The sequence below is a fragment of the Monodelphis domestica genome, chromosome 6 (assembly GCF_027887165.1).
Source record: "Monodelphis domestica isolate mMonDom1 chromosome 6, mMonDom1.pri, whole genome shotgun sequence".
NCBI lineage: Eukaryota > Metazoa > Chordata > Mammalia > Didelphimorphia > Didelphidae > Monodelphis > Monodelphis domestica.
The window spans coordinates 69333207-69473008 of record NC_077232.1 but is presented as its reverse complement, the minus strand read 5'-3'; the positions used below and the strand labels follow the sequence as shown (position 1 = coordinate 69473008).

Below are 139802 nucleotides of genomic sequence, written 5' to 3'. Positions count from 1 at the left end.
AACCGATCCAGACTGGTACACAAGGCTAGTATCCCCTACCAAATCCTTTCCTGTCCATTTAAAGCCACTCATTGTAGTCCCATTGCTGATCCCATCCCCTCCTCCTTTACAGACAACCCAGAAGCTAGATAGAGACCTAGAACAAGGAAGGTCCAACACAGAACCACTGGCATTCTCTCTCCTTTATCTAAGACCGAGCATAGCTGTATAATGGGGAGAAGCGCACCTATAGTACCTACCTGACAAATCAAAGGGTCATGGATTTAGAAATTCAAGGAACCTTATAAGTCATCTGTTCAACCTCTTCATTTTGTACATAAAGAAACTGAGGCTCAGAGAGGTTAAGTAGGTAGCACATGGCAAAGTATTGAAGCAAAAGCTGTTTCGGCTGTACCCCTGTTGTAAGGATCAGATGAAACAAAGGACGGAGGTGATTTGAAAACCATCAAAAATCACTCAGCTGAAACAAGATGAAACACCACACTCAGAGGATTTGTTGAGTCGCACATTCTGGTGAGGAGGGAGGATAGCTCTAGAATCTCAAAATCACCCTTTGCTAAAGAAGGTGAAATGGCTTTAAGTTAGTTCAAGACCTGAATTAAATCGTGCCTAATCCTTGGCACTTTTACTTTTCACAGGAAATCACCTGTAATAAAAGCAGACTTCTCAAACTGATTGGCTAAGACCAAGCCATTCTGAAAAAGGAGAACCCAAAAGAGCTTGCTTCACAGGACGCACTCCAAAATATTTTTCTTCGAGAAATGTGTTTGAATAGCCATTGTGTGCATTAACAAGTAGAGGCTATAAATGCAGGGTTTCTGCCCTCAAGGAGTTTATGAGCTTAATGATACAGGTAATATGTGGCAAATGATATCTTTATTAATGAATTAAATTTTTTTTATTTAAATTGTATTATTTAAAGAATGTAATGTGTTCTGAATATTGAGAGAAAAGAAAAATCCCTTTTAGCGTTCCCAAGAAGGTGGAGGAAGGAATCAATGAAGAGTTTCCCTCCTATCTAATAGGCTAAAAATGTGGACAAAAGGTATTCCATGAAGGAGATATTTATATAGCAGTTCAAATTTTGAAAAAATACTCTATATATGTATATAGGAAGAGCAAGGATTTTATTGCTCATTCTTTCCTGACCCTCCAAACTTGCACCAAGCATGTTTATTTGTGTGAACCACACAAAAGAAGTTTCTTATTCTAAAATAAGGGACTGGACTCAAGGAGTAGGGGCTAGGAGAGAATCCAAAGTATTCAAAAGACAGATTTAATGGTATGCCTTGCCTTTCCTGAGGGCTTTCATGGACTAGTTGTAGCTTTGATTTAAATCACAAAAGAATGAGGAAGCTCTGAGGCTATGTGCAAAAAGAACTAGAGGGAAAAATAAAACCCTCTCTTACAGGAATGGAAAGGCCTAGAACAAGGAATCAGCCAGATGGCTGTAGAAAGAGCCAGTAACAGAATCAGGTGGAGAGCTGAGTCCAACAGGGATGCACCACTATGAGTGTGAGTTATTAACCATAATAGCTAACACATAAAACTTTAAGGTTTGCAAAGCATTTTAAAATTATTTTCTCATTTTATCCTCACAACAATCCTTCGAGGTCAATGATTTTATTATCTCCATTTTATAGATGAGGAAACAGGCTGAAAAAAGTTAAGTGATTCATCTAGCTAGTAAGTGTTTAAGGCAGAATGTGAACTCAGGTCTTCCTGATTTCAGGTCCAGTGATCTATCCATTGTGCTATTAACTGACAACATATATATTCGCAGGAATGTGTCCTCTCCATCTAGTTAATATGTGCCCTTAACACACATTCCCTACACGTATTTCCTTGTGTTAAAGGTAAAAAAGGAAAAGAAAAGTGATGAGGTGAGGAATTGTATCCTTGTGTGGTGGGGGGAGGGAAGATTTTCCTTATAACTTATTGTATTTGTTTTGCTAAGCTATTTAATTAAAGATATGTGCTTGTCCAGAGAGAAGAATTACAGGAGTAGAAACACAGAAGAAAAACAACTGCTTGATCTCATGGTTTGATGGGGATATGATTGGATCATCCTAATGCAAATATTAAAATAATATGGAAATAGGTCTTGATCAAATGACACATGTAAAACCCAGTGGATTGCATGTCGGCTATGGGAGGGCGGTGAGGGGTAGGGAGGGAAAGAACATGAATCATGTAACCATGGAAAAATGTTCTAAATCAATTCATTAAATAAAATTTTTCAAAAAAAAAAAAGATGTGCTTGGATTGGTCTGGTTAAGGAACACTGGAATGAGCTTGAGAGCTGGGGTTTTGAATGGATCCTACTGACCTAAAATATTCCTCCTAAAAAAAAAAAAGTAGTTCAGGAAAACCAACACACCAAACATCAACCCAGTTGTTTTAAGGTAACATACATTATTGAAAAAAGGCAGTGAATCCTGACTATGTGGCCATCAGTGAGTACCCCAGGAAATCTTTTAGATAAGTTGATGGGATCTGCAAAAATCTTGAATTATATTTATCAGCAAATGAACTTCATTCTACTAATATCTGAAAGTAAAGACATAATTTAGGATGAGGGCTGCCCTAAGGCATGACAAATCTAATGCATGCCTCTCCAACTGTTCTTGGATCCTTTTCAGCTAGATTCATAGGGCTTTAGAGGCAAAACTGCACCATGCTAATCCCAAGCATTCTGGTTATTTCATGAAAGAAGTATGATATACAAAATGTATATATGATGTCATTTATGAAAGAAACACAATGTATGCATACATATCTACACATGTAAATTTGTGAATGTGGGACATCTAGGTGGTACACTGGATAGAGCACTGGACCTGGAATTAGGAAGACCCAAGTTTAAATCTGTGTGATCTTGGGAAAGTCACTTAACCCTGTTGACTTCAGTTTCCTCATCTGTAAATGAGCTGGAGAAGGAAATGGCAAATCACTCCAATATCTTTACCAAAAAAAGCTGTCAAACCCAAATGGGGTAGAGAAAAGTCACATGATTGAAAGAACTGAACAATAATGATATATACACATGTTAGATATATATACATATTTTATTCATGTATCATATACCATAGATATTTGTACGTGTACATGTGTGTATACATGTATATGTTACATGTGGTTTTCATAAAATGACAGGAATACTTGAGATCTATAACATGTGGGGGTGTATAATATATATATACATACACAATGTACTGTGGAATGTTGGGATCCATATATACATGAGGGAGATGTGTGCATATATATACACACATGAAAATGCATATACACAATGTCTTCTGGGTATAGGGAGTGGGGCAGTAGAAACTTTTAGCCATATGCAATTTCCTTTTCTTAGGAGAATTTTTTTTTAAAACCCTTACCTTCCGTCTTGGAGTCAATACTGTGTATTGGTTCCAAATGCAGAAGAGTGGTAAGGGCTAGGCAATGGGGCCAAGTGACTTGCCCAGGGTCACACAGCTGGGAAGTGTCTGAGGCCAGATTTGAACCTAGGACCTCCCATCTCTAGGCCTGGCTCTCAATCCACTGAGTTACCCAGCTGCCCCCTTCTTAGGAGAATTTGATAGTGACTTGTGGCAGAAGCAGATGGCAGAGGAAGTCATTTGTATCCAGCCTAAGAATAGATAGACTTCACTGTCCAGGATGTGATAGATGTCCTGTAAAAGTCTGTAGCAGGAAGAGGACATATACTTGCCCATGTGGCCTAAGAAGATAGTTCATGATCAATGAGAGGAATTTTGCATTCTTTAGAAATCCAGGCACTTATGTAGATAAGTGAGATTTCTTGGGTGGGGCCAATTTTGGATGTTTTCCATCTCTGTGACTAGAGTCAAAAAGTTCACAGGCTTAAGAAGTTAAAAAAAAAGAGAAGGGGATTGTTGATGTTGCATATGCTTCTTTTTTTTTCTGATTTGCACAAGCATTTAAAAAGTATTATAAAAATTAAACACATCAACTTATTTAGGAGAGTTAGGGAAGGCTTGCACCTGAAATCTATAGGCAATCCCCTAAACAATTAGACTTAGTAATCATTTAATAAGTCTATACTATATAAACCTTGAATTAGGAGGGGAAACACTGGGTTTGGGTACCAACCATCCTGGTGTACCTCCCTCCATTCTGTTGTTTTAAAATTAATTAATTTAGAATATTTTTCTAAATATTATTATGATTTATGTTATTTCCCTCCTCTCCTCCCACCCCTCTCCCATAGCCAATGAGCAGTTCCACTGGGTTTTACATGTTTCATTGATCAATATTGCATGCTTCTTGAAGAAAATGGATTGGTCATGTATTTCTTGGGCACCAAGCAGTTTACTTTTACAGCAAAACCAGGGAGTTCCAGGGCAGTTCCAGTGGAAAGGGGATATCAGTCCCTGAAGCATATACTTCAAGGAGAATCTAAGACTCTGAGGGTTAAAAAAGGCTCAGAGGAATGACAATAGCAGCTCAAGATTAGTTCCTTTTTTTGGAAAGGAGAGGGAATTGGTGGGCTCCTTCTGTGTTTTATGCATTTTTTTGTTTCTGTTTATGGACTCCTGTAAATCCTTTGCCTTTGCAATTTGTATAGGGTGCAATAAAAACCTAGACCAAATATGTATGTGCTACTTTGAGTACTTAAGCATATGGGAGCTAGGAAGCCTGTTACCTACATTTATGGAAACCTAGACCCAAGGTAAATGAAAGCCATACTTAAGATTTTTTTGAGTAACTCCAGATGGGGAAAATGAGCGAAAAAGAGATAATGCCCCTATTGAAGTTAGAGCCTAAGAATTTAGCTCAGTCTGTGTGAACACTGACTTCCCTGGGTTCCTTCAAGATCCAACTAAAATACTACCTTCTACAGGGAATCCATCCTAATCCCCCATAATTCTAGAGCCTTCTCTCTGATTGTTATTTCCAATTTTCCTGTATAAATCCTTTTTGGGGGTGTAAACCTTAAAATTTCTTAGACTTATGAATGTTGGAAATTTCCCCATTGGGAAATTTCATACTTGAAAAATTTCCTACTGATAGTAAGAACTCTATTGGAATGTGAAAACCCTTGGCATGGGAGGATCCTTCTCCTCCCTACTTTAAGACTACTTTAGGACAGAAACCTTTTACTAAACAATGGAAAGGGCTTTGACCTATGCTTAAGCATAGAACAGGAAGTTCTTTGAGTCATGATTGATTTTAGAATTGATACAATAGAGATACTTGGAATGACAGAACTAGGTCTTGGAACTTACAATCTCCACCCTGCTCAGAGTAAAAGGATTTAGGAAGGGCTGCAGCAAGGTTCAAGATTTAATTATTTGAGAATATGACCTTCAACAGACATGTGCAAAGGGGCAGACCTCTGGGCGGTCCTGGGTTAAACTAGAGCCACCATTGGCACAGGGGAGACATCGACAGTGATTGGTAGATGTGAGAACTGAGAGGTTGTGCTCTGAGAAGTTTTGCTCTGAAGGAGGCTGGAGGGGGTGGCCCCTGAGACTGTTTCTCCATTTTGTGAGTGATAGGGACTGATCTCTTTTCTTTGCCTCAGCTATCTAAGCCTTGGGCCTTTTGGCCCAGACTAAACAGGTATTTAAGCCCTACTCCCTTTCTCTCTCTCTCTCTCTCTCTCTCTCTCTCTCTCTCTCTCTCTCTCTCTCTCTCTCTCTCTCTCTCTCTCTCTCTCTCTCTCTCTCTTTCTCTCTCTCTCTCTCTCTCTAATACCTTTCTTCCTCCTGTTTGTAATTAAAAACTCCATAAAAGGTTGACTGCTGACTTGAGTTTTCATTTAGGAATTACATAGCTGAATTCCTTGGCGACCTTAAATTAATATATATCAGTCTTTTAAAGTGATTTCCTTGTCACAGGGGCTACATAGTTGTTTGTATGTTGTCCTCTACTGTTAGACCTGGAGTTCCTAGAGAACAGGGAGTTTTATCTTTCTTTGTATTTGCAGCATTTAGCATAGTACCTGGCATATAGTAGGCACTTAATATTTATTGACCCACTGACTTACTGAAGCCAGAGCCTTGGGGGCAACCCTGGGCTGTGGAGTGCTTAAAAAAATGGCTCCTTAGTTCCATGCCAGTCTCTTTCCACTTTAGCAGTGACTGTTAGATAGGTAGAAAAGAGAGCCAAGTGTAATTAGAAATCAAAGCTTTTGTATCATTTACATATGTTACTTAAACTATGGAACAAAGGTCATACAATGAGTTCCAACTGCCAGTGGGCTGGCATATTGTCAGAGAACCTGGAAAAAGCTTCTGATTGGGGAGTTTCTCCATGATGATGAAATCGCAGATACTGACCTCCCCAAAAAAGAGCCAGACCTTGTTCTAAGCCCTGTGGATACAAAGATAAAAGCAAATTAATAATTGCCTCAAAAGATAAACAAGTAAATAAATTTAAGATAGATACAAAACAAATACAAAGTAACTAGATTAGGGCACTAACAAATTGGAGAATCAAGAAAGGTCTGGATAGGACAGGAGAATAGTATAGCCAAAAAGAATGGGCACACGGGCGATGGAAAGTATATCAGGGAATTGAAGATTTGCCTAGGAAGCCATGGATTCTAAATTCCAGAGATTTTTAAATAAGGAGGAGAGAGTTGGGATCTAACGTTAGGAGAGTAAATTGTCACAGCCTTTCCAGAGGTAAGCATAGCATCCCCTCTGACTAGTAAGCATAGCATCCCCTTTGACTAATTCTCAAAATTTCTGCCCTTAGCAGTATGGTGGTTACATAAAGGGCCATGGCTACTTTTCTCTTCCGTTTTCAAGGAATGGCCCTAATATTATCACTAGGGAGCTCCTTGGCTACTGGATGTGCTAGCCCAGCAGTTCACAGAGGCTTCACCAGAGCTGGGAAAAGACGTGGATATATGAGGACAGTCTCCGGGAAGAAGAAAGACTTCTACTTCAGTTGCAGTGCTAAAATCTTGAAGCAAGTCCATCAGGATTTCAGTGGGTACAGCTGGGTCTTGGATGCCCGCCCTGTGGTCATTAGATGACTATCTGTTTGAACAGGCCACTTTAGAGACAGTAAGGCTGTCCTATAATCACAGGTGAGAAATGCTTGAGACATTGAATAAGGTGCCTCTGGAAGGATGGATGTAAGACCTGCTCTGAGGGCTAGCTGAAATTGGCATCACAACACTGTGGGTACAGTTATTATAATAAAGCACATTTTTAAAAATTGCTGGGCTAGTTCAAGCATTTGCTAGCTGCTCTGGTTTTTCGCCAGGATCATGCCTAAAAGGCTAAATGAGGTTGTTTCTTGATCTTTTTATATATGGATTCCTGGCTCCCTCAGCGACCCAGTGAAGTCTATTCATCGTCATAATAGTTCATGGCAGGAATCTGGCTTCACAAAGATGCAGCAGCCAAGAATATTGCTCATGTTCTGTAGAACCAACCAGGAAGGTGTGAAAAAGAATGAAAGGTTTGCAAAAACAGATGCAGAAATTGAGAGATGCAAACCTTAGAGAATGATTGACAGGAGCATATGATCTAGGGTCACATGGGAGCCTGAGGGATCTGGGAGAAGATTCTATCTGCCCAGCTGTCTTCTCTCCTGAAGGATTTGAGATTAAGGCTGGAAGAGGATTTTCTCCAGTGACCAACAGAGGAAAGAGTTTTCTGGATCTGTTCTGTTGGCAGCATCAGTGAGAAGATCTCTGGACCTACTTGGACATCTACCAACTTGAGATCCTGGCCATATTTGATTGGACTCCTGGTGTGAGACTTGGATATTGGGAAGTTAAAGTTTAGTTTAGTAATATAGTTTAGTTAGTTATAGATATTAGCTTTTTGATTAAGTATAAGTTTATTCCTAAACCCTTATTCCTCCTTACCCTTCCCAATCAATAAATCAGAATTTATTTATGTTTCTCTCTTTTTCTTTCCTCACCCCAAATCCTACCATAACAAAGGGCATTTATGGACATGCTTTAAAGACTGGGACCTTGGGGCAGTTAGTTGACACAATGGACAGAGAACCAAGCCTGGTGTCTGGAGGGCCAGGGGTCAAATATGGTCTGATACTTCCTAGCTAGGCAAGTCATTTGATCCCCATAGCCTAGCCCTTATTGCTTTCTGCTTTGGAACCAATACTTAGCATTGATTCCAAGACAGAAGGTAAGGGTTTTAAAAAAGACTAATGAGGGGCAGCTAGGTGGCTCAGAGGATTGAGAACCAAGCTTAGAGATAGGAGGTCCTGGGTTCAAATTTGGCTTCAGATACTTACCAGCTGGAACCAATACGCAGTATTGATTCCAAGATGGAAGATAAGGGTTTTAATAAAAAAAAAAATCTAATCATCTTTTCTCTACCAGAGGTATCAAACATGGCCCACAATACTCCTGAGGGCCCAAACCAGATAAAACATAATTGAGAAATATTGAACAAAATGAGTAAAAATACAATAAAACATAGTAAATGTTAATGTGTAGTTTTTGAAGTTAATATGAATTCCCAGGTTGGGGGACCTTATTGTCAGTTTAGAGCCCTGTTTATATTTGAGCTTGACATCACTGATCTTGACTATATATACTGCCTCCTCCATCTTTGCAGTGGATGTCTCACAGTTTTGAACAATGGGAAACCTCTAAAAAGATGCACCAAAAGTAGGGCTAGGAGGAATAGGCAATGACTTGCTAAACAAAGAATCTGCCCAGCCTGTTCCTTGTTCACATTGGCACCTAGGAATCTTAGGGCAATCTTAGATTGTAGAGGGATAAGTGGGAGGCAGAGACACTTTGTCTTTTGAGACTAGTACAATATAAGAGAAATAATAATATTAGCTAGCTTTTGATAGCACCCATTTTAGAAATGAAGAAAATGAGCCTGAGAGAGAGTAAATAAATGACTTGCCTACAGTCACTTAAGTGTCTAATGGGGGATTCAAACTCAGGTATTCTTTTTTTTCTTTCTTTTTTTATTTGAGCATTTCCAAACATTATTCACTGGAGACAAAGATCATTTTCTCCCCCCTCCCCCAACCTCTCCCCTAGCTGATGCACGATTCCACTGGGTATCACATGTGTTCTTGATTCGAACCCATTTCCATGTTGTTGGTATTTGCATTAGAGTGTTTGTTTAGAGTCTCTCCTCAGTCATATCCCCTCAACCCCTGTAGTCAAGCAGTTGCTTTTCCTCGGTGTTTTTACTCCCACAGTTTGTCCTCTGCTTGTGGGTAGTGTTTTTCTCCTAGATCCCTTCAGATTGTTCATTGACACTAATGGAGAAGTTCATTACGTTCGATTGTACCACAGTGTATCAGTCTCTGTGTACAATGTTTTCCTGGTTCTGCTCCTCTCGCTCTGCATCACTTCCTGGAGGTTGTTCCAGTTGCCATGGAATTCCTCCACTTTATTATTCCTTTTAGCATAATAGTATTCCATCACCAACATATACCACAATTTGTTCAGCCATTCCCCAATTGAAGGGCATCCCCTCATTTTCCAATTTTTGGCCACCACAAAGAGTGCAGCTATGAATATTCTTGTACAAGTCTTTTTCCTTATTATCTCTTTGGGGTACAAACCCAGCAGTTCTATGGCTGGATCAAAGGGCAGACAGTCTTTTAGTGCCCTTTGGGCATAGTTCCAAATTGCCCTCCAGAATGGTTGGATCAATTCACAACTCCAACAACAATGAATTAATGTCCCTACTTTGCCACATCCCCTCCAGCATTCACTACTTTCTTCTGCTGTGATGTTAGCCAATCTGCTAGGTGTGAGGTGATACCTCAGACAAACTCAGGTATTCTTGAGGCAGAGACCAGTGTGCCTACCTGCTTCAGGACACAGCTGTTGAGTCCTAGCTCTGGTATTAAAGAGGGTTCAAATACTGCCACCCAATTACTTAATCTCCTGGGGCCCCAGTTTCCTCTTCTACTAGATGGCCTCTGGTGTCCCTTAGCATTCCCTGGCACTCCTGATCAGCTTTACAAGCCAAATGCTCTCGCTGGATCCTAACTGTACACGGTTCAATCGCCTGCCCTTTGTTCCAATTTGTTTCCTGGGGTTGGATGATCTCCAACAACACTTTAAACTTTTACCCCATTGACCATTACACTCAAAAACTACTGTCAATAAGCTAGAGCCCCACTGAGTCTAGACTAGGAATCTAGCCATTGTTTCAGTGTTATCTTTTACTTAACCAGTTTTCTCTTGAAAACCTCCTTTCTCCGCCTCCCATGTGTCTCTTGGACCTTCCCGGCAGCCCAGAGAGAGGGATTCCGTGTGGGCAGCTGAGACTGCTGAGCTACTATTGGTGGTTAGTATTAGTGCCTTTTCTCTCCCTGTGCCCAAGGGCTGGACTTTTCCTTCTGTTTATACTACTTTCTCCCAGTTAGCTCCTGGTTTTTTTCCATAACTCATCATCCTGCCCACCCTTTATACAGGGCTGGCAGCTGTTTTTGCAGCCTCACTATGCAGCTGGCCACATCTCTTGGCCCTTAAAGTTGAACAAACAGGGCATTGTTCCTGCTTCAAATTTATTTCACTATGAATGAGGGCTCCTATGATATTTCCAAGGTCCCTCCTCAGTACCAGTAACTCAGCCATCTCACACACACACACACACACACACACACACTCTCTCTCTCTCTCTCTCTCTCTCTCTCTCTCTCTCTCTCTCTCTCTCTCTCTCTCTCTCTCTCTCTCTCTCTCTCTCTCTCAACCTGTGGTCTTCTGGTAGCCAAAGGCCCCATCTCTATGGCAACCCATGACCTCAGCCTCCCAGCAGGGACCCTGGCTTCAGGACAAGCTTAGGCTTCACACCCAGAGCCTCCTTTTATTACTTGGTGCAGGAATGTCCCTTGATTTGTTCGAGCTGGGTATTTGGGGGTCTCAGAAATAGATTCCCAGTGACTCAAAGCTTGGTGTGAGTCTGCCAGAGTGTGTCAGGGAGGAATTAGGATGTTGCTTTCTGTTCTAAAACATTCTGGCTACCTACATAACCTCCCACCACATTCCAAGTGGCTGGTCAATGGGTTTTCTCTCTATGTACTTCAAGGATGTTACCCACTGGGTAGAAGCTGACAATCGCAAAGTTTGTTTCTGGCTGTTAGGCTTTTGTCTCTTTCTGGGTTGGTGAAAATGATAGCTGGTTAGGCAGAGATGTCAATTCTTCCAATTACCCAATACCCAAGCAATCCCTTTATTTTATTTTTCATAAAAAAATTAAAACAATTTTTAAAAATAAACCCTTCCTTTATGCTTCAGAATAAATACTATATATTGGTTCTAAGGCAGAAGAGCAGTAAGGGCCAAGCAATGGGGGTTAAGTGACTTGTCCAGGGTTACACAGCTGAGAAGTGTCTGAGGTCAGATTTGAACCTAGGACCTCCCATCTTTAGGCCTAGCTCTCAATCCACTGAGCTACCCAGCTGTCCCCAGTCCCTTCATTTTAAAGAGATAACAGGCATACCAGCCAATGGGAAACAGAACAAATCTGTTTTTTTATCTTTGATCTTTCTCAGATGTTAAGAATCCTGAAAAGAAAGAAAGACACTGGGCTTTCATAAAAACAGTGTTAGGTAGCTCCAGACTCTTTAGAAACAGTATGAAGGTTTTCATTCTTATGATCTATCTCTATTCTGGAGGTGTAGAGTAGATAAAAGGGCAGCTCTGTCAAGGGTAGAGCCTCAGGAGCAGACAGAGGAAGCCAGTGTTATTGATTTCTTTTAAGGAGAAATTTAAGAGAAATTTGGCTAACTGGAAAAATATAGCCATGACTCATTGAAGACCTCAATTCCTCCCATGCTATTCTCTCTCTTCTTAGCCCATCTATGCTGCTTTCTTAGATAGCTCTGAATGCAGGGGGAGCAGAAGCTGAAGATCTTGGCCCAGAATCCAGTCAGCAGGATATCATGTGACTGATATATTAATACTAAAAGGAAATCAATATTATAATGACTGACATTTAGATGGAACTTTAATGTTTGCAAAGCATTTTACACATTTTTTCTTATTTCACCCTCAAAACAACCATATAAGGCACTACTTCCCTCATTTTCATAGGGGGGGGAAACTGAGGTTCACCCAGGTTAAGTGAGTCACTCAGGATTTGAACTCAGGTCTTCTTGATTTCATGGTCTAATCCATCTAACTTCCTTAGACTCATAAGCTACATTAATAAATTGCTAAAGTTATAAACCAGATTCAAATGAATTTAATTGTTGGAATAATAATAGTAATTAGCATTTATGTAGCATTTTAAATGTTTGCAAAGCCCTGTATGTTATTTTATTTGATCCTTACAAAAGAACTCTTATTATCAGCATTTTTATATAAAAGGAAACTGAGGCAGGGAAAGGCTAAATGACCTCCATGGTCACATAGCTAGCAAAGGGTCAGAGTCAAAATTTGAACTCAATCCTTCCTGATTCCAAGTCCAACATCCTAGTCACTGTATCATGTAGCTGCCTCCAATAGTCGTATAAGTGTGTTTATCACTTTTTATGAACGGGCACAAAATGGCATAAAAGGTCTCCCGCGTTTACTCCAACCCAGAAAATCTTTTTTTTTTAACCCTTACCTTCTGTCTTGGAACCAAGGCAGAAGAGTAGTAAGGGCTAGGCAATGGGGGTTAAGTGACTTTCCCAGGGTCACCCAGCTGGGAAGTGTCTGAGGTCAAATTTGAACCCAGGACCTCCCATCTGTAGGCCTGGCTCTCAATCCACTGAGGTACCCAGTTCCAGAAAACCTTAAAGGCAATAAGAACTACTCCCTAGCTACACAGGAGAGTATGACCATGCTTCAATCTATGGTCCATGGATGCCCCACTGGTTGATGATACAAGAAGACTTTGGAAAAAAAGAATCCTGGGAAATGATCATGATTTTTTAAGCTAATCCTCACCAATTGCCAAGAGCACCCTGTGGCAGTCAGTGTCAAACCCTTGTACAGAACAGTCACTCTGGAGTGGGACTCTGGGTGGGAGGATCCCCAAGTGCATCTGGAAATGAAACTTTTGTACAAATGCAAAGCCAAGTGAGGGTATGTGCATGTGTAGATGTGTACATGGAGATGATTAACAAAGCTTCTTGTATAGGGGCAGTAAAAAGGTCAAAAAATAAGAAAGGTAGAATCAGAGATTTAGGGGTTGAATTCCAGCTCTGCAATCTGTGTGATTTTAGACAATGCTCTGACATTCTCTTATTTCCAGATAAGGAAGTCGTTCCTTATCTGGAAAAGAAAGGGACTGGATTAGAAAGGTTTCCTTATCTGAAAAAATAGGGTATCTCTCTGACCCTTTCTAGCTCTCTACTGGGTGATCCTTTGATTAGATTATGGTCTTATAAAGTATTTGGAATTTGGAATTAATATCTTAAAGGCTTGGAAATTTTGAATTCTAGACCCTGCACCTGCCTTCAGACAGCAGTCTGGTTTGCAAAGGAAGGGCAAGTTGCCTGACATGAGAGCCTACGGTTATAAATAAAAATATCTTTTATAACAAACAGAATTCTGACATTGCTACTGTAGTCTCGATGTCACTTTGAGCCAGAGGAAAACCACTCACTGCCAGGGTGTGCTTAAGTGGGTTCCCCACTACATCTGCAACCACTTACTGGCCTAATGAGGCAGAAGCTTAAAAGAATTCCAGAAAAGGTTTCACATGGAGTCTTTTTTTTCCCTCCCTTTCTTTTCTCTTGATGTTCTGGATATAAGGAATATATTGTAGGCTGCTGTGATCATCTGGTAAGGCTTCTACAACTCATTCAAAGAACTAGAAAGGGAAACAGCCCTCATTTCTACTCCTAGCCCTTTGTCCCTCATCTCAGTGACCCTTCCTTTATATATTATATATGCCTTTTCCCAAATATGAAAAGGAAGACCACAGTAGCATCTCTGGTATCTGATGGGACAGTAACTGCCTCAGAAAACACCTCATCTGATCAAGGACACAAATAATACCCAATGAAATTGCCCATCGGCTGTGGGAAGGGGAGGTGGAAGGGAGGGAGGGAAATAATGTGATTATTGTAACCAATGTTCTAAATTGACTAAATAAATTTAATTCAAATAAAAAAAAGAAAACACTTCATTCTTCTTTGTCAAACACTTGCATGCACGTTAATTATTGGTAGGGTAAGAATTAAAGTTGCAACTGTGGTGTTAAGTGCAGTTTTTGAACAGGTTAATTATCCATGGGCACATGGTTTTATTTTGTTACCTTTTTATTCCTTTATTTCTAATGATCATTAATAAACCTCTTAAAATATACTATTTTAAATTATTGTATATTAATTTTAATTTTTACAGTAGTCAGTTTGTTTTATTGTTCTGGATCTATAGAGAACTCCAAGTATGGAGGTTCCCATTGCTGCTGCAGAACTGCTAATATCCAGAGAAAATGAAGGACTTGGTCCTGTCTTCATTGATGCTAGACATTAACGAGTCTACAGTTGTCCAAGAAGATGGTGTTAGAGAATAGGATTTGTCTTTTGGAACTATGGCATGAGAGATAGGAATGATGAGACCAGGGATTCAACAAGTGGCCATTTAGTGCCCATTATGGAATATGGGGTATATAAGAATGTCAAGGGGGCAGCTGGGTAGCTCAGTGGATTGAGAGCCAAGCCTAGAGACAGGAGGTTCTTGGTTCAAATCTGGCCTCAGATACTTCCCAGCTGTGTGACCCTGGGCAAGTCACTTGACCCCCATTGCCTAGCCCTTACCTTCTGTCTTGGAGCCAATACACAGTATTGACTTCAAAACGGAAGATAAGGGTTTAAAAAAAAAAAGAATGTCAGTTGGGCAGTTGTGTGGTAGATGGATGGGAAAAGAGAGACCAATCAGAATGCTTTTGCAATAGTCCAGCTGAGAAGTGATGAGGGTTTGAACTAAGCTAACAAAGGCGATGAATATGAAAGATATTAGTGAAGGTAGCATCGCTAAGACTTGACATATATACATTGACTTGCCAAATAGATATGAGAGTAGAGGCAGAGAGAAGAATTACATATGATTCCAAGGATGTGAAGGTGGGTAACAGGAAAGATTGGCAGATTGATAGATTTGGGGGGACCTATAATGAGTTCACTTTGGGATGTGTTGAATTTGAGATGGCTCTAGGACTTCCAGGTGGAGATGGTAGGCAGTTGGTAATCTTGGACTAGAGTTTGAGAGACATTAGACTTGGATATGCATCCAGTCTATGGATGGAATATATCCACCTTCTCAATCATTTTCTCCATTTTTTTCTCTTCAAATTTTCTCTATTTACTGGCTACTCTTACACCTCCTACTATTGTACTCAGGTCTTCTTCATCCTTAATACATCTTCACTTGCCCCTCCATCATACTCTCAAGATATCTGAGCTATTTTAAACACTTTACCATATTCCCTTCTGTTACTAATATCTTCCTTGTTGCTTTATTTGCTTATGCTTAAGACCTTCAATTGAGTTTTATTTCTCTTGAGATCTTTGGCAATTTCAATTTTTTCTTGTTATTTTCTTCCTAATTCTGACTTTCTGGCTTGCCTTTAGGGTGGTTTTCCTGGTGATTGGACCTCAAAAACAACCTTAGTTTCCTCCCATTTTGGGCAAGGGGTAGGAAATAAACTTTGTTAAGACTTTGCCTTGTTGTAGTGAGAATGGGGAATAGAACAGTGGAGATGTTGAGCGATTAGATGAAGGGTTATTGACCTTTTCTGTTAATTCATTAAATCATTACTTTGTTAGGACTTTTAATGTCCTAGACCATTGAGCCAATTGTAATTGCTTAATCACTTGTCTTTTTTTTTTTTCAGGAAAACAGGGTTAAATGTTTAATGCTCAGGATCACACAGCTAGTAAATGTCTGAGGCATGGTTTGAACTCAGGAAGAAGAGTCTTCCTGACTCCTGGTGTGGTACTCTATACCCTGTACCACCTAGCTGCTTGTTATCACTTGGATACAATTCCCATTTTGGAGAGATTTACTCTTCTACTTTGTTGGTCATATGACCTACAAGTCTCTAGTCATTGATTCTTATCATGGATCAAGAAAAATTCTATGACCAGCATAGTTTTCCCTAGCCTACTGGCCAAGACCTTCTCCCTGGGAGCTCTATGAAGGACACCCAATCTCTGTTCCATTAGATAGCTCTGAGAGACTGTTCTTGTTCTTCTTGGAGGAGAGGAGTTGTGTAGGGACCACTGGGCATTTGTTCTGAGCTCAGTCTGACGCAGGCTAGGACTTTGGGAGTTTCAGTGCAAAACTGGAACAAAATGAGTCAGAGATCTCTCAACAGTTAACAAAAGGAGATTTACTTAGCTTCAGCAGGAGAAAGATATCCAATAAAGGCACAAGAACCTCGAGTTAACTCAACTGACGGAAGTTCCTCTGCCTGAACTGCCCCATGTGATTTACTTAATTTAGCACCAGAGCCTTCCTGGGGCATCAGGGGACAAGGAAGTGATCTCAAAGGCCTGCGCCAATTGATGCTGTTTAAGAGAAGATGAACCTAACCGGCATAGGGAATAGGAGTTAGGATATTGGTCCAGTAGTATGTGGAGAGGCCCAGTTATTTCTACAGGACTTAACTCTGGGCCTGCTTTGGCCACTTCCTTTGTCAAGGCTCACTTTACTGGAGCTTTTGAGTTTATTCACCCCGTTACTGAGCCGTTGCTATTGCCACTGGGCCTGGGGGTGATGCCAATTGCTACTGCCACTGGTACTAGTTGGCCCTGTTGCCCTCTATGCCAGGGCTAGCTATTATCCCCACACTGGCATGCTGGCACTTGACTGTCCCTGTACTGCCCCTCTGTGAAGGGGCACAGCAACAGTCACTACTGGAGCCCGACTTTCCCCTACCCCCAAAAGGGGCAGAGCGTGGCCAGTCTACTGCTGCTGCTGGGAAGGAGACACAAAGCAAGAACAAAAATAAAAGCCCAAAGCCAGAAAGTCCCCTTTGCAATGTGCAGAAAGTAGTCCCCCAACCAGCCAGGGTCGGGGAGGGTTCCTATGTGAAATCCAGAAAGAGTTCATAGCTCACGAGTGAGAGGAGAAGCAGAAGTAGGACCTCTTTGAAAAACTGGCTACTTTGGGGCAGCTTAGTTGGCTCAAAGGATGGGGAGCCAGGCCTGGAGATGGGGGTCCTCGTTTCAAATTTGAATTCAGGCAATTGCTAGCTCTTTGACTCTGGTCAAGTCACTTAATCCCAGTTGCCTAGCCCTTAGCATTCTTTTGTTGGGCTTTTCAAATAGGAGAGAGAAAACCAGCTTCTTTTAGGTCTCAGCTAAAACACCACCTTCTGCAAGAAGCTTTTCCTAACCCCTCTTAATTCTAACCCTTCCCCGGCTTAAATATTTCCTGTTTACCTTGTATATAACCTGCTTTGTGGCTGTTTGTTTGCATATTGTCTACCCCATTAGATGGCACACTCCAGGAGGCCAGGAACTGTCTATTGCCTCTTTTTCTGCCAGGAGGGCTTAGTACACTGTTTGGCACATTATTGTTGTTATTTGTTCCTTAGTCATTTCAGTCTAGCCTGACTTTTCCTGACCTCTGTCAAGCTTGTTTTATGAAACCCCAAATTTACCTCTGCCCCATGGGAAGCTGCTTCCAAGAAACCATAAACCCTCCAGCACCCCTTGATGGCTTTGGAAGCACGTCTCAAGCACCTTTTTGTCCTCTTAGTTTCTCTGACTGAATCTAGGTCTCTCCCGGGTTACTTCCACTTTCCCCAGCCTCACTTGTTCTTTCTTCCTTGACTATACTCCCCAGGTTTAAATAAATGTGGAAACCCAAGTTCTTTAGTTCCATGGAGAATTCCCATTATTGGTGTCTTTCCTGAAGGCTCTGCAGTGTTTCTGGTATCCAGAGTGGTGGGCTCTGAGGGTGGCCATAAAAGCATTGTCTGCCTCATCCTGATAAAAGACGCGTTCTATTATCCGTGTTTTTTCAGGTTGATACCTACCCCATTTGGGATATTCTTGGCAAAGATTCTGGAGTGATTTGCCATTTTCTTCTTTGGTTCATTTTACAGAGGAGGAGACATGAGGCCAATAGGGTTAAATGACCAGGGGCAGAGGGCTGGGGAGTGTCTGAGATTAGATTGGAACCTAAAAGGTGTCAACTAGAAAAAACACAGAACTATTAAATAGTCAAAAATCACTCTTTAAGCAAGGGAAAAGGGGTTAGCGCTACTAATAGGACAACAGAGCTGCTTCCCAAGACTGCACAGTCAAGATGCCCTCCTCACTAGTATTGACTGCAAGATGGAAGGTAAGGGTTAAATAAAAAAAATAAAAAAATAAAAATAAAAAAATTAATAAAAAAAATAATAAAAAATATTGAAAAATAAATAAAAAATAATATAAAAAATAAAAAACTCCCAAACATCAAAAACTGCCCCAAAACTAGTCCTTTTAACACAGTGGTTAGGCAATCCAGAAATCTCTAGCCAGGAGTCTTCTTCAGTTGGCTAGTAGAGTCCAAACACAATGACTGGGCTCAATTCTATCATCATTTATTTTTTTTTTTACATTTTTATTTTTAATTTCAATCATTGTTCCTTGGTTACAAAAATCATTTTCTTTTCCTCCCTCCCCTTCCCCATCCCTCCCATAGCCAATGCCTCTATTATCATTTCTAAAAAGTCATTTAAAACCAAACAGTTCTAGGACCTGGCACTTGCATATCTCACAGTAAGATCTGAAAGGGGGAAAAGTTCCTTTTCAAGTTAAATTTCCATTATAAGACCCTTCCTTCCAGCTGGGAGAGGGTTTCCATAAATTTGCCTCAGATGGCCAAGACCATTAGCAATATAAAGAGATTAAGGAGCATCTCTCTTTCTTCTGCACTCCTAGAAGAGAAAATTAACTTCCAATTCCCTAAATTTGATTTGATTGTCTCCTCTACTAAAAAGTTAATACTTAACACCAGCCCTCCCTGAGCATTTTAATTGAATAGCCCAAGTTCTTCTTGGAAGCAGATTCTGCCTCAGACCAACCAGGAAATATTTAGAGTGGAGCCACAGGTGAGAGTAGAATAAAAGGAGAACTAAATCAGAATCTCTGAAGCCTTAACTATTCCATCCCAGTCATTCTTTGGGACCCCTCCACCCCCTATGGTAACTCTACAGCCAGAACTTGGAGGCCATGGAAGACACCTGTTCAAGGACATCTTACTTCACCAAGTCTCAGAAGACTCCTAAAATGGCTATGTATCCATTTTTTTTTTCTCCCTTACGTGGCCCATTAGATTTCTTTCAACGGGCCAGCTGTAGAATTTGGTCTTGCTATTAATTCCCCCTGGGAATTCTTGTGGTGCCTACCTACCCTGAGTGAAGTCCCTTTTAAGATTGGCAATTATTTTAATCTGAGAACTAGAAAAATTGGAAAGGAAAAATAGCTAAACCTTACAGTTAACTAATGAACATAAAAGAGTTTCAACCCAGTTGTGTTTTATTTTATTAGGAGGTTTAACATAATTATCTGTAATTTGGAGATTTAGAACTAAGTTTCCTGAGTGCTTTTCTAAATCTGCATAAATTATCACGTTCAGTATTGATGCAGAATTGCAAAATGTCATTATTTCTCAATCTCATGTCAGAAGAATTTGGGAAAGAATAGTGGAGTCTGATAATTTTTAGGTATGTAATTGTTCACAACAGGAGAGTTATAGTCAATCCTAAACATGATTGGAGAGAACTACCATTTGAGGTTAAATTGTTTGAGAAAGTAATTAGTAGGAATGCTATGGAGCAAATTGGTTGGTGATATAAGCAGCCCATTGGGGTATCTTTAGGTAACTGTATCACTAGAAAGCAGAGAGGATGCTCAGCTGGATTCCCTAGAAAGAGACCAGTTTATACCTGGTAGGTTCTATACTTGTCTACGCATCATTGACAGCTTATACCTGGCATTAAAACTCCAAATTAGGGGCGTACTTTCCCTTTATTTTATTTTATTTTATTTTTTTACTTTCCCCTGATTTTAATTATGTCCCACTTTTCTCCTCTTATGGCAAGTTTTCTATAATCCTGAAAGGTGCTGTAGTCCTCCATAGGCGAATGCTGAAATATATAAGAATTAAAGATGCAGGTATGTATAATTTTAGTCATTCAAACAATGAAGCAGGTGAATACTGAGTTTTAGTTATCAGCAGGAAAGAGTGACTTTTGAGTTGACTGCCCCAGAGAGACATCCATGTACTTGGCTGTGGTGTTCTTTTATTTCAATATTGCTTAACATACAGAGAGAAAGCACATCCTGAAAATGCACAAAAGTTCAATAGATCTGAAAAAAAAATTAAAATATTGGTTAATGTGAGTGGAATGTCCAGGCCATTTGAGCAAGGTTAAGGTTGTAACATAAGCAGGTCAAGTGAATTAAAAGATTTGTTCTTAGATCCTTAGCATCTCATTCTCCAGAAAAGGGAAAGGAGAATGAATTAGCATCTCATTCTTCACAAGGGAAAGTGGGAAGCTTGAACTTGATTTTTAATTTTTGAGAATTTTTAATTTTAATTTTTAAATTGTTTTCAAATTAAAATTGTCATGCAAGCATTTAAAAATATTGTTTGGGGTTTTAAAATAGAATACTCTAGAATTTTTATTTCCTATTTGCTGGTATTTCTACAAATGATGAGTGGGGTCATTTCCAGATTTACAAATCTTAGTAAACTTGTTTTTTTGAAAAAAAATATTTGTTTCTAAGTTAGTTTGTATCTATTTTTTTAAATATTGCTTTCAACTATTCAACTAACTCTGGTATTGTTAGACAAGCTGTTTTTTTTTTTTTTTTAGAACTCTTACCTTCTGTCTTAGAACCAACACTGTGTATTACCAAGGCAGAAAAGTGGTAAGGATTAGTGTGATACAGAAATCACTTTAAAAGACTGATATATATTAATTTAAGGTCGCCAAGGAATTCAGCTATGTAGTTCCTAAATGAAAACTCAAGTCAGCAGTCAACCTTTTATGGGGTTTTTAATTACCAACATTAGGAAGAAAGGTATTAGAGAGAGAGAGAGAGAGAGAAAGGGGAGAGAAGGGAATAGGGCTTAAAGCTGGGCCAAAGGCCCAAGGCCTTGGATAGCTGAGGCAAAGAAAAGAGTCTGACCAAAATGGAGAAACAGTCTGAGGGCCTCCACTGCAAGCACTGGGCTCCAACAACCTCCTTTCCTCTACACAGGAAGTCCCAGCCTCCTCAGCTGTCCTCTACCTCACTTCCTGTATCTCCCCTGTGCCAACGGTGGCTCTAGCTTCACCCAGGACCACCCAGAGGTCTGTCACCTTTGCACATGTCTGTTGAAGGCCACATTCTCAAATAATTAAATCTTGAGCTTTGCTGCAGCCCTTCCTAAATCCTGTTACCGTGAGTAGGGTGGAGATTGTAGTTTCAAAGACCTGATTCTGTCATTCCAAGTATCTCTATTGTTATTGATCAGGAAATAGCCAAATCCCATCCTCTAAAGAATGGTTTGAACAGGGTTGAGTAGTTTTGAAATTCACATTAGGCAGTGGGGGTTAAGGGACTTGCCCAGGATCACACAGCTAGAAAGTGTCTGAGGCTAGATTTGAACTGTCTCTATGTAAAAACTAAATTAGTCTCTAGTAATGAAAGTATTATATTTTATGAGGTTTATTAAAGATTATTAGAAATCAAGGATACAAAATAATAAACCACGTGCCTAGGGCTGATTAGCCCATTCAAAGTTTACTTACTACATCTTGCAAATGGCCAAGCAGAGAGAAGAGCATAGAAGAGGGGCAGGTGTTGCTGCCAGTTTAAATACTAATTGTGATCTCACCCAGGTGGAGACTCAGGTGAGATTATAGGGAATTCTGGGAAATACCAAAGACTTCTAGGGATTGAAGTTGTAAAGATTAAAATTTTGGGGGTACTGATAGAGGCAGAAATTAATTTCTCTCTGCAAGGAGTATTATTTTTATGAGGTTTATTAAAAGTCAAGGGTTAAAGAAAATACAAGCAAGAGAAGCAACATGCTAGGTGGGCCATGAGGCCCACCCAAATTTCACTCACATCATGAGATGCCTCTGTTTGCCACCAGAGCCAGGAAGAGAAGAGCCCCTGCCATGGGAGGAGACCCTTTAAATAATCATTTTGCTTTCACCCCAGGTGAGAATTCAGTGAGATTACAAAGCATTCTGGGGAAGTGGAGCAAGGACTTCTGGGGATTGAAGTCCTGGATTCAAGTCTATTTTTACAAAGTCCAGGGTTCAAATCTCCATTTTACATCTAGGCCTGGCTCTCAATCCACTGAGCCCCCAGCTGCCCCAAACTGTATTTTCTTTGCACGTGTAGCTTATATATATTTTTATGTGATACAAGTGGATTTTAATAGAAATGTGTTGTTAAAAGTTAGCTAATGAGGTTACTTTTAATATTGTTTTTAAGCACCATTATCAAGTGATTTCAAAGAATCAAAAGAACATTTCAACCAATCCAAAATGACTAAACATGTGCTGTGGCTGACATCTCAAGTTAAGTCTTTTGCATATGAGCAAATAACTGAAGAATCAATCTGCTCCTATTTGAGAATTTGGCTATACATTTCCTGTGTTTTCTTTTCCATCATTAAAACTGTTAGAAAAGTGGTAAGGATTATCTATTATCTATTATAGATTATCTAATCTATTGCAAGGGAGACTTCTACAAATGAAAAAGGTCAGTGAAGTCTACCTTGGCTCTCCCAAGAATTGAAAGTCATAATAGATCGTGGGAAATGGGGTAGCTTTTTCCATTAAGATTTTGCCAAAGTGGAGTGCCCGTCTTCTAGCCATCAATGTGGTTTTGTTGATGGGGAGTTTCCCTAGAAGCCGGTTGTCCAATCTTGTCTCCCTTCCACCATTGGTAACAGAGGGTCAGACAGACTCTCCTGGGCACATTGCCTTTTGGCCCTTTTTATGGTCCATGGCAGAATCACCATGACCAGAAGAGGAAAATGGCAACCTTGTTTTATGAAATCTGAGTTTACCTTTGTCCTGAAATTGCCTTCAAGAAACTCCCAGACTGACCCTTGTCCCAGACTGAATGATAAGCCATCAAGCACCCACTGAGTACCCTGAATAGCAGTGATATAGTCAAGTCTTTCCTTATTTAGGCCTCTCCCAGATATCCTAGCCTGAAGGCTACAACCTCTTTCCCAAATCCCTCTATATAACCAAGACTTGCTAAAGTGTATAGAAGACCCCAAATTCTTCAGTTCAATGGAAAATTCTCAGTCTTGGCTCAGCATGGTGTTGCTGTGTGTGCATGACTCCATGGTGGCCATAAGAGCATTGTCTCCCTTGTCTTGATTAAAGATGTGTTCTTTGCAATTGCTCTGGTGGTTGTTTTTCCAGGTTGACAGATCAAAGTCTCTCTCTTGACCTGTTTCACATCTAACTGCTTAGCAGACATCTCAAACCAGATGTCCTGTGGTTGTCTTAACCTCAACTTGTCCAATATTGGATTCATTATCTTTTCCTCCCTCTTTCTAACTTCCCTGATACTGTGGAAGGTACCACCATTCCCTCAATCCCCAAAGTTAGGTACCATCTCCAATTTCTGTCTCTCTCTCCTCCCTCCTCCCACCCAATTAGCTTTCAAGTCTTCAATGGCTCCTAAAAATTACCTTTGTAACAAATATCTTCAGTCTATACTCTCTTTACTACCACATACCTGTGACCCACTACAATGGCCTGCCTCCTGTCCCCTGCTCCAGTCTATCCTCCACTCAGCTGATTTAACATCTGGCTATATCCACAATCTCTATCCCACCCTGGCGAATTTTTTCAATTCACTTAAGTGGCTCTTCATTATTACTTCTAGGAGCAAATATAAAATGTTTGATTTTTAAGACCCTTCTTAAGTGTTCTTATACTTTCTTTCCTCCATATCCTGGGTGATCTAGTGATACTGGCCTCTTCCTTGTTTCTTATACAAAACACTCCATCTCCTCACTTTTATGTGCCTTTTCAATGGCTGTCACCTGTATCTGACATTTTCTCCCTTGTTCTATTACTCTTTTAGCTAGTGAAAGAAAATTCTTTAGTAGGGCTTCGCTCTAAAAGCTTAGGAAAAAATAGTTTATTATCATACAAGGCACTGAGCCCCCAAACTTTTTTTTAATTTAATTTTTTTAATTTAATTTTTTTATTTGGCCAATTTTGAACATTATTCCTTGGTTACAAAAATCATTTTCTATTCCTCCCTCCCCTCCCCTCTCCTCTTCCATAGCCAACACACAATTCCACCGGGTATTACATGTGTCCTTGATCAGAATCCATTTCCATATTGTTGGTATTTGCACTAGGGTGTTCACTTAGAGTCTACATCCCCAATCATAACCCCCTCAACCCGTGTGATCAAGAAGTTTTTTTTTTGTTGTTTTTACTCCCAATTTTTCCTCTGAATGTGGATAGTGTTTTTTTCTCCTATATCCCTCTGGGTTGTTCAGGACCAATGCATTATTACCACGAATGGAGGAGAAAGACAAACTTTTTTAGGAAGAGGAAACATCTTAGATAAGATGAAAAAAAAATTTAAGGAATGGTTAATATAGCAATTATAATCCAGGTAGGCTACTGATTCTTTTTTTTTTTGTGTGTGTGTGTGTGTATTGGTTCTAAGGCAGAAGAGTGGTAAGGGATAAGCAATGAGGGCCAAGTGATTTGCCAACAGCTAAGAAGTGTCTGAGGTCAAATTTGAACCTAGGACCTCCTGTCTCTGGGCCTGGCTTTCAAGGTACTCAGGTCACCCAGCTGCCCCCTAGGCTACTGATTTTCTAAGGGTATTCAAGGTGTACATGACCGGCACATAGAAGCTTCCTAATGGGAAGCTTGTCCTGTTCACCTCCTCATTCATATCTCCAAAGGGAGTGGGAATTAGGATACATTTTGATAAATTCAGTAGCATGACTGCTTTTCTCCAGTTTAGCTGAAATCTCACTTTCTGTAAGAAGCCTTTTCCAGGCCTTCTTTATCTTATCTTTTCCTCCGAGATTCTCTCCAGTTTATTCTGTACGTATCTTGTTCAGACATCCTTTGCATGTTAAGTCTCCTCTAACAGTGAGCTGTTTTTTTACCCTCCTTTACTTTCAGTGCTTGGTACAATGCCTGGCACATAGCAGTAGGCTCTTATTAAATGCTCATGCTGTCTCAGGGGCTAAATGAAGCTCCTTGTGGCTGTCTTTAATTCAGGTATCCCAGAAATTATGTCACCCACCTGAGCTTTTAGGGTCCTGAGCCAATCAAATCTCTGTGATGGCTTTTAAGGAAAACCTAGCCTAATTTGCCTTGGGGAAAAAATGGGCAGAGTTGGGATATGACTCTCACCATAGATCTTATAGTTCAATGATAAAAAAGCTTAAGTTCAGGGCAACAATGGAAGTTCATATTTATACAGCACTTTCAAAGCATAGAGCACTTTACCTATTATCTCAATTTATCCTCACAACCACTGCTGAGGCAGGTGCTATTATTATTCTGTTGCACAGATGTAGAAAACAAAGGCTAACAGAAATAAAATGACTCAGCCAGGGTCAGACTTGCTAGTGTCCGAGGCAGGATTCAAACTTGGATCTCCCTGACTCTAAAACCTGCACTGTCTACTGTACCACCTCACTGCCTCTGAAATTTGGCTGGCTATGGCATCCAAGAGGCTCTAGGATATTCCTGGATTAAATGCAATCAACTTCCTCCCAGAGGATTTCATGACTATAAAATCTCTTTCACTGTGCCTCTGTGCAGCACACACTTGATGATGTTGGTAATTTTGGTTAGCACATGCCTATCCTCTTTGTTATATGCTTTGCTATATACTAATAATCACTAAATTAATCATTAAAAATGGTTCTCTGTGGAAGCATCTAACAGAAACTCAAGTAAGACCTGAATATACAAGTAGAAGATACTTTGTTGGAGGGGAAGTTTTAAGACTTTTAAATGGGTTTTTGGTCGACAGGTGACAAACAGGAAGATTTGGTACATCTCTGCCTTTCAGTAAAGTGTGTAAAAAAATTGTCTATGAAAGCCCATTTCCTTCTATTTTCAGTAAGGATAGTCTTTGTTCGGGTATAAATTATTCTTATAAAGATTTTCTAGTGGAAAAAATAAGCATGTGGGTAGGTATTTGTTGACATTTCTAATTTAGCCCTTTGGGGGATAATATAATTTCTGATTTTTTCCAGTTGTTTAGAATGTTCTCTGACATATCTTGAAAATTGATCCCTTGATGTTTTAAAAGATTGATGCAAAATCCTATGAATAAGGATGGATTAATGAGCACTATCATCTAATAAAGAAAAGAGACACAGCAGAGGGTAAAACCAATTTCAAGAAAGTATGGAAGGGAGACAAGCATTTATTAAGCACTAATTATCTGCCAGACAATGAACTAAACTGGGGATAGAAGCAAAAATAATGACAGTCTTCTGCCCTCAAGGAATTTACATTCTAATAATGGGGGAAGACAATACATAAATGGGAGCTGAGATGTGTATCGATATGTACTGGAACTGGTACCAATACAGAGGCATAAAGGCAAAATCTGGCTTGGGTTCATCATCAAAATGGAAGCCCCCAAAAGACCTTAATGGGAAAAAGGGACCGACATTGTGGGGAGAAGCAGTTATCCCAAGGGCATTCAAAGGTAAAGGTAGGACTATAAACTGAAGAAAGATGGAAATTTTGCCCAAATCATTTCAATGGGCCCTTTTCCCCATCAAAGACAGTGGAAGCAACCACACTTGGATTCATAAGGTATTTACAGAAGAGGTCAAAATGTCACCAAGTGAACAAAGATGGAAAAAGCAGTCACGTATCAAATATATGTAGAAGGTAGCAGGTTGGATTGTTTTTGGGAAATTGCAAAGCTCTTTTACCCAACCTTATTCTTCCCATGAAAACAAAGACCCACCTTTTCAAAATTTAATTCAATAATTTTTACAACAGTGATAGCTAGCATTTCTCTAGGGCTTCTTGGCAGCTTTCTCAGTACATCACAGGGAAGTTGATATGATCACAGATGAGGAGTGGGAATGGGGAACAGTTATGACTTCGTGTCTCAATTTTAAGATCATCAAATTGCAAGGTCTTGGCCTCAGACTTACTTCAGGTCTGCAGAGGACCAGTTAGCAGCCATAGCCAACGTCTTGGTTTGGAGATTAGAAACTAGTATAAAAGAGCACCTTTTGGAGACTGAGACAAAGAACTTATAAAACTGCTGGCTATGAATTGTGCAAGAAATATTTAACATGAGCAAAGTATCATACCACCAACAAATTCTAGGTAACCAGACAAGGCAACAAGTATTTATTTATATTCCAGGTACTCTGATGAGTGCCAGGTGGGGAAAGCTATATGAAGCCTGTAAACTCGGAAGTAGTCAAGAGTCAAATGACAGTGGGCCAGTCTGGGCACCTCTCCAAAATGGAGGCCTTAGGGGGAACTCGCCAATGGGTAAAAAGGGGGAGAAAAGGTGGAGAGAGATTCCAGGGTGAGAAGGCCCCCAGGTGTGCTCTTTAATTTATGATTTAGAATCTAAAGTGTGATGGATTCACCATCAGTGATAGTGATAAAAACTTCATTATAAATATCTTTACGTAGGTTTTTCATTTTCTGTTGTTTTTCCTAGTCTCATACTTAAATGGCTTTTGAATGGTTTTGCTTACTCAAGTCACCTGCAAACTAACTTTTTTTCTTATAATTCTTTTTTTCCATTTGGTAATTGAAAACAAAAAACCTCCCTCATTCCTCCCTATCTCAAATGAATATGAAAAACTCTCACAATAAGCACTCATATTTCTACAAAACAACCCCACTAGTCATACCCCCAAATACCTTATTTTGTGTTTTAATTCCATCACCTATTTAGTAGTGGGTGGGTGGGATGATTCATTTTCAGGCTTCCAAACTTGGTTTATTATTGAATCGGAGTTCTGAAGTTCTGAAGAAAAGTTTTTAATTTTTTGTCATACGAATTTTTCTCCTAGTTCTGCTCAGTTGACTAGGGATTGATTTCAGAAGCATTCATCATTTTTTATAGGGTGATAATATTCCTTTATATGATTAAATCATAATTTGTTTAGCCATTTCTTTGGGGGGGGGATAGGACTTTTAGTTTCTACTTTGGGGCTCCTTAAATAGCTATGATGTTATTGTACATATGGTTCCATTCCCTTTCTTGGAGCTCTTTGGAAGGTCTACCTCTACTAGGCTTAGTAAGTAGTGCTAAAGTTGGATCAAAGGGTAGATGGTCTAGTAACTTTGGGGGCAAGTTCCAAATTGCTTTCCAGAACGGCTGAATTGGTCCACAGCTCCATCAATAATGAGTGTTATTGGGGACAGCTGGGTAGCTCAGTGGCTGGAGAGCCAGGCCTAGATAGGTCCTAGATTCAAATCAGACCTCAGACACTTCCCAGCTGTGTGACCCTGGGCAAGTCACTTGACCCCACTGCCTAGCCCTTACCACTCTTCTGCCTTGGAACCAATACACAGTATTGATTCCATGACAGAAGGTAAGGGTTTAAAAAAAGTTATTTCCCACTATTCTTCCAACAAGTCTTTTTTCCTCTTTTGTCACCTTTGTCGGTCTAATGACATGAAAGCAGGTAGGTGGTTTAATAAGTGTTGGACTTGGGAATCACAAAGATTTTAGTTTTCATTTGCCTGGCCTTTATGACACTGGACAAATGACTGAACCCCTTGTGCCTGTTTCCCCAGCTGTAAAATGAGGGGAATACTTGATGACCTTTAAGATTCTTTTCAATTTTAAATCTATGATCCTGTGGTTTTGAGCATAATGCTTTTCTGGGCAGTGATTTTATGAATGCTTGTCATTAACTTTTCCTCAAATGCAGTGTGCCTAGAAATACATCAGATATCTCAGATGTGGTCTGACCAGGGCAAAGAACTTGCATAAAATAGCATTAAATTCAGGTGTCTTGGGGCTGGGGGAGGGGGAGGCAGCTGGGTAGCTCAGTGGATTGAGAGCCAGGCCTAGAGACAGGAGGTCCTGGGTTCAAATCTGACCTCAGACACTCCCCAGCTGTGTGACCCTGGGCAAGTCACTTAACCCCCATGGCTTAGCCCTTACCACTCTTCTGCCTTGGAGCCAATACACAGTATTGACTCCAAGATGGAAGGTAAGGGCTTAAAAAAAAATTTAGGTGTCTTTGGTGAATCTAACATCAGAGGGGTCTCGATGTGTGGCTGAACCCTGCACTGACCTCCTCCTATTCATGAGGAATTGGCCCCCTAGTGCTTAGATGCTGGAAACAACTGGAATTCAGTTAAGGTGAGATGCTAGGCTGTTTTTATTTATTTACTGCCTATTTAACAGTGGGCATTCTGAAGCTACGAGTGATCTTTTCCTCGTATGTTCTCCACTTAGGGTACTTAAGACTTCAGACACTCATTTACTGTTTATGATCCAACATGACTAACCATGTGTGAATGAAGTTTTGTGCAGCTAGGATGATCTCTGGATGAGTTTTATCAGATCCATTTAAGCCCCATTAAACTCATTAGGGTTTGAAATCTCTTGGCAAATACATCCTGCAAGTTCCCTTTACTTCTTGGGGTGGAATAATACTTTGGCCTTTGGTTAAAAGTTAATGGTGTCATTTCCTCATTATGCTGTAAGCTCAAGCATAGGGACTGTCCAATTTATCTTCCCCAAGGGCAGGAACTTGCTAATAAATGTATGCAGACATGCTTCCAGAGGACTAATGAGGACTCTCTCTCAGCAGAGAAGTGATGAAAAGGAAAAAAGTGAATTACTCGGTGAAGGAATTAATGTTAACATCTACCACACATTTGTCTTGAGGGTCTCCATGACCCTCCTCCCAACAGATCTCATTTTTTCCTCTCTCTCTCCCCATTCACATCCTTGGCTCTGTTGCACCGGTCTGACTGTATCATCCCTCCAGGAGCCCCTTCCCCCTTCTAGATCACATATATGCCCCAATTTGAAATTCCAGTCTCTTTACAGCCTGGACTCTTTGAACCTTCAGAGTCTCCTTACTCCTTATTCCTTTGCACACTTTCAAGTCTTTGGACACATGGGGCAATTTGCTGTCCTTTACACATAATATTCCATCTCCTGAACAAGGAATGCACTTTGATTCCACGCCTTTGAGACTCAGGGTGAGCACTACCCTTTCATGAAAGGCCTTTTCTCATCTTTCTAGCTTCTTGTGCCTTCTCTGAGGTTGCTCTGAACACTGGCTGTTATTAGAAAGAAGTTTACTGAAGCAAGGAATGTTTTATATTCTTGACTTTGTCTTTGTTTCTGCAATTAACAGTACATTGCCTGGTCCTAAGAAGCTTTAAACAACTCAACTGATCCAAGATGGCTAATGTGATATGACTTCTACATATGCGAATAAGACGGTAAGTTATTGGTTTTGAACAAAAATGGGCTAGAAAATATATCCTGCCCATGTCTGTGCCACATGTTCTAACACCCCCCTCCCCCCGCATCATCATATTCTCTACTTGTATCCTCATGAATGGCAAGTTCTTGGAGTGGATAACTGGGTCTACTTCTGGAATAATGAGTACCTACCCACCTCCCATATACAGAAGCACTTGGCGATTGCCTTAAGGACAGGATCTGTTTCTCAGTCAGATGGAGAGTGGCAAGAAGATAAAAAGGACCCCATTATCTAGCAATGTATGTGCCTTGTTCAAAATAGGTAACTGGCCTCTGCTGCTGGGTGCCAATGGCCATATTCCAAAGGATTACAGTTAGCCTCCCAAGTTGTACACATTGAAACTGAGTGAAATCCACAGAGACACCATTTGTTGGAACTTATATACTAAAAGGAAAAATGAAATCCCATATTGTCTCTTTGGAGTTTTGATCCCCTTTCCCTACTAATTCCTCTGTTCAAATACTGAATATAGCTTTCCCTTGCACCCAGATTATGAAATGCAATGTGACATTTGCTTCAAATTCAGTATATGAGCAACCCAACCCACTGCAAGACCAGACACGAACCACCAGACAATGAAAAAACACAGAATGTGTCAGTTAAATGGTATGTATAAAACGGGTTTACTTTTTTTGTATAATTTTTAATACAAGACAGCTAAGTCTTAGATAAACAGTGAGTTGATCCTATTAGGAACAAAATATGGCACAGATTCCAGATACAATATCATATCTAACTTCTTTTTGCATTCACACGCTTTCCACTCTATGCAATGATTATCGATTCGCCAAAAATAGTTTTAACAGTCAGGTAGAGACTGGAAAAAAACAGACTTGAGAAACTTTATTTCTCGAGGTGAAAATAAGTAAATGATTCTTATAGTTCTCTTCACTTGTAAGATCTTTAAACTCTTAAAAAAGCAGTTTGTTTCCCAAAGCACATGCCATCTTAAAAAAATCTCAGCAGTGCATATGTGCACTCAAACAAAAACATGCAGCTCCATTGTCTCTTGAAAAGATTTTGCATAAAAAATTCAAGACTTTCTGCAAAACTGTTCCCCTTGTGTCATTCCAGGACCCCAAACCACAAATAAGCGCTCAGTGCAATTCTATTGCTTCTCATTTCCGTAGGAAACACAGAGCAGAAGATGCCTCTGACCACAACTGTCTCCTGATGGTTAGAGCGACAGCTTCTCTCTGCTTTATTTAAAATACTCCTTTTTCAACCTGTTTCAGTAAAGTACAAACAGAATCCAGTAAAACGTGAGGATCCAGTGAAGGAAAAAAAACAAAAACAAACAAACAAAAAAAAAACAACATTAAATTTCTACCCTGTGCCATATACTTAAAAAAAAAAAAGGTTAGACAAATTTTTTTTTCAGATTTTATCAATTCACCCTTTTAAAAGTTACTTTTTATTTCTGAAAGCAGCTCTTAATGCAAATCAAAAGCAGTTCCTGAGTAACTGCAGTAAACAGTGTCTTTTTAAAATATATATATTTTTTTGCAATTCAGCTTGTTTTGGTTCTGCCTTAATTTACCTCCCAGTTTTCAAGTTTAACCACAGCTCCTTTCACTCCAGAATGTGCAAGTTCAATAGCGTCAGCTCCCAAGTCCAGTGGCTGCAGATGTCCCTGCAGCATCTTCTGGGTGAAGTGCGAGCTGCTCAGGGTGTGTTCCCACAACTGCTGCAGAAAGCATCCCAGGGACCAAAGCCTCCAATGCCCTGGGCTCCTTCACGTCTTCTTTAGCAAGCGCCTGGACTGCCATGTGTGGAGTTTATTGTAGGCTGTCTGCAACATCTCTTCTATGTGACTTATCAACTGTAAAACAGCCAAAAGACTTTGACAACACCCTGGAAGGTTGCAGTATCTCTGCTGACATACCATGACCTAAGCTCATTATTACCATTTCCTGGTGACACAATGTACTGCAAAGTGCTCTGAGAATAAGAATAAAGCCATACACAAGCATAAAAAGTCATTATACATTAGAGACAGCACATAGCTAAAGAAGATGATGGGCTTGATGCAGAAAAGTGAGTATATGAGTCACCATGTGGGGAATGCTAGAATTATGTTAAGTATCCAGAATTCCAGGTCAGGATCTTATGAGTTCACAGCTGCTTGAGGCATACTGAGACTGCTCTGCCTCTGGGCTGACTCCTGGTAGAGACACCCCTGAATTACTTGACACTAGTCCAGGGGTCTGGTTTAATTACCTTCAAGAGGTCACAGGGCACTATGGTGGCCCTAAGAGTTAGCCACAAACTGTGTATACAAATGTGTTTCTGTGGGAGAAATGATAATTTTCAAGTATGTCAGGGATTAGCCCCACACCAAGCATGTGCAGAGGGATAGGCCTGACTTAACTGTTTGTCTTATGATGCCTAATCATTTAGTGTTAGGACTTACTTCAGTCAAATCTGGAAGCCACTGGGGATTCCCCTATTGAAATTGCTGCTTTTAGGAAAAGTAAAGAAGTAGTTCTCTTACATCAGAAACTTTTCTGATTAAGAAGTGGCATGTTTATAGAGGCTCAAAAAGACAAAGGATAATATCCATCAGATTAAAATGAATGATTTTTTGAATGAATAAATCACTTGCCTCACTTGGGGGAATTGTTTATAAAGTCTTACCTTGGTCAGTGTCTTACATCACTTATTTGTCTATTTAGGCAATACTTTAAAGAAAATTTCACCATCTATACTCCTTAACCCATTATGTTTACACATATAATGGTAAATAATCTTGGCTAATTAAAAAACAAACAAATCAGAAAGTCTGTTCATCAATACAAAATAAAATACAATCTAAGTATTTTACTGCATGTAGAAAATGTTAAATCAGCTGTTTTCTTACATTTGTGCTTAAATACTGTCTCCGAATTTTTTCTTGGAATGGGCAGAGCTTAGTAGCTTGGAATCGTTCCAAATTATTCTTCATCCTTACTACCTGAAAAATATGAGCAAATGCATAATAAGATGCAGTGTTGCACAGAGACTGTAGAACTGGTTTCTTAAACACAATGACCTGGTCTAAGCTTGCCTCTGATACATACTAGGTGCAACACTTCCACTTACTGAAATCACCCTGTTATGACAACTTTTTATTTATATTTATCTCTTTATGAGTATGTGTTGTTTCCCTCAAGAGAATATAAGTCCCTTACAAGCAGGGATTGTTTGGCACAGAGTAGGCACCTCATGGTAAAATGGTTACTGAATAAATGAAGAACTTGGTTTCTCCCTAAATAACAGAACTCAAAGAAATAATTGACTGATCATGGGCAAATAATTTGGTTGTCTATAGGTGAATGCTCCTGTAGGACTTTGATCTTAGTTCTGCAATTCTTGCCCATGGTCTATGCCAGTGATGGTGAACCTTTTAGAGACCAAGAACCCAAACTGCAACCCCAGGCAGTAGAAAGGAAGCGCTTCCAATGGGCTGCTGGGGCAGAGGGGCAAGTGATGGGAGAAATGTCCTTAGGTGCACATTGGGAGGGGGAAGGGAGTAGCCCCCTCTGGCATGTGTGGTATAGGTTTGCCAACACAGATCTAGGCTATCCAGATCATTTATCCTTTGTAATTCATTCAAAGCGGCTTCCCTGACACTCCTATCTTTGTGGAGCTACAGAGGTAAAAGTGCCACATCTGCCCCTAACAGGACAGTTTCTTTAAGAATTCTAGAGAGCCTGCAATATGCTCTTCAGGTGTGGGTAATGACTGTTCAGCTCAACAAGTCTCAAGAGACTTTAAGGCACAGTTTGGACCCTGGCTCTAAGAAAGCTACCAATTCCTCTTTCAAAAGAAGAAACTATTGTTAAATATTAAGTAGCTTTCCTCTTTCTTTTCCATCATCCAATCTCTTGATATAGATTAAGTTTCTATTCTGTATCACTATACTCCTTTTCTTGGATTTCTTTCTTTCTTTAAAAACCCTTACCTTCTGTCTTGGAGTCAATTCTGTGTATTGGTTCCAAGGCAGAAGAGCAGTAAGGGCTAGGCAATGGGGGTCAAGTGACTTGCCCAGAGTCACACAGCTGGGAAGTGTCTGAGGCCAGATTTGAACTTAGGACCCCCCATCTCTAGGCCTGGCTCTCAATCCACTGAGCTCCCTTTCTTTGGATTTCTTGAAAGACTTTCCCCATCTTTTTCAAGGTACATTTCATTTTCCTGACAAGTTGAAAAGAATTCCTCTAGCCTTTCCACCATCACATCTTGGAAAGACACCAACTTATACTTTGTGCATAATGACACAAACACAATTAGAGGGCATTCTGTGCTGGTCACTTCAAAACTCTTGTTACTCTCCATTAATTCCAACAGTGAGTTGCAGTCTTTTCCATTTGGGACCTCCTAGTTAATTGCTGGTATAGATCATGCATCACACTCAGCTCAGCTCTTTTGGATAACTGCTTTTCCCACCTCCCATCCTCTATGCACACAGCTCCAAGAGCTGATGGATAATCTGAAAACACAGATCTAAGGGCTAAGAATGTAACAAAGACTCCTTCAACTCTTAGGTCACAACAAACTCATTTTGCATTAAAGCCCATCACAATCTGGTTTCAGCTTATGACTTTCCCAGGTTTTATGGCACATAATGCTCCTTTGAAGACTGAAGCTACAAACTAGAGTTGTTGTTTGTTGGACTTGAATTCCACCTCTTGATGCCGAGAGCATGACCCCTACACTTTCATTTTATAGAATCATTAGCACTGACCTCTGAATCACCAGCACTGAGCTCTGTTTAGATGCTCCCCCCAGAGGCCTCCTAACCACTCTAGACACTAGTGCCTCTCTACACTTTTGCACTTATAGAAGAACAGAGCTCCTCAAGAGCAGAGATGGCATCAATTTTGTCTCTGTAATCCCAGTGCCTTTCATGTCACCCACCTCTTAGCAGGCACTGAATAGATGGTTATGGAATGAAGGAGTCCCTTTTTCTGGCTAGCTATAAGCAGATTCCTGCCCAGTCTGTGTGCCAATAGAAACACACAGCACCTGTCTTATAAGCAAAGGTTTCACAAAGGACAATGCTAACTCGCAAGGCTCCCTTCCTAAGTGCTGGATCCTCTCTTCCTCATGTTTTCTCATGCTTTCTCCTGCTCTTTTCTATTTGAAAGCTCCAAAGGACAGGGAGCCAGGAATCCTTTATGTTTTATAGTCACCCAGCAACTGAGAATGCTGGACACACTAACAAATGCTTAATAAATCGGATTAAAACAACAGACTTTTTGGGACAACTGCACCCCGGAGTCTCTACCTTTGGAGATTCATTTTCTCTTTCCCAAAGCAAGTTGAAGTTAACATATTTGATGAATTGTGTCTTTAGTATCAAGTTACCCACCCTAATGTTCTAATCAGCTTAAGTTTGAGTGTATTTCTGACCCTGGATCACCATGTCCTGAGCCATGTCACCTTAGCAATCCAGTCTGATGGGAATTTCTCTGTTCTTACCTTTTCTTCTAGGAATGGTGTGTTAACTGGAAAACAGGACCAGAAATGCCTCAGCAGCTCTCCCACAGCCACATACAAGTGTTTGAGTTCTGACTGAATGTCACTTGGCACCATCTCTGCAAAAAAAGGAAAACGTTTTTGAAATCCAAGCCCCCTGCCTGCTCCATATATTAAATCCTTGAGATTGACCACTTTGGACCCATACTCTAATACATGTACAATCACTCCCTTGAGAGCTTAACAAATCTTCAGAGATTAAAATCTCTCTGACAAACTAGATAACAATTTTGCCCATTATTTATAAGTAAATAAGTGAATAAATAAGTATAAACACTCCACTCATTTTAATAAGCTTAAATTTGGGCCAGTTAAAAATCAGTGTTAAACAGATTATGACAGTTTAAGAAAACAAAGTTCTTATATAAATGAACAAGGTCATATTTGCTTTTAAAAAGTAAATGTTATCTGTCCTCCCTACTCCCTTTCATCTAAGATGAACCTGTGACACATACGGTTTATGGCTTGCTGTGGTCCTCCCTGCATAAGTGCTCCTCCAGGGGATAGGGCCGTGATGGTACTACTTGCAGCACCACTTGAAAGAACCTGGAGAAACAAAACAAAAACTTCTCCTTTAGAATTTTTAGTTACTTCAGATTTAGCAAAATGTATACATAAAAGTTAAATTTTTAATTCAGAAGTACAGGTAAGAGTAGTCAAGACCTATTTACAATCATCTCAAGGATGAAAAAGGACTTTCATATCCTAATCTTTCAAAGAGGAACCAGGCTTCTCGTTCCAGTTAATGTTTGAGGATGGGCATCGATTCCTTGGCCTAAGACCAAATAGAGAATTCCTGAAATACTAGAGTGGTCATTGGGGACTTAAAGAACCATAGAACACTGCTATTTAAATGGGATCTTTCTTATGGATTAAGTGAAATTATTTTGCCCAATTATTTCACATATTTTTTTCCCTGACAAAGTAGAATGATCAACAGTGAATGAAAGAGACTAGCTAGCAAACAGACTGTATTTTGTTCTCTTGATGACAACTAAAAAAGTGCAACTGATTAAAATAGAAATTCAATAATTTATTTATTTAAAATTCCAAAGCATGGCAAATGAAGATAATTAAAGGCAAAAAATTTTGAAACTATATCGTTCAGGGGCAGTGAAGTAGCTCAGTGAATAGAGAACTAGGTATAGAGATAGGAGATCCTAGGTTCAAATCTGACCTCAGACACATCCTAGTTTTGTGACATTGGGTAAATCACTCAATCTCAATTACTTAGAGCCCTTACTGTTCTTCTGCGTTGGAACCAATACTTAGTAAGTAAAAGAAAGAAAATATATTCTCCACTCTGTTAGTATCTACATTCAAAGACATTCAAAGTTGGGAAATTTCCAGTCTAATTTTTCCACCAAGATTGTATGTATGTATTTTTGAATGTATATTTCTTATGTATGCATGCCAGAATATGAACAGCCTCAAAAATTGTTTGAAATAGGTAACTTCTAATGTCCCTTCCTGTTCCTGTTCTAGGATCCTACGATGCTCTTCAAAATAAGAGCAATAAATAGAAAAAGCATGAATTTAGCAGAGATAATGGCAGTATTAAGTTCCATCAAAAATGATAGTTTTCTAAGTTAAAAAAAAAAAAGGTTTACCCTCTGAAGTTACTTACCTGAGTTAGTTTGGGTGTGTAAGTTTCCATCTCTTGCTTAATACTCTGAAAAGAATTGATAATATCCTGACTTGTTGCATACTGGAGGGACTGAATTGGTGTTGGACCGTGATAATACCTGAAGATTGAAGATGAAAGAAAAAGTTAATATAAATCAATCTAAAATGTTTTGTCTTTCAACCATCTCAAAAGTTACCATATTTTTTTTGACATTGCATAAATGAGACACTTCAGTAAATCTATTCTCCAAAATGTATTCAAGAAGGAAACAAATTTATGGAGAATTTATTCACTGAACCTTCAGATCACAAGATTTAAACTGTGGGTTCTGAACTGTAATCATTTAAGATTTGTGAAATCTTGCAAGGGACATTTTGATAAAAGTAGATAGAACATGTGAATAATAGTTACTGGCCAAAATATGGAAGCCATTCTAGAAAGACTTCAGGGTAGAATTACTTTGCACAAACTGGTTTATAAAATATTCACACTTGCATGTATTTTAACTGGAAATTGAACTCACCTATCTGACTTCTTTAGGCTTAGTGCAATAGTTTTTATGTTGTTATTTTTCCCCAAGTCTTCATATTCAATGGATTCCTGTAACTTCACCTGAAATTTATGAATTGTTATTAGTAACATATTAATAATATAAGCAATATTTATAAATATTAATGGCATTATTTGCTAAGAGATACCTGAAATAACTTGGTAAACATGAGAAAAAAATTTCAGATACTCTTTCTCTACATTTATCTTTTAATATACCAAAAAGAAGTACTACCTGAAGTATAAGATTCACGAGAACACATTTTATAGCATTAAATGTATTTCAGAAAAGAACCAAGAGGTATTTAGAAAGCAGTGTTTCCTTGTCTTCCTGTTCAGTTATCACATGCTTCTCTTGCTCAAGGAGAAAGATCACAATGACTCTAATATTTTTAGGACAAAATGTGAATGCCTCAGGATAACATCAAGACCCTCCATTTAGGGGTCTTATCTTCTTTTTCAATTTGTAAAATTTCATTTAATTATTTTAGAATTTTTCTATAATTACATGATTAATGTTCTTTCCCTCCCCTCCTCCCACCCCTCTCCCGTAGCCAATGAGCAAATATATTGGGTTTTACATGTGCCATTGATCAAGACCTATTTCCATATTCAAGGGGTCTTATCTTGACAAGGTACTTATTTATTTGTAGGCACCACTAATTTTCATAAATTCATTTTTGCCTGGTGTTATGTAAAAAATTATAATTATATCCAAGAGTTGCCAAACACCAAGGATTCTTTTTGTCTTTATTTTTTCCTTCAGGATTTCTAATCCTGTATAGATAATAACCTTTACTGGTTTATAATTTCTTCATCAATAAAAAGAAGTTGTGAGACTAGTCTCTTTCAGCTTCAAATTCTATGAGTGGCAAGGAAGGAGAGTCTACTGAATAAAAGGGGTAATAAAGGAAGATAATGTGCCATCAAGTAACAGTTCCACCTCTTACCCTTTTGACTGGTGGCTGAAAGAAGTCTGAATCCCGAGAATTCCCATCTGTGCTGTTGTTCTCATTGTGATCATGTTGTGCTTCTCTTAAAAGAGAAAGAAAAGATATTTTTAAAAAAGCACAGGGTGAGAGAAAACATGGAATTAACTTAAAAATTCCAACTACTTCTCTTCTGCATGCATTAATACTTAACTGTTTCCTGAGACCTGCTGCCAGGACCATGGCACTATGATGGTTAAATCTCTTGATGATTGCGGCATTGCTGTTCTCCTTTATGGATTTCGAAGAGTTGGAAGTAGATGGCACAGGGGAAACTCCATAGCCCTGTGAAGAACAATATGAAGTTGTAAAATAGGAAATACCTAAAAATAGTTTTCCTCCAAACTTTTAAATAAGGCTGCTTCTAATAAAATATAATAGCTAATTTAACACACACTTATTTGAAAGACCATTGTTGAGTAACTGACCTTTAAAAATTCCCCAAATAAATTACTAAATTCTTAGGTATAAAAGTGTTAAGCATATTACCTACCAAGACTCACAGTGAAGGTATGGCATAAAAGACATTAAGTAAATGAAACTGTAGGACCAGAAAAAGAGGTGGGGTGGAAATATAGGGAAGGTGAGGGATTAAGATCAAGTGCTACACTATTATCCATGAAATATTTAAAAACAAAGCAAAACCCAAACATAAAACCAAACCTCTCTCCCCAAACCCAAATATAGCCCTGCAAGAAAAACCACTTGCATAGTTTAAGTTTTTTTTTTTTGCATCAGAACCCTTCTGATGTCTAAAAATTTATACACCATCCTTCCTCTAATGATGATAGCTGTAGTATTAGGATGTATTAACTGCTAAAATTATTGAATACTGACTAAAATGCAGAATGACAAAGAAAAGAGGTCCTGTGGCATAGTGCACAGAAAGCTAACTTCAGAGTCAGAAAAACCTGGACTTACTCCTACAAAGGGACCCCAGACAAGTCACCATCTCTGAGTGGCCCAGGTCTAAGATTAAGAGTTGAAGAGCTTCAGCACATGGAGTTTAAATTCTCTATGTTAATGGAATAATTGTTTCTCTTACTAGAAATCAACAGTAATGCTTCTACATAGATATGAGAAGAATAACAGAATGATTATCTGCTTGAAGCAAAGAATTCCAACCTCAGATATGTTTAGTAACAATTTCCTAGACCTTCAGGCATCTGGAAATTTGAAATCCCTTTGCCAAGTTAGGAACTATTGCTTTAGTGCAGCATGAATAGTCAGTCTATCTAGGATTTTCAGAAAAACAGGAACAAGAATCACATTTAAAAGAATCTGAAGAATTGTGATCTGAAGCAAGAGATCAAGGTCTCCCATTACCACAGATCTGAGGTATTAAAATATCCAAGTAGTGATGTATGTAGTGTATATTTTAAATGTTAAGAAATTATGACATAATTCCCATTTAAACTTACATATTGGGGGCAGGTGGGTAGCTCAGTGGATTGAGAGCCAGGCCTAGAGATGGGGGAGGTCCTAGGTTCAAATCTGGCCTCAGACACTTCCCAGCTATGTGACCCTGGGCAAGTCACCTGACCCCCATTGCCTAGTCCTTACCATTCTTCCGCTTTGGAACCAATACACAGTATTGACTCCAAGACAGAAGGTAAGGGTTTAAAAATAAATAAACTTACATATCAACAAAAATTTTAGATTTTAAATTGAACAAATTTAATCAGAATTATTCCATTAACAAAAGAGACAGTTCTATTTATTTCTACTCCTTAAGAATGTCAAATCTAATTTATAACATTAGACACTAGATGTTAGGTAAACAATTTCTCACATATACCACCACATTAAGAATTCAAACTCTGACTAGTGTCATCTACAGGTATTACAAGGTAATCACAAGTGTGGAGAGATTTCATTGTTTCTATTATAAAAACTACATCATTTAAAAAACTACATTCTAATCTAGAATTAGATTGGATGGATGTCCTAAATGTATTATGGAATATTCTTTTACACTTTCCAGGAAATGAGGGTTTCAAATAATAGGAGAAGAGATCAAATTGATGGAAATTAGGACACTGCTGATCATAGGTCCAGAAAATCATAATCCTCAGGAAATAAGATCTATCTACCTTCATGACTCCTCATAGCTTGTTGAGGGCTTTAGTCTATCATCTGGGAAGGAGTCTGAATCAGCCTGGAGAAGCTTCATCACGACAAAGTTGGTTGAAGGAAACAAATGTATGGAGAATTTATTCACTGAACCTTCAGATCACAAGATTTAAACTGTGGGTTCTGAACTGTAATCATTTAAGATTTGTGAAATCTTGCAAGGGAAATTTTGGTAAAAGTAGATAGAACATGTGAATAATAGTTACTGGCCAAAATATGGAAGCCATTCTAGAAAGACTTCAGGGTAGATATTTCATAGTATCTTTCTTGTTTTACACTCTTCCTTAATTTCACCCCTCCTCACACAACAAGTCAGAAGTGACTTCTTTACTTTCTGTGTACCCTCATGGAAAGCTTCCCTACTCATGTATTTGTACACTCTGTATATCTGTATATCTGAGTGTGTCATCTTACTGATTAGCAGAAACTAGGTTATTTATCATTATATCTTCCTTAGCACTAAGCACAGATCACTGCATGACAGGGCATTGAGGAAATATTTGTTAAAATGAATTGAGAATTATAGAGTGGAAAGTACATACTATTTTGTCACTGGATTTTGGTGACACATGAGATCATAGGTTCTTAACCTTTTCTAATTTTATTTTTAAAATTGTTTTTCAAGTGAAAAAAATTTTTTTGAGTTCCAAATTCTCTCCTTTTGCCATTCATTGGGACAAGGCAAGCAATATAACATTAATTACATGTGTAAAATCATACAAAACAGATTTCTGTATTAGAATTACTGCAGAAAACAAAAAGCAAGACAATGAAGAAAGTGAAAAAATTATACTTCATTTTCTACTCAAAGTTTATCAGTTCTATTTGGAGGTGGACAGCATTTTCCAGAATGGGTCCTTTAGAATTGTCTTGGATCATGACATTGATCAGAATAACCAAGTCTTTCAAAGTTGATCATTGTTACAATATTGATTTTGTTGTGTACAATGTTCTTTTGGTTCTGCTCACTTAAATCTGTATCAATTCATATAAATCTCTCCCACTTTTTTTGAAACCATCCCCTTCATCATTTCCTATAGCATGGCAGTATTCCATTACAATCATACACCACGATTTGTTTAGTCATTCTTTACCTTATGAGTATCCCCTCAAATTCCAATTCTTTGCCAGCACAAAAAAGAGCTGCTATAAATATTTTTGTGTATAAGAGCCCACTTCCTTTTTCTTTGATTGTGTTTGGGGAACAGAGACCTAGTAATGGCACTGCAAGGTCAAAGGGCAAGCAAAGTTTTATGTTTCTTGGGCACAGTTCTAATTGTCCTCCAGAATTCTTAATCTTTGTGTCATGGACTCCTTGATCATTGTAGTGAAGCTTAATATTACTGTCATTTAGAAGAACAGTAGATATAGTAACAGAAATACTATATACAATGATCAACTGTGAAGGACTAAACAAGGTCCCAAGATAATGCAAAGAGACTCATGATAAAAAATGGTATCCAAAGCCAAAGACAGAACTGTAGGAAACTGTTGCAGATCAAAGCATGTCATCATTCACTTTATTTTTTTCATGAGTTTTTAAAATTGTATGTGTGATATACATCTTTTGTATGGGGAATATGGAAATAAGTATTGTATGAAAAGTACTAGTATAAACTATAACAGACCATTTACCAATGGGGTGGGGGAGTCTGTGTGTAGAGACAGGGAGAGAATCTGAATAAAAAAACTATCAAAAATTATTTCTATGGTATTAAAAAAAGTAGTAAAATAAAAAAAATACTGGTTTGTTGTTGAAACAAAGACAGCTGAAAGAAATGCTAAATTTCAATTAGCAGTTAGTAGATATTAAGGATTAATTCCCATTGAAGCCCAGACCCCATAATATCTATCTGTGGACCCTGAGGCTAAGAATTTCTGCCGTAGGTTGCTTAAAAACTGTAAATTTGAGATCCCTTTCTTCCCTATTAAAAGTCTTCCACTTCTCCTTACCTCATCTAATGATTTATCCTCCAGTGCTGTCAAATCTAGTAGGGGGTTTTTCACTCCTAGAGATACCATTGTTTTTAAACCTAGAAAATGAAACAAAACTCAACTTTGAGTCAATTCACACTATTTTAGGAAAATATCCCTTAATGAAAACCAGAATGCTGACAGTGATAACAAAGATCACTCACCCTTTTCATCCATTTTGGCACATTCTGCAAAGAGATCTTTTGACCCTGTGTTAAGTCGATCCCTATGAAAATAATGGGATTGAAAAAATCTTGTCCAGAACTCTTTTTCTGTCATGTTATGTGGAACATTTTCTGCATATTTCATTTTTACTGTGGGAAAACATAGAACAGATAATGCTATATAATTTAAAAAGCTGTAGAGAATCTAGACACCAGTTAAAAGCAAAACAAATCAAAACAAATTTCCATTATTTAAAACTCTCAAAGGAAACTCAAACAAAGCTATGCGTAATTAGCCTGAAGAATAACAGATTTAAGGTGGATAGGATGTTTTTAAAAATACATGAAAGGTCATAATGTGGAAGAGGGACTATATTTATTTGATGTGGCCCCAAAGAGGAGAATTAGGGAATTCTGCAAAAGGTAATTTAATTCAACAAGCAGTATATGCTGTACTAAATGATGATAACACTTAAGAACAGAAGCACAAGTTTTTGCCATCAGGGGAGGAAAGGCATTGGGGGGGGGGGGGTAAGGAAAGGGAACAATTTAGACACACAAATAAATGTAAATGAAGATAAAGTAATTAGTAATTTTTTTTTTTGGAGGGGGAGGAAGGAAAAACAGTAACAACTAGAAGAATTAGGAAGATTTTTTAAAGGAAACTAGAAGTCCTTGGAGGCCAATGCACAGGAGGAGAGCATTTTAGGTTTGGGAGACAGCATATACAGAAATGGGAGACAGAATATCTCATGTGGCAAACAGTGAGAAGACTAATTTGGCTGCAGTAGAGGTTATGTAAGAGACAGTAATGGTCAATCAATTTGAAAAGACAGGTTGTCAAGGGTGTAACATAGTTAGGCCTGTGCCATAGGGACAGGTGAGACGTGAGGAGGAGAGTGAGTTCCATCAGGACACTACTGTGATATTACTGGCTAAGAGGTGGGTGAACTTGGTTGGCTGAAGAGCTTGTGCAGAGAAGGGAACACAAGCGACAGATTTTGAGGAGACAGAACTGACTGGACCTGGCAACTGACAGATGCCTGGCCATTGCTGGCAGGCAAAGAAGGCAAAGGATGCTTTCTGGAAGATAGGACCTTGGAGACTTGGAGAATGGTAGTGACCTGGACAGAAATAGGAACTGAGGGGGTGAGTCTGGAGAAATATGAGCTATTTGGACATGAGTTTCAATGAGACACCCATGTGGCTAAGTCTAGGAGGCAGATTAGATGATAACCTGGCATGCAGGAGAGATCAAGGCTAGGTACATATTCAGGTTTCATTTGATTAAACAAGAGAGTTGAGATTAAGAAAGATCTGAGATAGAACCCTGGTATATCCCCAAAGAGATGGCAAAATTATAAAGGAGCCTGAGTATGAATAGTCTGGTAGGTAGGTGGTACCTGAAAATATGCAATTTCATCTAACTATGAGACCATGAATGAGATTAATTACGTTGAATCTAGTCACAAGCAGTGGATAATGAAGCGAACAAAATCAATGTGAATATAAAATTCTTGATGAAACAAAATTTTGATTATGTGGTTCACTCTATGAATCTAAAAATAAAAATGATTCTCATTAGTCTTTCAGAGAAACCTAATCTGATCAAATTAAGTTTAGTTATAAGATAAATTCTGAAAAGGAATGACAAGAAAGGCTCTTTAATCAATAAAATAACAGCAAGAATTGGAAGCCAGCTTTCAAGATGTATTGCATCACAAACACATGTGCATGCATTCAATATTGGAAATATTAACTTCTTACCTGCTGGGTAGGTCCTAAATATGGACTCAATGATATCAGAGGTTAAATTATACCTTAGGCCATTACAGCCATCTGTCTGAGGGCGGACATCAGCCTATGAGAAAGAACACAAACAGAAGTCAATCAGAGTGAGACAAGAAGGATGACCCTTGAGGGCTAACCACAGAATGAATGTTGTCTATTTCCTCCCTGGGCTTTTTCTTTTTTTACTAAGCCAGGGCTCCAAAGGTCTGGTTTTCTATACCCAATAGACAACCTCTGAAAAATTTTACTTCTAATGTAGCAAAAAGAGTAAGTGCAAGAATGCCAAAGGACTGACAACTGGTAGATGTTTTAAGAAAGGTGGTGGTATGGTCCTCAGATAAAAGAAAATCCTAATTAATATTCCTTTTATAAATATCTAATGAATGTTAATGGATACATTTTAAGAATTAAACATATTATCTCCTCTGCTAAATTTTATCTTATTTTTGAATCCATTTCTGTATCTGTGTGATTTGTAGACAATAGGTCCTCAAATTGTTGAGTTTAAGTAAGATCTCAGTAACTGCTCTCATGGTAGACTAATTAGGCCTAACAAAGTACCTTCCACATAGAAAGTATTCAATAATGTGTAAAATGAATGTTATTTTGGTTCAAAGAGGACAGCATAATATTTCCAATTCAACAATGGCAACTGTTTTTTTTCCCCTGCTGGGCATTATCTTTTCCTAGGAATATTACCTGCTTTCAAAATGAGATAGTCATTATTTAACTTTGTTTAAAAACAACAACCAAAAAACCCCCATGACTTTTTTTTTTAGCTAGGCCCATGATTTCTCTCATTCAGAGAACTCCTAGGGGAAGAATTTCCCTCTAGCAATGAGGACCAGCCACCTACAGTCTAAAACGGTTGCCAAGGGGCCCTGTGAGAACAAGTGACTTTTTGAGACTCTTAAAACTATGTATGTCAGAAGTGAGTCTGAACTCATGTAAGTCCTAATGATTTTGATATCAGCTCTATCCACTATGCTCTTCTACCTCTCAATATTGTTATGCATTTTAATTTAGATAACTACAAAAATGCATGAGAAGACAGAACTCTCAGGATAGGTGAGGTCATCAATTAAAACAAAGGGGAAAACAAGGATTGGTTAGTAGGCTAATATTGAAAATAAATAAACTGCTTTGCTTAAAGCTCAGATAGCTTCAGAACTAGATTTACTCACTCAGAATTTAGTCAAAAAGACAATAAAGCAAAAAAGGCAAAAACAGAAGTTAAAATAAGTATGCTTAATCTACAATGTTATTTTAAGGGACTGAGAACACAAGATATAGAATTTAAAATTCAATGTAATATTTGACTCTTACTAGAAAACACCAAAGCTCTGGTGGAAGAACTGGCATAAGCATTACAAACTTCTTTATATTATCAGACATATAATGTCTAATTTCTCTTTCTTTAGAAGTCTGAGGATAAGACAGGTCACATACCAGAAATGCTGCAGAAATGCCCACATCTTGCTTGTGATTGGATGCTGCAGGGCTATCCACAGTATTCATGCTTAAACGATTGGCCCAAAATTCCTCAGCACTGATCACCTGACTCACCACCAGGTCTTTATAAAGCTGAAACAAAACAGGATCCTCTTGCAGCATTCTGGTGATAGAATGTATTAAATAAAAATTGAACTATCTAGAATAATGTATCATTTAGCTTCAAGTTTCAAAAGCAAGTAGTATCAAAACACATAATCTTGAACCGATATTAAATGTAAACACTATAAGCCTTTTCATTTCTTCTTTAATAATCATATAGAAAGCATTTTAGAGGGATATACTTGGGCAGGAGGTAGGTATGGTAATAAAAGAGCACTATTGCTTTGAATGGTGTGAGGGGGAGAAATTTTCAGCAATGTCTTATAGTAATTATTTTACCCAGGAATATTTTGACCGTTGTTGAAACACTGAGTTTTATGTGTTCTGATTGTCTGAAGAAGTACACAGTAAGGTTTAATTTAAACTCAAACCGTAAGAAAATCTCTCCCAATTTCCACTCTTATTTCTGTAGTTTAGGTCTCGCAAAACACTCTATAAGATTAGACATGCTGACATTTTCTCTTGATATCTAAGAGGACACTCATCTTCCCCCTTTACTTTTCAAAATTAATTTCTATTTCCTTTATTGTTAGGATTAAATGGGAGCATACCCAAATGTAATCTGAAAAATTAAAGTTTTTTTTTTAAACTAGTAAAAGGCATTACTTATCCCTACAGTGGGCAACTCCATATATAGCAAAAGTAGGGATAACAAAAGTATAGTTGAAAAGAAACAAAAAGTCAGTGTTGGCCTTGGAAGATCATGCTCTGGCTTCTCCCTGTCCTTCACCTGTTTTTCTCTTCCAGTTCTTTATTGGCTTTCCTCTTGAATTTGGGTAGCAACTGCTGAAGAAGATCTTTCACAGCATCTCGCTCCTTTATAGCTGTGCTTTCATTGGAAAAATGGAAATTAGTAGTGTCTCCTGCATGTAGCACCAGCTGAAGCTGGATTTTAGCTTTTCCTTCTGGACTGATTTTCTGGCCTAAAAACAAACATGAGGTTAATTAGAGTTAATTAGTGTTCGTTAGCTGTCACAGGACTTCAGATAATAGACTATGCCTATTTCTTCCCAAGATCAGGGTCATGCTAAGGAGTTCAGTAGCCCTGCTCCCTTCCTATGGTGACAAGGAACCTTGATCAACTCGAGAGATACCTTTAAACAAAGCCCACAAACAAGCCACTGCTTCAACATGTGAAGAAATGCAAGCTCCCAAGCAGCGTCTTTCTTGTTTTTGAGGGGCAAAAACTCCCTCTGAAAACTTCTCATCTATGTGTCTATATCAAGGCTACACTGAGTTCTAGGATCAGATACATCATATTAAGCAGAATATTTTCTTTTAAAATCATTCACAAAGCCAAACCCATCATGAAAAGTTTAGATTTTTTTATGTTAACAGAGAAATAGTAGCCTTGGAGAATGAAGAGCTTTCATAGCAACTTCCCAGCCCTTCTTTAGAAACCAAGACTTTTTTCTTTATTTAAACAATTTTATTTTTTGTTATGATATATTAATAGAATTTTCACATATACAAATTCCTTTTATATTCAACTGAAGAATTGTCAACTTAAGGCTTTTAGTCAGCTTGCATTTTTGGTGGGCTCAAAATCTGGCTATATCTGCAATGAGTGTTAAGATATCTCTCTAAAAACTTTATGTGAAATTAATCTTGCTAGATATATAACTGAAGGGCACCACATAAAAGAGGAGACTAACCAACAACTTTTATTTAAAACGGACATACTACCACCACCACCTATATATCAAGTGGTTCAAGTTCTGTCCCTAACAAATAGTAATTCTCAGTATTTGAGGTAGTCCTTCAAGACTAAAAGTTAGGGACAAACTAGATCTGTGTTGCTCTAGTTAGTCTCTGAAAGGAATCTCTCATGTGGATGAAATAAGATTCAGTTGGCCTCCCCCTTCCCCACTCAACATGACCAGGAGAGTGACTGATTTTTATTATATTTCAGGTCTTTCACTGACTACCTGGCAAAAGCCTAATTAGTGATCCTGCCTCTAGTCTCTACTTACCTGGTAGCTTCATCAGCTTCAGGGATTTATCATGTTTGTGTAGATGAAGCAAAAATCCAACCAAAGCCTTTCTCCTAAGATTTAGTGACACACCACCAATTGCCTACTAGACATTTCAAACTTCTCTCTTGGCACACAGCAAGTCAAAAAACACTTATTAAATATATTGTGCTAACCTATGGGGATACAAAGAAAGCCAAAAGACCTCCTTGCTCTCAAGGAGCTCATAGACAGTTAATAAGTACATTTTCATTTATGCAAGGGAGTCTTGACTAGGGAGTCACGCATATGTAGAGAATATTTCTAACATTCTAAGAATATTGAATGTTAAGAAGTTGTGGAACAGTTGGCTATATCTGGAGTTGTGTTCCTTAAATCTTGACCTCTACTGGAAATTCACTTAAAAATAATAACAAAAATCCCCTTACCTTCTGTCTTAGAATCAATTCTTAGTATCAGTTCTAAGGCAGAAGGGCGGTAAGGGCTAGGTAACAGGTTAAGTGACTCAACTGGGGTCACATAGCTAGGAAGAGTCTGAGGCCAGATTTGAACTCAGGATTGCCCATCTATAGGCCTGGTTCTCTCTATCCACTGCATTACTAGTTGCCCCTGGGAATTCACTTGTAGCAATTCAGTTTTTCTACTTTTCTAAGTATTTTCTATATCTCAGATTTTCTATTTTGATGTATTAACTCATCAATATAGTATTATGTTATACATGCCATAGCAATAGAGAATAGTTGCTCCTTGTGAATCAGAACAGTCCTAAGCTATAATTCTGCTAAGGGTTTACTTGTCTGTTCAGTTATGAACCTCACACAAGTTGAGACCAGTGGAGCTTTACTTTCTAAGTAAAGATTCAAATTCCAGTTAGAACCAAAATAGAACAATTTGGCAAATGTTGCTAAAAACACAATGTAACAAATTTCCTGTCAATTCGCAAAGTTCTATATTTACTCTGATTTTTAAATTTTCAAAACTAAACTTACAAACTTGGGGGTAAGCAAAAAGATTTTAAATGGCTTTATAGCTAAATAAAACATGGAACACTCTTATACCCTACTTTAAAAAGACAAACGAAAACCCCCCAAAATTCCAAACCCATGCAAAGTATTTCACGATTTCCTAAAGCTGTTGGCCAAATAGCCATATAGGTCACATAAACAGAGCACATGGACAGAGAAACTGGACCAGTGATTGCATTAATATAGGTAAGTTTTAGATGAGGAAATTCCCATTATCCAATGTGGCCTGGCACTTCTCTATAACTTATGGTCTGAGGGAGCTGTCTAGCACACCAAGAGGTCATGGAGGCAACTTATAAAGGAGTTGGGAGTGGAACCGAGGTCTCCTTGGCTCCAAGGTTAGTTCTTTTCACACTTCCATGCTGCCTCTCAAATAGATCACAGTAATTTGAAATGTATTTATAAATATAACCTCCAACTGTTCCTATAGCTTTTATAACTTGTTTGTCATAGATCCTCTGGGAAGTCTGGTGAAGCTTGGGGATCTCTTCTCAGAATCCATGTTTTTAAATGCATAAAATAAAATACAAAGGAGACATTTTATTGAAATTCAGTTGTCAAAATATTAAAAAACCAAATTTCTGCTTGAGATGATTGACTTACATTTAATGTCCGCATACATATGGCTGATTGTAAATCTGTCTTTGCCTTCAGGTGCCCAAGCGATCCTTTCTGCCATGAGGTACAGGGCTCCATCCTGCTTCTTTTGACGTACCTTCTTTACAATCAGTAAAACTTCTTCTGATGAAGTTGCCATGCTGACTATAAGGTACGGCTGGAGAAAAATGAAAATACAGTTGCCTGCTTAGGTCCGACTCTCAACAAGGTACAAAAATGTTGCCTCATGTAGGAGTTAACATTTAAGACATAATATTCTAGCATTCTAAGGAAAGCTTCTGTTCTCTTTGGTTTCTGTAGCAGTTTTTAATTTTAAAAGCAGGTATCTATTTTTTCAACTTAATGATATTAACCAGTACAGTACAGTTCATATATAGTATGACTCTCAGGCTATAATTCATTTTATTTTAAAACCTTCACCTTTTGCCTTAGAATGGATACTATCAGTTCTCTGGCAGAAGAATGGTAAGCTTTAGGAAATTAGGGTTAAATGACTTGCCCAGGGTCACATAGCTAAGAAGTGTCTTGAGGTCACATGTGAATCCAGGACCTCCCATCTTTAGGCCTGGCTCTCTATCCACTGAGCCATATAACTGCTTCTAGGCTGTAATTTTAATAGTATACTTTTTAATCATAAGACTGGGCATAGGAATCAATGACAGTTATCTTTAATTCACTATATATAAAATCCATTTGGGTTTTAAGATTATAAATTAAAATAAAAAAAAAATTTTTTTTTCTAAAACCCTTGCCTTCCGTCTTGGAGTCAGTACTGTGTATTGGCTCCAAGGCAGAAGAGTGGTAAGGGCTAGGCAAGGGGGGTCAAGTGACTTGCCCAGGGTCACACAGCTGGGAAGTGTCTGAGGCCGGATTTGAACCTAGGACTTCCCATCTCTAGGCCTGGCTCTCAATCCACTGAGCTACCCAGCTGCCCCCAAATTAAAATAATTTAAAAAATAGCATGACCAATCTACCTCTGCTTTTTTCCATCTGCATCATTTCCAGAGATACTTTATTTTTATATATTTTCTGTATGCCATTACTTATGGTAGCTGAGAACTCCACAGCCAATCCCCAAACATTGGGCATTTTGGTGGTTTCCTGGCTTTTCCTTTTTGTTATTATGTATAATATTGCTACAAACACTCCTATACAGTTTAAAAAAATAAAATTACTTCCTACTATGCCTATAAAAACATTAGCTAGTTTTAATTCATTTTTTAAAACTGTTACCGTCTGTTTTAGAATAATTCTAAAGATCAGTTCCAAGGACAGGAGAGCAGTTAAAAAATTTTTTATGGCATAATCATAATTATTCAAAGTAAACAACTATACCCTTGAATTTGCATTTTGATTGGGAAGTAAATTCTTTTTCTATTTTTCTCATTGATTACAATGAAAATATAATTTGACCACATGTTGATCACTACACTGACACAATCTGAGCTAAGAGGGGAGATCTCTCAGTCCAATTGTCCATTTTATTAATAAGGAAAATATATAAAAAAAAATTAAAAACAAAAAAACAAAATGTGCCCAGTGCCACAGATTGTTAGAGGTAAAGGTGAGACTGTAATTCAGGTTTCCTAAATTCAGCCCCCAAGTCCATTTTCCCCTACTGTTTCAACCTGTTGCTTATACTGCAATGATTGAATTTTTCAAGTGGTAATATTTCTTAATATTAAATTAACTTAAATTTAGTTAACCTCTCAAGAAAATCTAAAATGGCTAGTAGCCTTCCTTCCACAATCCAAACAGGCAGGAACAAGGTCGGGCTGGACAAGAAGAGCTAGAATTCCTATGGTGTACCTCTTCCATACCCCTTGTCATCTCATCACTCAGTCCCTCCCCCTGGACATCCCAAGACATCTTTGGTAAATAACCATTGAGAAAAGTGGATTTAAGAGACTACCAACTCCTCTTATTACTTTACCACAGGAAGATGGGGGTCTTAAGGAGGCAAACAGGCCACCATACTTTCTAACAAGGCTCCTGAGCACATTTTGAATCAGGGTTCAGCACAGCTGCTCAGCCATGCCCTTAATCCAGTTAGGATCTAAACAAGAGGCAGGAGCCAACCCAGTTTCATATCTTGGAGGAGAAACTTCACAATTCAAAATGAATTTCCCACAATATAGTTTTGTGCTATATTTCCAAACAAAACTTCTTTTGATACAAGGTCTCAAATCCTTATTTCAGGGATACTCTTCCACCTTATCTTTTAATGATTAAATCTCCTTAACTATTTTATTTGATTTTAGTTGGAATTTCTTAACAAGCTTTGTATATTTCAAGTTAGCTTCCTCCTCAGTAAGACTGCTTAGTTAGTCTGTATGCCAGAACCCCAGAGCCAGCAGTTGTAGTTTCCCTAGTACTCTACTCAGTCTTCTCAGACTGTAAACTTCAGACAGCAGGGCTTGGGGGATGACCGCCTTTTAACCTCCTAGTACCTGGTAGTTTCTGAATGTAGCTATTGGATGTTTCTGGAACTGTGGCCCAGGAGTTATTTTTACCCCTCCCCCCCCACCCCCCATCCCATGCTTGGCTCTAATACTGCAACATATTAGCTTCTCAGCTGTAAGATCAGGACTGTCACTGAAGCCCTTCTAAAACACTCCCTGGGGATATGCTTTTCCTTAGAAAGTATCTGTATCCTGCCTCTATCTATTCCCACATATGAACAAAGAGTAGAAAAGCTCCTAAGGACCAGAATTCTAGGAATATCTTAAGATTCATTGAAATTGGGGGGCAGCTGGGTGGCTCAGTGGATTGAGAGCCAGGCCTCGAGATGGGAGGTCCTAGGTTCAAATCCGGCCTCAGACACTTCCCAGCTGTGTGACCCTGGGCAAGTCACTTGACCCTCATTGCCTAGCCCTTACCACTCTTCTGCCTTGGAGCCAATACACAGTATTGATTCCAAGACGGAAGGTTAAAAAAAAAAGATTCATCGAAAGCTCTATAACCTGTAACATGTAAGAAAGAAATTTAGGGGATTTAGTCATCTCATGTTCCTATTAACACAGAACCCTTTGATTACATGAGACTGTTAATAGGCAAATGCTCATATAAGCAGGTCTAGTACTGAGTTACACTGCTCTCTTTCCCCCTAAAAGCAAAAGAAGTGAAATGTTTAAACCACCACTCAATTCATACTGGATCACTAAAAAAAATTAAGAATATTTTCCCATGGTTACACAATTCATATTCTTTCCTCTCCCCCCTCCCTGAGCTGATAAGCAATTCCACTGGGTTACACATGTACATACATCATTTTACACTGTGCTGGGTGGACATCGGGGAAGAAGTTGGGGCAATGCATAATGCCTATCTATTCTGATGCTCCTTATAGTCTAGTAGGGAAGAATAAAACCTTTAAGCAACAATATGGACTATATAATAGTAAGAGAACTACAGAGTGATGTATACTTCTGGAACACTGGGAAGTGTGCAAGCAGTGTGGAGGCTGTAAGATAAGTCTTATCTAAGGTAGAAGGGAAATAAAATCCAGGATATATTCAGGCTGGCTGGGATAACAGAATCATAACTCAGATGAGAGAGAACAAGAGGATGGGGCCAATCACAGAAACCAAACAAACAAAAATCAGTCATATTGAGCAGAGGGTTACAATCTATTCCAGTGGAGAGTAATCTTATCAATGAAATCACAGACCTTTGAATTTTGAAATATAGGGAGAAGCCACTGAAAGCTTCCTAGTGATATTTTGGTCCCAGTTTTTTCTACCATTAACTAGCTGTCAGCCATCACCTTCACTTCTAAGGTTTGTGTCAATAACTGGGAAATAATGGGACTGGACCAGATGATTTCTGTGGCTCACTGTTATAATTCTAAAAGCTTAATAACCTTAAGATCAAAGCTATTCAATAAGAAGATTAGTATAAAAGCATTGTGAAGGACTAGAAGTAATAAACATCAGAGACAGAAAGACTAAATAGGAAACTGTTTTGGTAATTAGTCTAAGGGAGAGACAGACAATGAGGGCTTGAACTTGAGTAGTATTGGGAAGGGAAACATGAGGGGTAGATACTGTGGAGAGAAATGAGGGAACTCAGTGTATATGGGAGTGAAGAATCAGAGATTTATGCTTTGAACTTGGACACCTGGGAAGGCTGTGGCACCACTAATTTAAAACAAATTATAAAGTAGAAATTGTAAAAAATAGACTTGAATACAGGACTACAATCCCCATGAGCCTTTGCTCCACTCCCCCAGAATGCCTTGTAATCTCACCTGGTCTGAGATTGAGAGGGTATTTTAAGTTGATTCAAAGGCTTTTGAGGAGTCTCTCTGTCTCTTGGACTTCCGCTTTGGGGCAGGCGTGGCTTTTTTTCATAATGTAGGTGAGGTTGTGTCTAGGCGACTCTATGGCCTGGACACGTGTTTCTTATGCTGTATTTTCTTTAATCCTTAATCTTCAATAAACCTCTAAAAAAAATATAATACTCCTTGCAGAGAGAAACTAATTTCAGATGCCTCAGTCTCCCCAGTCTCCCCTAAATTTTAATCTTTACAAAATAGATTATAAGGATAAATTGGATAAGCTGAATTTGAGGTATGAGCTGGTTACTTTGGTGACTGGAGATATTAATCTGGAGCAGTTTGGGAATAACAACAGGGCTACTGATGTAGGTAACATCTAGATATTTAATAGCTGAGGCTATGGGAATGGTTGAGATCACCAGGTGAGAGTGTATATAGAGAGAAGAAATCAGAAAACAGAAGAACCTGGGGGTTCAGCAATTAATGGGTTAGGAAGAAAAATGAGCTTACAAATAATTAGATCAAAACCAAAAGGCATTTATTTATTGTATGCCTATGTGCAAGATACTGCCTTTCTCTTTACCTATCAGAAATCCGGAAAAAAAGAGTTTCATTAAGAGTGGGTGATAGGGGGCAGCTGGGTAGCTCAGTGGATTGAGAGCCAGGCCTAGAGATGGGAGGTCCTAGGTTTAAATCTGGCCTCAGACACTTCCTAGCTATGTGACCCTGGGCAAGTCACTTAATTCCAATTACCTATCCCTTACCACTCTTTTCCCTTGAAACCAATAGATAGTATTGATTCTAATGCAGAAGGTAAGGTTAAAAAAAAAAAAGAGTGGGTGATCAATAATGTCAAACATGTCAGTCACATCTACGAGGTTAAAAAAAAGGTCTCACTGGAATCGTAGAAAATTTCAGTCTCAGATTACAAGAGATTGAGGAGGATTAAATAGTGAGAAAACATTAGAAATATGTAGGCCACCCTTTTGAAAAAAAAAAATTTTAAATAAAAAATCTGATTTCTTTCCTCTCCTTCCTCCCCATTAAAAAGGAAAATCAAAACCCTTGTAAATAAATTGAACAAAAGATAATATAGCTGTGGCATTTAAAAGAGTGGATGCCATAAACTGTAGGAGTTAAAATGGTTGAGGTTGTAAACTGTAGTGAGTAAAATAGTGGAAGATATAAATTGTAGTAGATACAAGAGTGGGTGAGTAAATTGTGACTGCAGAAAATATGTTTTCACTAGTGTCTTGTTTTAAAATCAATATTTACAGTGGTCGCCAGGGAAATATTCCCAATTAAGAATATACCCAAGTCAACTGGGTTTTATAGAGAATTTAATTAATAATACAACGAGGAATAAAAGAAAGAGAGAGAGAGAGAAAGGAAATAAATGAGAAAAGAATAGGCCAGCCCAGGGCAGCCCTGGCCAACCCAGGCCTAAGCCTTTAAGAGAAAAGATCAGCCAGTCCTTAATCACTCACCACAAGATCTGCCCAAGCAAGGATTCTAGTGACAGAGTCTCCCCAGAGGGAGTTCCAGCCAGAATCAGCCTCCCTTGAAAGACCTCCTTAGAGATTGTCTCTCAAGAGCCTGTATATCTCAAGAGCCTTAATCAACAGTCTCTCCTTTTTCTTATATAGCGGGTTTTCTCCTATGTTACCTTCCCTAAGTTCTTACATCTACCAATCACAGTAGACGTTTTCCAAAGGACAGCCCATTCTGAATTCACACCTGAGTAGATTAATCCTTTTAGTAATCCACACCTGAGTAGGTTAGAATCTCTGTGTAAGTTTTTTCCTCTTTGCTCCTTTTAAGTTCACAAGTTGCCTGACCTTTATAGGTACTTAGCACCCCTTTGTAATTAATTCTAAAAATAGGCATGGCTTAAGTATGGGTTTAAGTATTTTTCATTGTTCTGCAAGGAGTTTTTCTTCCCTAAAACAGTCTTAAGTATGGATGGAGTAGAGGTCTTCCCATTTCTGATCTAAGTAGAGTTCTCACATTTTAGATCTAAGTAGCTTCATTGTTTAAAATGGGGAATGGTCTTAACCAAATGTTCTAAGGTAGAGTCTGAGAATCTTTTAACATTCACAAGTCTGAGAAATTTCAAGATTCACATAGCATGGGCTATATAAAATATATACATACTACCCTTTTAATAAAAACCTCTGACAAAAGTTTAATTACTCAAATTTACAAAGAACTAAATCAATTGTACAAAAAATCAAGCCATTCTCCAATTGATAAATGGGCAAGGGACATGAACAGGCAGTTCTCAGCCAAAGAAATCAAAACTATTAATAAGCACATGAAAAAGTGTTCTAAATCTCTTATAATCAGAGAGATGCAAATCAAAACAACTCTGAGGTATCACCTCACACCTAGCAGATTGGCTAACATAATAGCTATGTAAAGTAATGAATGCTGGAGGGGATGTGGCAAAGTAGGGACACTAATTCATTGCTGGTCGAGTTGTGAATTGATCCAACCATTCTGGAAGGCAATTTGGAACTATGTCCAAAGGGCGATAAAAGACTGTCTGCCCTTTGATCCAGCCATAGCACTGCTGGGCTTGTATCCCAAAGAGATAATAAGGAAAAAGACTTGTACAAGAATATTCATAGCTGCACTCTTTGTGGTGGCCAAAAATTGGAAAATGAGGGGATGCCCTTCAATTGGGGAATGGCTGAACAAATTGTGGTATATGTTGGTGATGGAATACTATTGTGCTAAAAGGAATAATAAAGTGGAGGAATTCCATGGAGACTGGAACAACCTCCAGGAAGTGATGCAGAGCGAAAGGAGCAGAACCAGGAAAACATTGTACACAGAGACTGATACATTGTGGTACAATCGAAGGTAATGGACTTCTCCATTAGTGGCGATGCAATGTCCCTGAACAATCTGCAGGGGGTGGGCTATGGGAGAGGTGGTGGGAGGGGGGAGGGAAGAAAAGAAAATGATCTTTGTTTCCAATGAATGGTTTTTGGAAATGACCAAATAAAAATTTAAAAAATTAAAAAAAAAGAAGTGTGCAATTAAGGTAAAAAAAATAGAATGGTGGTACACAGATTTGAAAGGTGTGTGTTTTTTTTTTCTTTTTAAAGGAGGGAGATCTGAGTATGGTTATTGGTTAGATAGAAAGAAGGTACGGGTAGAAGAAAGACTGAATGTGCAAATATGAGAGGATAAATGCTAAAACACAAGCAGGGATAGAAAGGATTGATAGGATAAGTGGAAGGGTTAGATATAGAATTGTCTGATAAAGCAAAGATGCAGAGAAATCCTAATGCTAAGGACTGAAATTCAACCATGAGCATTTCAGTGAAACAATATATGAAGAACTAAATTTAGAAAAGGGCAAATGGAAAGGTTGGAGACTTGTGAAAGAATGAAAAAGTTTGGCACCATAAGTATTAGACTTCTGTGACTATAATAATAAGGGAGAAGTATGGAGTAGTGGGTACAGTTGGCTTTGGAGATAGAAAGCCAGAATTCAAATCTCACCACTGACATGTATTGAATGCTACATCACAATCTAATGTCAGAAACAGGATCTGAACCCAACTCTCCCTGGACTCCAAGACAAACATACTTTCAGTGTTTTCTCCTCTTTCTGTGTCTCTAGTGCAGTTTAGTAAGCTGATGAGGGGCTTGTATAGGGCTGGGGATTGAGAGATATGGGAGAAAGTTAGGAGGCAAGGGAATCTAGGGTGTTAATGGAAATTACAATGAAATGGTTCATGCTAAGCAGCTAGGGAAGTAAAGGGAGAAGTATGCTGATGGACAGATACAACATAAATGGACTAAAGGTTGGGAAGAAGGATTGGAGGATCCAAGTGAGAGATGTGAAATCACACAAAATCATACAACTTCTTATCAACGGGTGAAATTCAGAATAGGTCACCTTGGAAGGAGAGTAATTCCAATGATGATGGGGTTCAGTATTATGGCTATGACTATAGCTGGAGTGGAGATGCAAGAAGTATGGATCATTCAGGATGCCATGAAACTTCCATTACTCTAATATTTAACTTACAGAAGATGTCAGAGGTACAGAATGTTTGAAGTTATGAGTATCTTCTATGAGAGATATTTGGGATCAGTTTTCTATGTCAACTCACATCAATTCTCAGATTTAATTATCATCTCCATATAGTTTTCAAATTCTATGTCTAGCTTTAATTTATTTTCTTTACTCCAGACCACATCTTAACTGGAGATCCTGCTTGTGTTTCAAACACAGTATATTAAAAAACTTCCCCTCCTTCAAACGTCTAGTTCTGCTGTAGGCACCAGTAGCCTCACCTAGACTTGCAACCAGTCATCCTAGACTTGACTCTTAATGCCTTCCCATCAATTATCAAGTCTATTTGACACTACTAATGACCACCACCACTACTCTTCTGGTCGATTCCTGCTCCAATTTTTTCCTCCCTTAAAACATTCTTTAGAAGCTGCTAATTACTTTTGTGCTAAAATATAAATTCCAGTTTATTATTAAAAGTCGTTTAAATCTGGCCTCTACCTACCTTTTCTGGGTTAATTACAAATGTTTCTTTACAAGTGCTCTCATATTCTAGCCAAAATGGGCCACGGTACCATTCTTTAAACTTAAAATTTCAGCTCCAGCTTCCTCTGCCTTCAGACTGCCTTTTACAGCTAGAAAACATCTTCCTTTCTAATAAATCTCCAGCACCGTCAAGGATTAGCTCATATTCCCCCCATCACCTAAGGAAAGCCTTTTTTGAGGTCTCTGGTCCAGAGCTAACTTAAAAAAAAAAAGTTTGATAATGATTTCAAAATCACTAGTTTCCATTGTAATTCTATACTACACTTAAAATGTTATTTCAGGGTCCACTGACTTTGCCAGAATGCAAAAGAGGTCCGTGACATAAAAAAGAATCCTTCTTAAATTATCTTTATTGAGCTATTTACTTGCTATTCTCTGTGCTCTTCTCCCTCTTTCACTGTTAAGCTTCTAGAGCAGTGATGGTGAACCTTTTAGAGACAGAGTGCCCGCCACTCCATCCCACACAGGGGAGGGGAAAAAAGCACATTGGGCTGATGGGCGGAAGAAGTAAGGAATGTCCTCAGCCAGTGTAGATAGGGGGAGAGGAGTGGCCCAAGATCTTGCTCTGCTGCCTGTGAGCTGCCCACCTTACCCTAGACAGGGGAGGGAGGAAACACTCCTATTGGGCTGTTGGGCAGAGGGGTGGGGATGTGAAAAAATGTGGTCTGGCAAGGTAGAGCTGGGGAATAACGCAGCTCTGCCCATGTCCCGCTGCCTTTCTAGTAATGACCTGGAGGAGGGAGAGGGATAGGACAGCGTGCACAGAGAGCACTCTGTATACCATCTTTGGCATGGGTGCCATCTTTGTTCTAGCACATAGGAACTATTTTTGCCTTTTTATCACAGTGCCTCTAGGTAGAAAGTAAGAGAGTAACATGGATAGACTTGTGCTTTAGGGAGAAACTGGAATCAAGGAAAACAATTAGGAAGCAATGAAAACAATTCATGTGAGTAACGGTGAGGGCCTGAAATAGTTATTAAACTGAGTGATTGGAATATTTCACTGATGTGGTCCAGTGGATAGTGCTGGTTCTAGTCAGAAAGACCTGAATTTAATCCCAGTCTCAGACACTAGCTGTGACTATGGGCAAATCACTCAACTCTGTCTATTGAGTTTCCTCATCTGAAAAGGGGATCATAAAAGCACCTACCTCACAGCACTGTTGTGAAGATTAAATGAGATAAAATTGTACAGTGTTTATTAGCATAGTACCTAGCACATAAGCAGGCTCTTAATAAATGGTTGTTTCTTCTCCTATTCTGAATGCACCTTCCTAGTTTATGGGGCTGTATTCCAGACCCAGGAAGTAAAATGATGAATAAAGTAGGATATATCCAGGCAAGAGTAGTGAAGTTAGATTAATAATGGACATAAAGCTTTGGGAGTCATTCATTTGCATAGAGGTGATAACTGACCACTTGGATTTTGATATGCCCTCAACTTAATTTTTCTTTCAATTCTTAGCTTCCAGAAATTATTCAGCAACTAACTACTTAGCAAGAACAGAGGATCAAGATTATTTGAGCTTTATAGGAAAGATAACATATAGTTCTTACTACCAGAAAACTATTTAATAATAAAAGGGGAACCAAAAGAGAGGACAAGAAAATGAGCCTAAAACAGAGAAAGAATATGTTGAAGGGAAGGAATAGTTTGTTGTACTAATATATTGAGATGTAAATAAAATAACTATTGCCACCTTCTAAATCTTGCCCGGAGAAGGGAAAACTTAGAGGGAACATGATTTTGCATGGAGGAGGGATTACTTATTCTGCTTGACCCTCAAAGGGCAAGTCTTTGGAACAACAGATGGGAAATATGAAGAAGCTAATTTAGGCTTGAGATAAGAAAAAGCTTCATAAAGATTATAGCTTTCCAAAAGTGGAATGGAATGCCTTGGTGTTCCCTTCATTAAAGTTCAATGAACAATGGCTAGCATTATAGAGGAGGATTTTTGTTCAAGTATAGACCGACCTGAGGTTCCTTTAAATTATGATTTCTATTAAAACTCCTGTATGCCTACAGACAATGAAAACAAGGATTGGAAAGCTAATTGCCGGTGTAACCGGTTTCAAAAATTAGACTAAAAAGAGATGATAGTGGTAAGATGATCTTTAAATGGCAGTGGGGAATCAAGGGATTTATGAACTCCATTACCTCTGGCAAACTGAGAGAGTAAAAGGAACGGTTATTATTGAAGAGTATGGAGTGGGAAGCTATGACATAGATGGCAAATAAGAATTCAAGAAAAATATATATTCTCTTTTTGGATTAATAATTAAACATTATAGGTAGATGTGGATAATTAAAACCCAAACCAGTAATTTTTCAGTGTCTGAAAAAAATATTCCTTATACTAATGACTTCTGTGAGGTCCAGACAATATAATATTCTATGAGAGATTTGAGTGGAGAAGGTACCTTTAACTGTAAGTCAGGGGCAGAAGGAATGGAAGAAGAAGCATTTGATCTAGATCTAAAAGGAAGAGAAATATTTCAATAGATAGAGGTATGGATGTGACATATTGAGGTATGTGGGATGGCTTAGAAGGAGGACAAAGGACAAATCAGCAAATAGCTAGAGGTTCAATCTGGCTATGGAGTAGGAAACTAAATCAGGTACATACTAAAGTAAGAGTTGAAGAGACAGATTAACAATGCCCTTGAAAAGCAGTTCATAAAGTTCACAACTAGGCAATGTTGAGAAGGGTTTTGAATGTAGAAGATATACAAGACTCAAGGGAAAATGGCTTCAAGTTAACAACACCAATGGAGCTACCCCAGAGGAGTTATAGACATTCCCTAGACTGTTTCTTGGCAGGGTTGCTTAGGTAGCAGTTAGGTCTATGTTCCAAGACCTAAACAGGGTCTAAGGCATACTTTCAAAAGCTCCACTGAAGGCTTAAATTTATATATATGAATAGTAATAATAACGTAAGCAAATATTGTCAGTTAAATGGGAAGTTTTTGTAGGTATGTAAAGATCATTTAAAGAAACTGGAGATTGTATGTGAGGCCATTATAATAATCTAGGTAAAAGGTGGTATGGGCCAGAACCAGAATGGTGGCAGTGAATGGAAAAGGAGGGATGCGAGACTACAGAGGTACAATCAACTAACTTGAAATGGGGTCAGGAACAGAGAAGAACCAAAGATTCCCAAAGGCTAGGTTTGGATAATTGAAAGGATGGCATTATCATAAAGAGAAACAAGAAGTTTGGAAAATTAAGTGAAAATATTAAATTAATTTTGTACAAGTTGAATTTGAGGCACTGCTGGAATGATATCCAGGAAAAGATATCCAACAGGCAAATGGAATGGCCTAATGGAAGTGAAAAAACAGAAATGAATGGTATCACCAAGGGAGACTAGAGATAAGCCATTTGGGGGAGGGAGATGGAAGATAAACCACCTTAGGTAACAATCAAACAGTCTAGAGCAGAAGCAGAATTGGATATATTTAAATAGGAGGTTAGTGGTGTTGAATCTAGCAGAAAGATCAATGAAGATGAAAAAAGGCCACTGTACTTGGCAATCAAGAAGTCACTGGCCTAGAGCACTTGCTTAAGGTTCTAAAGCAGTGGCCTGCTGAGGCCATTTATCTGGCCCCCACCATACTTCCAGAAGGGGTATCTTTTTCATTGGTGCTCCTGGAGTACTGTATGTGGTGGTCACGTACAGTACTACTTCCGGTGACATAATCTTTGCTTTTTTGTGGCTCCTTGTTCTGAGAGTAACTGAATGTGAATGAGGTGCTGTGCAAAGGATTATGTGGTTGCACAATGGAAGACATCAGCATGGTGAGTGGCAATCTGGAGGAGGGGATTCTCTGCATTGTATATACTGCTGCTCAGTATAGTGGTGGTGTTGAGGGGCCTGTGCAAGGTGTGACAGGCCCATCACAGCCAGCACTGCAGCCTCCATTATCCCAGATAGCAGTATACAGATTTGTTCATAGTTTTTTTTATAGTCTGGCCCTCCAATGGTCTGAGGGACAGTGAACTGGCCCCCTGTGTAAAAAGTTTGAAGACCCCTGTTTTAAAGCCAGGTATGTGTCAAATGCAGGACCTGAACCTTTATCTTTCTGGCTTTGAGGTTGATTCTAGCCACTAAAAGCTGAACTGTCTCTCTAAGGTAGAATCAAGTACAGAAGTGAGGAAATGGTGTGATCAAATGTACTTTTAGCAGCAGAGAATAAGAGAGAGCTGGAATATGAGCTGAATCAAATAGAAGGGCAATGGGAAGATTTAAAAAGAGGGGATCTGGGTATATTATATGTAGAAGGGAAGGAGCTAATAAAGAAGAAGAGAGATTCTAGATGAATTTGAAAGTCAAAATGACTGATGAATTATTAAGTCCTGTAGGATGGAAGGGGAAAGGACCGAGCGCACAAATGGAAGGGTTATGCATGACAAGGCTGCTTTTTTTTCTGGAACCAGAGAACAGTAGAGGATTAGTGAAGATATTGGGTTGATTCTCTCAATGAAGAAAGGTCCAAATGCCCAGTGACTTGATCCTATGATGATGCATCTTTAATTGTGGCATGAAGAATGGTGCTTAGCCACTGTTGGTTCTTGGCATGTCACTTTGATTCAGCAGCTAGAGGGGAGCTAAGGGTAGGGGTCCATATGCAGAGGTTAAGGATGAGAAAGTATTTAAGTTTAGGAGATATACTCATGGAGTAAAGACAGGAAGAGACAGGTCACAGAAAGACTCTATTTGCCCTCTCCAAAGTCTGTATAGATATAAGATGAATCTTTTTTTTCTCCCCAAAAATGACTAAATCAGTGAGACAGCAAAAATATCAATCAGGGAATTAGTCAGAACAAGGAGGAGGGCACCTTCATGCAGTGCCAAAGTACAGAGACCTCCAAGACAGGTGATAGAAGGAAAAAAAAAGTCTTTATTTCAGAAAAAATAATTTTGGGAAGAATTCTTTTTCAATTGGAGATATTGGTGAGGACAGAGCAGATTTGACAAAAATCTGGCTACTAGGCCAAAGATGAGAAAACTTATGAAGGATCAGCAATGGGGCAATGGAAGTTCCCACTTAGCCCTGGTACTTTCATTGTATATGGAAGAGTAAGAGGATGGGTATGCAGATTCCCATAAAGATGTACAAGGTTGCTCTGGCCAGATAATCCTACAATTATGTAACTAAAACTACATGTAAAAGGCTCAGACAAAGATGACCTAAGGAAAATGACAAATGTGCTTTGACTGGTAGAAGACTAGGTTTAAACTCTAAGAATCTTTGATATGCTTTTATCAAGGCGCAGGGCAATCGTAAGGCGAAGAAAACCTTTCAACCTTCTTTTTTTGCAAGGCACATGGGGTTTGAGGACTCCTACTAAGAAGCAGCAGCAGTAACAGGAAACCTTAAGGGCATCAGAGAGAAGACTTGTTAACAGAGAGCACAGCAGGGTCGTGGGATACACTCCTCATCATCATAGCAGACTCAAAAAGGTAGTGCTGAAGCAAAATTAAATCTTACTCTGGGATTATCTAGAATCATGATTCCACTTTTTAGATCTCATAGCCCATTAGTATTTTCATACATTGACAAAGTAAGAAAAGGGTTCTGAACTTCAGATATCATATCATCTACTTCCACTTTAGTCCACCGAAAGTTTCACATATACTGATATGAGCAAAAACGTATCTCCTAAAATATTATTATGTAATGTAACAAGGCAACGAGGTGATAAAATTTATAGAGCATCAGACCTAGTCAAGAAGACACTAGCTGTATGACCCCGGAAAAGCACTTCACCTGGTTTGCCTCAGCTTCTTCATCTGTAAAGTAGAGAAAGAAATGGCAAACTACTCCACTCTTTTTGCCAAGAAAATCCCAAGTGGGGTCAGGAAGAGTCAGATAAGACTGAACATCTACGGATTTATTATAGGTTTTACTCAGCTACTTCCATTATAAAAAATCTGATTTACACTTAAGAAACACCACTTGTATAAAATGAGGCATGTCTCTAATCTTTTTTTAGCTATGCCTCCCTCATGTATTGGGAGGAAAGCCTTATCAGAGATACTGCCTTGGACTTTCAGATCTGTAGATTTCCCATGTTCATATCACTTTAAGTATCAGAAAAGGGAAAACTAGTTACATTTTTTCTAAATGGAAAGGTGATTACTTCCAAAGAGAGCTATTATTTTTTCCAGTATAAAAGCTCATTATCTAGAATTCTACTTGCTAGTGGAAAATAGTGGGATTACCAAGAAAAATTAGTAAACCGATTCAACATTCTTTAGAGACAGGAAAGAAAATAAAAAGGTTAGATATGACTGTAGTAACTAAAATTTCTATTTGCATCTACACAGAAAAGCAAAATAGTTGTGCTAACTGTCAAGGATGGTAACTGCAGGACTAGGCAGTATTATTCAACCATTTTCATTCTGCAGCAGTTTGGGGGAGGAGTAAATCTGGCAAAAGGGAAGAAAGGGAGGGGCACAAATACCAACAGTCAGAAGAAATGGTTGGTGCAGAGGCTAGTTTAGTACATTAAAAGAGAATAAAAGTAGTTATTTACTATGTCTAGGCAGAAAGGGGCTAGAAAGTTAACCCCAACTCATACCATAAACAGGTCTTTCTTATTTAGAAAGGACAGGTGTATTTAAAGGGAAGGAGGTTACTAGATTAAATCCTGCAGTAGTCAATACTAAATGGAAGTTAGGGTCAGAACTATTGGGAGAAAAGGGTTTGCCAAACAACATTATGTCTTTACAATAGGACAGCAACTTGACCCACTGGTTGGCAGTAAGTTTGAGAAGCAGACATAAACAAGATTGGAATGGATAAAAGGGTAATTCAGGAGAGGCTTATTTGGAAGCTCTGACCTGGATGAGGACATCTGCGCAGCTCTTTTAACAGCAAATACATATGAAATGGCTAGAATGATCTTTTATTTATACTGCTTATTTCCCCTAAAAAATACTTTAATTCATTCCAAAACTTATTTCCAATTTAACACTTTGTTGAGCTTACTGTTACTTTCCTTATATGGGTCATTCTGGCTGGATTTCTGTAATTTCTTTTGCAAGATTCAACAGGGAAAAGTTGCCAACAAACCTTCCATTTTACAGATAGAAATACAAGGGGAAAACAACACACAAGGGTCACTGAATTCTCTTGGTTGAAGACACTTTCTCCCTGCTCTCTTCTCCCCGACCTCACCCCCCCTTTCCCATCCTCAGGTCCCCCAAACGAATCTGGCTTGGTCAGCCCTGAGAACGTTACACAAAGATCTTCCGTTTCTCTGTGACCTCCCCTTCCATTCTGACAACTAGGTTGGGGCAAAATCCAAGCCTGGGAGTGTCGTTGAGTACTCACACTGGTCCACCCGTTTGTTTGAAGGGTCTAAGACGAATACAGGCCTGTGTGCCAGGGACACAACTCCTTTTCTTGGAGCATGGGGGTATGTTATCGGTGTCACGGACCTCCCTGGGCAGTCTGGGGAAGTCTATAAATTCCTCAGAATGATTTTAAACATGTAAAAGATTATAAAGGAAGTCAGTTATATCGAAATGGTTACCGACTATGTATATGTACACGTATATTTTTAAACCAAATTCCCGCTCTCCAGGCAAAAAAGTCTTGCCATCGAGGGCGGCAGGGGCCCGAGGGTCTTTTCCCTGGGTCCCTCAAGAGCAACCTCGGCTCTTCCCTTCTCTAAGCTCCCTCCTCGAGCCCCTGGAACAGCTGCTGCTCCTTTCCCAGAGAAAGGCTGAGTCGCGGCTTCCAAGCTCGGGGTCTGGGGCAGCGCCAGTTCGGGGCCCAAGCCCGGGGCCGCGTGTCTAGGCACCCCTGGAGTGGGCACCCCAATCCAGCGGCCGGTTTCGGCAAGCTCAGGAGTCTTCTGCTCCTCCCTGGTCCCCCGTGGACGTACCGTGGAGCCCCGGCCTGGGCCCAAAGGGAGGGTCGCTGGGGCAAGCTTCTCTCCGTTCCTCTATTCACTGGCGCTGCCTGGCTGAGCCCGGGCTCCCGCTGCCGCCGCCTCCGGTACTGGGGGGTCTCTCCTCCTCCATTGCTGCCTGGGAGGACACGGGGGGCACGTGACCGGAAGCAAGGAGGCGGAGCCTAGAGGCCACGTGACAGGGGAGGACAGCCGCCATGACACTTCGTTTCCCCCGCCCTCCCACCTTCACGCTCTCCTTCACTGGCACCTCTTTCCGACTGCAGACAATAGCGAGATCCGCGGCTGCTGATGCGGCTCCAGATGACCCCACTCCACGACGCCCCTCAGATTTCAGCTCGCGCCAGGCCTAGTCCCCAGCAGCCGGCGACTTCAGGCTGTGGGGGAGCGTTAGCGTGGCCTCGGCCCGAGGGGGAGGGACCGCGCGGCGTCCTGTCAGGTGACGGGGAAGCGCCGATGACGTCCATGGCTGTGCGCCTTGACGTTTGTAACTGACGTCATCTGGGTTGAAGTTGGAGCTCCGAATTACCCAGCTGGCTGGCTGTTAGGTTCTCGGCGCGGGGTGAGTTTTCTTAAGTGCTCGACTGTGCACGGGCCGGTCTCGAGGAGGGATTCGCGGCATGTGAGGCCCCGGAGCCTCGAGGCTGAGAAATTAGCTTTCCCCTTACTTTTCTCCCTTTCCATCTTTTCTCATTTCCCCATTTCCTCCTCCTCGGTCTCCTTTGTCCCCCTCCCTTCCCCCCTTTTTTTTCTAACCTGGTAAAGCTTGAGGCCTGGGGAGGGCGGCCTGCCTAATGCGCTCTGTGCAAAGGTGCCCCTCACTTCAAGAACAGAAAACCCCTGCCTCTGGCTCGGTTTACTCCAGCCCCGCCCGAAAGGGAGATTTAGGCTCTGTCACAGTTTGAGAACTTGACAGTTGGTGGTTTCATAAGAGAATTTTAGTATTCGCTTTACTACCGCCATTTGCTTAGGACAGCAAATCTCATAACTAGCTAGCGTTTGCAGAATTTAAATAACATCAGACTTTTAGTTTCGGTAATCAACTGGTTATTGATTGGAACATTTCTAGCTCAGCTTTATTACCTTCATTTACGGAAGATGAGATATAGCACCAGTATTAATAGTCTTCAAATTCCAGGTTTATCCCGACTGATTACTGGTTAATTTATAATTTTACCTGGTAAAGATTTTCCCTTCTGATATTTGTATTTGTATGTAAATTTTTACCTTTTTCCTTCTGCTGCCCGTGTAACTAAGGCCTAAATGAAGTTGCTGAAACCACTGCTCACAGTATATTGTGGGTCTATGCTGAACATGTAATATACCAGTAATTAAAATGTCTTACCGTGTTGACTACAGATTCGTGGACCATTTCTATTTCAGTAGAGTCATAGAAAATCTAGCCTCAACCTGAGAGAAGAAACTATTCTACAGCATACTGCAACTGGGATCTTCTTGCTTTTGTTTGAAACCTCCTAAGGATCTAGATGAAATACGTTGCTTAATGAAGTAGCCCAATCCACATTTGAATTGCCCTGATTATTAGGATATTTTGCCCTAAATTAAGGTTAAATTTGCCTGTTTTGCATGTTCTACCAGTTGTTGCCATTTTTTTCCTTCTGTGGCCAAGCTTTATAAGATCCGACCTACCTCTTACCATTTTGGTCACGAATGCTTTCCTTCTTCATCCCCTTCTCTTGACCTTTTAAGTCCTAGATAAAATTCTGCCTTCTGAAAGAAGCCTTTCCCATGTCTCCTTATTATTGCTATTTTTTTCCCTCTGAGATTATGATATATCTCTATATATTGTTTTTATACAGTAGTTTGCACATTGTTTTTTTTTATTAGACTGTGAATTTCTTGAGGGCAGGATTGTGTTTTGCCTTTCTTTGTACCCCTAGCACTTAGCAGTTGCCTGGCACCTAATAGGCACTTCACAAATGCCTGTTGACTTGACCTGGACAGGTCTTCAGATATGTGAAGACACTTATGGCTATCCTAAATTTTCTTCTTGGTAAACATTCTCAGTTCCTTCATATGGTATGAATTCAAGACCATCATTCTGGTTACCCTCATATTCTAATAATAATATAATATAGCTAGCATTTATATTTAAGGTTTAGAAAGTGGTTTATGATTTGCAGAGCCCTTTACAAATATTATCTCATTTTATTCTTGCAACAACTGTGGGAAGTAAGTCCTGTTATATCCATTTTACATATGAGTATATAAAGGCTGACTGAAGTTAAGTAATTTGCCTAGGGCCAAAGAAGTTGTAAATGAATCAATTTTTGGACTCTGGTCTTAACAAATTCAGGTCCATCTTTCTTAAGCACAATCTTGCCAGGTCAATAGGTAGTACTTTAAGGGGCACCCCAAATTTCCTTAGGTGCTATTAAGGAAAACAAAGGGGGCTTAAGACTCCCTACAATTTTCTATTGGGAAGTTTGTCTTTTAAAATGCCCTTTCAATTTTTTTCTTCTATAAAGGAAGACTTCTGTTTATTAAGGTTCGTGGTGGTTCTTAGGAGTTTTTTTTTTTTCTAGCTTCCTTAAAATTGAGGCTAACCTCTTTTTTTGAACACTTAAATTTATTTTGAGAACAACAAATGTTTTAAAGTTCTTCATGAGCTTCTTTAAAAATAATACATTAAAAATAAAAATAATGAATATTTGAACCACATTTTGTGATGACTAAATATGATTCTTTAGAACTTTGCAGAATGGGGAAGCAAATATAAGTGTCCATGAGGTTCTAACCTTATTTGGATTTAACATGACTTAAAACATGTTTAAGGGGGCAGCTGGGTAGCTCAGTGGATTGAGAACCAGGCCTAGAGATGGGAGGTCCTAGGTTCAAATCTGACCTCAGCCACTTCCTAGCTGTGTGACCCTGGGCAAGTCACTTGACCCCCATTGCCTAGCCCTTACCACTCTTCTGCCTTGGAGCCAATACACAGTATTGACTCCAAGATGGAAGGTAAGGGTTTTTAAAAAAAACAACAAAACAAAACATGTTTAAGCTTGTTAGCCTTTTGTCTCTTACACACTGCCTGGGGTAAAGGCCATTTGGATTTCATTACACATCAGAGAATTATCGATATTTCTAACTGTGATCCACTTCCTTGTTAAAACATCTTTTTTTCTTGCTTTCATTTCCCCCCCTTTGGGAAATTATGCACTACTTTTAGTGACTCCAAGGTTCTCCCTGTGAAATGCCCTCCTTTTTTTTTTAAATTTGGAAAAATTTATTTAATTTAGAAGATTTTCCCATGGTTACGTGATTTGTATTCTTTCCCTCCCTTTTCCTCTCCCCAGCCCCTCCCATAGCTGACCTGCAATTCCACTGGAAAACATCTTTATTTTTTTCTGCCTTAGACTATAAGTTTTCTATATAGGAATTCAGAACATTCATAATTTCATTAATCCATCAATAAGTATTCATTTAAATGCTTCCTATGTGCCAGATGTTCTAGGTGCTGAGGATGCAAAGACAAAAAAGAAGTCTCTGCTCTCAAAAACCTTACTCTTTTTTAAAAAATTTCTACCTTCTGTCTTAGAATCAATACTAAATATTGGTCCCAAGGCTAGAGAACTGTTAAGGGCTAGGCTGATGGGATTAAATGACTTGTTCAGGTTCACACAGGAAGTGTCTGAAGTCAGATTTGAACCTAGGACCTCATGTCTTCAGGGCTGACGCTGTTCACTGAGCCATCTAGATGCCCCAAGAACCTTATACTTAAAAAGTTAAATAATTTTATTTAAAAAATGAGCAAACATTTATTTTCTCTCTTCTACCTCCCTTCCACTGGGGGAAAAAAAGAGAACTAAAACTGTTAAAAATATGCGTAGTCAAGCAAAGTAATGAACCATATTGGCTATGACAAAAATTTGTCTCCATCTGCATACTTTTCTGTTACCTCTCTGTCAGGAGGGAAGCAATACTCTTCATTATTAGAAGATCCTTATGTATTATTGGTCAAATATTATCTCATTTCATCACTTTCCTATTTGATTCTTATCTATATCTGTAAACTCTTTATAGATGATCTACCCATCATGCTGAAAGTTCTCTGACTGTTGGCATCTTGAAATGCATTTCAAATTCAGTGTATCAAAAAAGGATTCATTATACTTTCCCTGTATCCTTTCTTTCTTCAGACTTCACTTTTGATGGCACAATCATTTTTCCCTTTCTTCTGAGTTCAAATCTTAGAGTTGTCTGTAGCTTCTCTCTACTCCTTCTTGGTGATGTCTATTCAGTTGCCAAATCTTAGTGAACCTATCTCTGTGAGATCGCCCCATTCATCATTTGTCCTCTACTTTCAGAATAGCCTCATAATTGATCTTCCTGCCTCCTTGCCTTCATTATTTGCTCTGTAATCTATCCCCTGCATAGCTACCAAATTAACACTGAAACAAATTAGTACTGAAACACAGATCTTACTATGTCAAGCACACTCCCTTTTTAAGTTTTCATTAGAAAATTTAGAGGCTTCATATCATTAGCCTTGTTCTTAAGGTTTTCTACAATCTTGGGTCCACCTGCTTTCTTGTATTAGTCCTTATCATGTCCTCTCCTACACTATTCTTATGTGCTCTGTATCCCACTTAGCTAATGTTCTATACTTTGCCATTGCCACTGCAGAAATGGAAGAAATCTACACAGGACTGAGAGTCATATCTTGCTTTTCTTTGCTTTATGGGTTCTGTTGGTCAAATAATAATATTAGAATGATGAATAAATAATTCAATACTGACCAGCCTCTTGGTGATGAGTCGCTTTGATCTTAGTCATGCTCTTCCTTGGAAAGCAGACATAGTTTGTTGCTGAGACTATACATTAGCAACCTTTCTGACAATAGAATCTGCCATAGCTTGTGCTCTGCTGGTACAATGTTCAAGATTCTCGGATTGCTTCCCTTCCATACTGAGGCAAAAAGATTTGAAAGCCATAATAAAGTACAGATTTTTTTTTTGTTAATTTTAAACATTATTTTATTTGGTCATTTCCATACATTATTCACTGGAAACAAAGATCATTTTCTTTTCCTCCCCTCCCCCCCTCCCACCACCTTTCCCTCTCCCATAGCCGACGCAAGATTCCACTGGTTATCACATGTGTTCTTGACTCGAACCCATTTCCCTGTTGTTGGAATTTGCATTATAGTGTTCATTTAGAGTCTCTCCTCAGTCATATCCCCTCCAACCCTGTAGTCAAGCAGTTGCTTTTCATCGGTGTTTTTACTCCCACAGTTTATCCTCTGCTTGTGGATAGTATTTTTTAGATCCCTGCAGATTGTTCAGGGACATTGCATTGACACTAATGGAGAAGTCCATCACCTTTGATTGTACCACAATGTATCAGTCTCTGTGTACAATGTTTTTTTGGTTCTGCTCCTTTCGCTCTGCATCACTTCCTGGAGGTTGTTCCAGTCTCCATGGAATTCCTCTACTTTATTATTCCTTTTAGCACAATAGTATTCCATCACCAACATATACCACAATTTGTTCAGCCATTCCCCAATTGACGGGCATCCCCTTGTTTTCCAATTTTTGGCCACCACAAAGAGTGCAGCTATGAATATTCTTGTACAAGTCTTTTTCCTTATGATCTCTTTGGGGTACAAACCCAGCAGTGCTATAGCTGGATCAAAGGGCAGACAGTCTTTTATCACCCTTTGGGCATAGATAAAGTACAGATTTTGAGGACAAATCGGGGAAAGGAAATATAAGACTTATCTGACCTAAAGTTATCAAGCTTCTAGATGACAACAACAAAGGACTTATGTATGTTCTAATATTGCATTTCTGAAGCTTCCTCGAACCCGCGAGAAGCCTCAAGATAGGAAGATAGAGGAAGGATAGAAGTTCTATATGCCGCAAGGGGGGTGGCGGAGCCAAATTAGAGATATGAGGTGGCAGGAATGAGTCAGAAATCCAGGCCTTATTAATTATCAAGGAGCCACAGCAAAAACACCGATCAGTGGACTACTCAGAAGGCTTGTACCCATCCAGTGATCCAAATTCAATACCACACAGGTCGGAGATATGATAGAGAAAAGAAAGTGCCTGGCTGAAGGCCAGGTCCCAGGTGGGAGAGGTAGATAAGGAAAGGAATCAAAGATGGAGCTTGGCCTAGGCATCAGTGAGAGCTGAGATCCAAGTGAGGAAGAGAGAGAAGGTGGAGCTTGCTGCACCCTGTATTTAGTCTCTTTGATATGCAAATATACACAATACATAGGGATGATTATCATTGGTTAATGACAAGGTATAGGTGTGGTTTCTCTTAGCCAGGTGAGCACAAAGAAACCTGTTTTCCCGCCTAACCTGGGGGAAGCTGGGGTCAAGGGTCAGAGCCTTTCCCAGCCATGCGCAAGACTATACAGTTAGTCTCTGTACACAGTTAGTGTGTACAGAGTGTTCTAAGACACTCTGTACACACTAACTGTTTCCCTTGCCCATAGCTATGGGTGGACTGCTACAATTTCCTATGATTTTCCAAAGAAAGGGAAATGGCTGGAGAAGATAAAATGAAATGTAGTGAATTAGACATAGGACATAGTTCCCAAATCAATATTTAGGCAAAGGGTTGGCAGTAGGAGGTGGTGTCAGTGATAGAAGCACAACGAAGACCAAAGGAACAGCTTACAAGAGTAGGAAAAGGGTTTTTAACTTAGAGCTACAATTTGTTGACTTAGAATATGCAAATTTTAAACTAGGATTTATGCTAACTGGTGCCTCTTACCTTACTCAGGCATTGTCAGTTGGTTAATTCCTTGTGATTTTGCTACCCTCTGTGGTTCCAGACTAACCTACATTAGTTGAAGTGGTCTTTGTTCTCATCAAAGAGTGTTAAACAATAAGAAGTGAAAATATTTCTGTGTGTGGATGATATGGATAGAAAATCTTAAGTGACAAGTTAAAAAAAAAAACAAAAAAGTTTAGCTAGCTAGTGGAACAAAGTGTGAAATACTAGATAGAATATTGAACATGGATCAGGAAAACCTTGATTTCAGTCAAGCAATTAATGATTTCATCAATGATAAAACATTTATTAAGTATTTAGTTTGTGCTAGACAGTGTCTATGCTAAGGATACAAATATAAACAAAGTAGAGTCCTTACCCTTAGGAAATTTACATTCTAATTGGGGAAGACAGTATATAAAGGGGAGTTAGTAAATGGAGACCTGGTTTGACTAAGAGGAAGTTTACCCCTAGAACTTGGCACCTAGGGGCTAAATTTCAATATTTAGGTATGTGAGGGATAAGGAAAATAACCCCAGAGTGCAGGCAGCATTGTATGGAATTGACTAGCTATTAAATCTGCTCAAATGATCAGTTTTTCTAGATTTCAATTACAAACCAGACCAAAAAAAAAAAATAGAAAGATCCAATTTACAGTAACAAATATATTGAATACTTGGGCTTTAATCTACCAAGATACCCACAAAACTATGTCAACTGTAAAAGAATTTTGATAAAAATAAAGGAAGAATTAAATAATTGGAGAGAGATTCAAGCTATATGTATAAATTGAGCTAATATAGTGGGTTGTTTTGGAGGGAAATTTTATTTAATTAGTTAATTTAGAATATTTTTCCTTGGTTACAAGATTCATCTTCTTTCCCTCCCCTCCCCCAAGCTCCCTCCTATAGCTGATGCGCAATTCCACTGGGTTTTACATGTGTCATTGATCAAGACCTATTTCCATAATATAGTTTTAAAAGAAGGGCAAAACAACTCAATTTTTGAATTTAATACAATACCAATTAAAAAACCAGTGGGTTATTTTAGAGAATTATATAAAATGAAAACATATAGATGTATGAGGGGGCAAGAATATGAAGGAGAATTATAAAGAAAAAAAGGGAACTTGAATTCTTGGATATAAAATTATTCTAAAATGTGTAATTGTAAAAACCATCTAGTACCAAATCAAAAATAGATCACTAGAATGGATTAGATAATCCTGATTTAGAACCAAAGGCTTACACTTGGCCAGTGCTGGATGAATTCAGTTTTGCAAATTATTGAGGGAAGAAATCATTCAGTAAAAATGGGGATGTGTGTGTATGTGTGTGTAGATGTAGGTTGGAGAAAGCACATTAACACATGCAAGTGAACAGTATTGCAAAGTATAGAATTGAATCCACAATTTCATACCATATACTAGAATAAATTCTAAGTGAATTAGTGGTCTAACTAGTGTTAGACATAATTAAAGCCAGAAACATAGATTAGGGCCAGATTGTGGAAGGATTGAAAAGCCAAGCAGAGGAGCTGATATTTTATTCTATAGGCAGTGGGGCAGTCACTAGAATTTATGAGGGTAGGAAGAATGACATCATTTGACCTACACTTTAGAGAAATTACTTTGATTTGTGGCAGGGAAATGATTAGAAAGCTATTGCTGTAATCCAGGCTGGAGGTGAAGAAGGCTAGCACTGGGATTCTAGTTCATTTCCCACAGCATGTTGCAACTGCCTTTTCCCTCTGTCCCAGTGCCCCTTTCTCCTATCTATGAGTTCCTGAAACCTTCATTTTGAGGAAGGACCCATACCATACCCTCCCTACCCCACTTTCATTGCCATTACTATCATGCTGGTATAGTTCCTCATTGGCTAGAATTTAAGAAGCATAGAATTTTTATTAGAGTTCTGGAACTTCTACACTCTGAAATCACATATTCATGAAGGAAATATAATGAAGACATTCTTTGAGATTCCCAAGGACAAAGAAAATACAAAAAGCAGCAGACTAGGTGCTATCTCTGTCACCGATCCCAGACACAGTAATATTCCCTAAAATATAGTAATTAATATAGTATATGAAAAATAAATCCTGATAATCCCACCTCTGTTTCTTGGGGAAACTGAGGCTTAATCAGAGCCCCAAATATGATGACTACATTACAGGGAGCACCTAACTATGATGCTTAGGCATTTTATAATATGATGTCCAAAATGATTGACAGGTGAACATGGGATTAATTCTCTCCTATTTGTTCTTTAGATTTTAGCCCCCGGGAATGTATACACCCCCACTTAATCCTTAAGTGGGGTGGGGGAAGGGAAGGAGGGAGGTCTATGACCTATGTGTGCTAGTGAATGACAAATTAAAAACGACTGACTGCCCCCTCAGCCATCCAAAGCAAAGTTAAAGCCACCATTGGTCCACATAAAAGTGAACCAAAGACAAAGGAAGTGATGCAAAGAACTGTATTTTAAATATGGTGGCTACTTCCTGTGAAGGGTTCTTCCCCCTTTGAACTTGACCTTGGAGAAGTCACATGGATGAGTGAAAAAGGCTGACTCCCTTCCTTGGCTTTTCTGGAGGCACTCATTATCCTCATTATCATTATTCTCTGGAGAGACCCCTCACTTGGAGGAAGTCTCCTGACTGTTTAATTAATCCTCTGTCTCACTCTGTCTCTGTCTCTCTCTGTTTCTCTCTCATTTTCCTTATTTTCACTCTCCCTATTTGTAAATAAATTATCATAAAAGTCATTCTGACTTGAGTAATTCTTTTGGAATTAAGTAATTAAATTTCTGTTGACCATACTCTTAAATATTCACATTCTCTCCTCTCCCACCAAAAAGAAATTTACATCTTTGTCAACCCAAGACCTGCATGAACATGAAATGACCTCACTCTCCCTAGAAGGAAGAAGCTTACTGTTTAGGAAGAGTCTGACAGTGGGGAGTAAAAAGGAAGCTGTAGCTGCCCTTCACTTGAGTCAGTTAAGGGTTGATAATAGATTTATTCTAAGTTAACAGGGATGAAGGATGAAGTTGAAAATGGCTGGTGGATTGGGGTCAAGAGGGAAAGAGGGAAGAAGGGATCCCTATCTAGTTAAACCCTTCCTGCCAAAGTTAGGTAACTCAGATTTGGTGGCCTGAGCCCCTAAGGCAATGTAAAGGTGTTCACAGCAGTGAACCCTGGCTTTTGTCACAGCACAGCAGGTGTCCCAGGTTCAGGATAAAAAGGGAGATTGTAACAGTTCTTGTGGACTATTTCCTTCTTCAGGTCTTTTGCCCACTTGTTGATTTGGGAGGATTGGGATCAGGTTTCAGGGAAAAAAAAGGTTTCTGGAATCAGGATCCAGTCAGAGAAGTGGACTTTCTCCTTAGTTGGTCTCTCTGGGTTTTTCCTTTCCCCAAAGTTCCAAATCTTTTCATTGCCCATCCCTCACTGCTGATGGAATCCTTGCAGTTTCTCCAGGCTGTCATTTCAAAGTTTCTGAATTTTTCCTCTTTCACATTTGTTATCACTTAAAATTTGCTTCTATATCTATTAATCTCTGTGGGTCTTTCCCCCTATTTAAAGACTATAAAAACAAATATGTGGTTTGTATTATATACCTAGATCCTAAGGTAAATAGTAAATTATCAAAAAATATTGGTTACATAGCATATTTTTTTTCATTTCTGTTAGTTTAAGTTAAGATGTTAACCAGCAAAGGCTTAAATATGTTTCAAAGGAACAAGGATCTCAATGGATTACTCGTAAAGATGGAAAACCCTTCCAAAAAAAGGAATAAAGCTTGGATGATCCTTGGGGCCTTATCCAGTACCCTTTCAATATCATACTGTATAGTTCTGCCTTTGATATGACCAATTGATAGATTAGTAGGGTAGAGTAGGATTATAAATGACCTTGAAAATCTGCCTGAAGAATTTGGAATTTAATTTTAGGTCACTGAGGAGACACTAAAGTTTTGTATCAAGGTAGTAGCATGACAACAGTTGTTTTCTTCCACCAAAGTTCTCCTTTATTTCTCTATGGATAGAGGTGTCTGAGTTCTGGAAGTCTGTGTCAATGGAGAGAGTATGTGATATGGTAGGTTTTGCTAATTTACAAAGGTTTTGAGTATAAACAGTGGTAGACTGTTGAAGGGTTGACCTAGCTAAGAGACTGTTCACCAGGCAGTCTGTGAGGTTGTAGAGAAGCTGTCATCTGCCTTGGTGGAAGAAGTGCCCATACCATTTAAATCATATATTCTTGTTGTATTCCAGTACATTATTTCTTCAGTTGTAAACATTTGTAACACAGTGACTTTCTTTCCTTTGTATTTACCCAGCTCTTTTTAATAGGTGTTCAATAAACATTTCAAATGATTGGATTTGGAGGCAGAACACACAGGTTTGGTGGCACAGTGAATGAGTGCTGAGTTTAGAGTCAGGAAGAATCATCTTCTGGAGTTCAAATTTGGCCTCAGACACTAGTTTGTATGACCCTGGGCAAGTCACAATCCTCTTTGCCCGAGTTTTCTCATCTGTAAAATGAGCTGGAGAAGGAAGTGACAGATCACTGTAGTATCTTTGCTAAAAAAACCCAAATGGGGCCATGAAGAATTGGATATGTCTGAAAAAATGACATAACAATTTAACACTTGAGTTTAAGTTCTAGTTCTGCTAATTATCCCTTATGTGACTGTGGACAAAAGCATGCAAATTCTCTAGGTCTTAAAAGAATTCCTCTTTTATTAATTGAGGTATTAGATTGAATGATTTCTGAGCAAATGTCTCCCATGTTATTATCTTTTCAGGTAGAGCTCCAAAGTGAGGAATACTGTGTCTATTACACACTATCAATTTCCCTTACTAACCAGATGAATTTGGTGCCAGGAATATCAGAATCATCTAGCCATGTTCTGGCAGAGTTTGAGTCTTTGGATCCCTTGCTTTCTGCCCTCAGGTTGGATTCCAGTCGCCTGAAGGTGAGTTTCTTTATCATAATTTTATATTGAGTGTTTTCAATTGTATAGGTCTCTGATGGCAAACCTATGACATGCATGCCAGCGAACTTAGGACACACATGTTAGCATTGACACGCATAGCCACCTTCAATGGCATGTGGCCACATGCACCACATACAGAGAAGTACCTTTCATCCTCGGCTTCTGCATGGCCAGGTGCAGTAGCCGAGGATAAAACATTTGCTGTAGTGTAGTGTAGACACTGTGCTGGAGGTCTGTAGGCCAAAACAACAGAATTCTGGCATAGAGCATGTAGTTCTGGGACTTCTGGTTAGGCCTTTAGGGGTTCTTTGACCTCATTTCTGGCCGGCAGATCAGGGAGCAGTGGAATGCTGTGGGGGACGCATCTCTGGGGACACAGTGATCGCCATTCCCAGCAACCACATAACCACAGCAAACATCATCCAATCTACTATTCTGGGGTGTTGTGGATTTCTAATTGACCATCATTACTGAGATAAGTGAGGGGGAGGCTGGGAGAGGCAAGGGCCCATGCTATGGGTGCCATTTCCCACCATTAGAAATAGTGGCAGCCATCTTAATTTATATAAGAAATGCCATCTTGAAACATAGTGCAGACTCCATTTCACCACTATTACTGTTGTGCATCCTTATTAACCAGTTTCTGCTTATTAAACCTGCCCTTTCCTAAAAGACAGTTATGTGCCATCTTGTGGTCAGGCTAGTTAACCCCTATTTGCCTGCATGGCTAACAGGTTGTCTATAATTCTATCTTCTGTCACTGCCCTTCTGATGGAGAACCTCCCCTCTCCCCCCTCAAAAAAAACAACCCCAAGGATGTTAAGTAAAGGAAGTGGTAGTAGCACTAACCGACCCATTTAAAGAGACATGGGCTGAGCTGTATGGCATTATAGAAAAAAATGGCAGATCATTTTGTGTTCTATGTACTGAAATGGTAGTAAGCAGAATGTGGGATATAAATAGACATTTTGAAATGAATCATTCCCAGCTCTTGATAAAAAGTGAGGATGAAAGGAAGGAATACATTTCCAGGCAGCTAGACCTTTATAAGAGCCAATCTAATTCTATCCTTAAATTTGTAAAAGACTCTACAAATTTAACATCTGCAAGTTTGAGCATTGCTCACTCCATAGCTCAGCATGGAAAAGTACTCAGTGAGGGAGAATTTGTTAAAGAAACTCTCCTAAGATGTGCACCAGTTCTATTTCACTGTATGCAGAATAAAGATGCAATTATTAAGAGAATATCTGAGTTACCACTCAGTAGAAATCTCATAAAAGACTGAATAATGAGACTGAACATAAATGTACAAAATCAATTAAAGAGAGACATAAGTAATTGTAAATATTTTTTGACTCTCTTGATGAAACTATTGATGTCACATCACATGCTCAGTTGGCCATTATTGGCTGATTTTCTGATGGTTTCAGGATGACAGAAGAATTGATAAAGTTAGTATCAGTGCCAGCAAGTACATCAGGAAGCAAAATATGTAAGGTTGTTATACAAACATTCTGTGACCTAAGCAGCTGATATCTCTAAAGTTGTGTTAGTGACAGCAGATGGGACACCAAACATGGTGGGGAAAAAAAGTCAGATTTGTCAAATTTTTTACGGAAGCTATTGGAGATCTGATTTTGCCTTTTCATTGTATTTCATTGTATCAGGAGGCTTTATGTGCCAAGGCAGGATTCACTGACTTAATGTCAGTTGTTACAAAAATAGTTAATTTAATAGTGGCTCACCCCCTTCACAAGTGAGAATTTTCTGCACTTTTACTGAAGGCTGATTCCACTTACAGTGGACTGCTGATGTACAATAATGTAAGATGGCTGAGCCGAGGCAAAGTTCTTGAGTGCTTTGTGGAATGCTTTGAAGAAATTAAGGTATTTCCCAAGGATAAGGATCTGGGAAACTTTCCTCAGCTCAATGATGATAATGATGTTTTTTACAGATCTCTCTGTTCATATTTAATGAACTGAACTTAAAGTTACAAGGTTTTGGCAAAAGTATTGACTATTTGTTTGGGTACATAAAAGCTTTCAGGAAAGCTCTAGAAACTAAAACATAAGTATTTTCCTTGAGTAACAAAGTATTTTGAGAAGATCAATGCAGCTGTACAAAATGAAATGGAACCCTTGTATGTAAAGTACCAACATATTTTTGACTCATTACTTGACCAATTCTGTGCAAGATTTAATCAATTTAGAAACCTAGAACAGACCATGAAAATAATTAAGTATCCTTATGTTGTAGTAGCCTACAATAGTTTGGAATTAAATGATTTCCAATGGATGCAAATTGATGATTTGGAGATGCAACTTGCAGAATTTCAAGACAGTATCAATCTGGAAAAGTGCCGCTTGGAGAATCAAGAGGAGTGTCACTGTGAACAGGAAATTTGGAGTGCCTGGAACCAATTACCAGACACTCTTAGCACCCTGAAAAATATAGCAATGGCTTTACTCACAATTTTTCCCTCTATGTACTTTTTTGAGACCTTATTCTCAGCTTTAATAAAAACCAACAAAAGAAACAGATTGACAGGTGAAGTTAGTAGCGCTTGCTTGGGCTTGAAGTGTATAAAATATCAACCTTCAATTGAAGATTTAGCCAATGAAACTTGGCAACAAAAAAGTCACTAATAGGCAGGTTAGTTAAAAGAATTCCTCCTCCCCCTCACTTATCTTAGTTCACAGCACCCTACACAAGTTAAATAATATCAAGACCAACAAAAGAAACTGACTGATAGATGAACAAAAAAGTCACTCAGCAGGTAAGTTAAATAACTAGTTTTTGGTTTATTAAATAGTTATGTATTACAATTATACATTTTTGTTATTTAAACTATAAATGTTGCAAAATTATGGTTTATTTCTCAGTGATATACCACCCAAGTTTTGCTTGTTTTTTTGGTGAATTTTGACACACCAAGCTCAAAAGGTTGCCCATCACTGGTATAGGTGAACCTTGGAACAAACATTATTTGCCTTTCAGTTGTTTATGTTTAAGTAGTCTTTCTTACCTGTCTTACAAAAGCTGCATATCTTTCTGAACACTGAAGATGTTTTGTTTTTAAGAATAATCCTTTGATATAGGTAGCTTTTCTCTTTAGAGGTTTAATTCAACAAGGATTCAGTAAAAACCTTTTATTTTTAAGACCTACTGCAAGATACTGGGAATCCAAAGCAGAATGAGATATAGCCCTTGCCCTGATAGGGCGTACTGTCTACCAAGGTTGGGTTGGGAGGAAGGTATTACAAAATTTACATAGACAAATAAGTAGAAGATAATTTAAGACTGGGTGGAACATTAACAACTAAGAAAATTGGGAAAGTTTTCATACAAGAGTTGGCTGCTCACTTGAGCTTTGAAGGAAGTTTAGTTAATATTAAGAGACAAAAGGGAAGATGGAATTCTAAGTATGGAAGACAACCTGTGTGAATGAAGGGAAATAGAGAATGTTGGTTTTAGGGAACAGCTAGTAGGCTAATTTGAGTGTAATAGAAAGTATGTAAAATGAGATAACTGGAAATGTAGACTATAGCTAATCTGAAAAGTTTTAGCTGCCAAGTTGAGTTTCCATTTTATCTGAAGATTCTTGAATTGAATTCTTGATTGACATAGTCAGTTGTATTTTAGAAGATTATTTTAGTGATTGTGGAGGATGGATTGGGGAATAGAGAGATTGAAAATTTATAGTACACTTAAAAGGCTCTTGTAATAACCAAGCTGAGGAGATGAGAGCCAAAAACAGGGTGGTGGGTGTGTGAGTGGAGAAAAGGGGATGAAGGAGATGTTATGTAGGTAGAATTGGCAAGTGAAGGGAGTATGAAGAATTAAGGACATCTCCTAACTTGTGAATTTGACTGTGACAGAATGATGAGACCCCTCCACAATCAAAGGGAAGTGGGGTGGTGTGTTAGGTGTTGTGATTTTGAATTTGAATATATCATGCTTAATTCATTTTAAATTTAGTTTGTGGAATAAAATTAAACTCCTTAGTCCAGCGTTTTAGGCCTTCCCAGTCTGGCTCTGACCTGCCTTTTCACCTTTATTTCACCATGCTGCCCTCCTCTTGGGTGCTGTTTCAGCCAGGCTGGATTGCTGGCTGTTTCTCCAGCTCAGCCCTGAATTTGCAGGGACTTCCCCTTAGACTTGGTATGTACTTCTACCTTGTCTGTACTCTTCCTTCAGGGTGTATGTAGCTTTGGTGCCATTTCCTCCCCTAATGTTCACCTTTCCCCTCCTTTCAGTTAAAAATGTTTTCTTAGATTTTCTTAGAATATTTTGTTTGGATTTTTTTCCTTTCCCCTGATCACACTTCATCTTATTTGTGTCCATGTCTCAGTGTGACATTCCCCTGCCCTGGGTTGTTAGCTTCTATTCTGAGGAGAAGAATTTAATTTCATCTTTTCATATAGATATCTTAGTGCCTTGCACAAAGAAGGTGCTTAAAGAGTTTATTGAATCATTTTAGTAACTAATCATACTGTTTCAGAAAATAGGAAACATGGTTAACTCTAAAATAGGACAGAAATGAATGTATCTTATTATATTATAGATGTTAATACTAATATAGTTGACTTGTTTTAGAAATTAGATGGGCAACAATTTGCAAAACCAACTGCACTAACCATATTTCTGATAAGTTAGTTTGTTTAGATGGCTCTGGTTTTATTAATTTTAACTCTAACAGACCATAAATTCTTTCTGAGGTTGAGGTCTATCACATTTTAATATTTTTAGCCTTTAGCACATACCACAGTGCCTAGCACATAAGAGGTGGCTCAGATACCACTTCTAGAAGAGATCTTTTCCTTCCAGCTATGAGTGCCTTTCCCTCTATGGCTACCTCTCATCTACTCTATCTGTATCTTGTATGTATGTACCTAGTTATTAATATCTTGTCTACCTTGTTGTAATGTGATCTCTTTGAAGTTGGGAACTGTTTTTAGTGTGGACCCTCAGCTGTTGGCACAGTCCCTGGCACATAATAAGCTTGCTAATGTTTGTTGGTTGATTGATTTGTCTTTTCAGTGCACAAGTATAGCTGTGTCTCGGAAATGGTTGGCCCTGGGCAGCTCCGGAGGAGGTCTCAACCTCATTCAAAAAGAAATCTGGGAACAGAGACTTTTTCTTTCCCACAGGGTAAGATACAAGAAACTGCCACATCCCTGGCTCAGGAAAGCCCTTAGAGAACTTTGTTTTTTTCTGTAGATTACTCAGTGCTTAATAAATGGTGTCAGTTCTATGTTGTTTCCCATTTGGGGAAGGAATGATATTCCTCTAATTGACTATGACTAAGAAGTCTTGATTTCTTAATATGTTAAATCAAACTCAACAAGTATTTATTGAGTAGTTAATGGTACAAGGCACTAACCTAGGTGCTATTGAGATACAAAAAAGTCTGAGGTACATGCTTTATAGGAACTTAATATCCAGTATGTTGTTTTTGACTGGTAGGCAAAATGACTGATTTTAAGAGAGTTTTACTCCTGACATTTATTTGAATCTGTAATAATGATGCTCTTTAATTTATATTTATTTGCTAGATTCTTCATCTCCCATCCCCTATGAGCCCTGTATCACAACAGAGCAAATCAGAGAGGAACTGGACTTTATCCTTCTTTCTTCTGTCTGTTTTGTTTTGTCTTGTCTGGCTCAACATTTTTTAAAGTTATTATGGGTTCACATATTATTTCTACACATATTAGTCCCAAATCTGTATGCTAAGACCTATAATTTTTCCTAAACTCCATTTTACCATTACCATATTTTTATTGAAACTGAATACTTCATAATCATCTCAAATTCACTGTTTTAAACAGAATTTTTCTTCCTTAAACTTGCTTCTCCATGTTCCTGTTTCTTTTATTTTTTCTGTTGCCCCGCTTTGAAACATGAGTCATTTTAAAATTTTTTTCTTTATCCTTAATATAAGTTGTCAAGTCTTAATTGATTTTTATCTAAAAGATCTTTCTCAGCCTTCCTATTTTCTCCACTTTAATCACCTTCCAATTGGCTTCTCTTTTTCTTTTCTCTCCCCTCTACAATCTGTCCTCTACATACATAGCTGCCCAAATAATCCAAAAAGATCTTATCTATCCCCTGTTCATAAATGTTCATTGAATATTTATTGTATTTAGGATAAAATTCCTCACCTGGACATTTTGCTCCTTTTGCTCATTTTGCTACTTTTTTGGATTTATTTCATATTATCCCAGCTAGATTCTTCCCTGAAGTTGGAGTTCCAGCTCTCATCTTCCTGCATTCATATAGGCAGCTAAATTGCAAAGTGAAGAAAGCTGTACCTGGAATAAAGAAGACTTGAGTTCAAATCATAACTTACTTGCTGTGTGATCCTAGGCAAATCATTTAACTCATAATAGATTTCAATTTCCTTATCTGTTAATGGGTACTATAATTTAGCAGCTACTTCCCAGGATTGTTGTAAGGATCAAATGAGATAACATATATAAAATATACAGGAGATTTAAAGCTTTATTATTGTTATTTGTCTCCTATGTTTAGAATATATTTATCTCCTTTGTCTCTGTCTTGATTTGCATGTCTCCCTTTCATCAGCTCCCTTTCCCTAGAAGTAACCTATCCCTCCTCAGATGAACTTCTTGTAATATTTCTGTTTATGTGTTGTATTTCCTCTCACATAGTTCTAGCAGAATGTAAAATCCTTGTAGTAAGGGGCTGCTTTTAGTTTTTTTTTTTTAAACCAAACACAGTGCTTTAGAGGTATTCTCAGCAATTATCAGTCCTTTTTTTTTTTTTTTTGTCTTAGCAGATCAGTCAGAAATTCAGTGGTGATAGTGCTCACTAGGCAGGCTTTTGAGATTTCAATGTGGAGCATATTTGGAGGGAAACAGGTGAGAACTCATTCTTCAGGCCAAATTCTCTTAGTCTTTTGGTAAATAAGGCCATTTAAAATTCAATCTATCTAGTGTGTTTCATAAGTAACTAGCATTTCTGTAGCACTTTGAGGTTTGCAAAGTGCTTTCTATCTTTTATTCCATTTGATTCTCATTAAAAATAAACTCTCTTAGACTTTTGGTGAATAAGACCTTTTAAAATTCAATCTATCTAGTGTGTTTCATATAGTAACTAGCATCTTTTTCCTATTTGATTCTCCTTAAAAATAATTTCTACAGAGGAGAAGGGGATGTACAATGCATGGAAGAGAAATATAATCTTATTCCTAAATTGAAAGCTAACAGCAATATTCTTTAATAAAATACATTTCAAATAGATATTTCTTTTTTTTTTTTGCTTTAGGAAGGTGCTGTTTCTCAGGTTGCCTGTTGTTTACATGATGATGATTATATTGCTGTAGCTACCAGGTAAGAGAAGGTTTTAAAAATTCTCTTATCTTTTCCAAATACATAAAATAGCCTTTTAAAAAACCATCAAGAGATATAATTCTTAGTTTTTGGACTTGGAATGGGGAAGTCACATTCTAAACTCCACTTTAAGACTTTTCATAATTGAAGATCTCACCCTAGACTTTTAAAATTTGAATTTGTTGATGAGTTCCCAGGTTACTCACATTAGTCTTTTTAATCATCTCCCTCACTTTATCTCTTTCTTCTTTATCAAAGTTAATTGTATTGTGTCACTATCATTTCATTCTTGGGAGCCTCCCATCCTTTTTGGTATAGCTCCTTTTCATAGTTTTATGCCACATAGTTGTTTTGATTTAATCTCTGAATTCTGAAATTTGCTTTTTTAGAGTTAGGATGGAGAGTAGTCTATGCTTGATTTACCCCTTTTTGTCTGTCATAAGATGGTGGTGGGTAGGGTTGTGGTCATGCTTTTTAGTTTTCAGGAACTCTTATTTTTAGATAAGTTGATAGTCATGTAAGGAGGAAAAAGGGGTTAAATTTAAAAAAAGGTTGGACTTGATTGTTTAAGAGTGGTCGCCAGGAATTTAATTCCAGAGACTTTTTTTTTTTACCGTTTATTAACAAAATGTAGAAAGAGTCAAATAAGAAATCAAAGAGAGGATAAGGTTAAGATATCTAGCCTAAGCACTAAGTAATTTATATCTGGCCCCTCCCCACTCTCCCCCAGAGAAGGAAGAGTTAGTTTCAGCTGGCTTTGGCAAAGCTGAGGACCCAGGAAGTTTCTCAAGAGGATAGGTCTTTCCTGAGACTGGTCTCTGCAGAGAAAAACCAGAAGTTAAGAGTCAGCTTTTCACTCACCACATGTCAGCCCAGTCAGGAACAGGGTCTCAGGTCCAGTCAGCAAATCCTTCTGCCCCTCTTCACCAGCCTCAACTTGAAAGCATGAAGAATTGAATTCCCTTCAGGAAGTTGTCAATCCCTTTTAAAGACATTTTCTCTTGCTTCACTTCTTGTGTCTTCCTCTAATTTTTATGTCTGCTAATCACAGTTGATGCTCTGCTCTAGGACTGCCCAGAAAGCAGTCAGTCGATTCTGATTTATTACCCACTATTTCACACATGGGTCACAGACCTCCCACTCCATGATTAAGTGGGCTGTTTACACTTTTGGTGATTAGATCTAAAAATGGGCAGATCTCCATACTCAACTTTAAGTAGGGTGTTCTAAAAATAGGGGTTACAATTTAATCTTCACAATCAGGGGAGAGTTAATTAATTTCATTGTTATAATCAGGGGGGAGAGTTAAATTTAATCTTCATGATCATTTTCATAATTCTCTATATTGCTAATAATTTTTTCTTTTTAACTTTTTATTCTCATAGCCAAGGTTTTGTAGTAGTTTGGGAACTAAATCAGGAGCGTCGTGGGAAACCAGAACGAATTTATGTATCTTCAGAACACAAAGGCCGAAGAGTTACAGCTCTCTGTTGGGACACAACTATTCTTAGAGTTTTTGTAGGAGACCATTTAGGAAGAATTTCTGCTATAAAACTGAACACATCAAAACAAGGAAAGGTGAGAAACAGTTTTGTTCTTTTTCCATTGAGCAAAGGAGTTTGATAGGGTTTTATAGATCCTTGCAGTAACAGGAGACTATGATAAACACTATACATCTTGAAGAACTGGTAAGAGCTAATTTTAATTTTTTTGAATGGAGAATGAGTAGGAGATAAAAATTTTTTTAGACCTCTATAAAGTTAATTATTTTGTGAAACTTTTGAGTGGGACATATCCTCAAAAGATAAGTGACTTAATGTCAAAATTTTGGTGTGCTTTGTTTTATGTATTTTGATATCTGAATTTTTGAAATTGGAAACAAGGGAACAATGTTTTAATTCTAATGTTTCATTATTCTGTGATGAAGTAAACTTATTTTCTACACCTCTCTTCTAATTCTCCTCTTCCCCCCCATATCCCCACCACAACTATTTAGGCAGCTGCTACCTTTATGATGTTTCCAGTTCAGACAATAACAACAGTTGATTCTCGAATAGTACAGTTAGATTATTTGGATGGAAGATTGCTTGTATCTTCACTCACTCGATCCTTCTTATGTGATACTGAGAGGTAAATTTGGTTATATTATAAGCTGTAATTTTTATTAGCCAAATAGTGATTTCAGCGAATCAACAAGTACTTGCCTGTATTTCTATTTGTTAGTTTTTATGTTTTTCAGGGGGAACAAATAGATGTTTGTCTTTCAGTTGAATTTGTCTCATGTATGCTTTTTGCATAGTGTATAGTTTTGGAATTCTCCATACTCACCAACAAATTAGGCTAAATAAAATATGTTCTTAGTTATCTATACCAATGAAAGGGAACGTGGAAATGTAGAATCTTATGGGTGGAAGGAACCTTGGAGGTTATCTAGTAACCCTTCTTGTAAACTTCAGATAAGTGGTTCTTTGGTTTTGACCCGCTTGCAGAAGACTTGGAGTATTGCGGAACTCATTTCCCAAGTAGTCCATTCTCCTTTGGAACTGCTTGGATGGGAAACAGAAAGTTTAGATATGAAGATGGAAAATCTTACTCAAGTAGTAGACATTCGGAACAACAGAATAGAGCAAACAAAGAGTTCAATGCAACAAGAAATATTAGAACAAAGTAGAGATATATTGAATCTGCCATCAAAAACAGTTGACCTGGAAAACAGGATATAGTGAGATTAATTAATTTAAAAATAATTAGATTTCTCCCAAATCATGACCAAATAAAAATCTTGGATTTTATATTTCAAGAAACCATAAAAGAAAGGTCCCAGGGCTGCTGAAACCCAAGGGCAAAACAAAAGAGATTGCAAATTTAATGCATTCAGAAATGGGATAGCCAAATCCTAGAGCTTCTAGTTTAAAGAAAAAACACTTCGGGTACTCAGGAAGAAAGAGAATACTAAAGAACCATAGTCAGGATTATAAATTATATAGCAGTTACTAAAAGTAAAGGAAAAATTGGGATATGGTATAACAAAAAAAACGAAAAAGACTTATGGACAAATGTAACTTATCCTCCAAAAATTGATTATAATCAGTCCTAATAGAAGAAAAATGGAATGTTGAATATATATGTAAATGGGAATAATGGAAACAGGGTTGGAAAGATGGGTTAAAACTAGATTGTGGAGGGCCTTACAAACTAGACAGAACTTTGTATTATCTACTTTAGGCGAAAAGGAACTAATACATTTCTTGAGCAGGGGAGTAAAATGATCAAACTTGTTCCTTAGGAAGATTATTTTGACCACTGTATGGAGAATGCAAAAGAGTCTGGAAGCAGAAAGACAACTTAAGAGGCTTTTATAAGGATGTTGGCTATGTATAGAGGAGACGGATGTGTTGTAGATAATCAATAGAATTTGACAACTTATTGACTATGAGAGGGATAGAGAGAGAAAAGTCAAAGTGGACTCAGAATGTGAACTTTAGTCTTTCTATGCTTTTCTGTGTATATATTATATGCCCCTTGGAGAGTAGTTCTCTTATGGAAGAAAACTGGGAAACACTGGTAACACAGTATTTAAAATGATTGATTATGTTAATTTTTTTATAGTGCCTATCAGTGTAGATAAACTATTATTATTATTATTATTTACAGTTTTTGAATTACAAGAATCACATTATTTCCCTCCCTTCCCTGCCTCCACCCTTCCTGCAGCCGATACGCAATTTCATTGGGTATTACATGTGTCCTAGATCAGAACCTATTTCCGTGTTGTTGGTGTTTGCATTAGTATGTTCATTTAGAGTCTATATACCCAGCCATATCCCCTCAACCCATGTATTCAAGCAGTTGTTTTTCTTCGGTGTTTCTACTCCCACAGTTTTCCCTCTGAATGTGGATAGTGTTCTTTCTTGTAGATTTCTCCAAGTTGTTTAGGATCACTGCATTGCCACTAATGGAGAAGCCCTTTACATTCGATTGTACCACAGTGTATCGGTCTCTGTGTACAATGTTCTCCTGGTTCTGCTCCTTTCACTTTGCATCAATTCCTGGAGGTCATTCCAGTTCCCGTGGAATTCCTTCACTTTATTATTCCTTTGAGCAAAATAATATTCCATCACCAACATATATCAGAAATTTGATTATGTTAATTTTTAATTATGTTTTGGTCTACTTCCCACTATCCGCAATGGCCTTTTATTATTACTTCTGAATAATACAGCAAGCATTAATTAAATAAGATACAGACAATAAGAAGTAACTACTATTCTTAAATTGCTTGAAAAGAATAACGTTCTCATAAATTAGTGCAAAAAATATAAAGAGACATTTTTAAGGGACTATTGAGGGAGAGCAGGAAGTGCCTTATATTGGAGTTTCTACTCAAGCTTTTTTTTTGGAACCCTTACTGTCTATCTTAGAATAATTACTGAGTTTCAGTTCCAAGGCAGTGTGGTAAGGGCTAGGCAGTGGGGGTTAAGTGACTTGCCCAGGGTCACACAGGTAGGAAGTGTCTGAGGCCAGATTTGATGCACTTAAACATAATCTTGAAGGGAGAGGGATTTTAAGGCAGAGGTTCAAAGAGAGACAGCCTTCCAGATACAGGATGCAGCTGATGCCGAGGTGCAGGGGCAGGAAGTAGGATGTTGTATTTGAGGAACAGCATTAGGCGGTACAAAGAAGGACGCATGTAAGGGGAAGTAATGTGAAATCACCTTAGAAAGAAAGGTAGCCAAAATGAAATGATTTGAGTTTTGAAGTTCCTGTCATTGACTACCTTCTGTTTGAAATGCTAGTAAGTAGGAGAGAAGAGAGTCCTGGGCCAGAGAAAAAAGAGACTAAGCTCCTCCTATTAGGCTGTGTTTTCCTGCAATGCTATCCACAAGAGGTATTGAATACTGAAAATTTGAACTCCTAAATAAAAATCAGTTTGTTGTTCATTAGTAGGCAACTCTCCCTGTCTTTGAGGAGCTAATTAGGAAACTTGCATGTCTATCTTTAAATCTGGAACTCTGTATATCTATATCATTATTAGAGTAAAAATTATGAGACTGGCCTTAAATTAATAAAGTTTTATTAGAATTACTTGGATAGGTAAAAGATGAGAAATAGAGAGAGATTTAAACTAGCCTAATCTAGCTCCCAAGGTGGGTGCTTCTAGCAGTGATCCCAGCAGCAAGTTCCTTCCCTGGACACCCGAGACAGAGAGAGCTTGCACTTCCCTGTTTGCCCCTTTTATCCCCTCTTTTATATCTGGTTCAAGTTCAGAGCCATCTCTAGTTCAAGTTTAGAATCAAGGAGCCTATGCCTGGGACGTAGGGATATAGGGACCCAGGGATGTCATCAGGGCAACATCCCATGCATGACTCCTTATGGGTGTAAATTCCCTTCATACACCCCCACCCCCTTGGGAAGACTAACATGTTAAATGTCCTCACTTGGGTTCTCTAGGAGATTAACATGTCAGGTCTCCCCAGTGAATCATTCCACATATGTAGCCTATACATATAAAGATTTTATTAAATTATTGCACCTTACATAAAGGGAATTACAACAATTTTGGGGAATAGGAGGGAAAGAAAGAAGAAAAGGAAAAAAAAGATTGATAGACGCATTGACAAAAAACCAATTTGGGAGCACTCTCCTTTGGCATAAGATTTTACATTCAGAATAAATAATAGATTCAACACCCTTTAGTTTAATTCGTCATATCCCAAAGTTCACTCTGAATCTCTTGATGTTGTGTGTGATGACTATAGGTATACTTATGGCATCTTCTCCAGAAGATCCACTTTCTTGATTTGGGGTGTTGGTGATTTTTCTTTTCCAAAAAGTTGCTTAAAAAAATATATGTATATATATATATATATATAAAACATATATATGTATATGTATATATATAACTTTTTTCCTCCTTTTTTATTAATAGAGAAAAGTTTTGGAAAATTGGTACTAAGGAAAGAGATGGAGAATATGGAGCTTGTTTTTTCCCAGGAAGAAGCTCTGGGACTCAGCAGCCCTTGATATATTGTGCCCGTCCTGGTTCTAGAATGTGGGAAGTGAACTTTGAAGGAGAAGTTCTGAGCACACACCAGTTCAAGAAACTTCTCTCCTCATCACCTCTTCCAGTAATTAATCTAAGGTAGGGATTGTTGTCTTTCCTGGGAGGGGCTTGGCTTGATATTCTTGAATTCAAAGTATATTTCCTAATTCAAGGATCACTTATCTTCCTGGATGAGAGTCTATAATGTACCTATAATGCAATTGCTGTTATCATTGAAAGGCTGTATGATAGCAATCATAAAAGACTTTAATTACTAATCAGAGTGTATTGAATAAGAACATATTTTCTTATCTGTTATGGTTTTAAGTTTTTTTATGTTCAGAAATTTTTTTAAGCAGTGAAGTAAAAATAAAATAGATATTCTGCCATTAAAAAGTATGTTATTTATTTCCTAGATCAGAGCCTCAATTTAAAACTACAGTTGGTTCATTGCAGTCTTTGACCTTTTCCAAACTCTTATATCTAAGGTAAGCCTCTGCTAGTTCTTTGCTCTTTTAAAAAGTTGTAAAAACTTTTCATATTTCATTGATTGTCTTTTAAAGTTGTTTTTAATTCCTCAGTTTATTAATTTTAAGAGTAGCCCATGAGGGGGAAGCTAGCACAGTGGTAGAGAGCCAGGTTTGGAATCAGAAGGACTTGGATTCAAATCTGGGCTCAGAAATTTCCTATCTCTGTGACCCTGGGCAAGTAACCCCCAATTGCCTTGCTCTTGCTACTTTTCTGTCTGAGAATTGATAGTAGGACAGAAGGTAAATGTTTTAAAAAAAGGTAGCCAGTGGCAGTAAGGAAAAGCTTTGAATGTTATGTAATAAGGGATTATTTGAATGGTAAATGATAACTAAAGATCCGGGCTATTAATCTTCCTTCCTCCCTTCTTCCTCCCTTTCTCCCCTCTTCACCCTTCCTTCTTCCCTCCCCCTCATCTTTTCTCCCAACCGTTTTTCCTGGTCACATTCCAAATCAGAATGCTCTCCTTTTGAATGACAGCTTTGCAGTCCCAGCTATTCTAGCCTTGTTGCAGGCTTTTCCAATTTCTCTCTTCCACAATCCCCCCTTTTCGTCTTTGGAAAAAGATGCAACCAACATCTTGTATTAATGGTACTTGCCTTTTATATATATATATATATATATATATAGTTACATTTCTAACTATGTAATTTTAAAGACTGTACTATGTTAAATATTCCTCTACCCTCGCAAAACAACAAATTCTAATCTATTTTAGCTATTCTGTCTACCTAATTCTATGCTAAGTTTGGGTATAGGAAAATGGTTTAGGTAATAGGGATTTTACATAAATATAGTTTTGAAAATACTAAATCATGTAACAATTTAAAACAATTTCAACAGTATTTTGAATATATAACTGTCTTATCTCCTAATATCTGTAAATTCAACTAAGTAAAATTTTCTATTACTAACAATTGTTAACCTAAAATCATGTTATCTAACTTCTATACTTAAGTATATGTCTGTCCCTACTTCCCTAAGACTTGGAACAAATTTTTCTAAGCTGTCCCTATACTTAGTTATTAGAACTTTAATAAATTATTCTAATATAATTAGTTTGTTAGTACATTAGTGTTTACATATGTACATAAGTTGTATCTATACAGATTTACATATGTATAATTATAATATATTTGATTTCTGCGCAAACTCATGCTGATAAGAAATTTCTTTGAATTTTCCACAGAAATTTATATATCAGTGTGAATTTTGTGTTTTTCAATTATGCATATGTTATATATTTACACGGTCCATGAGATTTTTTTTCCACATTGGATTTATGTGTAGCATATGTATGTAGTTATGTGATGCTAACATGTATGTTGCTTTCTTACATAACTTCATGATCACAAGTCCAAAATTTCAAAGTCCTTTCAAAGACATGGAAGGTCTTTTGATGTTGATTGTAGAAACTATGTTTCTTGGTCTCTTCATCTGTGCTGCATGCCACATTTTGTCTGTTGTCACCTATGATTGAAGTCCTGTGTCCTTTAATATTCAGGAACATACCAGAACAATCAGGAACATGCATACGTGTAAGGTTTTTATATGTGCATGTATGTAAGATTGAAATTTTTCATTGTGCATGGAAGTAAGGTATGAATTCTTCATGAGTGCTTGTCAGTATTCAGTAGTTGTTCTTCATGTGTGGGAAGTAAGCTTTTCATATGATCATCTGCATGAGTGGGTGTATGCAGTATGTATAAGTTCTTAGATTTATGTTAAGAATATGAATTTGAAGTTTTCTTATCTTTTGATTGAATTTTTCACAAGGGGATTTATTGCTTGCTGTCTTCTAGATATATTTTGGAGATACAATTTGGATATAATGTATTTCATTTGGTCATGGAGTTATGTTTTCATGTTAAGTAACTTTGTTACTTTCTTTGTTGTTACTATTGTTGGCAGAGACTTTGTATAAACTATGTAGAGACTTTTCTTTGGAGCTAATTTTTTAAAATGAATATTTTTCTTTTTGTCTGTTTTACTAGCTATGTTCCTTTCTGGAGTTGTTTTATTTCCTTTAGAAGCTTTTCTGTCAATCATTTTAACATGTGTAATGCTCTCTTGCCTGTTCTTTCTGTTTTGTCTTTAATATCTTTCCATTATGTTTTCCTTCATAACTTTCCATTTATAGGTTTTTATTCATAGGGACTGTCGTTGATTATATTGCTAGGGCTATTTTTATCAGATGTCATATTCATGTATCTTCATTGATGACATGACCAACCACATTGTTGTTTCTTGTGAGATATCTGAAACTATGAGGTAATATCTTCATGGTATACCTTCCCTCTCTTCCTTCCCCCAGCAGAGATTGTTTTAGGATGAAGGTTATGGGTAGCCTGTTTCAGTTCTCATCTATTAGTTGGTATTAAAGTGTTTGATAACAAATTCATCCAATGTGAATATGCTTCAGTAGCATTCGAGGTGTTTGTATTTGTCATAGTTATGAAGCTGGAGTTTGCTACTAAAAGCTTAGGAGTTTTCTTGTTGTGATTATTAGTCCTTTTTTTTTTTAATACTTAAGATTAGTCTTTATTCTCACAAGGTTTTTGTGTTCTATGTTACCCTATGGAACTCAAACTAATCTTGGTTTCACTCTTACTGCATGAATGGTATTTGTTATGTTTTTGAAGTTAGAGAATAGATGTGAAATTGTATATCTATCTCCCCTCATTTTGTTCTTTACTATGTTCCTTCCCATTCATAATCAGTATCTGTATAAGCCATGTAATTGATATGGCATTGGCATCCTAAGCCTGGGATTGTGGGTTTGTGTCCCATCTGGGGTGCCAAATTATAATAAGAGATTATTTGAATGGTAAATGATAACTAAAGATCAGGGCTATTAATCTTCTTCCCTTCCTCCCCTCCTCCCCCCCTTCACCCTTCCTTCTTCCCTCCCCCTCCTGTTGTTCTTCTATTAGTCTCTTTAAATCAACTCAGGGTGAGTTTTATGATGTCTCAAATAAATTAAGTAAGGGGTTTATTGGGAAAGAAAGGAAAGATAAGAAATGGAGGGAGAGAGGGTTTGAGGTTTCCCTAATACTAGAATGAGTCTTAGGTTGGAGGATGGTGGAATATAATTCAAATTGAGAAAATGGGCTGATAGGTCTGAAAGTTAGTTACTATATCACAACAGAGCAAATCAGAGAGAGCTGGACTTTGTCCTTCTTTCTTCTGTCTCCAAAGCCAAGAGACCTTTCTCCTTTCTGTCTTCAAGGTTAAAGACTTCAGACTTCAGTTGGTCTCATCTTTTCTTCCAACCATTTTTCCTGGTCACATTTCAAATCAGAATGTTCTCCTTTTGAATGACAGCTCTGCAGTCCCAGCTATTCCAGTCTTGTTGCAGGCTCTTCCTATTTCTTCCACAATTAGTGGAACCAAGAGGCCTTAGAACTGTTTGACATTTGCAGACCTCTATTTCAGTTTTCAAATAACTCTAGATCCACAATTTTTCATTTCCCAATTAAAAAGATCTCTCAAAGAAATCCATGTTGGGGGCTTACTACTTAAGAGCTTAATATTTATATCTTTAGAAGAACTCTACTTTTCTGCCTCTCTGATACCCCACGTAGGTTTTAGTGATGTTTGTGTTATTGTTTTTGCCTAGCATTCACTGGGAAGTAGCCTTATATTTTTTTAAAAACAATCAGTGCATCTTGTTTAGGCCTAAGGCACTTACCGACAACCAAGTAAACTGCTGTACAAAACTTAAATTCCACCCAAAATAGTTTAACTGTTGTTGACAGAAAGGAAAGATATGTTCTTTAGTGTGACAATATGGCACTAATATCTATCATTGTATTTGAACAGTATTGTTGCCTCTTAATGTCAATTTATTTGCTCTGTTGTCATTGTTATTTTTGGCCTACTTTCTGATCTTTTCAGTCCAAAAAGTACTTTAAAGTACCTATTATATGAAAGTCACTGTACTAGGCCCCAAGAATATAAAGGGAAAAATGAAAAAAAAACCAGCCTCTCTTCTGAGGAGCTTATGGCTAATGTTCTTACTGTGTTGGAGAGATTCAACATGTAAACAGTATCCTTGTGGAGATTTAATTGATAATTTATGGAGAAATGGGCAAATGTAGACAGGTAGATTAGGAAAAGTTTCTCCTGGGAGGTGATATCATTAGGGAGTCTTGAAGGAAAGGAGGGAATCTAGGAGGTAGAGGAGAAGATGTACATTTCAGGTGTAAAGATTAAAATTAATATTCAACACTTCAAGTATTATTTTAATACTATTTATTAAAATCCACTTAGAGCAGAGAGAAATTAAAAACAGCCAGAGAAATTTAAAAAAAAACAACAGAGAAAAGCCAAACAGCCTCTCCTTCCTTCATGCTGATACCAGCCCAAGAGACCACGTGGGCGGAAATGGAAACTCACAACTCCATCCATGTAAGGAGTCACACAAACAGCAAAAGGGGATTGTGGGAAATGTAGTCTCTAGGGTTCACAATTCTAAATCAATACACAGGGATGGGGATCAGCTGGCACAGAGATGGTAGTTGGGATGCAAAAAAAAGCAAATTTGTTAGTTTGGCTAGAAAAGCATACATGATGGATGTTAATAGAAGGAATTAGTCTGGAAGAAAGGCTAGTGCCATATTGTGAAACTTATATTTTATTCTAGAAGCAATTGGAGCCACTAGGAAATTCTTGAGCAGGAGGGTAACATGTTCAGATTTTTGCTTTCAGAAAATTATTTTAGTAGCTGTGTAGAGAGTGCATTTGAGTCTAAAAGTTGAGAGCCCCAGGAATAGGCTGTTGGAATAGTTTGGGTGGGGGTGATGTGAGCCTGAATTAGGATGGTTGCTGTGTGAGTGGAAAAAACATGTATGAAAGATGTTTTGGGGGAGGTAGAAAGTGGCAACTGGGAAAGTGGCAACAAGGGAATTCCCTCCTTTTTTTAATTAGGTTGACCAGTACCTTGTCTATTTTGTTTGTTTTTTTTTTCAAAGTACCAGCTTCTTGTCTTATTTATTAATTCAATAGTTTAATCACTTTCAATTTTATTAATTTCTCCCTTAATTTTTAGGATTTCTAATTTGTTTTTTTTCTGGGGGTTTTTAATTTGTTCCCTTTCAAGTTTTTTGATTTGCATGTTGAATTCATTGATCTCTGCCCTCCCTAATTTGTTAATATATGCATTCAGGGATATGAATTTTCCTCTGAGTACTGCTTTGGCTGCATCCCATAAGGTTTGAAAGGATGTCTCACTATTGTAATTTTCTTCAATGAAATTATTAATTGTTCCTATGATTTGTTCTCTAACCGATTTTGGAGTATCATATTATTTAATTTCCAATTGATTTTTGATTTTGCTCTCCGCGTACCCTTACTGATCATTATTTTTATTACCTTATGATCTGAAAAGGTTGCATTAATTATTTCTGTTTTTCTACATTTGTGTGCCATGTTTTTATGACCTAGTGTATGGTCAGTCTTTGTGAATGTGCCATGTGCTGCTGAAAAGAAGGTGTATTCCTTTTTATCCCTATTTATTTTTTTCCATATATCTATCAACTCTAATTTTTCTAAGATTTCATTCACCTCTTTTACCTATTTTTTATTTATTTTTTGATTTGATTTATCTAAATTTGATAGTGGTTGGTTCAGATCTCCCACTAGTAGAGTTTTATTATCTATTTCCTCCCTCAATTCTAGTAGTTTCTCCTTTAGAAATTTGGGTGCTATATACCATTTGGTGCATACATGTTGATTAGTGATATTTCCTCGTTGTCTATACTCCCTTTTATCAGGATGTATTTACCTTTCCTATCCCTTTTAATCAGGTCTATTTTTGTTTTGGCTTTGTCAGATATCATGATTGATACTCCTGTCTTTTTTCTGTCAGTTGAGGCCCAATAGGTCTTACTCCAACCTTTAATTCTGACTTTGTGAGTTTCTACCCGCCTCATATGTGTTTCCTGAAGACAACATATGGTAGGGTTTTGGATTCTAATCCACTCTGTTATTCGTCTACGTTTTATGGGTGAGTTCATCCCATGCACGTTCAGTGATATGATTGTCATTTGAGAGTTCTCCAGCATTTTGATATCCTCCCCTAATTCTGATCTTTCTTCTTTTGCTCTTACCTTTTGAACTCGTGGTTTATTTTAAATCAGTCCCCCTAGTCGCTTCCCTTGTTATGCTTCCCTTTCTAGCCCCTCCCTTTTTGTTCCCTTCCCCTTCCTCCCTCCTTCCCTCCCTTTTTGTGTTCCCTACCCCCCTTGGTTTTCCCTTCTCTATTGCCCTGTTGGATAAGATAGAATTCAAGATCCCAATGGATCTAGATGCTCTTCCCTCTCAGAGTTTATTTCACTGAGAATAAGGTTTTAGTATTACCAATTAGCACTTTTCCTCTCCTTTTTATAAGAGAATTCTTCCTCTCCCCTTCCCATGTATATCTTTGTGTGACAAAGATTGTTCTATTAATTTATTTCTATTTCTTCAAGTATATCTTAGTGCCTTCATTGATTCTCCCTTTCCTTTTTCTTTCTTTTTTTTCTCCTCCCCTCCAAATCATGTTAATGCCCCAGTCTTTCCCTATGAGTAATTCTTTTGATTACTCTATTAATGCATACAATTTTTGAAAGTTGCATGTAACATTTGTTACAGTTAAAAGAGTGGTTGCCTTAAACTGTGACTGCGAAAATATGGTTTCAAGACTTTGAATTGTCAAAAGCATAAAGATAATTTTTTAGTGTCTTGATTTTATATTAAAAATAAAGTGATTGCCATGGGAAAAAATTCCCAAAATATGAAATACCCAAGTCAGCTGGGTTTTATGGAGATTTTAATTAATACAAATTAAGGAATTAAAAAAAGGGAGAGAGAGTAAGAGGAAATAATGAGAAAAGGGCTCGGCCAGCCTAGGCCAGTCTAGGCTTAAGCCTTAAGAGAGAGATCAGTCAGTTTTTCATCAACTCACCACAAGATCCTTCCAAGCAAAACTCTAGTTTTCAGAGAGACTCTCCAGTATAGCTCCTGAGCTCCACTTCAGCTTCCAAGGTTGAATTCTTTCAGCCACCGAGAGAGAGACCAGCCTCTAATTCAGCTCTTAAGCTGAATTACTTCAGAGGCCTTCTGACCTCCCTTTAAAGAGAATTTTCTCCTATGTCACCTCCCCTAAGTTTTCATATCTACCAATTACAGTAAACATTTTCCAAAGGACTGATCATTCTTAATTCACACCTGAGTAGACTAAAACTTTTGAGTAATTCACACCTGTTATCACCTTCTCTGGGTAGACTAAAACCTCACACCTCTTGCTAAGCTTGCGTGAACTTTTAGTGATTAATTTGACCTTCATAGGTACTTAGCACCTTTTTGTATTAAATCTAAAAATAGACCCAGCTTAAGGGTTTTAGCTTTACTTTAAGTATGGGTTAAGTACTTTTCATTGTTCAGTAAGGAGTTTACAACTTTATCTTCCCCTAAAGTATGCTTAAGTATGGGTGGAGTAATGTAAAGTTCTCACATACATTCCTGACTAAGTACCTCCATTGTTTAAAATGGGGAATAGCCTTAACTAAATGTTCTAAGGTAGAGTCTGAGAGAGTTTTTAAGATTCACGAGTCTGAGAGAATTTAAGATTCACACATTTCCCCCATCTTAATATATATAATTTGATCTAATTGTGGCCCTTATAGAAGAGAGTTTGAATAAAAGAAAAAATAAAGTACTTTTCTCCTTTTCCTTTCTTTCATATTTACCTTTTCATATTTCTCTTGTTCTTTGTGTTTGGATGTCAAACTTTCCACTGAGTTCTGGTCTTTTCTTTATGAATATTTGGACATCTTCTATTTTGTCGAATGCCCATACTTTCCCCTGGAAGTATATTGTCAATTTTGATGGGTAGCTGATTCTTGGTTGAAGACCCAGTTCTCTTGCTTTTCTGTATATCGTGTTCCAGGCTTTACGGTCTCTTATCGTGTTCGCTGCAAGGTCACGTGTGATCCTTATTGATGCGCCTCTGTATCTGAAGTTTCTCTTCCTAGCTTCTTGTAATATTTTCTCCTTAGTTTGGAAGGTCTTGAATTTGGTGATTAAATTCCTGGGGGTTGTCTTTTGGGGATTTAGTATCGAGGGTGTTCTGTGAACTCTTTCAATTTCTATTTTGCCCTCTTGTTTGAGAACATTAGGGCAATTCTCTTCGACGATTTCTTGTAGTATGGCATCGAGGTTTGTGTTAATCTCTGGTTTTTCAGGTAGACCAATGATTCTCAAGTTGTCTCTACTTCCTTTGTTTTCCTGTTCTGTCACCTTGTCAGTGAGATATTTTATGTTTTCTTCTATTTCATTATCTTTTTTTTTACTTTGCTTCATTAATTCTTGCTGTTTTGCAAGATCACTGTCTTCCAGTTGCTTAATTCTGGTCTTTAAGGAGTGGTTTTGCTTTTCAGTTTGATCAGCCCTTCTGTTAGAGGCTTCCAGCTCTTTCTCCAATTATGAGATTTTGTCTGTCAGGCTGAAGATCTCTTTCTGAATTTGTTCCCATTTTTCTAGCCAGAAGGTTTCCATCTTTTGGATAAGCTCCATTTTGAGTTCTTCCGGAGCTTGTGGATAATTTCCATTTTTTTGGGTGTGTTTTGATTTTGTTTGCATTTCATCTTCTTTTTCGTCTGTTTTCCCTCCATAAAAGTTTTCAATAGTCACTTTTTTCCACTTCTTCTTGGAGGGTTGATCTTGGGCACTCTGAGCTATCCCTTTGGTGGTCAGAAATCTGAGTGAAATGGGCAGATATTGATGTTTTTGCTGCAGGCTGATTCTTCTCAGACGCCGGAGTTTGTTGGTGCGCCCGCCCACGTGGTCTGTGGTCTCTTCTCTCCCATGCTTGCAGGCTTCCCCTGAGCAGGCTTCCCCTGTCAACCGCTCCGTGGGGTAGTTCCCTGGTAGTCCTTGTTAGTTCCCAGGGACCCTGGAGTGCCCCCGCCCACCCTCACTTCAGCGAGGAGAGGAGGCAATTTTGCCTCCGTCCGTTTCTAGAGTCTCCGGGCTTTCGCAGTTTGCAGGAGCCCCCGCGGTCTGGTCTGCATGTTCTCTAGTGAAACTGCTCTGAGGGGTAGTTCTCTGGGAGTCCTTTTTATATCTCAAGGACCCTGGAGTGCTCCCCACTCACTGCAGAGATGTTCCTCACTCACTCGCTGTCTTCGGTGAGTGAGCTGGTCCCTACTCCAGTGTGGGGGAAGGCAGCTCAGCTCAGCTCACGCTTGGCAGCGAGCTTTCTCTCCCTCTTATAGTTTGGAAGTGTTCAAACCCCATGTACCTTCATTGTTGCGGGTTGTTGGAAAGTCCCTCTGATCTTCCAAAGATGATTTTTATGCTCTTTTGTGGTAGTCGTTCAGTTCGGGGGAAGAGGAAGAAATTCGCATCTAGATTGCCGCCATGTTTACCCGGAACCATAAGCATTTATTAATGGCCAACTGTGTGCTAGATGCACAAAATGCTGTATTTTGTTCTTTTGGTTTTGCTTTTTCCATTCTGCTTTACTTTATACAAGTTATCTCATGTTTCTCTGAATTATTCTTATTCAATATTTCTTCTGATTCAGTAACATTCTGTTCTGTTTTGTATTTTTTTCCCCAATTGCACACAGAAATATACTTGTTAACATTTATTTTCTGACATTTTGTTATCCAAATTTTCTCCTTTATTTTTTCCCCTTCTCTTCATTGTGAGGCAGCAAGTAACATGGTATAAGTTATATGTGTGCTATCATGTAGTACATATTTCCATATTCATCATGTTGTGAAAGAAAACACACATTAAAAAAACTCATAAAGAAAATAAGGTGAAAAATGGTGTGCTTCAATCTGCATTCAGCCTCCATCAGTTCCTTCTGTGGCAGTGGATACCCTTCTATTTACCATAATTTGATTAATTATTTCCCAGTTTATGGATACCCACTTTTGGTTCCATTTTTTCCCTCTACCACATCAAGTACTTCTGTGAATATTTTGGTGTATATAAGATCATTTTTTTGAGTCTTTGATTTCCTTTAATAATATGTCCAGGAATGGAGTTAATGCCTTAAAGGATATGAATAAGTTTGGAACTTTTTTCACATAATTCCAAATTATTTTCCAGAATGGTTGATTAGACTGCTTCATAGTTGTCTCAACAGAATATCAATTTTCAGTTTACTCTTGGTGTCTCCAACATTGATGATTATCATGTTATTATCATCCTGTTGAATGTCTGTCAATTAGATGGATGTGAGATGAAACCTCATTTGTTTTAATTTGCATTTTGAGCATTTTTTTATAAGGTTGTTTGATTTTCTCCTATTGAAAAACTGAATACCTTTTGACAATGTGTTTATTAGAGAGCGGTTCTTGGTCTTACATATTTGTGTCAGTTCCCTTACAAATCTTGGATAGCAGACTTGTAACAGATATTTGAATGCACAGATATCTTTTCACTTACTGAAACCTTTTTGATCTAGTCACATTGATTTTGTTCATATAAAAAGTTAATTGTATGGAATTCAAATCATCCGTTTTTTATTTTATGATCATTCCCCAAGCCTTTTCTCAAAGATATTTTTTCTTTCCAAAAAGATTTCTTGGATTGGCATCTTTTTCTTTATAATTTAGAATTTCCATTGTGTTTGACTAAGTTTCAGTGAATCTATTTTTTTCTTTTAATTTTTAATGTTTTATCTTTCTTTTTATTTTAATAACAAATTTTCCCATGTTTTCCAAAGTTGTATGATTTATGTTGTTTCCTTCCCATCTTCCCTCCCCTCCTTCCTGAAGTTGACAAGCAATTCAATCTGGGTTTTATATGTATTATCACACAAAACCCATTTCCATATTATTCATTTTTGTTAGTGAATAATTTTGTAAAACCAAAACCCCAAATCATATATCCAAACAAACAAATGATAAATCATATGTTTTCATTTGCATTTATACTCCAGTAGTTCTTTCTCTAGAGGTGGAGCATTGTTTCTCATAAATACCTCAGAATTGTCCTAGATCATTGCATTGTTTTTAGTAGCAAAGTCAATTACATTTGATTCTCCCATAATGTTTCAGTTACTGTGTATGATGTTCTCCTGGTTCTGCTTATTTCATTCTGCATCAGTTCATGTAGGTTTTTCTTTTTCTGAAGTCATGACTGTCAATGTCATGACTGTCAAAAAGTCAAATGACTTTTTCTGAAGTCATCCTATTCATCAATTCTTATAGCACAATAGTATCCTATCACCATCATATACCACAGTTTATTCAGCCATTTCCCAATTTTCTTTAGTTTCTAATTCTTTGCCACTGCAAAAAGCACAGCTATAGATTGAATCAGTATTTTTAGCATGACTTTTTTTAGCTAGATTACCAATGGTCTGCTGCACCTGTAGATTTTGCCTTGTTTTGTCATGTGAGAGTCTGAATTCTTGGGTATTTGTGTATCCTAATGCCCCAGAAATGGATGCCAACACTTTTAGCTCCTTTGTTTTTTCTTGCAGTGAACACTATGTCTTGACTTGGAATGAAAGAGGCATTTATATTTTCATTCCCCAAAATGTTCAAGTTCTTCTTTGGAGTGAAGTCAAAGGTAACCTTTACTTTTGTGCTACTATATACTTTTAAAATTGTTTATTCAATAAATGTTTTAAATTGCCTTCTTATAGAAGCCTGTGTTTGGCAATGGGAGAGATCTAAAAATGAACAAGATTTGGTTCCTACTCCGTCTTCATGGATTTCTCAGTTTAATAATCTATTCAGTGAAAGGTTTAGTACTGTAAAGAGATTTTTCTTGAATGAATGAAAAATCACTTATTAAGCCTTTATGGTCAAATCATTGCTGAGCTGAAGGAGAACAAATGGAACAGCATGACATTTTAATGTAGAACAAACATCTGAGGTTTCAGCTCTAGGATGGATGAGAAAGTCCTGTGGTCCTTAGGGGGCAGCCTCCGAACAGATATTCAATGCCTCTTTTGTGTCAATAAAATCACATCAGTTTCTGATGCAGAACAACTTGCCAGTGCCAAAGGTTTTTATATCAAGAACTTTTTCTGTGCCTTGAATAGCTGTGGCTACAGCCCCTCAGGAAGCATCTGCCAGGTTATATCTCAAAACAAGATGCTGCCAGGATGAACACTGAGGACACTGGACTGCAAACAAGAGCAGTAAGGGTGTTTGGCTTGCCTATCACCTGCAGCTTTATGCCTCTTCACCAGAGACCCTGCTGCTCCAGCAAGACTGCCCAGTCCTTAGTCCTTCAAAGATGGAAATAATATTTGTCACCTGCTTTTTGATTATCTTCATTATTTATATGGTCATTTCCTCCATATCACCTATAGAAAGGAACTTCTGAAATGTCTCTTTTTTTTTTTTTGAATAAGGTTGATACTTAGTAGATTGTTTCATGATACATTTCTTACCAATCGTTAAGTTTCCTCATTCAACCTTCAATTTTATATTGTTTTCCCATTAATTTTGAGTATAAATAACTTACTTAAATTCTCCCTGAATCTTTATACCTTTAATTAGAAACCCTTCTGAGTTTTATTTTGGGACTTCAGGGAAGCTTGGGGATCAGGTAATGGCTTCCTTTCAGATGTAATGGCCAATCTATTGAGTTTGCCTAGTTTGTAAGGGAATGAGTAGAATTAGCATTCTTGATCACTGAGAGTCCTTGATTGTGTTACTTTCTCATTTCTTTACTGTTTTCCTGACTTATGGAAAAGAAATGAGAGAAAGGTAACAGTCATTCCGGGAATTATGTTTCCCTCAAAATTCTCTCTGTCAGATAGTTTTTAAACCCCTCCAAGACTCCCTCTTCTTTGAGACATTTATTTACTAGAAATTTGCTCAAAGTAATTTGCATATTAAGCTTCAGCTACCTCAAAACTTTTACAACCTGAACTTTTACATAAACTACTTCTTTTTAAATGAATGAATTCTTATTCCACAGAGATAGAAGGTGGTTTGTCATTACTTCTCTTTTACAATCTCATGTAATTTGCTTGATATTGAAGTAAGGGAATACACAGTTGATTATGTTTACATATGCTGCTGCTTTAATCTTTTTTGATTGCCTAATAACTATTGCAATAAAGATCATGGGGTCATAGATCCTAATATGGAAGGAAGGGATAAAAGAGAGGAACAAGCATTTATAAGCACCTATTATTCCATTCACTTTTTTAAGTGCTTGACAAATATCTCATTTGATCTTCACAACAACCCTTGGAGCTATCCTCCGGGCTGCTGGTTATCTTCATTTTACAATTGAAAAATAGGCAAACAGATCTTAAGTAATTTGTCCTGGGTTACACAGCCAAGTTAGTGTCTGAGGTTGGATTTGAACTTAAATTCAGGCACCTAGCTGCCTCAAAAGCCTTCTAGTCTAGTTTCATTACTTTACAAGTGAGGAAATTGTGTCCCAGAGAGATTCTTTGACTTTCCAACATCAGATAGATAATAAATACCAGAGACAAGATTTGAACTCTCATCTGTCTTCAGAGGCTGTATTTTATCCCCAAACCAGTGCTGTTTCTTTTTATATAAATTCAGCTAAACCATCCTTTGACCTCCCTCTCTTGTCATATTTTATTGGGAGGAATTTTTCAGTGTACATTATAACCTTGTACTTAAATTTATCTCAAAGTGCATCATTTAAACTTTGCCTGGAATGATAATGTAGCTGCTTGCAGCCATAAATTAATATATTTGTGGGTGGAAACCTGAGAAGGAGAATGGAACTGAGGGAAAATGTATAAAGGATGGAGAGAGAGACAGAGAGAGAGAGTGAGACAGACAGACAGACAGACAGACAGACAAAGGAATAAAGACTCAGAGGCCCAGTTAAAAAACATGGGCTCCATCATGCTTGCTCCTCTGATAGTATTGAGAAAGAGTGCTGCACATATTCCCAAATGTTTTTTCTTTTTAAACCTTACCTTCCATCTTGGAATCAAATACTGTGTATTGGTTCCAAGACAGAAGAGTGGTAAAGACTAGGCAATGGGGGTTAAGTGACTTGCCCAGGGTCACAAAGCTGGGAAGTGTCTAAGACCAGATTTGAACCTAGGACCTCCCGTCTCTAGGCCTGGCTCTCAATCCACTGATCTACTCAGCTGCCCCCTATTCCCAAACTTTTATTGAAGAATACAGGAATGTGAAGTGGGAGATATTTAATGAATATGTGACATGGCATAGGATTTAACATTGACTCAGTTGACAACCATAAAATCATAGAGGTGGAGGTTAATCAAACATGTGACTTGGTATGGAATGTAGTCTAACAAGGAAGTAGCTAGGACCCTGTGTTAGCTAATATCCTGCCCAGGAATTCTTTTGACCTTTGGACTGAAGATTTAGAAATACAATAATCAAGAAGTAACATGACCCTATGTCTGGTATATGAGCACTTAGGTTACAAGATCAATACATGAATAATACTTTCAAGATGATAATATACTTGGGATGCTACAGATAAGATAGCAGCATTAATGATGAATCTTTTTAATTTTTTAAAAAGATATTCAGGATGTGGCTGTTTACAGGAATGAGCTATTCTGTCTACACATGAATGGAAAAGTCTCACATTTGTTTCTATTGTCCGTGGAGCGCTGTGTGGATCGCTTGCTTAGAAGAGGCTTGTGGGCCTTGGCTACCCATACTTGCTGTTTGTTCCAGAACTCTATCATCCTCAGCAGAGTAAGTTAGAGAACCAATCTAGTTTCATGAATCAAAAGTTGTCACTATTTCTAGCCTTATAGGTTGTCTCATTGATTCTACCTGTTTATTAAATATTTATTGTCTTAGTCTTTTCCATTCATGATGGTATCCTACTGACTGAAGCCCAGTATTGTCAGTCAACAAACATTTATTAAGCATTGACTATTGCCAAGCATTGTGCTAAGTGCTAGAGATCAAAAAGAAAGGCAAAAATGAAGCCTTTGCATTCAGGGAATTCATATCCTACTGGGAGAGACAACACAGAAACAACTATTTGCATGTAAAATATAGAGAAAGCAGAGGTCAAAATAATCCAAGAGGGAAGGCCTCTGTGAGCGACATATAGAGGAGAGCAGATATAGGAGGTCCTGATCTGATATAGGAAGGAAACTGGGGAAGCCAAGAGGAGGCAATGAGGAGAGAGCCAATTTTAAGGCATTGGGTCAGGAGATAGGATATTGTGTGCAAAGAACAGTAACGAGGCATAAGCTGCTGGATTATAAAGTACATGGAGCAGGAATACAAGGTAACAAGACTAGAGAGGTAGGAGGAGGTCAGGTTATGAAGGATTTTATTTATTAAAAAAAATTTTTTTTTAAACCTTTACCTTCCATCTTGGAATCAATACTGTGTATTGGTTCTAAGGCAAAAATGTGGTAAGGGCTAGGCAATGGGGATTAAGTGACTTGCCCAGGGTCACACAGCTGGGAAGTGTCTGAGGCCAGATTTGAACCTAGAATCTCCTGTCTCTAGGCAGGGCTCTCAATCCACTGTGCTACCCAGCTGCCTCCTATGAAGATTTTAAAGATCAAAGCATTTTACATTTTATTAGGATGCAATAGGGGCCACTGGAAATTATTGACTAGGGGGATGAGAAGCTTAATTCTGTGCTTTTTGAAAAATCAGTTTGGCAGAATTGTGGAGTATAAATTGGAGTAGAGAAATCTTGAGAAAGAGAAATGAATTAGAAAGCTCTTATAATAGTCCAGGTGTGAGAACCTACAATAGGGCATGGCTGAGTATGTGGATAGAAGAGATCATATTTGTTGGGAAGGTAGAAAGAGACATTGGGATTACATTATGAAAGATTTGAAAAGCTAAAGAGTTGAATACATACTTTATCCCAGTAGCAAGAGGGAGCCATAGGAGTATATTAAGTAGGGAAATGATGTCATTTTCTCTATGCTGAAGGAAAATCCCTTTGGTAGTGATTGTGGAGAATGGCCTAAAATGTGGGAAGAGACTTTAGGTAGGGAGAACAATAGGCTCTTGGCATGATCTCTGTATGAGAGATAACAAGACTGATTGAGAAGACCCTCTGGGCAGTACCATTTCTGGTGATGGGTAGAATAGTTCTTTAAATTTTACTTACAGGGAAAATTTAAACAAAGTTCAATCCAGACTTATCTTTTAAGTCTTCTTTTCTTTTACCAGAAATGATTTAAAAGTGGGGAATAATTTTTATGTCTATTATGACTGATTAAATCCTCTGTTCCCAAAATAGTTGTCTTAAGTGTGTTCAGTCATTTTTCTCCTTGTTGGGCATTGTTAGAAGATATTTGGGTTAGGCTTATCTACCATATGATTTATTTGAATACATATCCTTAAACTAACACTGGGATCCACAACCAACCTACTTTGCAGCTTAGCAAAGACATTAATGGATGCTTTTTTATAATTTTCTTAGGCAAGAAAAACTTTACCTATTGACAAGTTGGAGCACTTGAAATCACAACTGGACATCACCACCCAAAGTAACTTAATTGCTCAACTAGAAGAATTGATTTCAAAATTGGAACCTTTAGATTCTGCCTGTAGCAGTAGGAGAAGCTCCATTTCCTCGCATGTAAGTGTGCTTAGTATTGATAGACTTTTTGATTGTAGAATATGGTTTGCTTTCATCAAGCTGAGCATAGTTAGAGTCACATCCCTGAGACTTCCTTCTTTCCTTCCTCATAATAGCTTTCTTCAGACACTTATTTTGGCTGAAGACCAGCAAAATGGGATTGCCATTTGGTAGTCTTGGTTCTGTATTTCTGTTCTGAATTTATTGATTTCCATTCCTCAATACATTTGCTTTTTGTTTCCTTTGAGGCTGTATAGATCCTTTAGTGAATTTAAACCATCTATTCAGTTGATCTAATTATTTTCAAAGAAGCTTAAATTCTTCCTGTATATTTTCTCATTTCATATGCACTATCACTGTCAGACCTTTGGGAGAATAAGGAATATAATATGTGTCCATTTTCATTATGGAAAAATCATGTGGAGTGGGTTTAAGTGATTCTTTTAGAGGTTGAAAGTGATTTCCCAACAGTTGGAAATGGAATAGAAATCCTAACCTTTCTTCAACAGTTTGCTGCTCAGCTGTGGCATCTACTGGACACAGAGGAAATAAGCTAAAGATAATTTTCAGTGAATAATGGAAAGTGGAGGTCTTCTTTCTTTTTAAGCTTTTTTTATACAAAAAAATGCAAAACACAACTAAGCCAAATGGTGATTTGGTTATATGTAATCAAATGTTATATGTAATTGTTTTGTTTTTAGGAAAGTTTCAGTATCTTAGATTCTGGCATTTATCGTGTCATTAGTCGAAGAGGCAGCCAGTCAGATGAAGACTCTTCCCTTCACAGTCAGACACTTTCAGAAGATGAGAGATTAAAGGAATTGATTGTACATCATGAAGAAGACCGCCCAGACCAGGGTAATGGCTCCTAAGGCCATGGAGCCTCCTGATGCCTATTGATGGAAGTGCTTTGGAATTCTGATGTCAGTCTATACTAGCCTGGTACCCATGATTTTCCACCATGGGTTTCTTTTTAATTTCTTAAAAATTAAAAAAAAATTTTTTTTCATTCTTTAATTAATTTAGAATATTTTTTCATGGTTACATGATTTTTGTTCTTTCCCTCCCCTCCTACCTCTGATGAGCAATTCCACTGGGTTTTACATGTATCATTGTTTAAAACCCATTTCCATATTATTAATATTTGTGATAGAGTGATCATTTAAAATCAACATCCCATGAGTTTCTTTAAAAAACATTTTTATTTGTATTTTTTGCTAACTTCACTCTTTTCTTTTTAAAGATTTATTGATGATGCCTTTTATTTTTTATAATAGTGTCATTTCTAGATATACTCTCTCCCCACCTTTGGGACCTTCCCTTGTCTGGGAAAGAGAAACATTTAAGCAAAACCAAATGACACAGTGCCTGTGATTGGTAATGTCTGCATCATTCTGCATCCCATAGTCTTCCACTGTGTGTTCATTATTGCTTTGGCTGACAGATGGCAGCTAAGCCCTTATAAGATTAGGAAGAGTGGGTTTTATATGTAAGTAGATTCTCTTGGTTTCCTTTAAGCTAAAACTTCATACTGCTAAGTCAGTCTCCTAATTCTGACCCATTTAGATGGTAGGAAAATTTGTACAGAGGTCATGATAACTCAGTGGCCTTGGAGATTTTTCCTCATGAACCATAGCCCTCTTCAAGGATTGGAAAATGATTAGTGTAGGGGCTATTTCCTTTACTCTGTTCAAAAAATTTCAAATTTAATGAACTATTAGAAGTGATCTCAGTTATGATTCTGAGGCCCCTTTAGGCTTGGTGATAGAGGGCACAATTCAAAGGATTTCCTGTGTGATCAGCAGACTGTGCCTGGTGGTGGGCAGATAAGAAACTTAGATTGATCACAGTTTCTGCCCTTATGGACTGTACAGTTAAGTAGGGGAATATGATATAAGTACTCTTGATTAATTCATCATAGAGGGCAACCAGATGGTGTAGAGGAAGAGCCTGAATTGTTAGGAAAATAAGGGGCATCTCTCAGTGCTCATTGTCTCACCTTTTTATGAATTGGCAATATAGGTCCATCCCACGAACTTGCATTTTATCTTTTTCTATTTAGGTCTCTTGTGATTTGTGTTTTTGTTTTCATTTCCTTTGATCATTTAAAATTTTATTTTTTAAAGACAGGAAGCTCTAGTGTGATCAAATTTTGTTTTTCATACTGCTCCTTCCTCCCCCAATTCTGTTTGTCAGACACTGTATCTCATGCTTCAGTGACAGATGAGTCAGATCGGAATGAAGCTTTTCTTCCATTTGGCATTCCATTATCATTTCGTTCTTCATCTCCTCTCGCCTCTCTTCAGGCTGTCAAGGAAAGGTATCTTGTTCCTCAACCACTTAAAAAAATGCCCATTGTCATCACATTGACATTTCACTATGTTTAGAAAAAACTTAAGTGGAGAAAGTTCTAGCTTTCTTTTTTTTTTTTAAACCCTTACCTTCCATCTTAGAATCAATACTATGGATTGGTTCCAAGGCAGAAGAACATAAGGGTTAGGCAGTGGAGGTTAAGTGACTTGCCCAGGGTCACACAGCTAGGAAATAGCTTAAGGTCAGATTTGAACTCAGAACCTCCTGTCTCTAGTCTTGGTTCTCAATTCACTGAGCCACCTAGCTGCCCCTAAATTCTAGCATTCTTAGCCAGGAAGATGCTATCTTCACATAGGCTTAAATAAATGTGTGAGCAGATGAATACATGTGGGTTTTTGCAAACAAAGGATGCATGTGTAGGGACTTTTCTCCCTCTTGTAGATAATTGTAAACTGTTATTGGATTCAGTAATAGGGAAGAAAAGTTCTCAAGCTGTTGCTGGCCTTTTTTGGATCTTGTCTCAGCATGAATTCAAAATTGAGAAATTAATCCTAATTCTTACTTTTTTGCTTAACTATAGGTTAGTATTTGTATTTATACTTTGTGGAAGGGGCATACACAGATTTGTCTTAATAAAAAGCCTTTATGCCACTGCTTAAATGACCATCTAGATCTAACTAGATATAAATTCTGATCATTGATATGGCTATAATAGTGGGTTGCCAAAATAACCACCAAACAATTCTGAGTTCTAGTTTGTCTTGAAGGGAACAGGTGGCCACATAGCCCACTTTGATTGTTTCGAAACAAATATTGAAGCATGTATCAAATAAAATAATAACATTTTTTTAAAACTATCAACAAGTCTTTTTTAGGATCATTTAAAAAATTCAGTTAAAATAACTAAACCTCTGTTAAGGACCTACTATGTGCATGACACTGGGAGAAGTTGAAAAGATGACTTAAACATTTTTAGCCTTCATGAACCTTACAGAGTAGTAAGAAAGGAAGTAAAATATTATAACATGATCCTTAAATGGGTTAGAGATGAAGTGTGTGGTTGATGAAATTATGCTAAACAAATATTTTTTAAATAAATGAAGTCAAACCTGAGTGATAGGAGCTGCTGTGGTATAAGCCTCAAACATAAAATCTTCTATTCCCACAGAAATTATTTCATATAAACTTTTTGACATTTGCCTTCCAGTGTTTCTAGTTTTGTGCGGAAAACTACTGAAAAGATTGGCACCCTTCATTCAAGTTCTGATTTAAAAACAAGACCTGAAGCCACAGGTGATGAGCAGCCCCATGAGGAGGATGCTAACATAATGTCCTGTCCCCAGGAAGATCAACATGAGTAAGTCTTAGACATAGTTAGCCTAGATAAGTGTGCAAAATTGGCTTGCTGAACTGAGATAAAACTACAGTAGCAGGGTCTGGGTGTGCCGTCACTGACAGAGAGAGTGCTGACTTTGACTCAGAATGACCACAGTGCCAGGCCTGAATCTGACACTTAATAACTGTGTGACTCATGTAAAAGTCATTTAATCTCTCTTCATCTTCATTTTCCTTGTATAAAATAGTTTCTGTAAAACCTTTGTCATGGTACAGTGAGGTTCAGATGAGATTTTACCTGTTGGCATGTAATGTTGTATATTAGTGACTCAGAAATGTTGTCTGGTGTTTCATCGCAACCAGCTACCTTTTTTGAGCCTTTCTTTAACATCCTTCTGGCTAGTTTGATTGGGTTAGGAAATTTATTAGCCATTATTGGCATGAATAGAGAGCTTACAAGAAATCTAGCCCAACCTCCTTTTTTTGGAGCTGTCAGTGAACATGCTGGACTAAGAAGACTGGAAAGGTAGGAATGGGCTAGGTCTTGGAGGGCTTGAAAAGCCATAGTGAGATCTACAGGGCTTGAAACACTTACCTAAGGTCAGTCACACAGAGAATACATTTAAATGTGAAAGAGACTGTGGATGTATTCAAATCCAACTCATCATTTTTCAGATGAGGAAACTGATGCCCAGAGAGATCACTTGGCTTGTCCAAGGTTTAACAGAAAATAAGTACTGGAGCCTGGATTTGAACTGAGAACCTCTGACTTCAAATGTAGTGATCTTAAAAACTACAGCAACCCCCTGTTCTATTAATTTCTGGCATAGTGTTCTGCTTATATGCTGGTCAGATAGGATTGTATTACAGAGGAGCTTGGCAGCAAGAAGTATATGTGCTTTTCATTTGAAGATAGGGATTTGAGGACCCCAGTGTCCTGTCATCACCATAAAGGGAGGCATGAAAGGTCAGTTTGGTCAGGCTTCTGACAGATGTTTTCTGTCCTCAGAAACTATTTAGAATTCCAACCCAGATCAGTGCATTGATTTCCTATTTATGTCCTCCCTTTCGCTTTGCACTATGTCCTGTTGGTCAGGGCACTAATTGATTTGATTGTCAGTGTTCTCATCTCTAAAGTGGAGGTAATAAAACACTCTAATCTTAAAGTTTTATATAAATTTGAATAAGGGGAGTCAGGCCAACAAGCATTTATTAAGCACCTAGTATGTGTCAGGTATTATACTAAGCATTGGGGATACTAATGAAGGCAAAACTAGTAGAAATAAAACCAAAGATACTTGGAAAATACTTCCTGGACTGAGGGAGGTTTTTCTCTCTTGATTGGCTGGAGAACATTATTCTCTTCCTCTGTTCTCATGTTACCTGCTGTGAAATACATTAAATATTAATTTTTATGTTGACCTCTTACATTCTGACTAATGACTTTGAAAGAACCCTTAAGTAAAATACAGATTCAGATGGAGTTAGGCGCTTGGTTGTAATTCACCGGCAGCTTGATGGGGAAAATAAAATAGGAGCTGTTAATCTGTAGTAGACTGGACAGCTGACTTTCCAGGGATTTGGCTTGGAGGTAGACAGTATCTAGAACTTTCTTCTCTCCAGCAGAGGGAGCTACCACAGATGCCTGACCTGACAGTGTGCATTTGGTCCTTGTGATGCTGCTGTAGAGAGAGTGCTGTCCTGGGAACTTTGGCTGTGGGTTCACTCTTCCTTGACTTGTGGGACCTAGTGCAGGGCCATGGGCTGAGGCCTGGGGGAAAATAAAAAAAAATTTTTCTTCATTTAATTAATTAATAATTAATATTTTTTCATGGTTACATGATTCATATTTTTTCCCTCCCTTTTTTCCTTCCCCTCTCCCTGAGCTGATGAGCAATTCTACTGGGATCCACTAAATATCATTACTGTTTGCAATAGAGTGATCATTTAAAGTCAAAATCTCCAATTGTATTGGGGGAAACTTTTTGAAAAGTACTAAGAACGCAGCAGGGTTGCTCAAAAAATCTGTGCTGCAGATATTCCCTTTGAAGTACTAGGTCCAAGCCTTTGGACCTCTAGACAGATAGGACTTTGGCACTACTGTTAAATACCCCAAACCCACACTTCCACCTTTCTGTGGGCATCCTGCTTATCTTTTCTATTTCTTTTCAGGACAGATGTGAAAAGCCAGTCTTCAGAAGAAGATAAGCTACAAGAGCTCAAGGTAGCAACTACTGAGACAGTGTAAGAAAGGACTTCCATAATTTCATTGCACTGAATAATAAATAAAAGGAAAGACTTTGTGAGACCAGCAGCAGTTGTTGCACCAAGGATCTGGGATGGGTTTACCTAAAGGGCAGTGGAGAGATTCAACCTGGTATTAGGCTTTTCAGTGGGAATGATTGAGCATCTTCATGCTGGGAAAATAAAAGCCCTGAAATCTAATAGTAGTGTTTATTAGGTAGGAGTTATTTAGTTTTTGATTATTTGTCCCTAAATTTTTTGGAGTCTTTCTGAAATTTTTTTTGGGGGGAATGTGGGAATGAATTAAAAAAAGTTTTTATTGATGTCTTCTGGTTTTCTTTTTTTTTTTAATATCATCATAATTATCCCTAGTATACCTTCCTAGAGCCATACCATATAACAAATAGTATTTTATAGAGCCAGAAAAAGAGAGAAAAAAATTACAGTTGATCAATACAGTGAAAATGTAAAAACTTGTATAGTGTGACACCTGTGGACCATCTGCCTCCACAGAGGGGCTGGTTGGGAGTGTCTTCTCATATTTCTTCATTCAAATGCTGCTCGATTTTTGTATATTGGCTCTACATTCTTGGCTCCATTTTACTCTGAATGAGTTCATATAGATTTTTCCAGGCTTCTTTGTATTCATCACATTCCTCATTTTTTATAGCATAGTCATATTCCATTACATTCATGTACCACAATATATTTAGCCATTCCACAGTTGATGGGCATTTATTTTGTTTCTTCCTCTTTGCTGACAGACAAAAGACTGCTATAAGTACTTTGCCATATTTGGGAATTTTGGCCAGTAAGTCTACCTAAATTCTGCTGAAATATTCTTCCTTCTCATGCAGATTCAAGCTTCAAGATCCTCTGGTTCTGTTTCAACCTACATCTTTGAGACTAGTTCTACAGGAGTGGCTTTTACACTTAGAAGAAACATTTGCAATGAAAGATCTTCTCAATATTTCAGAGAATGCCAGCTTGCATACAAAGACAGACCAGGATATGCCTGGTTTACTTGGTGAATCTAAAAAAGAAAATTTAGAAGCAAACATTGGACAAGAACAAAGGAATTGTTCAGATAATGAAAATTCTGTAGGCAAAATAACACACAAATTAGGAAACAGTTTGAGGGAATCATCAGATGACCTTTTTCGAGTACATGTTCCATATTTTATAGAAAACGGGTTTCAGAAGGATCTGGCTCAATTGACAACTCTGTGTCTAGAGTTATGTGTATTTAGTTCTAATGTCACATGTGTAGACGTAAATCAAGATTTACAGCAGACCATTCACTGGATTCCTGTTTGTCAGTTTATAAAAAAATACTTTTTTCTCTTGGACTTGGAAAGAGTGAAGCAGTGTGCCAAGATTAGATATTCTGACAGTCCCAGGGTTTGGGATACTTATGTTGAAGGACTGAAAGGTAAAAATGATTTTTTTTAACCTTGGAGAGTGAGAGATTGAGGGAAAAGGCAATATGGCATCTTGGATTGTAGGATTTCAAAAAATAATTGAGAAAGAAGTTTGTAGTACCTTTTACCTTGCCAACAACCTTCCTTTTCTTCTTAAATCAGTTAAAATTTTTTTCTTAAATTTTTCTTTACCTCATTTTTAGTTAAAAAATTTTCAAATGAAGATCTGTCTTCTCTTCCTCTTCTCTCCTAACACAATTGAATTGAGAAAGAAGGAACAGCAAATCCTTATAAATATGCTTACTCAAACAAAACAAATTCCTGTATGGGCCATGTCTAAAAAACTCTCAAGCTGCATTCTGAATATGTTAACTCTTTTAGGAGGTAGCCAATTTGTTTCATTATGAGTCCTTTGTAATAATAGTTGGCTATATCCAAATCTTGCAAAGTTGGTTATCTTTATAGTATTGATGTTATTTTAGAAATTATTTTCTTGGTTCTACCTAGCTTTATTGGAGTTCATATAAATCTTCCCAGGTTTAACCATTACCTTTATCCTTTTTTTAATAACAGTAATATTCTATCATGTTCATATGCTGTAACTTGGTCAGCCGTTCTCCATTTGATGGACACTCTCAGTTTCCAGTTCTTTGCCACCACAGAGCTGCTATAAATCTTTTTGTTCATATAGATCCTTTCCCTCTTTAATCTCTTTGATTATAAACTAGTGGTACTGCTGGGTCAGAAATTATGCATATTAATAGCTTTGGGGGCATAGTTCCAGATTGCTTTCCAGAATGGCTAGATTGCAGCATAGTTCCAGTGACTGCGTTTTAATTTAATTTTTAAAAAAGAAGCTGAGGTGTATTTCAATGAGTGGTAGATGAGGAACCCTTCTCTTTTCTACTGCTGTTTACTTAACAGTTGTTTTGAGCACCAATGAGAGTTCATATTAAGCACTTTATAAAATGTGAAGTACTATACAAACAAACATAAGCTGTAACAGACTATAATAATAGTTTTGCTCAAGAATTATGTTGTCATATATTAAAACCTTTCTCAGTACCGAGTAATCAACTATTCTGTATGTGCTTTAGAATTTTATACTTAGGACAATCCTTCCATTATTCAAAGCATTTTTGGAACAACTTAGAATTCAAAATTATTTTCTAAACTATATACTTGGCTTATTTTTTAAAAAATTATCTTCCATCTTAGAATCAATACTATTTATTGGTTCAAGGTAGAAGAGCAGTAAGGTTTAGGCAATGGGGGCTAAATGACTTGCACAGGGCCACATAGCTAGGAAATGTCTGAGGCTAGATTTGAACCCAAGAACTCCCTTCTCTAAACCTGACTATCCACTGAGCCACCTTGCTTTCTGTACTTTGTATATTTTTTACTCAAAATAGTATCATCATCTCCTTTATTCCTACTCCTTTTTCCTTGTCAAATGACTTAATCTCTCAGGGGAGGAAGAATGACCAACAGTGAAATTAATAAAACGCTAATCCCTGATGGTGTCTCTGAAGATGCTTTGAGCAATTTCAGTCATCCTTGTAATGAGAATCTGGCTTCCTCAGGGAGATAGTTGGTAGGGGGCAGTGTTCCTTTGGAAATTTAGTTTGGTAGGTTTAAAAATGCCATTTTCCCTTATAATTTTACCTTTCACAATTGATTCTAAAAATTTCCTTGTGTATGCCTTTTCTTTTCAACTAAATTCCTAGAGAATAGGGATCAGATGATAATCGATCCTTTCTATAGTGCCTAACATTGTCTATATAACAGGAACTTACTCAATATTTGTTATTTGAATGCATTAAGCATCCACTACTAGGTCAGGGAAGACAAATGTTTTGTTTTTCAGAAATGGCTTTTTCCAGTCCTGTGTCTTCAGAGATGGAAGTTGGAGATATGCCGACAGTGTTAAAGTTCTTAGATGATTTGGCCTCTTCTGACAACCCTTTGTTTATGGTCCATGTTATCAGGTAGGTTGTCTTATCAGGGTTCTTTCTGGGATGTTACAATACATGCATTTTCTTCAGTCACTAAACTTCCATATAGTTACATAGCTGAGAATTTTTATCATTAGTTGTGTTAGGATTAAAATTCTCTGGAGACTGTATATTAATTCATAATTATTTATTAAATAGTAAAAGCAGATTGGAGAGAGAGAAAAAAACAGTCACATGATTGTGCAAGGAAAAGTCAAAAGAGCTGCAGGCTGCTTCATAGCCAAAGCCTGCGCATGCCTTCCAAGTTCCCAGACAAAATACCAAGGGCCCCCTCAAAAAAAATACCTTGCTGCTTCTTTAGTTTCCTTTCTTATAATCCCAGTTTCTGGGTCTCCCTGGTTAGACAAACTTGACCTCAGTCCAGATCAGAGGCCAGTTTTCTGGACACCAGGCGTCATGGTGGACAAGGGGCAAGCATCTTCTAGGACACCAGAGAACCACAAGGCCTCTAGCATTTTTCCATGGTATATATGCATACCCAATAAAAAAAGTGGGACTGAGGCTTAAGATCAAGATGGATTTTCAAAACTTTCCTTTTTTAGAAGGGAAAAGGAGAACAATTTATGTTAAATTCACACCATTGTTAATATTCTTTGAATTAAAAAACCTTTTATGTAATATGGTAGTTCTGGCACTAAGCTAAAATTGTGGCTCATTTGTTACTATACTTTAGAGAAAGTGGGTCTGGCTTTTGTCTAGATGTAAATCAGAGATCTAGCTTGTTTAGCACTTGCTGAGAGCAAGGCCTCATGTTGGGTGAAGAACGCAGATGGCCAAGGGATAGTAGAGGGAGGACAAAATCCTGCTGCTGGCATGGCAGATGGGGTATCAGAATGGGAATGGGAATTGAGGAGAAGAATGGGTTTTTTGTTTTGTACATTAAAACCAACCAACACAAACTTTGTTCTTCTTGTCTCTAAAGAGTAGAACCAGGACTCCAATGTAATTTAGAGAGATATATTCAAGCTCAGGATAAAGAAGAACTTAGACCTATCAAAAAACCAATTGGGCTGTTTGGGGAAGTGGTGATGATCCACCTATCAGTGGAAGTATTCAAATGAAGGTTGAATCACCACTTATCCAGGAAGTAGAGGAGAGTCATACTTTGAATTGGTCCAGTGACCTTTGGAGTCTTGAACCATTTTTGAGAATCTATGATTCTTTTCAGGCTTTATGAAAAGTTTGGAGAAAAAGCCCTTAGGTGTCTGGTCAAGTTCTTTCCATCTATTATGCCGTCAGACATCATGCAGCTTTGTAGGAATCATCCAGCCCATTTTTTAGTGTATTTGGACAGTCTTGTGAAATCAAAGCCTGAAGATCACAGGTGAGTGACAAATGCTTTTCTTTTTCCTGGAGGAGCTTCACCCCTCTGCTGCACTCCTTCCCCCTCTCACCCCCCCCCCCCCAATTATTCCTTTATAACTGCAGCAGAACTGAGGAAGAAACTTGGACACTTGACTGGATTTAATTCTGGTCTGTGAACTGAGATATTGTAGTCCCAACTTAAACTTGTAACAAAAATGTAACCTATCTTTAATGTCTTATCCATTGCATCAAACTTTATAGGGATGTTTAGTGCTGGACAGCTAAGTGTCATTTGGACAGCTAGGAATCCAAATGTAACTTAACCACGTAAGCTGCAGAACTATTTGAATAAACCCTATACTTTGGCCTAGTCTTCCATGTTTTTGCTTAAGTCATTCTAGGGTGATAGTTTTGCCTGGTGATTATAGTGTCTGTTTACTAAAGAGACTAATCCAGTTTTCCCATAATCCTAAGGATAGCGGTTAGGCTGACAATGCCTGGTGCCTCTACTTCCCCTTGACAAAGCCTTCCCCCATATCACATAGTACTCCAAGCCAACTTATATGGAGATCAGCCTAACTTTTCTCAATAGTGCCTTGCATGTAGTAGACATCTGATAAATATTTTGTTTGATTATAGACCTCATGCATGGGCAGTAGGACAGAATAATAAAACAGTGGTCTCTCACCTATTGAGGGAGTTATGCTCCAGAGACCCCCATGATAGGTAAAAATCCACGAAGTAGTGGCATTATATTTATTTTATTATTTATATATATTTTAAGGCTTTATGTAGTCACTGAGCCAATCAGTGCCCAGGATACAGAACACAGCCATATTGTTGTTTGCCTTTCATTCCATCAGCCAGTAGTGTGCTGTGTATAATCTCAAGTTGGCAAACTTGTGCAATCACAAAATCCTGCAATGTAGTGAAAGCTCCCTGATACAAAATTAGATATATTTAAAAACAACTCCATGATATGGTAAAGCTGTGGTAAGTGAACTGTGATATAGTGAAGGATGACTGTATCCTAAAAGGGGAGAATGCTGTGGATGTTAATTCTGACTCCTCCCTCTCCAAATGAGGAAGAGAAAGTGTTTTCTCATATCTCTTCTTTGGGAACAAGTTCTTTATAATTTTGTAAAACATTCAGTTTTGTGGTTTTTTCCTTTTATGTTGTACTATCTAATGCTTATTTATTTATTTTTAAGCCCTTACTTTCCATCTTGGAGTCAATACTGTGTATTATTGGCTCCAAGGCAGAAGAATGGTAAGGGCTAGGCAATGGGGGTCAAGTGACTTGCCCAGGGTCACACAGCTGGGAAGTGTCTTGAGGCCAGATTTGAACCTAGAACTTCTCATCTCTAGGCCTGGCTCTCAATCCACTGAGCTACCCAGCTGCCCCGATGCTTATTATTTTTAAACAGCATTTGATTCAGTAGAGTAAAAGAGTTCTTTAAAGGTTCTTTTCTGATGAGGCATCTCCCATTATTAAAATTGTCCAGTATTCCTTGAAATATAAAACAACACAAATAACCCTGTTTAATGACCCTCTGATCATACACATCAGGTAAGGCATAAAATAATGAGGTATATGTGCTCACTAAAGAGTATGTGCACTGAAGTGGAGGGGATTCAGTATAGAGGGATTTCCTATGAAGCAAAATCTTCTAAATGCCCTGTTTACAGATAGTATTTTACTGGTTGTATCTAGCCTTGCAACATTACAGAGTTCTGTGAAGGATATCTGATCCCTCAAAAGATTTTGGCTGTACCAGCCAAATTAAAACGACTTAGTGGATAAAGAATATTGCTCAGGTTATGGCATTGTTTCGATGGATAACCATGGGATAGATAGTATAGAAGAAAAGTGAGTTTTTTGGGTTTGATCTAGAGTTGATCAGGAGAAGGAGAATATTCTGGATTGCATTTGAGGAATTAAAATGTATCTTTGATGACCCTAAGCTTCCCCTAAAAACCAAAGGCCCATCTTTTAAATACTAGTGTAAATGAAGCTGTATAGCAGTGGGACCATGGAATACTGTGGTCTCTGAAAAATTGAAAAGAAATATTATATAGTAGTCAGAAGAGAGGCTCATTGTGGGTTTAAATAGACTGTGTAGCATATAACCAATGAGGAACTCTAAAGAAGAGGAATAAAAGTCAGTCAAAGAAAGGTAAGATAGCAAAATCAGATGGATGGGTCACATGGTAAGGGAAAGGATGACAAATGGATAGAGTATTCCACTAGTATACTTACCATGTCAGGAGAAAATGAGGAAGACCTCTTGCAGGTTGAGTGGACTCCTGTTGTAAACTTATGGGAGAGTATAGAGAGGCATAGAAGAGACAGTTATGACTGAGTTGAGATCTGTACCATTGGAGGGGGGAACAAATATATGAGGACATATCCATGTGACTTTTTGAGTATGGATTTTCAGTTATCTGTTAATATATTGACAAGAGGCTTTCCATTTTGTTGATGAGTTGATAAGTTCTAGGTGGGGGAATCTAAGCATCACATAGAAGTGAGGTACAATATGGAAATCTGAGACCCTCTGTAGTCTACAACCTTGCTTACCTCTGTTTCAAATTGTATTTTTGGGAAAATATAGAGAAATTCCGATGCCCCTGGAGTTAAAGTTTTCTTCTGAGTAGGTGTTGAGTAATTATAGGATTTTTCCCTCCTTGCTTTTAAGACTGACTCACATAATTTAGAGCTGGAAAAGAACTCTGAAGATCATTTAATTAATTTTTTCTTTTTAAGTAATGAGAGCATTGAGGCCCATAGAACAAAAGACATTTGCCAAGGAGTCTCATTTTGTCTGAAGAAGGGGGAGGGTTGATGATCTACCCATGATTTACATATTAGTCCTAAGAAACTTTGGATCAGACAATACTTAAGTTTCCACCAAATATTCAAATTAAATTATTCCTCTGACAGCTGTGATATGAGTGACATTTGCTGTGAATTTCTTCTAGATTGTCCTTCCTTGAGTCTCTTCTTCAGCCTGAATCATTAAAATTGGATTGGCTGCTATTGGCAGTGACCCATGATGCTCCAGAAAGGACTTGCACTGTGGATGATAATGGACATCCTAGGTAAGAGACAGTTTCTTTTTTTTCTTTGTATCTTAAAAATTTTTTTTTAATATTAAATTTTATTTAATTAATTTAAAATATTTTTCTATGGTTACAAGATTCATGTTCTTTCCCTCCTCTTTCCCCAACCTCCTCCCGTAGTTGATGCACAATTCCACTGGGTTTTACATGTGTCATTGATCAAGACCCATTTCCATATTATTGATAATAATTGCACTAGAGTGATCATTTAGAGTCTTAAATCCCCAATCCTATCCCCATCAACCCATGTGTCAAGCAGTTGTTTTTCTTCTGTGTTTCTACTCCCACAGTTAAGAGACAGTTTCTGTCATCCTCTCAGTGTAGGGAACTCCAGCTTTTGTAAACTTCTTTTTTCAAATGAAGCACAACATTTCTCAACTTTTATCTTGTCCTAAGGGGACAGCTTCTCTCTCCTTCCTTTCAGATAGTGGGCTGAAGATTAGTGGATCACTTCATATACTTGAATTCCACTTGCTTTTTCACCCAGGGCAATCTGCCTAGGACCAAATGTGCTATCACTGATTGAAATTCAGCTTAGGTTTTTATATTTTCTTTTAGTTCCCATTTTGAGCCCTTGATTTAACTTTTAACTCTAGAATAGAGAGTTTCAAATAGAAGAAACCTCATGGGCATATTATCCAGTATTTTCTCAAGCTGTACTATGGGTAGATAAAAATTTCAAATTTGTATTGTGGTCTGCTCTCATCTCTGGATCCTCAGTATGGGCCTCTCAGTGGGTTTAGATGGGGCAAGAGGGGAGAGTAAAGATGCTGGAGACCTTTTGACCTAAGAATGTTAACTTGGCATCAAACATAAGTATATAAAAGTTTGCATTTTGCTCACTTCCCAGAATTTCATTGCTTTAAAAAAAATAAACTTTAAAAATCCCAATTTTATCAGATTTATTGGTATTCTTTTCTTTTAACAGGTCCCATTCACATTTATTCACCTGGGGTTACAGTCACCTGATTATGCTTCTGATTAAGCTTCCAGCTAATTTTATAATCAAAGAAAAAATGATGGACATTTGTAAGTCTCATGGGTAAGTAAACATTTCACCAGAATTTAAGCTCAAAGATAAGAGTCATTACAACTAGTGACTTTGTAATATAACAAATAGGTGAATGTAAGTCACACAGGTAAGTGAGAATTTTACCAGAACATGAGTTCAAAGAGATTCATTTCTGTTGGTGACTTCAAATCTGGACTTCGATTAGACTGTTCCTTAAACTTGCAAGACACTCTGGTATTACAGAAAGATCCTTGGTCTGAAGTCAAGAAACACTTGAATTATCATTCTACTTTTGAGGCTCAATTAGCTGTGTGACTAAGTCATTTAACCTCTGTCTCATCTACTTGTCCTCATCTACTTCACAGTGGAGTTGTGAGATTACCTGAGATGTTGCTAAAGTACTTTTCAGATCTTAATGTAGGGGCAGCTTGGTGGCTCAGAGATAGAGATCTAGGTGGATAGAGATCTAGGCCCAGAGATGCGAGGTCTTTGGTTCAAATTTGGCCTTAGACACTTCCTAGCAGTTTGACCCTGGTCAAGTCACTTAACCCCCATTGCCTTGCCCATACCATTCTTCTGCCTTGTAACTGATACTTAGTATCAATTATAAGACAGAAAATAAAGGTTTAAAAAAAAAGGAAAACAAACAAAGTCAAACAAAAGCCTTAATGTAAACTTGAGGGAAGAGATGTTCTCTATTTGTATCCCTTATGCTTAGCACATTGCTTTCTCTCTTTGGTTTCCTTCAAGTCTCACCTTCTTGGAGAAGGCTTCCCTAGTGCCTCCCTTCTGTTGATCAACTCTAATTTATCCTGTAGACATACCATCCCAAAAATCAATATAGCTTTAAGTGTTATTAATTTAAAATTGTATTTAAAACTTTTGGATGTGCTTAATATTGTGTATATATGTAGTTGTGTGCACATTGTCTCCTCTGTTGCCCTGTGATCTCTTTGAACACAGGGACTTTTACCTTTCTTCATATCCCCAGTATATATATATATATATATATATATATGTGTGTGTGTGTGTGTATATATATATATATATATATATATATATATATATATATATATATATATATATATATAGTATAGTATATGGTGCCTGCACATAATAGATACTCAGTAAATGCTTGTTGACTGACTAATCATCATGTAGAAGGGGGATTAGAATTGTTCTGCTTGGCTGTGGAAGGCAAAACTTAGAGCAATAAGGGGCAAGATTTCAGCTCAGTATGAAGAAAGACTTCCCTAATAATTGGAGCTATCTGAAAGTAGAATGAGCTTCCTTAGGAGAGAGTGAGTCCTTCTTCATTTAAGATATTCAAATAAAGGTTGGATAATCCATTGTCAGGGAGATTTTAGGGAGAATTTCTCTTCAGGAATCTGTTAGACCAGATGGTTCCTGAGCTTCTACAGGGCTGGGCAAAGGCAAGTCTGAATCTGCCTCAACATCTACTCATTGCTTCTAGTTGTGTTCTTTGAGGCCAAGTAGGCTCATTTTCCTCTGTCTTCTGCAGGACAACCCTTTAAATATTGGGAGGCAGTTATTGTGTCTCTCCCTAGATCTTTTCTTTTCAGTTTATTAAAACTTTTTTTCCCCCATGTTACATGGTAATAATAATAATAATTTAATAATAGTTTTCTGATATTTTGTGATCTATGTTTTCTCCTTCCCTCACCACCCTCCTCCTCGAGACGACAGGTAATATGATCTAGATTATACAGATTTTTATGTTTGTCCTGTTGTGAAAGAAGATACATATTGCATATATAAGAAAAAAAAACTCAATGAAATAAATTAAAGTGGAAAACAGTATGCTTCTTGGAACCTTAAACTGCTGATAATAGTTAAGCCATTTTGCAGTTGATCATTGTATCTTATTGCTGTTACTGTATAACATGTTCTCCTGGTTCTGCTCACTTCACTTTGTATCATTTCATAGAAGTCTTTCCAGGTTTTTTGTGATCATTTTGTTCACCATTTCTTATGGCACAGTGTGGTATCCTATTACAATCATATACTACTTGTTCAGCCATTCTCCAGTTGATGGATATCCATAGTTAATAATTCTTTGCCACCGCAAAAAGCTGTTATAAATATCTAACATCTATAGTTCCTTCTTTTAGTTCCCATATGCTATAATTTTGAAACTTTCCTTGTCTTGGTCACTCCTCTCTGGATATTATTTGATTTGTCATCTTCCTTTGAAGACTTTGGCACCCCAAACTGAGCAGAGTACTTTGGTTTTATCAGACCAGTGGGATTGTTACCACTACAGGACTGAACATTCTATCTTTTCATTGTAGCCAAAAATCACTTCTTTAGCTATTATATTACATTGTTGACTCCTTCAATTTATATTCCATTAAAAGTATCAATTCATTTCAGATGAAGTGCTATCAACCATTTCTTGTAGCCATATTGGTTTTTTAACCTAAATGTAAACATTTACCTAACAAATTTAATCTTCTTAGATTTAGTTTCATTTTCTAGTGTATAAAGATTTTTTTTATTCCTGTTTCTATCCAGTGTTTGATATTCCCTCTTGCTTTATATCATCTTTAGATATGGTAAAGATTCCATCTATATCTTTTATAGTCATTGATAAAAATATTAGGCAGTATAAAGTTCAAGATAGATTCCTTAGGGGATTACCCTAGGGACTTCTTTCCAAATTGATAACTTGCCATTAGTGAGTAGTCCTAACTAGTAACTAGGCCTCATTTGACTATTGTTTAGACCATAGGTGTCAAAATATGTGGCTCACAATACTCCTGAGTACAACCCAAACCAAATGAAGATGTAATTATGGAATACTTAATAAAATAAATAAAAATACTGATAATATTACATTTTAAAACTAAGTCAATATGCAGTCTGTAGGGATTATTATGTACAAATTAGTGGCTCCCATTTCTACTTGAGTTGAACACTATTAGCCTAGGCTACACCTTCCTATCTTGTCCAAAAGGGAAGTGTGGAAAAGAAAACTGAAGCAAGTTTTGGACTTTCTGCCAATCAGGTGGAACAAATAGCAGTTGGAATGTTAGAAGATATTGACAAGAATGACAGTTGGTGGGGGGAGGGGCAACTGGGAGTGGCAGTGGGTCTTGTGACTCACTCTCACTTCTTGGTCCTGGGTCTGGAAGGAGCTTCTCTCCCTGTCTCTGGATAGAAGTGCCTCTATTCCAGATTTTCCCAACTGTCTGCTCTACCTGGATTCCTGTGATTGTGTCACTGATATAAGGACTTCAGAGAAGCAGTTTGAACTATAAGGGTGGTCTTTAGGGGCGTCAGCCCAAAGAGACAGACCCAACCAGCTCTGAAGGTCAGACCTTTTCTCCATCTTGCTGTCTATTGTTAAGACTTTGAACTTAAGAAAACTAGCACAGATTAGCATAGACAGGAATAAGAGAAACTCTCCACCAGCCTGTGGAGGCCTGGCCTTAGCTCAAAAGTTGAGAGAGACTCAAAACTCATCTAGGGAAATCCCAATTCCCTCTTCCCTGATATCTCCTCAATCCAAGCTTGTTATTAAAATTCATCTTTATTTAAATAACTGCAGTCAGATAAGAGGACTATCATTTCAGGGGGACATAGAGGGAGCTGAAATTCAGGACAATCATTCAACCATAGACGATCCTTATTGGAAACCCAAATTTCAAAGATAACCTCTCATCAGGGAGCCTTTCTCTCCTTTTACCTCACCTGCAGCCATATTCTCTCTCTCCTTTCAACTCCTCCATATTCTCTATTAAAAACCTTTCATATCCCCTGTACTTCTTCAGCCCCCTACATTTCCCTATAAATATTACAGTTTTTGGGAGAGCCAGCTAGGTTTTCCAGCCTATTTTGCCAAGAATTTAAGAAGAAGAAGGCAGTTGGAAGTGTCAGGGAAGTTTCAGAGAAATCGGGCTTACATATATTTCAAAAGCCTGTGTGACTGTGGAAAGCAGCCATTTTGAGAGCAGTGTTGAGTGCAGCTAATCTGCCTAGCAACACCACAGCCTATAAGAAACACTCATTCTAAAGGGAGGAGGCAACTCTTAAAGGGCCAGACTTAAAAAAAACATTTTTTTTCCATTGCAAAAGGCTTTTCAATATACAAGATGACAAAGAAACTATTACTTGCCATGGATTATCTAGCCTTGATTGGACATTTCTTTTATATGTTTTACAACTTATTTTTTGTCAAGATTCCAGATTATATTTATTTTCTGCTTAACATCTATGAAAGCTTTCAATAGCTGAAGATAAGTGTAGATCACTTGATTTCATTCATTTCTACATATGCTGGAGCATTATTCTTCTTAATCCAATTATACTATGCCCTGAATAAAGGCGTGCATCTTATTTATGGGACAAAAGCAAAAGACAATGAAATGGCAGTGATGATTTTAGCCATGAGGGAGATCACACAACTAAAGCAAAAGATTACTCAACTAACTGAGAAGAAACAAAGTGGCAAATATATTAATACACAACAAAACATACCTAAAAATAACAATGTAGCTGATCAAGAAAAGACAGATGGAGCTGAAGGTGGAATACCAATATTGCCACTAGGAGATCAAACAAGTCTACCACCAGACAGTGGCATAATTAATATTAAAACGCATAAGCTATTTACAGCAGCTGACTTTGAAAGTCTGAAAAAACAGATGCCTTCCTGGTTTTCAGATCCTGTGTGATGTTTGAAAGAATTTAAAAGAGCAATTAGGCTTTATGATCCAAATTTCCAGGACACTGAAATTCTTCTCTCAGAATTATTTTCAAAAAGGGAAAAACAATAATTCATTGATGAAACTAGAAACAATCCAAATTTAACATCATGGCCAGAGGAAGGATAAGATTTAGAGTTATCTAATAATACAAATCTATGTTATCTAAAAAAGGCCAGAGAAGATCTACTAGAGGCAATGAAAAGTTTTTCAAAGAGACCAGATACTTGGGGACAATTTGAGAAATTGAGACAGGAGAGTGGGAAACATCCATCAAAGTTCCTTAATAGGGATAGCAGAGGATAGGCTTGGGTTTGAAAATTTAACTGAACAAAATCTCCACATAAGGAGACAATTTGTGAAAGGCAGTAACATACCTATTAGATCATATTTTAAACTGGGAAGCACTAAGTCTGGAAAATTTAAGAAAAACTGCAATTTACATATTCACAGGTCATAAAGAAATCCTAGAGGAAAAGGATGAAATAATAAAAGAGTGTAAAACCAAGCTCAAGGAGGCAAATAGCACAATTAAACATAAAGAAATTGAAGAAACAAAAAAAATCTAGCTACTCTGCAGTCATACAGAAGCAATGACAAATTTTTTTAAAGCCTTATTAAAATTCATATAAATCATATTTTTAGCATTTTTCTCATCTACCAGTCCTGCAAACCCTATTTCATAAGGAAATGATGTTAGCTAATGACTTGTAATTAATGAAACCATATTTGCTCTTGGTGATCATTACTTACTTCTTCAAAGGTTCATAAATCCTCTGTTCAGTAATGTTTTCTAGAATTTTGCCAAGAATTGAAGTTAAAACACATTGATCTATACTTCCAGATTCTATTCCCTTTCCTATTTTGAAAGTTGTGCCAATACTTATTCTTCTTTAAATCTCTAGGTCCTCTCTTGTTTCCATGATCTTTCAGAGGTCACAGTGATAGTGGCTCAGTAATCACGTCAGCGTTTATTCCATGCCTAAAATGTAACTCGTCACTCTTTTTCTCTAAATCCTTTCCTTCTTCAAACTTACTACTTCTAGTCATGTTACCCCCCACCCCCCCGCCCCCAATCCTTCTTAGTATATTATTGCTTAGGAGTTATTCCTAACTTTTATTTCTCTTTCAGCCCCCATATTATATTGGTTGCCAAGTTCTTCTACAACCTTCCCAGTTTTTGATCCTTCTCTCTATTCCCACAACAGGTCCTGTATCTCACCTTGATTTCCTACAAATTGTTTTCCCTGCTTCTAGTCTTTCTCCTCTACAGTTCTTCCTCTATACAGCTACCACAATAATCTTCCTTAGGCACAGTTCTGCCACTTTCACTCTCCTGCTTAAAACTTTTTGGAGCTCCTTACTGCCCCAGGATAAGAAAAAGCCAAAAGACTACTGAGCCATCATTTAAGGTCCTCTATAATCTGGCTCCTCTATCTTTCCAGCCTATCTCACATATTTCTTTTCACACACTCTTATCTAGGCATAGGGAATTGACCTCTATGTCCTGCTTTAGAATTTGCACAAGCCATCCCTCTTCTCTTTTTCTTCACTTCTGCCTTTTAGAATCTTTATAGGTTTGAAGGACTTTAGAAGCAATTCTGTCTAACCCTCTTATTTTGCAGATGAGGAAACATACTTAGAGAAGTTCAGTAACTTTGCCTATTGTGTCTGTGCTGGTCCTCTGACTCTAAATGTATCACTCTTTCCATTGATGTTAAGGCAGCCCTGGAAAAACCTTTTCCCCAGCACTAATTACCCTCCTGAGACAACAGAAGTAGTAAGGGAATTTGGAGGAAGAGAGAAAAAAGAAGAATTGGATTTTTGGACCAGATTTTCTAAGCAGACTGTAGAAATCTGAATGGTGGCAGATTTTTATCTAGCATCTCAGACCAGTGCCACTTCTGTCCTTTTTTATCATTGGAAAGTGAAAAAGTTCAGGTTTCCTTATAGGTTGAAGGATTAATGAAGAGGATCATGAGGTTCTGAGGAGAAATATAAACTCACTGTGTATAGGGGACCTAACTTGTCCCCTCCACTTTACTGTGAGGCTTGGAGTCTTAGAGGCATAGGAGCAATCTTTCTACTAGCTAGCACCTTGGCCAGTTCTCTGCAGTGATCATTATCTCTTAATTATTTTCCTTCTGGGTTCAGTGCAGTTGCCATTTCTTCCATGAAGCCTTCTCTAAATTCTCCATTTACTAGAAGCAACATGGCAGAGGGTAAAGTGTTGGATTTATAGTCAGGAATAACTGGATTCAACTTTTGTCTTTAATGTTTAATAGTTTGTTTATAAGCAAGGTACTTAATCTCTCAGATCCTCATTTCTGCATCTGAAAAGTGGGGATAATAATACTTAGGGTTCCTATTTCATAGTCTTGTTATGAGGCACAAATAAAATTATGTTTAAATTGCTTTGCAAATTTTAAAGCACTGTATTAATGAACAATATTAGAATTCTTCTCTTTCCTCAAATTTCTTTGTATTTTATTTTATTATACCAGTAGACTTTAAATATTTTGATTATTAAGGACTGTTTTGTTTTTATGTTTGTAGGCCCAGTGACTTAGGCATTCATAAACAGCAATTAAATAATTGTTGAATTGAATTGTTATACTTGTTAAAATAATATATCATGAGTTATTAAGTAAGCTCAGAGGTGAAAACAAATCTGAGAAATATTTCAAAGGAAGAATCAGTAGGAGATGGTAATACTGGATACAACAATTAAAGGAGAGGCTGAAGCTCAGAGTTTTCTTATTTGAGGAATCTGGTCTTTGGTGTTAGTAATGAGATAGGTCTCAGGGTCATTTATAGCACACTACTTTTCAAAAGACACTTTGTATGAAAATAGATGGGCAGTATGTTCTGGGAAAAGCATTTAGCTTTAGGAAGCTCTTACTATGTACCAGACCCTGTACTAAGCACTTAAGATGTTAGTGCATGCATTAATGGCTTTAAAAAAGAATTGTCTAGGGAAATTTTTCATTTTTCCATTCCTAAACTTTCTTCACTATTTTTAGTTTCTGGCCTGGCTACCTTATTCTCTGTTTGGAGCTGGATAGAAGAAAAGAAGCCTTTACTAATATGGTTTATCTGAATGATATGAGAATTGTGGGTGCAGAAAATGGTAAGTAACCCTTAGTTTGCTAGTATTTTCATAGTCTCTGGAGAGGCCATAGTGATTTTTCGAAGGAAGAGAAAACTATTGGAATGGAATGGAGGGGAAGACATTCTGACAAATATGTATCATTCTTTTTGGTATTAATTTATGTATCCTATGGGCCTATATAAACTTTTAAAAATGTATTTATTAGATCATGAACCCATATTTGAGAGAGGTACTAACAGAAAAAAATTAGAGAATTATAGAAACTTGGAGTAGAGCAGTGTCTAGACTACGTAAAACCAATCCTTCAGGTGATTCAGGTCATGTCCTATCACAAAGCCACTAGGTGGAAGGTAATCAGACAGAAAAAGGTCCTAGTTTGAATTAGTTTGGATTTTAATGCTTAGACATTGGGTGCTGTACTTTTAAAAACGACTGATGAACAACATGGATTGTCTACCAGAAATGCTTTTTATTCTTGTTTTTAGAGAATAGATTATCACTTTTTCTCTGAATCCAGAGAACAATTACCTTGACATGAAAGAAACATTTTTGAAGCTTATTTTGTTGCATTTGTTTAAGACATTTAAACTATTCATTCACAAAATATTTGAGAAGTATGAGAAGTCCTAGTTTTGCCATAGTCATGACCAGTTAGTTGTTTCTGTTTAGGTTGGATCCCAGAGACAGTCGATGAATGGAAGCTTCTTTTGAATCTTGCATCCAGTAAGGAGGCAGCCCCTTGGGAGACACCAGACCGAAGTGTCAGTGCTGACAGTTCCTCCAGTCCTCCCCTCATCACTGTGGAGAACGTGGCTCTCCTGTTAGCCAAGGTCATGGGCCCAGATCGGGCCTCTGTGTTGCTTCAGGAGTGTGGCTTGATACTGGGATTGTCTGAGAGATTTACCAGAACCTGTAACATTCTGAGGATTGCTGAGAAAAGGCAGAGGTAAAAGCCGTCAGGCTTTAGTGACAAGCTTGTAATAATGATATTTCATCCATTGTCATAGTAAAAAGGCAACCCTTTTTACTAACATTTGATTTGTAAATTATTTGCAAATTGACACTCATCTGGATTTGGCTGGATGTGCAAAGATTTGACTTGACTCAGAAGTTTTTTTGGATACCTCTTTTCTCTCCAAATGTAGTCACATTTAAGTTGTTTGCAGAGATGATCTTAGGTTTGTGGATTGATCCATGATCTTAACAGTAGGTGAGACTTTAGAGCTTCTTTGCCACTTCATCCTATGCAATTCTTTTCTTCCTCATTCTATAAATTCACCATGGGAGATTTACTCCTTCTGCTAGAGGCCTTTCTTTGGTTCTTTTGAGACTTAAGGCTATCGGTACAGCATTCTGGCTCTCTTGTTCTTCCTTCTCTCTTATAAGGCTTTTTCTTTATGCCTCTTCTTGTCAGTGAATGAACATTAATAATATTCTGCAGCCTACCCTTGCCTTGTGAACCAAGTTTACTAATTTTTATTGTTTCTTTTCTTTGAAATTTCAGAGCATTGATCCAAAGCATGCTTGAAAAGTGTGACCGTTTTCTATGGTCCCAGCAGGCGTAGATGGGGAAGACCAGGGAGTTCAATTATGAAATTTTGTGGAAAAAACAAGATCAAGTGCCTTTGGAATCTTTGGATATCTCATCCCATATCCCTATGTTGGACAAAAGGCGAAAATGGTCTGGGGGCCTTAGCATTTGCTATGAAAATCAGAGTGTTAATTAAATCTGACTTTTGAAGGCTGCCTTTGTGCTCAAATGGAATTTTGCACTTATATACTAAGAACAGAGTCTTCATTATTGTGAGGCTAGACAGTTTACCCCTGACCTCAGAGCTGTTTACCCAACTGCCTCTCTGATCACATGAGGATAGAGTTCTACTCCTGAGCAGAGTGAGGGCAAAGGCTATCTGTTTTTAAACAAGGCAACTGTTTATGTGAACTATTTCGTTATAACAATGAGAAGACAGAACAAATTAAGTAGGTCACAAATTGTGTATTTAAATTAAGCGACTGAATTTTAAAATTAAATATTTCAGTATGTATTTGCCAATATTTATTTGACATATACTTTGATACAGCTTGCTCTTTGTTTATCCAAAATGCTTTATTGCTGTACTTGCCTGAGTTGAGTGGTTCCAGACAATTATGCACTTTAATAAAATATTCTTAATGAAAACTAACTGGTACTTTTATAGAGAATCCTTGTATTATTTAAGTTGTGTAAAGATTCATTGCATTTATTAACAAAGATGGAAACATAAGGTTCTTAGCAGTGTGAAGTAAAAAGACTGTTTCCTATCTAGTCTGTAACTTTTAACTAACTAGATGACCTTGGGCAAATTCTATTTGAATCCCAGTTTTGCTCATTCCTTTTTTGAGGCTCAGTTTTGTTATCTCTAAAATAGGGAAAATCATTATGAACTCTCCCTGCCAGGGTGGCTTGAGGATTGTAAACAGGTAAGTGATATAAGAATCTGAGTTACTGCTATTACAAACTTTGGATTTTTAAATTAAAATACACTTTAATATGCAGTGATTTTTTTTTTATAAAGGTGGGCATAAGGGCATAAAGGAAAACATTTTTAGAAAATATGGCTCAGAACTAAGAAATGAAAGAGAGCAAAATATCATAGACTCAATTAGAAGCATCATGTCTGAACAGAATAAAGAGACACTGATGGAGTGGCTGTAAAGCTCTTAATTTCTGATGAATTTTCCTATCAGCTTCATTTGGTCTTTGCATTCTGAGTTGCTAGCATAGTGCTTAGAACAGGATAGGTGCTTACTAAATGCTTGTTCAATTAGAGTTCTTAAAAAGTGGAATGGGTTGCTTCAGAGATAGTAGGTTCCCCTTCACTGAAAGTCTTCAAGGAAAGACTGGGTAATTAATTAATTCTTGGCAGTGTTGTAAAGGGGATTCTTGACTGGATCTGGGTTGGATGAAGTGGCTTCTATGACTTCTTTCTACTCTTGTGTTTGGATCCTCACTCTTCTATTATTTACTAGACATTTGATTCTAGATAACATTTGCTTTTCAAGCCTCAGTTTTCTTGAAGTTAATAATTTTTGCATTCTTTACCTCACAGTGTTGTTATAATGTTATTATGCAAAAGTACCATGTAACCTCAAACTCCTATGCAGATTGAAATTATTATATAGGGAATCCTGTCTCAGAGAAAGAATTCCTTTCTATTGCATTGATTAGGAAATCTGTGAATTTTAGCTATGCACTCCAAAATATCATTTTATTGATGTAGATCAGTAGTTATCAAAGTGTGGTACCAGGAATCTCTGGGAATCACTAAGACTAGGGGATATATAAGGTAAGAACTATTCATATTAATACTAAGATGTTTTAACTTTGAATATGGTAAATATTGATAGTATTAGAATTTATTTTTCATATATTGCATTAATTCCTATATATTAAGGAGAATTCCTGTTTCTGGGATCTAGATCAGAGATACCATCCAGTTTGCTGGTTTTTACATTTTCTTTGTCCTTGGGAATCCCAAGGAATGTCTAAAGAATTTAGTTAATAAATGAAGGGGAGAAGGGTTCTTTTTTTGCCTCTGTGACCTCTTTCTACCTGTGAAGATGGAGAAGGGTAGATAATTTGATGAACCATCTCTTAATTAAAGATATCTTGGGATGTTCAGGGGGGAGGGCTGACTAAAAAATGTTATTTATTAAGCTGCCTGACCCAGTCATCCCTAGTCAAGAGAGAGGCTTAGAGACCTATATCACTTTTATCTCTTGGATGCTGGTCTAACCAATAAACCTGATATAATCAATTAACTTATATTTTTACCCCCAAATCAGTCTCTCATGATGATTTTAATTTTAATAATAGGTACAATCCTTTTAAACAAAACTCTTTGGGTGGATATGAGTGATTTTTAAGAGTGCAAAGGGGTCCTGGGACCAAGAATTTAAGAACTGCTGGAATAGACAATTACACCTTGATTGAAATTTGGTTTTTCTGGGCTTTATTCCTCCTCTAAAATGGGCCCATTGGCATTTTCATTTACTGAAGGCTGAGTACTTAAATGTTATGAGCTAGAAGATTGCCACATTATACATCAAACTCCATTTCTTATAGTACTAATATAGTACTAATAGTACTTATAGTACAATTCTAACGGCATATTTACTGATAACTGACTGATTGAAGCCAACTAGTATAACAGGCCTTTTTAGTTGAGATCCTTAAAACATTCAGTTATTGTCACAAAATACAAAAAAGGAAAAAAATGGTAATACACTTTAATTTTGGAAGATTAATATTAATAGATTAATTCATGAAGTATTTATTAAGCATCTATTATGTGCAAACCACTTTGCTAGGTGAATCTAAAGGCCAATATGAAGGCCCTGTCCTCAAGGAACTTACATTCTACTCAAGGCATATAACACATAAGGAGATAAATTAATATAAAGTACAAACAAATTAATTTTATGTGAAAGGCCTCATATTGGATGTGTAACTTATACATACTCTCTGCTTATAGTAGAATGTAAACTCCTTGGCAGCAGGAACGAATTTATTTATTTTTTGTCTTTTTAATCTTTTGAAATCCCAGATGAGATTCCAAATATGTCAAACTGAGAAAAAACCCCACAAAACTACCAAGCAATTATAATATGGGTCTTTAATTGAAGTAGAAAGATTAATCTGGGAAGTCACATAGTTCCTCTGTCTTGGGACTTTCACTGAACTGCAGAATGTAAATGTAATGTGCTTACTGAGATTTTGGAGAAGAAGGAAGAGTTTATACCCTGTCTCACTTAGGACTTGCACTAGTCATAGTCTAAAATGACAAGAAGAGACATAGATGAAATTAGTCAAAGGCATAGGAATTTGGGAGTAGCCTAGATACAAAAGGAGAAACTAAGAAAACCAAAAGGGTACTTACTTAGTACTTGATTATGTTTGCCAATCCTATCAAAAGTGATCAAGGTGTGCTTGAGGGTTTATGGTTTAGCTTGGGACTAGGGTCAGTCAGAGACTTTCTTTTATTTATTTATTTTTTTATAATTCATTCATTTATTTATTTGTTTGTTTTTTTAAACCCTTACCTTCCATCTTGGAGTCAATACTGTGCATTGGCTTCAAGGCAGAAGAGTGGTAAGGGCTAGGCAGTGTCTGAGGCCAGATTTGAACCTAGGACCTCTCATCTCTAGGCTTGGCTCTCAATCCACTGAGCTACCCAGCTGCACCCGGTCAGAGGCTTTCTTGAAGACATTATCAGGGACAAGGGTCAGTTTGGAATTTTTTGTGAAACCAGATTGTCAGTGCCTATTGCAGTGCCTCGTACACAGGAGAGAATTAATTCTTGTTGAATGAATGAAAGTGTAATACATATATATCTGACACAAATTCTTGTTTCAGCCACAAAGCTTGAATGTATTGAAACCGGCACTCAATTTTCTGAGTTCAAGGCTAATAAATAAAGAAGAAAGAAATGAGGTTATAGGTTGGTCTATCTGCTTCAATGTAGGGAGTGAATTTGAAAAAAAAGGTGAAGGCAAAGCAGGAAAGGGAGAGAAAGAAATGAAGAATGAAGACCTCTAACCTCTCTCTGTCTAGAAGCTTGGACAAATTGCCTACAGCCTTATTTCTGCCCTCCAAACCCCCTTAAAAAAAAACAACAAAAACCTTACTTTATGTCTTAGAATTGTTACTAAGTATCAGTTCCAAGGCAGAAGAGTGATAAAGGTTAGGCAATAGGGGTTAAGTGACTTGCCCATGGTCACACAAGTAGGAGGTTGTCCGAAGCAAAATTTGAACCCAGAGGCCTGACTATCCATTGAACCACCTACTTGTCCTCTTATTCCCTTCCTGATTTTACTCTAAATACCATTGAGAACCAAGCATTTTTAAGGACACTTACTTGCCTTTGGCATTAACAGAAAAAAATATTTCTCAAGTAGACTTGCAAAGCAGTCAGAAGTCTTTAATCAATCTACCCATCAAGAAGCATTTATTAAGGAACTTCTTACTATATACAAGGCACTGTAGTACCAGGTGCTGGGGATAAAAGTACAAAGAATGAAACAATCCCTACTTGCAAGGAGTTTACATTCTAATGGGGGAGCATGAAAACGAGTACATACTGAAATAATAGGAATTTGTTGGGGAATAAACAAGAGGGAAACATGTAAAAAATCCAGATTTATTGGTTGGGAAGGGGAGGAAGGAAAAGGGGTTAGGAGAATTATTACAAGTTATCTTAAACTCAAATTTCTATAAATCTATCTAAACCTATCTTATTCTAAGCTAAACAATAAGATTCCCCAGTAACCAAATCTCACAGGGGGAGTCCAATCAAATGGGCCAGGATCTTCAGGTGATAACTGTCCAAACAGGTCCAGTGGAGACGTGTGTCCTCAATCTTCTGTTCAAGCTGCCAGCAACTAGTTCAAAAGATTCCTCTCTTCAGTTGGTATCAAGAAAAGCCAGAAACCTGTTTTTCAAACCTCCAACCAAGGTCCTTCAGGAGAGAAGTGCCCAGACAGTTGGGACTTTAGAACGTTTCCCCAATTCTTCACCCTTAGGCTCCCATGTGACTCTCAGTCACATGCTCCTGTCAATCACTCTGACGTATGCATTACTCAGTTTGTTGCAAAGTGTCCTTTCCCTATCACATTCTTCCCTTTTGCATGTTGGAAACATGATTTTTGTATTTGTGCACAATCTAAAATCCTTACCAATTGCCAAAACTTAGAAATCTTCCCAAAATAACAAACAACCTACACTCAACTATCTTACTCTAACTAATACTAACCTGTTCTAGGGGATTTTAGCAAGGAAAAAGGAAAAGGAATTAAATAATGAACAAGTACAAATGTCAAACAAAAGCAAAAGTAAAACAGCAAATACCATCAAACAAAAGATGAACATAACTTCCATGCAAACATCAAACTCAAAATATTCCTATCAGCTAATACAGAAAATTGTAGTACTATTGCAGTATAGTAACATTAAATTTAGAGAAAAAATTTTTGAAAATTATAATAAACACATTGCGTAAGTTTTACACTGAAAATCAAACCAAATATTAAACTCACTTATGCAAATACATGTAATAATAAACATAAGTGAGCTATATACATAATTTATATATACATATAGCACATACACTATATACATGCATGCTATATGCATGCACATATACACTTATGTACACTTCATATTTACACATATTTTACATATACATACACTATAATGCAATTAATTTACAATCCTATTATACATCCTATTTATATTTACATATTTATTTACAATTTTGTTTGATATGTGATGTCACATGTTGTTTGTGTTGTGTAATGTATGTTGTAGTGCAAGTCAGTATCTAATTATCTTACTCAATTTTACCCAACTAATCCCTATCTTTAAAATACTTCTCCTAACTAAATTTGTTAGTAAATAACATATCTATAGCTAAGCATAACACTGTTAGTATCCTAACTATACATTGTTTCAGTCATTTAAGTAGTGATTCAATGTAACCTTACAATGTTTATATTTTGTTTGTGTTTCATTATGTTGTTACTTTTACTATGTCATATTGTTTTGCTATTTTAATGTCAGTGTTACTGTTATGTTACTGTTGTATGCAACATACTTATCCCTACTTTGGATCTTTCTTTCTCTTCTCACCTCCTCTTGAATATTTTTCTGCAATTCCATAGTAGCAAATATATTTGTGTTTATATGTGAATAAATGCTATGTTATTTTGTACTATAATACATTGTCCCAAAGTAACAATTCGTTAGTCCATTTATCCTGTAATCTTCATCACTGCAAATTTCACAGTCTTTTAA

General features: G+C 37.7%; 2 protein-coding genes and 1 long non-coding RNA gene across 10 annotated transcripts; 2 read left to right on the top strand and 1 right to left on the bottom strand.

Moving 5' to 3' along the window:
* Positions 1-30978: 30978 nt before the first annotated feature.
* Positions 30979-67523, bottom strand: GTF2H1 (general transcription factor IIH subunit 1). 5 transcript variants are annotated; one of them, XR_469326.3, is made up of 16 exons: positions 67115-67260; positions 50345-50516; positions 47474-47666; positions 46579-46744; positions 45106-45199; positions 43339-43488; positions 43154-43233; positions 39222-39352; positions 39029-39113; positions 38053-38141; positions 37530-37647; positions 36358-36448; positions 35846-35961; positions 33246-33338; positions 31926-32207; positions 30979-31611 (listed from the first exon to the last, which is right to left on the bottom strand). XR_469326.3 is itself a non-coding variant. In XM_056802206.1 (16 exons), the coding sequence occupies exons 3-16, from the start codon at positions 50496-50498 to the stop codon at positions 32121-32123; spliced, it is 1647 nt and encodes a 548-aa protein (XP_056658184.1). In that variant the 5' UTR covers positions 50499-50516; positions 67115-67259; positions 67392-67523; the 3' UTR covers positions 30979-32120. The 5 variants fall into 5 exon arrangements, 4 of the variants coding, with proteins under 4 accessions (XP_056658184.1, XP_056658183.1, XP_056658185.1 ...); XM_056802206.1 differs by adding an exon at positions 67392-67523 and having other exon boundaries at positions 30979-32207; positions 67115-67259; XM_056802205.1 differs by adding an exon at positions 67368-67505 and having other exon boundaries at positions 30979-32207; positions 67115-67259.
* On the top strand, positions 32180-36033 carry LOC130455019 (uncharacterized). The gene is made up of 2 exons (XR_008912787.1): positions 32180-32422; positions 35858-36033. It is a non-coding gene; the product is annotated as an uncharacterized LOC130455019 (long non-coding RNA).
* Positions 67524-67571: 48 nt separating the features above from the next.
* HPS5 (HPS5 biogenesis of lysosomal organelles complex 2 subunit 2) lies at positions 67572-134154 on the top strand. Of its 4 annotated transcripts, none has more exons than XM_007497010.3 (23): positions 67572-67703; positions 78693-78863; positions 83925-84035; positions 86175-86239; positions 87625-87817; positions 88236-88369; positions 92169-92381; positions 92699-92770; positions 104296-104384; positions 107319-107497; positions 109206-109364; positions 110066-110222; positions 111561-111684; positions 112885-113034; positions 115185-115256; positions 116114-116283; positions 118545-118665; positions 119861-120016; positions 122980-123099; positions 124049-124162; positions 131883-131989; positions 132641-132917; positions 133476-134154. In XM_007497010.3, exons 2-23 carry the CDS (start codon positions 78756-78758, stop codon positions 133534-133536), a joined length of 2952 nt encoding a protein of 983 aa, XP_007497072.1. In that variant the 5' UTR covers positions 67572-67703; positions 78693-78755; the 3' UTR covers positions 133537-134154. The 4 variants fall into 4 exon arrangements, with proteins under 4 accessions (XP_007497072.1, XP_007497070.1, XP_007497071.1 ...); XM_007497008.3 differs by having other exon boundaries at positions 116114-116688; XM_007497009.3 differs by lacking the exon at positions 132641-132917 and having other exon boundaries at positions 116114-116688.
* Positions 134155-139802: the final 5648 nt, after the last annotated feature.

Excerpts from the sequence above, each read along its gene's own strand:
- GTF2H1 (XM_056802206.1), bottom strand. The coding sequence starts at position 50,498 with ATGGCAACTTCATCAGAAGAAGTTTTACTGATTGTAAAGAAGGTACGT. Across the intron at positions 38,142-39,028 it reads TTCAGCCACCAGTCAAAAGG|GTGAAGTTACAGGAATCCAT; the intron begins GTAAGAGGTGGA and ends CATAAATTTCAG. Across the intron at positions 35,962-36,357 it reads ACCACAGCAAGCCATAAACC|AGATGGTGCCAAGTGACATT; the intron begins GTATGTGTCACA and ends CTTTTTTTGCAG.
- HPS5 (XM_007497008.3), top strand. The coding sequence starts at position 78,756 with ATGAATTTGGTGCCAGGAATATCAGAATCATCTAGCCATGTTCTGGCA. Across the intron at positions 104,385-107,318 it reads TCTTTGGAGTGAAGTCAAAG|ATATTCAGGATGTGGCTGTT; the intron begins GTAACCTTTACT and ends TTTTTTAAAAAG. Across the intron at positions 131,990-132,640 it reads AATTGTGGGTGCAGAAAATG|GTTGGATCCCAGAGACAGTC; the intron begins GTAAGTAACCCT and ends GTTTCTGTTTAG.